At 36.3% G+C, this 117,620-nt stretch overlaps 5 protein-coding genes and 1 long non-coding RNA gene across 8 annotated transcripts; 1 reads left to right on the top strand and 5 right to left on the bottom strand.

Annotated features, from left to right (window-relative positions):
- Window positions 1-64,721: 64,721 nt before the first annotated feature.
- Window positions 64,722-68,901, bottom strand: LOC133533574 (translation initiation factor eIF-2B subunit gamma-like). Its single transcript, XM_061872576.1, has 4 exons — window positions 68,501-68,901; window positions 67,205-68,031; window positions 65,708-65,937; window positions 64,722-64,916 (listed from the first exon to the last, which is right to left on the bottom strand). The coding sequence occupies exons 1-4, from the start codon at window positions 68,658-68,660 to the stop codon at window positions 64,754-64,756; spliced, it is 1,380 nt and encodes a 459-aa protein (XP_061728560.1). The 5' UTR covers window positions 68,661-68,901; the 3' UTR covers window positions 64,722-64,753.
- A 3,280-nt stretch (window positions 68,902-72,181) lies between these two features.
- On the bottom strand, window positions 72,182-78,700 carry LOC133533575 (uncharacterized). 2 transcript variants are annotated; one of them, XM_061872579.1, is made up of 7 exons: window positions 78,006-78,700; window positions 76,052-76,154; window positions 75,184-75,296; window positions 73,775-73,975; window positions 72,979-73,325; window positions 72,645-72,768; window positions 72,182-72,518 (listed from the first exon to the last, which is right to left on the bottom strand). In XM_061872579.1, exons 1-7 carry the CDS (start codon window positions 78,210-78,212, stop codon window positions 72,456-72,458), a joined length of 1,158 nt encoding a protein of 385 aa, XP_061728563.1. In that variant the 5' UTR covers window positions 78,213-78,700; the 3' UTR covers window positions 72,182-72,455. The 2 variants fall into 2 exon arrangements, with proteins under 2 accessions (XP_061728563.1, XP_061728561.1); XM_061872577.1 differs by having other exon boundaries at window positions 72,393-72,768.
- A 6,337-nt stretch (window positions 78,701-85,037) lies between these two features.
- LOC133533571 (uncharacterized) lies at window positions 85,038-93,828 on the bottom strand. Its single transcript, XM_061872575.1, has 16 exons — window positions 93,656-93,828; window positions 92,971-93,525; window positions 91,738-91,782; window positions 91,505-91,568; window positions 91,356-91,376; window positions 91,019-91,030; window positions 90,543-90,930; window positions 90,236-90,342; window positions 90,054-90,163; window positions 89,875-89,977; window positions 89,458-89,570; window positions 88,758-88,958; window positions 88,148-88,512; window positions 87,710-87,839; window positions 86,627-86,723; window positions 85,038-85,568 (listed from the first exon to the last, which is right to left on the bottom strand). Exons 1-16 carry the CDS (start codon window positions 93,713-93,715, stop codon window positions 85,426-85,428), a joined length of 2,514 nt encoding a protein of 837 aa, XP_061728559.1. The 5' UTR covers window positions 93,716-93,828; the 3' UTR covers window positions 85,038-85,425.
- A 4-nt stretch (window positions 93,829-93,832) lies between these two features.
- Window positions 93,833-104,492, top strand: LOC133533573 (uncharacterized). The gene is made up of 3 exons (XR_009801899.1): window positions 93,833-93,992; window positions 98,783-98,922; window positions 104,293-104,492. It is a non-coding gene; the product is annotated as an uncharacterized LOC133533573 (long non-coding RNA).
- Window positions 94,711-104,538, bottom strand: LOC133533570 (uncharacterized). 2 transcript variants are annotated; one of them, XM_061872574.1, is made up of 14 exons: window positions 104,474-104,538; window positions 102,899-103,783; window positions 102,764-102,818; window positions 102,621-102,647; window positions 102,430-102,465; window positions 101,880-102,348; window positions 99,610-99,710; window positions 99,034-99,146; window positions 98,845-98,947; window positions 98,035-98,147; window positions 97,759-97,959; window positions 96,831-97,186; window positions 96,029-96,152; window positions 94,711-94,941 (listed from the first exon to the last, which is right to left on the bottom strand). In XM_061872574.1, the coding sequence occupies exons 1-14, from the start codon at window positions 104,534-104,536 to the stop codon at window positions 94,921-94,923; spliced, it is 2,667 nt and encodes an 888-aa protein (XP_061728558.1). In that variant the 5' UTR covers window positions 104,537-104,538; the 3' UTR covers window positions 94,711-94,920. The 2 variants fall into 2 exon arrangements, with proteins under 2 accessions (XP_061728558.1, XP_061728557.1); XM_061872573.1 differs by lacking the exon at window positions 94,711-94,941 and having other exon boundaries at window positions 95,654-96,152.
- A 1,450-nt stretch (window positions 104,539-105,988) lies between these two features.
- LOC133533569 (mucin-2-like) lies at window positions 105,989-112,705 on the bottom strand. The gene is made up of 5 exons (XM_061872572.1): window positions 112,600-112,705; window positions 111,632-111,699; window positions 110,649-110,825; window positions 108,009-108,381; window positions 105,989-107,736 (listed from the first exon to the last, which is right to left on the bottom strand). Exons 1-5 carry the CDS (start codon window positions 112,688-112,690, stop codon window positions 106,283-106,285), a joined length of 2,163 nt encoding a protein of 720 aa, XP_061728556.1. The 5' UTR covers window positions 112,691-112,705; the 3' UTR covers window positions 105,989-106,282.
- Between the last annotated feature and the right edge of the window lie 4,915 nt (window positions 112,706-117,620).

Raw genomic sequence — 117,620 nt, 5'->3', positions numbered from 1 at the left:
ATTTAGGGCATAATATTCCGTATATACGGTAATTACCTATATATGATAATAATACAAACAAAGGAGCATAAGAATATTTTATTATCAGCCAGGGGCAATTTTACTATGCCATTCAGGCCAATTTTAGAATGAATAGACCTTAGTTAATTTTTGAAACAAATTCGAGCAGTAATGTATTGCGTAGTCATTATTTGTGACAGCTGTGACGTCGTTTCAGTAAAAACCACGTTTTGAATATAAACAAAGTACTTAATTATGATACATTACGGTGCTGAATTATTTTGTAAAAGAAAATAAAATTCATATTTTTTCAATAAAACATGTAAGTTTAATTCATTAGGGCCTAAACTAACTAACTCATGGAATATGTAATGGTATCAAAAATACACGCTGTATAATCTAATAACTTTACTTACAAGCGGCTAGGCTTGGTCTAGCCTAGACTGGATTTGTGAATAAATTGATTAATAAATAATGTAGTAAACTTACATGGCAACCAAGGGATGTTAACTTCAATTCTGTCTGATCTCGCCCAGTTGAACGGGTCCAATATGCCACCGAAGGCTGGCTGCAGTCCCAGCAGGATACACCACAGCATCACACGCAGGTGTCGGTCCGTCAGGTGCAGCCTTATCATGTCATTTGCCTGAAACATGATAGTAGAGTTAGAGCATCTCATGCCAGAAGTGAATAGGCGGTGATTTTTAGCTATTAAAAACTATTCAAATTTTGAGCTCTAAACCACTATGGCAAGGTATTTACCGATAATTCTACATCTGCCATGACGCACGTCTCTTTTACTAGCACCCGTAATAATAGGTATCATATTATTATTTATTTGCAACAAAAAAAATTGAAATCATTAGTTCCTGTCAGATATACATAATAGTGTAAAGTAAGAGTGGTTTAGTGACATTGGCGAATATGAAGACTCAACTGTGTAATGTAATACAAAAATATTCCTTAAATACTTTATGCAGTCGGGCAAGTCCAATTTTACGTTTCGAAGTTACAAACAGCATCAAGGTTTTGTCATGTGATAATGTCGTTGCTATTTTTAACTTTTCAATGCATTTAGCACCTTCAACAATCGCGGCGTTGTATGGGAATTGTCAGTCTTCTTTAGGTATTTTTAATCTTTAGTAATACAGATACATGCAAGATATGTATATTGAGACGAGACTGTAGGAGCTGTATTCAGATTTTACAACTTTTTCATACGTAATTATTATAAGTGTCAGACCGAAACTGGATTTTTTTGGCGAAACCGAAGATTCAGTTTTGCTCTTCTCGCAGTTTCAAACACGATGTTTATGTCAAATCCTACACCGGAACATGCTACATAACAGAAAACAGTGTCGCCGGAATATTTTTTAGCTTTTAAGATTTTGTTATTATATGTATGTAATTTATCTGAAACCTGCCGAAACCAAAATCGAAACTTCGGAAGAACACTATCGCAATCGCATTAGGGTCAGCATCACGCACGTGACACACATGAAGTTGTAGGCGTCCATAGGCTACGGTGACTGCTTACCATTAGGCAGGTCGTATGCTTGTTTGCCACCGACGTGGTATAAAAACAGTTTCGAAAATTCTGGAAATTTCGGCAATTTTTGGGTCGAAACCTACATATCTAATCTTAGGAGAAACTTCGGTTAGACTAATTATAATACGTATGTGCGTACTTGTGTATATACGTTGCATTACAATACGATTAATACCACATAACGTACGATACTACAACACAGTGTGTTGCCAAATAACACGACTCGGAGTGCATTTGCGCACATCAATCAACGCGTGCAATCAATGCGATCATATCATATTAATATTAAAACCTTAGCCAAAAGTCAAAGTACCGCTCTAGTTCAGACAGTGGACAGCCTACGGTGACCGGCACCGGCTTCCTCGCTTCCTCAGTATGGCACGCGCATGCGTTACGCGAGTTACGCAATACCACTTGATGTGTTTATTCACCAGGTGCCACATACGCTTGAGTGCACATATGGCAATCGGAATTGAGCATTTGCATACATATTAGCAAGAGCAAGTGTAGAGGGAGTTGAAATTTTATTGATGGTGAAAATAAGTTTGTTACGTTTCTGTGTATATTCAGGTAAACTGGCACATCTGACGGAAGCACTTTTCTTTCGTTTTCGAACCTAATTTATCTTCTAGCGGCCCAAGAACACCATACAAGAAAAATTAGCAGTCTTTGAATCATTTATGTAACAAAAAAAAAGTTTGTTTTAAAATCGAATAAAACAAATGAAAAGCAACTCTGTTCCATTAAATAATTATTTAAATTTCATTGGGGGTAATTAGTACTAGTACCTATTGAACAATGGGATGTTAGAGATTACATCTCATGTACCATGATCGGGCTTCGCAGAATATCCTGCTTGTCTAGATTGTTAATACTGGTATTGGTAAGGTAACCATCAAGACAATGCCAAAACTCTGCGAAAACCACTGATTCTCCATAATTGTCTAGGTACTAGGGGTCAATGTTTGGCAATAAAAAGCACAATGGCGTTTTCTTTACCAACCTAGGTCTCAGATGCCGTACATAGTAAAAAGACTTCACACACTTCCAATGTTTGCAGTCTATGAAACATAATGGTGATTGTGTGTAGGTATATAGTTTAAACGTACTTGCGTGCTTGCTTTCACTAAATAATATTATCATTATTTTAATCGGCTTTTAAATACAAATAAGCAGGTACTTACTTAGATTAAGGTTCGAATGCGTAGCCTTTCTAATAAAAAAAAAAAAAACTGTGAGCGCTATATATATGCGGATAAATTTACAAATCCTATAAGTGTGCATTAGGTTTCCTTTGAGAGTAAGTACTTAGTTACATATTAAATTAAGCCAAAATGCAATGTTTTTTCGAAATAATTCAGTTAAAAGTACATTATACGCTTCTGCATCAACAAATAAAGGTTTTAAGACAGATTAAAAACTAAACAACTGTACTTCTGGATCTCTACTACAAATAACTTTGACCCTTAGCGACTGAACAAAAAAATAAGGTACAGCAGAAATAAGTAGGTAATCGCTTACTAATTCGCACTAGCGAACATGCTCTTCTCTCTTTGTTTTGAACATTTTACATTTCACGCCAATAGCAAATTATTTATATGAAAAGGAGACCATAAATTTTGTTAAGCACTTGGGCCCAGAGTAAACTAGAGCATATATAATAGAAATGGACCTTGAATTAGGTGTCATAATTTCTAGAGTAGTTACGATATTGTAAAAAGGCTATTTATGTAATAAAATAGGTATATATTGTACGTCACACCTAGTTTGTATTATATAAGGAATGGTTTTATGCGGGCTAAAAATCGTCGGTCTCCTTTTACAGATAAATCTCTCGCCACATCTTATGAACCTATGCCACATTTACTAATACCTCCTTTGATGATAGAGATGTAAATAGATGTTATGAAATATTATCATCTTCGGTCAAGGCGACATTGACAGCGATTTGGTGTGCATTAATTGTAGTCTGTTACGAAAGAGCATCGTGAGTCGCGTCACGGAACGGTGACCTTTTAATTTGTACTAGTAAATAATATTAATTGGCGATAAAATATTAATCTAACGAGCAAGGTTGGGTAGCATTTTCTTTATATATATTAGGTTACAAGCAACGGTGAAGTGAAAATAGTTATTTGTTTTACAAGGAGGCAAAGTTGTTGTTAACTACACTTGCTAATATTGATATCTGAGCAAGCGAAAGATTCCAAAATTGAACCAAGACCGATGGAGAGGGTCGAGAAATGGAATTCTGAGCGTTGAGAGGGTTTCAAATTTTAAAAAAATTTTGCTCCCGAATGAAACACAAAATTTTTCACTTCACCGACCAGAAGAAAATATTAGCTGTAAGATATCATACAAAGTCAAACCAAATCAAATCCAAATAAACGTCATTAAATATTTATGATTCAAAATCATCATGTAAAAGTCAATTCTGCCAGTTACATAAGAAAAAAAACTCAAAATTTGCATCAGATTACTTTGCCTCACATGTGGATAAAATGCAACTTTCTCATCAGTTTTTGAACAATCAAGAGGGCCTTTACCAGCTGGTGTGGTGAAAAGTATTTTGAAACGTGATTCAATCATTTCGATTTGCAAAACCGATAATTGGTTTAAAATATTATGGTTCAATGATTAAATATAATTTATATAATATAGTAAAAATCATTTTATTGTACTGATTTTACACACAGCATACAATCTGTTCTGGACCATGTTTATTTTAATAGAAAGGAATTTTGTAGTAAACCCCCATACATAATAAATATATTGCGAAAATTTTACGACACTGACCTGGGAGATCAAAATAATATAATTCATCAGCCTTTCTCTCGTTGAAATATGTATTACTAGCTTTTGCCCGCGACTTCGTTCGCGTGGACTTCAGGTTCGTTCCGTCTAGTCTAGTAATAAGTAAGAAATACGGTAACTAAGCACTGCAGAGCCCTAATCATAGGTCTATAGGTAGCTACTGCAGTATGCTCCTATAAACTACATTTAACGATCTTTTTCCTTCAGCATAAACATGCAGATTCTTCGCTTTGGAAACACGTGAGCAAGCCACATAGAGCTGACCGTGAGAAAACATGGCGTGCCCAAATGTAGGCCTGCTACCTTCAAGGTTTGACCCTGCGATTTGTTGATCGTCATTGAAAATGCGACTTTTAATGGGAACTGCAGGCGTTTAAAATTGAATGGCAAGTTGTTGGGTATGATTGGGATGCGCGGTATAAGAACATTGTCTCCCTTGGCTTCTCCAGTTAAAATTGTAGCCTTCACTATATGCCTTCCTAATTCGGTAACTCGCAACCGAGTACCGTTGCATAATCTTGGCGCATCCAGGTTACGCATTAACAAAACGGGTACACCAACCTTTAATTCCAACTTGTGTGATGGCACCCCGGACAACTCTAAAGAGTTTAGGAACTCTACGGGATAACTTGTAGTGTCATCGGATGACATAACTGTGTCAATGGAATTATACACTGATGTTTCGCTGTTTATTTCGGCCAAGATTTTTTTATTTATTTTCGCAACAGTCTCATTTTTTGGTGCCAATATGGTCCTTTCACACAACCAATTTTCGTCAAGAATATTTTGTTGCAGATTCGGAAAAACTTGTTCAATAAGTTCGTTTTCTGTCTCCACAGCATGACAAAATTGCTGTGTGAAAAGAACCATACCTTCTTGGTCGGTGTTTAGGTGGCCTTCACCAATTTCTAGCAGTTTTTGAGCATATGCTCCTGATTCGACATCGCTGAATAACTGGACTCGCATGTTAGTGGTAAGATAAAGCTTTTCAACTTTAGACCACAGAGATGAGGCTTTTAGACATGCGTTAATTTCATCTGCTGCAGTGCCTCTCTCGATAACAGGTAAAGTCTGTCTAAAATCCCCTGCCAATAACACTACCACACCACCCATCAACTTTCGATTGCTGTGAATATCTTGTAGACAGCGATCAAGCGCCTCAATGGCGCGTTTGTGTGACATAGTGCACTCGTCCCACACGATCAGCATACATTGTTGCAAGAGGGCGCCACGGGCACTGCTCTTACTGATGTTGCACGTTGGGGTTTCTTCGCTCGCCAGATTAAGAGGTAATTTAAAAACCGAATGTGCCGTTCGTCCACCGCTCAGCAATGTTGCAGCGATCCCAGAGGAAGCCACCGCTAATGCAACTTTACGGTCCTTACGAATTTTTGCTAGAAGCAAATTAAGCAAAAATGTTTTACCTGTACCGCCCGGGGCGTCAAGAAAGAAAAGGCCGCCTTTGTCAAGCTCAACTCGTTGTAATATTTTGTTATAAATGTTTTTTTGTTCGGGTAGCAGGCGTGGTTCAGTTTCGCTGACCTGAGCGTCTAATAAAGCAATATCGTAGCTTAGCTCTTTGATCAAATCGGTCGACAACTCTCCTCGACGCTCTGGTGTAGGCATACCGAAGTCGGACAATTTCTTACCGGAAATCGTTATTATTTTGTCCTCTATATGTCTTAGTGCTTCATTGAAACATAGATCATTGTTGACTTGATCCATCCTTTCAAATCTATGCAAGATATCCTCCGATAATGCAGATTTATACTTATCCCATAGTTGAAGAGGATTGGATAAGCCGCAAGTGCATATCAATATTGCAAATAGTTCTCTTATTTGCGAAGGAGAGCGACACAGCACTGCCTCTTCCATTGTGGCATCCCAGTGGTTGTCATCTTCCAACAACCCCAACTTCTCACACGCTTGTCGAAAAGTTTCAAGTTCTTGGCCGTCAACTGTTTTTAGATCCAAGAAGCTAGTGGGGCCCTGTACTACATTCAGCAGCATTCGCAAACAGTAACATTCGAAGTTACTAACATGCACTGTGTAAATGCGCCCAAGAGCATCTCCCGCCTTCACACCTGGCCAGCCGTCGACAGGTGTACCTTGTAAACGACGTTTCCATTCTTTCGACGACACGTTCCATGTATAGTAGCGGGGTACGTCAACATAAAGTAATGTTTTTGCAAATGCGTCATTTTGGCAAAGCAGGAAAAATGCAGTTAGTGTCGTCTTAGGTGGTGCGGCCATTCTCTCTCTAAAATTGTTTTCAGTGAAGTAAATCCGCTGACCATTAGGCAGATGAACCGCAAGGTGAGTGACTGTTGGGTGTCTTTCATGCAGAGGCAGACCCAAGATCCGCCACGCTGCTTCGTTACTACTAACATATCTACCGGCTCGATACGTTTGCACCTCATCTCTCGGGTCAATATTAACATTCCCTTGCTGTCGAATGTTAAAAATAGCCTGGTCGCTGCCTTTGTTTATATATTTACAAATATATTTTATCGCCTGTACCGTATTGCAGAACTCTACATTTATGTGACAGTTATAAATTTTAGACAGAAGAGGAGAATATGGGACAATCCAGCTATTGTCAACCAATACTTCCTGTGTTCCACCTTGGGTTTTTAGAGTTATCGTACGGCCGCCATCTCCTGGTGCTCTACGCCTGTACAAAGGATAGCCTTTGTCGTTAGTTTGAGTATCTTTTAAAAGCGCCCTTGGATACTTTTTGGTGCATTTTCCTTCTTTCATGCATGGTGATGACGGATTTAGTGCACCACAGGGACCGTGAATCATATTTTTGGTTACAGTATCGTAGAGTTTTCGATCACTTTCTGGATTTGGTATCTCCGCACTTATGACTTCATCAATTTGGTTGGGGCGTAATTTTTCCGTCAACCACAGCAGTAAGTGCACGTGAGGCAGACCTCTTTTTTGCCACTCGATCGAGTACATGAAACACTTCATATCTCCAAATATTTTACCTTTTGTAAGTAGAGCAACCAATTTTTGTACTTTTATTTTAAATAACCTAGCTGTTAAGTCATGTCTGTCTGTTGCATTTTGACCTGGAATGAGCTCTTTAGTAATTTCTGGCCAAGCGGGATTACATGTCATTGTAATAAACAGATCAGGCCTCCCGTAGTTACGCACGTATGTGAACGCATCCTGCGTGTACTCATGAAGATCTCGGGCTATTTACAAATGACGATGGGAGTATTACCAATTGACCCAAATTGTTTGGATCTAAATCCGCATCATTCCTGACCGCGTCTTGTAAATGTATATAGTTGTCTGCTCGCAGTTTTGTTTGGTTTAAAGCAATAAACCTTAAGCGCTCACTCTCCACTTTGACATACATGTCCACCAAAAACTGAAGAAAGAGAAGCCTACATCGAAGCAATAAATTAAAATTGTTGCGACGTACCATCATATGATACGCATAAAAGTCTTTGCACGACACTTTTTTGTTCGGTATAGGCTGTTTTGTAACTGGGTTTGTCTGAGGAATATCAAAACTGTACCCCTCTTGTCCTTTCCAAAAAATTATCGGGTACTCGAGAGCATCATAAAATCTATGAGTGTCCGGAACTCTAGTAAGCCGGCCATCGTGCGCCTGAATAACAATGTCCCGAGACGCAGTTTGTTCAGTACTAACTACTACGGCAGCTATTTCGTTTGTGGTCGGGGCATTGAATCGTCTTTCGTGTTCACCACGTGGTACACGATCTGGGTGTATCACGACCTTGTAATTATCGCTAGTCACTCTATCTTTGGCCATTTTAAATTCATGCACTAAAACGTTGTGATCATGTAGAACTTTTTGTATTTTTTGAACTGTGTTTCTTTCCACACCTGGTACGTACTCAGAACGCCTATCAACTTGTGCTTCCTCATCACCCATGAAATAAACTTGCAAAAATTTTGGTTGCGTATTAGTAGCAGGAAGCAAAGAGCCAATTGTGTGGTATATTTGCCCTTGGATTGTAAAAGTCGGGCAAAATCCTGGCATCGACACAATGTTATCAGCTCCAAAAGATGTCATATGGAAGCATGTATTGTATTTTCTTATATTTTTTAAAAAACGGCGAGACTCATCTGTTTCATTTGAAAAAAGTTCTTTAAGAGGTTCAACAGGCTCGTCTATTGAAGGAAGAACTACTTTTCCTCCCGAACAACACATGCCTGCAGCTTCCTCTTTCCATTTAAGAGCACCGCAAAATCTGCATTCTTTATTCATCGCTTCTATTTTTATAAGCATGTGGCTTTCGTAATCAAGAGTTTCATCGTACTCAAATGCAGCTTTATCGAATACTCCCCACGCGTTTCTTGTAAATATTAATCGTCGCTGTTGTGCCCTTTCAGCAACAGCGCGTCTGCGAGCTTCAGCAGCTTCAACAGTTTCAGTAGCTCTTTGGGACCCTATGTAAGTCGCTTGCTGAAGACGCCGAGCTTGAGACTGTTCGGGTGTCTCAGAAGCCCGTTGAGATGCCAGATATTCAGCGTTCTGTTGACGTCGAGCTTGAGACTGTTCGGGTGTCTCCGCAGCCCGTTGAGATGCTAGATACTCAGCATGCTGTCGACGTCGATCCTGGGACTGTTCGGGTGTCTCAGAAGCCCGTTGAGATGCCAGATATTCAGCGTTCTGTTGACGTCGAGCTTGAGACTGTTCGGGTGTCTCCGCAGCCCGTTGAGATGCTAGATACTCAGCATGCTGTCGACGTCGATCCTGGGACTGTTCGGGTGTCTCAGAAGCCCGTTGAGATGCCAGATATTCAGCGTTCTGTTGACGTCGAGCTTGAGACTGTTCGGGTGTCTCTGCAGCCCGTTGAGATGCTAGATACTCAGCATGCTGTCGACGTCTATCTTGGGACTGCTCTGGTGTCTCAGCAGCTCTTTGAGCTGCTTCACGCTCTGCTTGTTTAAGCCTTCGCAGTTCGGCTTGTGGAAACGTCTCGTTAAGTCTAGCTACTTTCATAGTTCGAGCTTTATTAGAGCTTTGGGAAAGATTAGACTTACGCTTTCGCGGCATAATTCTTAAGTACGTGTTGTTTCTATACTTCCAAAAAATACAGTACGGTAGTTATTGTTATGATTGTACTTTAATGCAATCCTTGCCTATTTAATTAACCTACTCGTATCTATATAGTAATTGAATTATCAATGAAGTAATTCGTAAAAATGAAGTATCTTTTTGTACGTGTAACTCCTAACCAAAAAGAAACCTGGCAATAACTAACCTTAGGCCTATATTACTTAAAGTAGGCGACCATACGTTTTTATCAAATCGCTAGTACCTTGAAAATTCGCAAAACGGACACAACCGTCAACGACGTCTGCCCTCACGCGTCTGCCCGCGTTCGGGTCGCGCACTCAGCGATGAGCCACTTCTTCCCCACCGCACCTACCCCGCTCCCCCCACGCCCCGTTCGCCTGGCACCGCTGCCGGTATTTATCACCGAAACGGTATTTATCGCCGAAATTGCTATGACTCTGCATTTTAAATCTGTGATATCTTCGAAAATATTTATTTAATTTACATGCTGTAAAAAGCCATATTGATCTTTATTAAATGCACAATGTATTTAAGATACTTAATTGGATAAGGATTAATACTGTATTGCTTAAAATCGCTTCGTAAAAAGCCATTATTTCTCGTACAAAGTAAAGGATAAAAAATGGTTATTGTGGGTTATTCCTAAGAGATAAACATATACCATCACGGACTTTTTTGGAGACCTTTTTAAGTTGTACAATACTGTAGTACATTGTTTTGATCTATCTTGTAGGATCTTGTAGGATTCAGTCAGCGTTTGCAATGTAAGCGCAAAAAATGTGTTTTTTTACGACTTCACATTAGAAACCTCAAAAATTGTAGCCTATGTGTTATTCTGATGTATAAGCTATAGCCTATATGTTATTCTGATGTATAAGCTATATTGTGATAAAGTTTCATTCAAATCCATTCAGTAGTTTTTACGTGAAAGAGTAACAAACATCCATACATCCATACATCCATACTTACAAACTTTCGCCTTTATAATAGTAGTAGGATTTACGATAACGATCGATTGAGATTGCGCTATCTGGTAACGCAAATCGAGAATTGTGAATTAGCAAAAATAAACACAACCGCTTCGCGCGGAAGTACAGTTGTGATGCAATGGATGCCTTAACCAGCTGATATAACAGAAGACCGAGTCTTTATGTAAGGCAATTGATGGGTCAGTACTCAGTAATAAGTACTTAGTGCGGACAAACGGTCTACGTGTACAATTACCCCATGATACGACGGTTTAATTTAAACTCGACATAACGTTTCAAATTGCTGTTATTTGTATTCATACGCATTGTTGATATTTAGCATTATATAACTAGATTAAAAACTACACCAACATAGTAACCGCCAAAATACAAACATTACACCGGAGCCAAAAAACTTTTCGGTTTTTCGAAAAAAAAAAAAAAAAATAACAAAACTTCTTTGTTTATTAACGAAATGACTTCAGATTTCGAATAAATATATTTTAATAATTCTTTGAGGTGTCATACTCAAAACATTATAAAAATGACTGGTATCAATTTTAGCGGGGATTACTACAATGGCACATTTATTTTCGTTAAAGAAACCAGTAAATGTATGGAAACCGCTAGACTGGTAAAAATTATCAAAAGCATAAGTGCTGTAAGCGGTTGCTTATGTTTTCGTACGTTCCATTATATTAAGTACAAAAGTACATTATATCAAGTCTCCCGGACTCCCCCTATTTACTGCCTATTAATTATATTTAAACAAGCCAGTGGATTGCAATTGCAATTCTATTCGCGGATGAAAACCTAGTACAGTCCCTATGCGAAGTCAGTACCTAAGTAGGTATCCTAATACGCTTAGCAACCTAGTTCGAAAATGTGTTGCATTGTTATATAGCTATCCATGCCGTGATCGGCAACGGCGACCCTAGCTAATTACGAGCGTGAGCTCTAATATGGCTTGCAAAGCCGAACTTACTTTTAAAAACTCTATCGCAGGTGGGGCAGTAGAGTTGGCCAAGTATATTATAGGTGTAATTATAGGAAGGTTTCGGCCGGGATTTACGTATTTGACGTTTCGCGTCAAGGTCAATGAGACGAGCGTTTTCAAAGTTCTTTACGCTCGTTTTGACACGACAACGCCGTTCTGGCCGCAGAGAAGCATACTCCTCCCATTTGTCGGGTGGTATACCGCAGGAAGTGAGGTGGCGCTTAAGCACATCCCTGTAACGTAGGTGCTGCCCACCTTGCTTCCGTTTACCAGCTAATAGCTGGGAATAGAAAACGGCTTTCGGTAGCCTGCAATCACTCACTGTGACCGGTGATCACGTGTCATAGAAAACGAAGTGTCGGCTGCCCCGGTCTGGACCCGGGCCGTTCAAGCGCGAGTCATCCTTCAATTAAATAACTTGAACTTGAAATCGGTAACAAACACGATTATGCGAGATCAAACTTATATTGGTTTGCATAGCATAATTTTTGCTAAACATAACTTCGTTACATAGAAAATTAAAGACGTGGAAATAAATCAGACGAATTTTTATTAATCAATTAGGTTCCATCACGTACGCAGATGCGCACGGAAGGATTATATGTATACTCATTCATTCACGCGTTTATTGAGTAACGAATGTTAGGATTCTTTCAGCCTATTTCAGATACGCAATTTATAATACGAATTTCTGCAATTAAGTACGATTGTAATTGCTATAATTTAACCTTTCTGAAAATATATCATTTAAATTTTAAATTCGAAATAATCTGTTATGATAAAAAGTTCCTTACATTTTAAGCATCATCAGGTATATAGTACTTTTTTATTCTACTTTATAAGATTGTAAGTTACTCGCATGATTGTTTCCGGTCATTCATCTTTGCATCCTTTAAAGGAATTATGCTGAGCGTTTAAACAGGAACCGGCAGGGTTGCCGTTCGTTAGCCGCTTTAAAGCCCTAAAAATATGGCCCGGAAGCATCATTAAGTATTTTCTGTTCTTATGCACCATAAATATTACGAGAACACTGTAATGCAAGGTTAGGTAGACAAAACGTAAAAGCTAACACATACTTAGCTATTATTTCTAGCTATGCTCTGGATATGTGCGAACCAGTACGGTTTTGGTTTGATGCAGGGATATGAAAAGCTGTATTTTAGCAAAGACTATGCCGGGAGGCGTTTGTGTCAATATTTACAGAAATAAGCTCGTCTCGGTCGGTATCAAATTTTGGGAACAGGTTTACAGACAAATCTCTGTGACCCTGACCCCTGTGCTAACCTATATCTTGGGCCCTGACTGTCTTACTGTAAGCTCATTGTATATTTAAGTCCGGTCCGGTTAATTAGTCTATAAAACTCTGGTTGTAACACTTTAAACTGCACCTGAATATGTAGGTCGCTTGTTACGTTGCACATATTTTGCATATGAAACCGAATTCATCATACTATCTAGTCTACCTACTGAACAAAAGATTATGCAGTTGAAAACCACTTTAAACTGATGAAAAACGCACATACATAGATTATACGCTAGACTAGATCACTTAACTTCTGAAATAAGCGGCCAATAGTAATATGCTCAATGTAGTCTTGGTCCGATTAATAAAAAAAAAACTCGCTAAGTGCGAGTCGACCTCGCGTTCCAAGGGGTCACAGTATTTTTAGGAATGTTTTTTGACGTGAAACGTCAGTGAAACTTCTTTGAAAAAAATGTCTCTGCAACTGTAGTTTTATAGCGATGTGTATAAAATAGAAACTATTACTCTGAAATCACGCCACAGAAAAAATATTTAATGATATCGAAATGCAACTGAAACAAAACGGTATGACGTCATACCGTTTTAAAACGCTACCTTTTATTTTCTGGTTATACAGTCCCAGAAGGTGTAGTTAAAACGAAAGCTAATGATTAAAACAAAACGATGACTAAAACTATATTTAGACCAGTTTTATTGGGCATCAACCCTTAGGTAACCTGTCTTGTCCCGCATTCCTTGCTTGCTCAACTATCATCAGACGCGTTTTTCTATCTTGACATCGCCACAATATATAACATATGGGCCACAATACCTATAGTTATTTTATTTGACAGTTGACATAATTTATGTCCAACATCTTCCTAGCCTTCTCCCGGCGTTTTAGTAAGGTTCATGGGAGTCAGGGGTCCGCTTGGCAATTAATCCCAAGAATTGGCATCGGCACTAGTTTTTATGAAACCGACTGCAATCTGACTTTCCAATTCAGAGGGGAAACTAGGGCTTATTGGAATTAGTCCGGTTTCCACGCGATGTTTTTCTTCATCGAAGAGCGATAGATGATATGTCGTACATACGTTCCAAAAATCTCATTGGTATCAGGCCGGTCTTCACTTTTATAAATCGTGTCATTCACGACGACACGTGCCTTGACTCGTATTGTCATGTTATTAAAGGTTAGATTTGACAAATCCGCGCGTCATCGTGGATGACACGAACTATAACGACATAACTGACATAACCATTAAGAATTATTCATAGGTTTCACTTAAGTGCCTTCTTGACTTCTTCGAGAATATGTTTTCTAAGACAGCAAATGTGGGTGGGCATACTTAACATTTGAATATTTGTTTTATGTGAGTAAAGTGTCCATGTCTTGAGTAAAAAGTAAATATAAACTACAGAATTATTGAAAAGAAGTGCCAAATATTTCCCTAGTATGCCTGTTTTACAGAATAACATACCGACATAGTAACTTTTTTGACGGTGTGGGAATGCAGCGCTTTATTCCCCCGAGCCTGAGGTGGGCCAATTTCGGGGGGGTATGTTAGTCGCTCACCTCGTGACTCTTTCTATTGAGAAAAAGGGGGAGGCCCCTAATCAATAAATCCACACCGGCGTTTCCTACAATGGGCGTCCTGGGATCGCGAATATTCTACCACGAAACATACATAGTATAATACCTGCTGGTGAGTCCCCATGCAGCATTGTTCAGTTGCTAATACAGATCCACACTGACGCGTTTCTACGTCATCCTATTGTAAATGCGTGTACTGTACATATTTATCCGGAAATGCCCGCCACAAACGGCGCCGCTGATTAAAATATGATTCGCGATCGAACCAGAAACGACCGCGTTTCGTGTTATTCATTCCTGCATGCGATTCCTAGACATTTTTTGTGTGTAAACAACAATTAGAATTTTCTAGAACCGATGGAACTGGGTAGCGTAGCAAGTTTACGCGACATGTTAATTTTTACGCTCGTATTGGCTCAATTGGGGCCGCCTGGCCAAATGACATTTTATTTTGAACGAACGATATAGAGGCACGTAAGGTCATGAATCTGGTAGATCGTAGTCATCGAAGGTTGTAATTTACTTGTTGTTACATGTACATACAATTACACATACGAGTATACCAAGTATTAAATAGAATGTAAAATCTTTAACCTTTTGAACGCCTCGAACCTTGTCGGATGCAATAAGCTTGATGTTGAGCTATAGCCGCGCGTTGTAGTTGGTGGTCAAAGGGGTGGTTAATATTGAGAGGGTTTCCCTTTTAATTTATTAAAAAAAAAAATTAAATGTGTAAATATTGTACTAAATTGTGATTTTTGTAGATTGCTGTATAATAGAGCAAGATAAATGACGGTGACGACGATTATGTTCAAAGAATAAGCATTAAAAACAGTTCATTATTGTCAGATTAGAAACGGTTGATCAGATGTGAAAAGTTACTAAAAGTACATACATTTCTGACTCTAAATTTGGCAGATAAACGAAATAGCGCTGTAACGTTCCGTACATTATGACAAAGAGTTATTGATTGTAAAAGAGAGGTAAAATCTGAGAAAAAACGGCACGCTGTAGCGCGCCTTGTTCCGAGGTCACTGAATTGTCAAACGACAACCAGAGTTACCGAATAATGACCGGAGCCTCACCATCACATTTACAAAGCCATCTACATTACTTATTGGTAACTGTGGTGGTCAAACGTTAACGTTAGATAAATTAGTAACCCACAGTAACCACAAAAATATGGCGTAGTACCTACAGCGCGATTTGCTTCGGCTGTCAAACTAAGGAGCACGTTTTTTTCTTAGGCTTTACGCTGCTATTGCGATTAAAAACTCTTTGGCTTTAAGTATAAAGTTATACATGTATTTCGTATAGTGTGATATTAACAAGGCGTTTTTAATTGCAGAGAAATTGAAGTTGTTTTATATTTGTAAAGAGCAAGGATGTTTGAATTAAAATAAGAAGTGTGTCAATGTTAACTGGCCAGCAAGTATGTTAAGTGGCTGGCTAAAAGAATTTATTTCAAATTAACTATTTTGATAAAGGCTATGCACATCAAATTGAATATTAAATATAACTGTGATATTGAAGAGTTGTGATGTGATAGTGCTCGGGGCGGGGCACATATGAGATGGTCAAACGCTATGAAGAGGTAGGTTGGCGGTAGTCTGCAGCTTTGCACCGTGCACTCCACATGGCTTATGATTATGACCACACAAAATGGAGACAAATTACATGAGGTCGCCTCAGCAATGAGGGACCGAGAAAACAGAAGAAGATTGAAGAGTAAATAATGAATAACAACAAAACTAAGAAACTAATTGTTAGTTATTATTGATACCTATAGTTACAAGCAGTAAACGGTACCAGTCAGTATAAACTTGACGGTAAAACTAGCAAAAAAACATAGGGGATGGACTACATCGAGGTTCTGAAAATATACAAAAATTCCATACAAGTATACTTGGTGCAAGGACTGAAACTTTGTACAGAACTCTTGGTGCGTGACAGATTATAAGTTGAGGTTAAGCACAGTCGATTATACGACATCTGGGGGCCTACTGCGAAAACCGAAATTCGCAAATTACGGGTATCTTTCTCTTTTACTCTCACTAAGACGTAATTAGAGTGACAGAGAAAAATGCACGCAATTGACGAATTTCGATTTTTATCGTCATAGCCCTGGCGTGATAAAAAGGCAGTTTTGCTCCTAATTCCGTGCGTGCATCTGCGCCCAGCCTTGATCAGGCAACATTAATCAGATTAGGCGAAAACAATCAACTTAAAAAAAATATATTGACTTTACTTACTAGTTAACTACTAAAAAAATCGACATTCGAAGTTTTATAATATCTTATCGCTAAAGTTACACATAAAGACAGGTATTTTTTTAGGAAAACTTGAGTTTAAGCAGATATAACAAAACACGTGATCATTATTTTTTGCTGCTTTCAAACATATACTCAAACCAGCCATTAACTAGCAAGTTGCTTGAGCATCACTTTCTATAGGAGTTAGAAGATTTAGTATCTTTTTAGTACTTTGAAGGCCATTTTCTCCTAACAGGTTGAGTTTGGGCAGCTAAAAAGAAATACTTGTCCGTTATTTTAGACTACTCTATAAAATATATCAAAATGAATCAAATCGGAGTCGGACAGTTGGGTACCCTTCCTTGTTAGTCAGTGCACAAAACGTTTATTCCCTTAGACATACACGTCCTGTTGAGTAATACTAAATGTAGGTAACTGTATAGTTAAAGTACAAAATAAATAAAACCCATCATAAGCCCGTGACCTTGACTGGCTTGTGTTAAATGCAAAGTGATTGGGCAATCAATATTCACGCACGACTCTAGGCTATGACAATTACGTAATTGCAAACTTGAGTCCAGCCAGTAATGTATAATTTTGTCATCTTAGTTTTGCGTAATAATACGTTATTTGTTATCTAATAACTTAATAAGACGTTATGTGAATATTAGGTCGAGGGTTCATATTGAATTTTGATTGAAATTTGAATTATGGTTTCCGAATGCAGCGCTTATCGTGCAATACGGTAACGATAGACTTCAACGCGTGAGCACTTTCATTCGCTGCGCTTACCGCACGAACGGTGCGTTCATATAGCTATAATAGCTACAAAGTACAAGTTTGCGTGTATAGGTGGGGGCGTGTTGATATTGAAACGGTGCAAAGTGCATATCAACATGATACTAGGTGGCGGTACGTTGATACAGCTAGAAGTGTACCAATATGTACCGTGACCCTGAATAACCTGACAAATATCAACCGTAGGTACTTTGCGATTGTTAATAGGAGTAAAAAAAGTAATTTTTGAAGAAAATTATATTGACCGATATTGATATATATTTGATACACATCATAGGTTAGGATATATGCGATTTTTTTTTTACTTGTATATAAACCGCTATTTATGGTCCCGTATCTACATAACTAGAAGCGCTTTCTGCTGTACAGTCGCCCTCAGATATATCGGAGCTGTGCCTGTGTTATGTTATGTGACACTGATTTTTACTCCCTTTTGTAAAGCATAATTTTTTAACAATCCGGTCGCGTATTCGCATCTAACGAAAATCCGATCTAAATTTTAAACGAATTATATTATGGTTTGATCAGTATAAAACAAGCTTTCAAATCATGGCAAACTTTTTTTTTATTCAAAGCGTTGTATTACATTTTATCAGTCAAACAAAACCTTTGTGACAGGACTTATGACCTAACTAAGTACATACGTATACCTACACATGTAGTCCTTTAGACATAGTCGCTTATAAGGTACCCCTACACATGTCGATGTCGCTTATATACAGGTAGTAGGTACGGCCCCTATATTTCTCAAACGTGTAATAAATTTTAACATTCGGGTCGAAGCGAACGCGTTGGTTAGTAAGACATTAAAAATAATATTTACTTATTAATATACGATCAACGTCTGGATTGCAGGCGTTACGTGTGGAAAATTATGTTCTAGCAGCTTTGATGTAGAGATAGGCATTTTACTATGCGATCGCAAATTCTCGGTTGAGTTGAACGCGACCTGATGATTTGTTACCATTAAGGGGCCCACTGATTACCAGTTCGCCGGACGATATCGGCCTGTCAGTTATTCGCAAAAGTTGACAATCGCAATTAACTGACAGGCCGATATCATCCGGCGAACTGGTAATCAGTGGCTCCGTAATCTAAGACCACTCCTATACTCCGATTGTCCGAGCCACCATCTCGCCTGCTTTCGGTCAGTGATTGCGATTGCGATAACATTGGCTAAAGACTTGTCAGTATCGCAACATTCGCAACGCAGTCAATACTGATTGCTTATGGATTGCGTGTGTAAATGATATGCGAATATTATATCTGATGTTGAAATTAAAAAGTTACCTATTGTTACAAATAACGCACGGGTATCTTGGAAAATAATATTTGCCATGTTTGGATCAAGATACTTTTTAATGCCTACTATGAATTGTGTGCAAATCTTGTTTTGAGAGACAAATTAGTTAATAAAAGATAACATTTCACTACTTTTTTATATGAATTCTGAATATTTATGTTTTCTATAATAGTCTATCATCGCTGCAGCGAAGTTTTCACGATAATTATATTATTATGTCCCAACAACAACTGCATTACTTTACTAAAACCTTATATTGTTTAAAAAAAATGCAACAATAGCATTGGTTAATGGTAAACAACTAGATTTTTTTGGAGTCCAAGTATTTTAAATAACTATTACTGTATTTTATTTCAATTTTAATAAATCTTTGGGGCAAAATGGTAACGCAGTGGTAATAATAACAGAGTTAGGTACAGTTAAATTAAGTATTTTTCTATTTGTGAGCTTATGCCGCTTTGCACACTACAATCGTCAACGATGCATATGGTTTTGTACTAAACTATGTAGTTAAGTACTTTCCCACTATTAAGGGCGGCGAAATGCGGTCACTGTTACTTCCATACATGTACGAGAACTTACATATGGTACGAAAGCTTCGGAACAATAGCATGTGAGTATGAAGTTATGCGGTTACCTGTAAACAAAAGAGAAGTGAGGTTAGCAAGAGCACAGTTTATATCAAAGACTATTTAAGCCACTCATTTTATCACCATGATACAGTAGTGAACAAGTATGACTGGCTTGCCACGGAACGCTTGCCGACCGCTATGCATTTGCGGGTCAGCGTCGGCAGTGCATGCTCCAGACGCTCTGAGCGTGCGTTACATGGCCTTCGGGTAAGATGAATTTTTACAGCGTTACTTTTAGTCGTGAGTTTGCGAGCTATTTACACAATTTAGGTAACAAATTAACCAACATAAGAAAAACCCGACTGTTTGTGTAAGGCTTTTCAAACATGTTTATTCCGATAAGTTTTATTTATCACATCACATTCTAATAGATCATTGTATATACAGTCAATAAAACCACCATACTTTTATAAACATGGGATTCTGGATTATACATTCTGATCTGAGTGGTTCTTAACTACGTTGGTGGTTAGATACGTTGGTTGGTTGGTTGGTGGCGGCTACAAGCCGAAATCAGCCAAATATTAATAATTTGTCTTAAGGGGAAATACCAGCTGAGCCCTTTGTCAGATTTGAGAATTTTAGGTAAATATCTCCGTCGCGCTGACGGGGGTGGCTCCTAAAATTAGTGCGATAAGGACAACTAGGTACATCTAAATCTAAGGCGAAAAATTCTGCGTAAAAATCTTAGAAATCAAGTTTCCGTTCTCGACATGTTCCTCCTTCAAAACTTAACCAATCGTAACGAAATTTTTGGAACAGGATGAAAAAGAAATTATCTGTGTCCGACCGTTTTGATTTTTGCGTTTACTATTGCGGATTTCGCATGCTAGGCGTCTCTTTAGGGCGTATTTATTTAGGTGTTTTAGCGCTTTTTAAGGTAACCTAGTTGTTATAAAAACAAGAATATCAAAAAAAAAACAAAACGTACAGACACAGGTACTGGTAATATTAAATATATATAAAAAAATATTCATCTAGGGCCAAAATCCAGAGAAGAAAATGTCTAGAACGTTTGTATGGAAAAATTACCACTAATGTTTCCTCTTAATCTGTTACTTTAATATAAATTGTAAAAAGGGATTAGATATAAATTAACTAATTGAGGCTTGTAGTTTTTTATGAATGCCTAAGGAGGTATATGTTTTATTAATAGCTCCAAATAACAGCGTAAAAAATATGTCGATTAGGCGCACGATAGCCATCCATCTTACTTCACGTCGGTTCCGTCATTCGGAGCCTACTTATTACATGATGATGTGCTCATGCAATGCCAGTAATGCCACATTAACGCCGGTTGTAATTTAAGTTTTCTAGTGCACTAAATAGGTAATAAAATGCAAATAGACTTTGCCAGTGTTAAGTACAATAAAGGTCTCACTTGCACATGAAAGTAAGAGGACACAAGCCTATCATTAATAAATATTACACAAGATTAATCATAACCACCCGGTTCATAAAATCTAAATACAATTATAAGCCTTTTTGGATTTACGCTGTACGTATGCCCCTCGTGTCAAATGATGGTTATTTTTGTTGTATGGAGGTCTTAAACATTAATTTATTTAGAAATGTTACACTTAAGTAATAATATACGGTAAAAACATATTTCTTAATTTTTTTTTTATATTAGGTAAGGTAAGCCCAACCCAACCAGAAGAAGATTAAAGAATTGTCATAGGGACTATCATTCGACGCGAAATGTATAGTTTTCCTTACTTATTTAGTTTTCAATAGCTTGTTAGATGGAAAGATAGATTCCATACCTAGATGTTTAGGATTTAAAACTAAAGAATTTGCAGGCTGAAGCTTTTCTTTCTGTAGTTACAAAATAATAGCATTTCATCACAGTTTCAACATGTTAACTTCCATAATGACATAAGAATAAGATTAATCTGAAGCGAACCTATTCTGGGATACAATGACGACTAATTATATATGTTCTCACGCGATATTGACCCAAACGGCTATGTTAGTAATTTGCTGCGTATGAGGCGATGGCCATTGTCATGGCGAAGGCACTTATTGTTTTTATTCCGCGCGCTACATGGAATTGTATTATTTATTGTTATTTTCAGCAATCCTAATAACGTTTAATGAAAAATTGCATTTACTCATAACCATAACACTGCATGAACATTACATGAATGATGTTTCAATGCACCATTGATCATTGAGGAAACAATTATCACTATAATAAATGGAATTGTATGTTTTGCTTTATCTTTTTTTAGCTTTGATTTAGGTATTATAATTTGTAGAAATCCTACTAACGTTCACTACAAAAATTGCATTTGCTCATTATAACACTGCACGAATGATGGTTTAATGGACCGTTAATCATCAAGGAAACTGTAGTAAATGGAATATTTAAATAATTTAAAACGTATTCCACAGTAATGTAATGTTCTAATACTAGTTTGATACAACACAATCTGACAGACACATTCATACAGTTCTGGTGAATAATCCTTCTCCGTCGTTGCACTGAGACTGACTGAAGTAGCATGATAAATACGAATGTTTCGGAGAAAATACGACTGGAAAGGATTATTCACTACATTTACTTAACGGCGAATATAAGATAATATATGGATGTGACAGAATATTGATTGAGTGTCCATAAAACGGAAAATACATAAAATAGTAATGAAAACTGCCATTTCTCCGCCAGTTCATGGACGAGTGAAATTTGGGTCAGTTTTACTTGTAGGGTCATCTGCTCTACCTACTATTGATAGAAAATATTAACCCATCGATATAGATGACGAGTAAGGAATTAAGGATTCAACGTCTATAGGGTTTTTTTTATAAATTTTATAATGGAATTATATTATCTGATATACCTACTGAAATATATATTTTTTAACAATGTGTATGGTATAATACGACTCATGAAATCATCTTGAAAGACTATGAATGCATAAAATAACGAAAATAGGTAATAATAGTTCTGAATTTTGTCAGTCTGTCACGCCTACTCACCGTACATCACACAGGTATAAATAGCACATTATTTTAGAAACATTAACTCATGTTTCAAGTCTAAAACTAGTCAATAACGTAATCAACCCAGTTCTGCCTTCAACACACGGCAGTGTGTCAAGCCAATTTGCTTTTTCAACTTCAACTGAAAGCCGACAACCCTGCGTGGCTAGAATGTTGTTGTGAGGGGCAAAAACTTGAACGCTCCCACGGACGTCCAGATTGGGGTCACAGGTGGGAGAAACCCACATGTAACTTTCCCACTAGATGGAGCACATGTAAGAAGGGTACGGTTAAGTACGCGAACTTACGGCATTCTTAGGTAAATGTTTCAATCTACCTATGTACTATAAAAAAGAATACCTTAATTGATGTAAAAAGACGACTCGCGGTTACCACATAGAGTCGGACCAAACTAACTTTGCATGGCATTTGCAATGACAGTGTCTAATGTAATCATTAATGTCTATTTTTTATGAAAATATGACAATTATAATGTCACTCCTTACTTTATTCTGATAAAATCGGTGCAAAGTTAGCTTAGATAGACTCTATATGGTTTCGTAATTACAAATGTCAACAAAATATACGGTTTGTGCCACTCATAAAGACGCGTCCGGTCTTCTTCCTAATCGCTTAAAGTACAAGTGTGCAACCTTTTAGGAAGTCTGTCTATGTACATTCATTAGCACATGTAGCTAATAATAGGCAGTTGTAGTTTAAAAAGGGATGTGACCATGTATGTGACAGCGAATCTTTGGGATGTAATCTGTGGAGAAAGCATATGTCCCCAAACATGCACTTGTCTCGCTCAAACTAAAAGCCGTGAAGTTAATCGATTATTTCAAGTGAATGTTTTGTTTTTGGCCTTAAACTCTAGAAATAAACGAGTTCTGTTTTATGTATGTTTGTACTAAACATTAGTCTATGTAGTTGGCTTTGTATTATACTACTGTAGCTTCCTAATAAATCCATCTACACGTTTGCAACTTATTTGTTATTTTCATATACAGTCGCCATCAGATACATCGAAGCGGCCAAGGTGCTCACAAATATCTAAACACGCCACTATTGTTAACCATTAGAGTGCGTGTTTAGATATTTTTGAGCACCTCGGCCGCTCCGATATATCTGATAGAGACTGTATCTACACTATAAACCACTTACTATTTCAATTGTGTAATATTTGTAATTTGTGTAATATTCTAAACATAAACCAAATCGATTTAAATATCAATCGAATCATTATTATTTATTATATAGGTATCTATTATAGGCAGGTATTGTGCATGGTTCGTGGTGCAATGGGCCGTCCGAGCGACCTTCCAATCAGATCAGTGGGTTAACGACCTGTCGACGACGCGTCCAAAAACTTCTGAACGAATAAACTGGAAATCATACTTTCTTTTCTATCTGCATGGCAACCGGAAAAAAGTTTCTTTTAAGTAGTTTTAAATATCAAAATCATTATCATGAGTCTCTCTTTGATCGAATCCGGCAAATCTAAAGGGAAGGGTAATGATTTTATCATTTTAGTAGTGTACGTATGTTTATGTATGTTTGTCTCGTGTTTCAGCGTGGAAACTTGATTATGATTAATAACAACCGGCACTTAACCCTTCCTTTTAACAAGTTTTTTTTGGAAAAACCATTAATAGAAATCAGAAATTGTTTATTTTATTAATGGCTCAACCGTTCATGATTTTCGTTTTTCGGTCGAAACAATTTTTGTGGAAAACATTTAATTATAAAATTTTAATGTACTTTTAATATTTTTGGGCTGTCGGAGCGATTATTTTCAAAAGTATTCACTCAAATAATTAATTTACTTACTAACTTAAATTTGTTTCTAAATACCTATCGAATTATGTGCAACACGTTGATTTTTACTGAAGCGTTTAAAATGGCAATGACGAAACTTTAAAGGTTAGGTTTTTGCTATTTTGGCTTCTGAACCCTAAAATGGTACATACAACAAAAAAACGATAATTTTGAAGCATTTTACAAAAACGTCAATATCTCAGTAACTAGAAACTGCCATAAGGACCCTTTTCTTATGAACGGTCACATATTATGATCGTCAAAACATATATACAAAAACATAATAAATAAAATATCAGTTCAAAAATAAGTACTTACATTCAAAAATTAAATAAGTAGTACTAGGATTTCAAAATAATGTCAAGATAGTATCTCCTGTAGAGGATCGTCAAAATCTATACATAATTCATAAATTCACTAACAGATTACAGAATACAACGGTCTATCCAACAAAAAATTTCTCAATCGGCGATCGGAGCTCAACGGACGGACGGGTATCTTATTAAACCTACTTCAGAAAAGAGAAGGTTTTTTCCGGAATCGAGGAGCAGGAGAACATTAGTAGTATATAGTCGGGATATACTACATAGTATAGTTTTCAAACCTCTTACTTGTTTACGGTTAAAAAGGGATGTGAAAGAAATCAAATATGGATGAAGTAAAACGACCAGGTTTATCAGCACAAACTGCTCTACTGATTATCCATCAGATTCGCGTCTTGATAAAATTTTATCCACCCCAACTCTGGCAACATGCTTCGTACTTATTAGTTACTTAATATTGCTAACGATGTGCTGATATTTCGTGAAACGGAAAACGACCCTTGTTCGGGCCCCATATCGGATCCGTTCGCCGTGTCCGGCGGCCGTATGGATAATAAGCTCCATACACAATGTGATTGGTAGCACTCGCCAATTAGCATGCTTTCGTGCTACGACCGGTTTTAGTGAACTTTATGATATGATATGAACCGTAATGATTTAAAGATAGTGTTTCTACCTAGTTCCTTTAATTACACTTGCTTAAGCTAGTTAAGCACTATCTTCATTTTACGAGTATGTTAATCTAATTATTGATAACGTTGCCAGGTCAGTTCGTGTCGGCTTATAAAATGATAGCTGGACCCCAGCGGGTACCGGTGAAAGTACGTGGATATCCAGCTCGATTTGTGATTATGTAAATGTAACGTAGGTATGCGACATGAAAAATAAAAAAAAGTTATGCAACCGATAGATTAATAGGCTGTAACAACGTGTTGGGATTTGATCAACCAGAACAAGAGTAAAAGACTACAATAACAATGTTGACACTTTAATGGAATCTAATGTACCTAATCAAATTGAACTAGTTAGATTTAAGAATATCAGAAATCATTTGTTTAAGTAGTGTACCTAAGTAGCAATTTTGGAAAATAAAAACTGATCGTCTTTGATTGAGGTTGTCTGGAAGAGATCGCTTTTTAGCGATAAGACCGCCTGTTGTTTACCTCTTCTTTATGTGTTGTATTATTTGTACTGTCTCTGTATTGAGGTGTGCAATAAAGTGTATTTGTATTGTATTGTATTGTATCGTAAGATTTTGTAGTAAGTAAATAAATATTTATATATTTTTTATAATGACCACTGTTACATTACCATTTTTTTTATAACTTTACGCATAGTCTTATCGCATTTTAACGTCAAAATAGGTTTTTGGCAAAAAAAACATTTTTTGGTACAAGATTTATCGCTGACTGTACTTTTTTCCACAGGCAACTAATACTCATCGAGACAATTCTAAAAACCCCAAACACAATTAGGTTGCGTTGTTTTGTCACAGAGTTCCTATGGCCACCTTCTGTCTCCATCATAAGTTCGACAGTACTATAATATTGCATTGTCACCCGGTAACCGGGAAGTGGGTCAAATTTAACTTGCAAGATTTGACCCGTATATACATACATATACTTATACAAAAATAAACAAAAGCTTGTAAAAAGTTGAAGCATTTGTCATTCTTTAATAGGTACTTTTGACGCAAACTGTTCTTTCTTCGAGGGACAAATGTGTGCTTATATACAACATCAAGTGTCGTACTTATTTGTGAGTTCATTTTAACAGGCAAAACAAATCGCAAATTATTTATTCAATGGGTATATTAAGCTTTATTGTATTCCTTTAATTGAATGCTTTAATTTCCATCGTGTTTATTTATTCATTTAAATTTCAATTTCGGTGCCGGCGAAATAGCAGCTATTCTGAAGCTACGTGGCGGCGTGGGTGGCTATTGTTGTGCTTCAAAGTAATTGATACTCGTTTCGATTTAGTTCCTGAAGTGATCATGATCAATTTAATTACCTACGCATCTATGTAACAGAGTAGTCATCGCGCGACGTTTATTTATTTAATTTTTCTTTGAACTCCCTGAACATATTTGAAACAAACGGGATCAGAACTTTTACTATCATAGTCAGTGTTTATTGGAACAAATGCTTCAAGCGTTATAAAACACGGTTATAAAATATTCAGACGTAAGACTTTGTATATATATTTCTAGATTGGTTTAATCGGCTTTCAAAAAATATATAAGTATACTTCTTTGATGTTGCGTTAATTTAATACCTAATATTATCATTGAATCACTTACCTACACAGAAAATATACCTATACCTCGATTAAACTATCAATAGCTTAATCCATCTCACGATACATACATAAAATAACGACTGATCCATAATTACTGATATTGATATTACATATGTATGTATACCAATTATCAAGATACACAACCAGTGATTATTTCATATTAACCAATTGAGCGTAACGATTTGATCAGATCTGATGTATTTACTGCATGTAAATCGTGACGCGATTTTTTATCTTAATAATATCAAGATTTAGGGTCAATGTCCTCCGCTTCCTGTGAAAGTGGTGTGGTATGCCGCAAGTGTCCGGAGGAAACAGATCGAATCCTAATATGTAGATCGAGATTTGGCGTAACAAGTATGTATTTGGCGTAAGAATGTATTTAAATTTTTAATATTTTCCACACATTAAGATCAATGGACTACCTAATATGTACTTATGTAGGTAGGTAATTTTTATAACGTCTATGAATTGTACTATTTTGGTAATAAATTAGTTGATGATTTTTGGTAAACAAATGAAAGATAACTCACAGTGGTTGGACAGTGTCAATCAAGATATTGCATTTGCGCCTCGCTATATATTTTTAGTTTCGTGTTAATACCTAAGCTTTTGGAATGTGCTACCTATGAAATTTCTTTCGTATTGCATACCTATAACAGCTTTACTTGCATTACATGGTATGCAGTTTGCTAAATCCTTCTCGTGTTTAGATAGTTGTATTGAAATTGTGACACAACAGAAGCCAGTTGCAATCTTGTATGTGCAACATCGAGACCAATATTGTCCGTAGTTAAAACGAAGTAAAAGCGTCAGGGCCTGGTATGTTTAGCGCCTTTTTAGAGATAAGTCTAGTGTGTTTTTGCGGCATTAGGTTAACCGTTGAGCTAACATGGCAGAGGAGGTCGTTAAAAGTTGCACATAGGATTTTTAAATTTTCTCTATATACTTAAGCTAATAAGTGCCTATAGTGTTAGAACATGCCTATATGTATAATTACATTACTCAATAAATATGTATTAGAAATACTAATTATTAATTGTAGATACATATGCAAATATTTTATACAAAACTAAATAAGTAAACATAAGATATGTGGTTAAAGAAAAATTCTTTAACCACACATAAGATATAATTAGGTATTCTATGTTAATGAATTCCATATAAATGAAATCTTGCACTTCAGCACTCCTTTATACTCGTACCAGCTAGTTTAGAGTGTATTCGACCAATTCGGTAAGAATGTACAGTCATCAGCATCGAATATACAGTGGCGGCCAAAGTGGCCAAATACAGCGGAACATTCTGAACAGGTCCTTACTTTTATAACTCAAGAAAACTAACCCGTCTGGCCCGTGTGGCCATCACTATCTGTTTTATGGTGACTGTATATATATATGTCACAAGAATGTCTTAGTAGAAAATTATCTTGCATACAAGCAATCATAAACATGTCATCGTTATTTCTAAAAGGTGCTCTCGTCCAATAAATGTTTATAGTTGCAAAAGTAGAAATCGGTAAAGCCAGTATCAGGGGACGAGTGCAAGCGAGCCGCATGCAGGTCGCCGAGCGAAAGTGCCCGTTTTGTCTCGGCCTCAGGCCATTTCTTAGCGAGCTCTGGCCGGTCAACTCTCAGGAGCCCCACTGTATCTATGGCCTCGAGGTTAGTAACAAATATGCGGAATCTCAGAACATATCTACACTGGTCTATCTGAGATTTATACTTGCTTAGCGATCGGTTTAACACCCCTGGTTTGCTTTGCTCCTCTGTTACACACCGTATTGAATTTCTTTTGCTCGATGAAAGTTATTAGAAAATAGATAATTAATTCTTTATTAACGGTTATATAAACTGAGATTAACGGTTACGTTACTTGGCTAGTTAAATGTAATAGAGCAGTTATTTAATTTGATCACAGGTTTAATTAATGATATGATTAGATGTCAGTATTACCCATGTATTTAATAATAATAATGTATACGTGAGTATAGTGTGATTGGTTTGTTATGGATTCTGAATAGTTTTATTATTTGCCTAGTTACTTAGTCTAACGATTTCGCTAAAATGATGAAATAAATAAGTAACAACGTCAGCCTGCGTAGTGTACGTTGTAAGTACGTTGATACTATTTGTCTAAAAAAGATATAGTAAACGCCCCTATGATGGGACTGACACCAGTAATGGGATGGTATAGGCAAATTCTGTAAAATAAGTATTACCATCAGTTTTTAAACTATGGCAACATTTTACCATAAACAAGAGCAATAGAGGTGCTTAAGTTTAATTTTTCACTGATATTTATTAGTTCGAAGATTAATGGCACCATACATCCCATGACTGCAGCAAAAAAACAAAGAGTTGATTTATTAATATTGAAATCAATTGCAGCAAAAAAGGTCGAAAAGGACATTTAACTTTTAACGCATAAAGCGGTAGAAATTTTACAGCTGGCGGTGAAATATCAAAAATACTCAAAATTTTCTGTTAAATGTCCCATAATTGGTGCCGTTAACATATGTAGTTTTAATGTTATTAACTTAATTGACATCATCAACATTAAAGTTTATAAAATATGATGCAATGTAAAATTAAAAAAGAAATGGATGAAATTTATTGATATGTATATAAAAAATCATAATCTAAGCCACCATAAAACACTATGGTTAACAAATGAATACATGTCTAATCTAGGGCTGATTGTTTTATATATACACATGGTCTTTGACGTCTTAAAAACGTGTTACTAGTAATTTAAAAGATCCGATTAAAACTAAAGGGATATAACAAACACAATTCTTGGTTTCAGCAAAAAACTTAAGTTAAAACGTAGTACTAACTTGTTAGAAATCAATTTGATGATCGACAGTAAATAGTTAATGAAATACAACGCTTAATGCCTTTAGATAACTAAACGATTCTTAAATGGTGGTCAGGTTAACCACTATGCAATAGCCATAACAAAAAGCGCTCGTTTCTTCCTAACCCGCCTCGCTCTGATAATCTTTCAATGGTTACTAGAACACACCAAACTAGGTTCTGAATAGATAAGTAAATACAGCGTGTATTTTTGATACGACTGCATAACCAAAGGGTAGTTAGTTTAGGCTTTAATGAACACACTTTCATAGGTTTTATAAAAAAAGAGACTTTTTTTTCTCCATATAAAATAATTCAGCAAGCAATGTATCACTACTTTCTTTTAACTCAAAAAGTCGCATTTAATGACGCGACGTCACAACTATCACAAGTGCCTAACCACTCACGTGCTTGATATTTTTCAGTGACTTCCATTATTATAAAAAATAAGGGTGCCAGCTGGTAACTACAGTTGCCAAAAGCACGTGAGTGGTTATGATGTACGAAATACATTGCCGCTCGCAAAAAAATCTAAAATTAATTATGCTCTGGTAGTTGAGCCTAAATTAAAAGAATCTTTCAGAATCGTTTTATAGCACCAAAACCTACGTCTAGTTTACGTTTGCGGTTATATCCAAACCTGTATATCTTAGCCTATATTTGTTTTGGGGAAAGTATAGGTCAAAATGAGTTGAGTTGGCAAGAATGTTTTTGAATTGTAAAAGTTCTCGTTGAAAAGAAAATAATGTAATAACAAAACAATAGATTTCGCTTTGTTAATACCGTTACCTTAAAGCCCTTATACCTATAGGTTTTATGTCTAGTTTTCAGTGTCATTTATGTCACTTGAAAATACGTTATTTTTCATACAATGACATGGGAAAGCGTGGATGAATCGAGCGCAATGGGAACCTAAGTAGTTGTAACATACACGTTGTAAATACATTCGCATTTGACACTACTTGTTTAGATTAAGTGCTGTCAGCTGTAGAATATTTTACAACCGGCTCTATATGAACTTATTTGTGAAATTGCAATTCGGGACCTAGTAAGTACCAGTGGGGGAGGAATAGAACTTATTGCCACATAATTTTTTGAACCTGTTAAAGTAACACGCTTTCCCGGTTTCATCACTTGTAGTTACCCAATGGAGCCATATTAAACCAGTGGCTCTGTAAGCTGTAGACGTCGTGAGTATAACTTAAAACTGAATAAATGTATGGCTCCAGCATTTTGATGTAAATCAAAAACTGATTCGACAAAAAAAAAATCATCGAACCTGCTCACAAAGTTTCTCAAGAATCAGTTGAGAATTGTAGAGGAGACCATCCGGACATACGATACGAAAGCATTTTTGCCCAAGCTGCTTCGCTAACGCTCAGTAAAAAAAATAGTGGTCGAAACATCCTTACCATATCAATACATAATGAAACGAATGATCATGATGTCTACGTATTACACGTATATGACGTGGAGTATGACGAAACTGTGCAAAATGAGTTAAACTAAACACCTATAAACTAAGAGCATTCTAAACTACTCAAGGTTAGTGACCTAGAAAGTAAGTAGGGTGAACCATTGTGCATACACCATCTCGCTAGACGATAAGGCCGATGTCACACAGACGTGGTGATGACTTTTCTTATCTTAGGTATGTTAGGTATGTATGTCAATGAGGTACAAATAATATTTGGCAGTAATATTTTGTGAAGGAAAGTATGTAAGCATATTCTTGGTCACCTACTTGCCGAAACATCAAATTGGTGTTTTTTCAATAAAACGGTAGTAATATGGAAAAAATATTCTGCAATTCACACATGTTTTTTGTAAAAACGCGGAGGAAGGGAGCATATAAATCAGCTGTACTATAATTTACTAATTTCGGAGTAGTGGTTACCAGCAAATCATGATTTCGAATTGGAATGTCATCTTTCTGCATCTCTGTCGCTCGAATAATTTAACATCAATAGAGATTGAGATGGCAGATGCTCCCCCTGAACGTGTCTTTAGAAAAGGCGTTACCTACTAGACGCAGCAAGTTGGCAACATCGTGCGGATGCTGCTTGCCGTCACGTCGCCTGGGATGTGATGAAGGTCGCTAACCCGCTCATAACAATTAAACACTTGTGTCACAATACAAACTGAGGTTGTATTTGGTTATGATAACAATTATATCTATATTTGGATTATTTGGTAACGACTTAGCGTTTTTAACATTTTTAAATGGTATATCAACGGATTAATGTTTCATGTTGCCTTACAGGGCAAGTACAAAAGCAAGTGTGTAAAGTAGGTATGACTTTAGGTAGTATGGTAGAGGCATTTACAATTATAAGCTTATTAGTTAATCTTATTAATTATTATTAAAAAAAGGAAATCATCAGTTATTACTAAAGAAAATACCTTCGTGAACTAATCCTTATGTCGACTATTGGCCGATTGCCATAAAACAGAAACGACAGCACAATTCCATTACAGAGTTGTTTCATGCAATTGTCGAGGAAGGCAGGTTGGCAATTTGGTTTGTTTACGTCGTATCTCTGCCACTTAAGAAGGTAGTTTAGTTATTTGTAAGCTATTACTGCATACTCAATTGTGTATGTTGAGCGTCAAGTACAATATCGAACTTGTGTGCACGCAGTAACATAATTTTTAAAATAAAACGATATGTTTTATCTACTACCATATTTAATTATAGATCTCAAGGATGTTTTCAAACAAACTTGGCTACAATTTATAGTATTGTAAACGTATATATGTCTGTAATATATATGTATGCTATATATAATAATTATATACTATTAGGTATAACAAAAGATAAATACATGGATTGGAAGAAACACGTTCTACGTATTAAAACAAAACTTTTCCGATTTACATATTTGTTAGCTACACTTCGAAGAACAACAACTTTAAAGACTGCGCTCTCAGCTTACTATGCGTATGCGCACGCGTGGATAAAATACGGTAGTATTATGTGGGGTAACAGTACTGACGCGCACGATATATTCGTTATGAAAAAAAAATGCCTCCGTATCTTATTACACGTTCGTCCACGTGAAAGTTGCAGACCCCACTTTTCTGGGCACGGTATATTAACCCTCCCATCTCTCTTCATGTATTATGTATATATCTCTGTATATTTTATTTTGAGGTTGTGCAGTAAAGAGGATTTGTATTGTATTGTATGTTTTTTTATTTGACTGTTTTTTTAAATCTCAGACTTTTAAGATTATTTAATAAAATTCCTAGAATCATTCGATTTTATTTGGCAAAATAGAGATTTATTTATGGGTAGGTGTCGTCTATAAAACTTTCAGTAAATAATAAAAAAATTAAGCGTAAAAAACATCTACCTCTATATATCTGTTACCATTGTACACTCTAGTTACTCATATTTTGTGAAATAAGAATTGAGACGCCATTTACAACACACTTTTATATTATAACATTTTAACGCGTATACATGTTCATTCGATAAAGAATATTGCAAAAATAAAAAGCTTGACAATCCGCCGCCGCTTATATAGGTTGCTGGGAACTCGTAACGCGCGATGTATGCAGAGCAGCGCCATCTACCATGAAATTGAGTAAACTTTCTTGCTTGCCGCAACATACTCCCGCCTAAAGGATAACAGAATCTTTTCTTCTCACATCTGGTAGTGGACAGAGCTTCGAAATCGAGCGGGTCAGCACTCCAGTTGCTGTGCGGATGTCGTAGACTCTTGTCACGTTGTCTTGTCCAGGATGTTTCTGTAAAACTCTACCTAGTAGCCATTTACTAGGAGGTAATCTATGATCCTTAATTAGTACTATATCTCCGACGTTAAACTCTTGTTTTCTGATTTTCCACTTCGGTCTCTCTTGTAATCTTGTTAGGAATTCCGTTTGCCATTTTCTCCAAAATATTTGTAGCATTTTTTGAATATTTTGCCATCTCGATAGTGAATTTGTCTTATGTTGTGTCAAATCTCTCTCTGGAATGGTGACTAATGGTTCTCCAACAAGAAAATGTGCTGGTGTCAGCGGCTCTAGGTCATCAGGATGATCGCTCAATGGTGATAAAGGTCTTGAGTTCAGACAAGCTTCGACCTGGTTCAAGAGAGTTGTAAATTCTTCGAAGGTAGGTGTAGCATCTCCGAGAGTTCTCTTAAGATGAAACTTGATACTCTTGACTCCGGCCTCCCACAATCCGCCATGGTTTGGTGATCCCGGAGGGATGAACTTCCACTTGGTGCCTTCTGTATCTAATAGGGCTGCTAATTCAACAGGGATTGTTGACTTGCCAAGTCGCCACATCTCAAGTATCTCTTTGCTCGAGGAAATGAAGTTAGTTCCATGGTCACTCCACATCTCCTTGACGAATCCTCTTCGTGATGTAAATCTTCTAAATGCTGCTATGAATGCTTCCATAGTCATGTTGCTCACACATTCAATATGTATAGCTTTAGTTACCATGCAGATGAAAATACTTATATATGCTTTGAATGTCTTTGATCCTCGTCCAGGGCTCATGCGCACATTTACTGGACCTGCGAAATCTACACCAGTTGTAAGGAATGCTCTTGACGGCTTCACTCGTATTTCAGGTAAATCGCCCATCAGTTGAGTTACTGTCTTCGCTTTTTGTTTAGCGCAAGGAAAGCAATTTCTCACATATGTCTTTATAGTGTTTCCTGCGTCAATCAGCCAGTATCTTCCTCTAAGATATGTTGTCATCAGTTGAGGGCCTCCATGCAACGTCTTCTTGTGTGCGTCGTTAAGTAAAAGTGGTACTAGTACGTTGTTTTTGGACAGGATAATTGGATGTTTGCTCAAGAACTCTAAATCTGCATGTTTCAATCTTCCTCCAACTCTCAGTACTTCTTTGTCATCTAGAAAGGGCGTAAGTGACAGTAAACGACTTCTGTTCTTCAAAGTTGTGTGATTTCTCAGGGCTTCGATTTCTTCTGGAAATTCTAGTTGTTGTGACAGCTTAATACATATTGTAAGTGCTTCTTCTCGCTCATCATGAGTTACATATTGACATAAGTTATATTTTACATCTTTGTTTTTTAAGATGAGCCATCTTCGACAGTAGGCTATGACTGAGATGAGTTTTCTCAATGATGAATATCTCTTTGAAATAGTAAGAATGAAATCTTCTTTCTTCTCTGACACTGTAGTAGTTGCGCATTTGATAGATTTTCTGGTTTCTAGATCTGTATCTTCTATTTCACAGGGTTCTCTTCTCCATTCTCTTTGATTTAAAAATGTTGGGCCTTTAAACCATAGTGTATGTTCTTTTAATTTCTCAGGTGTGACTCCTCTTGATGCTGGATCTGCGGGGTTTTCTTTAGTGTTCACGTAAGACCATGTAGTATCTATATTGTTGTTGATTGCAATGACTCGGTTCTTCACAAATGTTGTCCACTTCAGCGGGTCTTCGAGAATCCAGGCTAAGGTTACCTTTGAATCTGAATATGCATATGTGTTTTTGTGCTCGATTCTCATAGCTGTAGCGACGTGTTTCAGTAGTTGACTCAGTAGCAGTGCTGCACTCAGCTCAAGACGGGGCAAAGTGAGTTGTTTTTTCATTGAAGAGATTTTTGTTTTTGCCATGATGAGTGATATTTTGACTTCTCCATTTGATTGGATTACTCTGCTGTAGACTACTGCTGCGTAGGCTGACATTGATGCATCAGCAAAGCCATGCAGTTCCACTAACTCGCTCTTGTTGCTCGTTCCAATCCATCTCTCAAGTTTCACGTCTGACAAGTGCTCTAGACCTCTGCAGAAAGTCTTCCACTCTGTCTTCAAGTCTTCAGGTAACTCTGTGTCCCATGATAATCCTCTTGACCATGTTTTCTGTAGAAATATCTTCGCCATGACTACAGATGGTGCTAGCCAACCCATTGGATCAAACAGGGAAGCGATGACAGTTAAGACGTTTCTCTTAGTTACTCGTTGCTCAGATAAAGTGTTGATTTTGTTTGTGACTAAGAGGGTATCTTCGTTTGAGTTCCAAATGATTCCTAATGTTTTGATTGTCTCTTTTTTGTTGATATCTATCTCAGAATTTTTCGCTCTCTTCTCTGGTTCTACTGTGTTCATAAATTCTTTGTTGTTTGAAGACCATTTTTGTAACTCGAAGCCTCCTCTTCTTAGTATTTCTATCAGTTGACGTTTAGCTTCTATTGCGTTTTCTTCTGTATCTCCCCCTGACAGTACATCGTCCATGTAGAAAGAGTGGTTGATGATCTCTCGTGCTTGGGTGTACTCTTCTGTGTTTGCCTCATCGATTGCTATCTGTCTCAGGGTTTTGATTGCTAAGAATGGTGCACATGCTGTTCCAAAGGTTACAGTTAGCATTCTATATTCTTTTATGTCTTCATCAGGGCTGAATCTCCAAAGTATTCTCTGAAAGTCTGTGTCTTCTCTTCTTACAAGGATCTGACGGTACATTTTTATGACATCTGCGACAAAACAGACTTTATGTATTCTCCATCTCATAAGAATGTCTCGAAGATCTCCCAGAAGTGATGGACCAACTAGCAGTTCTGAGTTGAGGCTTACTCCGTTGGTTCCTCTGCAGGAAGCGTCATAAACAACCCGAAGTTTGGTAGTGTCTCTGTCTTCACGGATCACAGGATGATGTGACAGGTATACTCGTCTGTCTGGCTCTCTTACAGGTTCATCTCGATTGACTAATTCCATATGTTGTAGTGTTATGTACTCTCTCATGACTTCATTGTAGGATTCTCTCAATTTTGCGTTTGCTTCTAATCTTCTCTCGGTGCTCATGAATCTTCTCAGTGCGATTTCTCTCGAATTCTCTGGTAAAGTAGGTTTGTTACTCTTGAATGGAAGTGCCACAATGTATCTTCCGTTTGTATCTCTGGTTACTGTCTCTTGATAGATTTTCTCAGCTCGAAGTTCTTGTGGGGTGAGAGTGTCGTTTTCCTCTGACTCTAATCTCTCTGTCTCCCAAAATTTCTCTACCATCTCCTCTAAAGTGATGTTCAGATGCATACTCTTGAACTCTCTCATGCGGTTGTTGTTCAACTGACCTCCTGACAGGATGTATCCCAAGCGAGTTTGTTGTGCTATGGGAGTACCTGGTTCTCCTTTAATCACTCCGTTCATCAAAATGTCTGCGTAGATGTGAACTCCAAGTAATAGATCAATGTTGCCCGGTGTATGGTAAGTTGGATCTGCCAGTGACAGGTGTTGCAGATGACTCCATTTCTGTGGATTGATTGGTATCTCAGGCATTATGTCGGTGACATCTTGAACAATGTAGGCTGTGCAGTTGACTTTGAAGCTGTCGTTGAACCTTGAGTAAACTTCTATATCTGTAGCAAACTTAATTCTTGTTGACATATGACCCACTCCAGTAACTAATCCATCAGCTGTTTTTCTTCGCAGCTGTAGTTTTTTGACAGTTGCCTCACTTATAAATGATTCTTGGGAACAGGGATCAATGAGTGCTCGTAGTAATTGTATACCATGGCCAGTGTTGATGTTTACTAGTGCGGTAGCCATGAGCGCAGTATGACTCTGAGTGACAAGATAATTTCTCATTTTTGGTGTATCTGAAGGTTTTGCAGTAGTCTCTTCTCTTGATGCATAGTTTGAATTTGTTGCGGTTGCTCTCGATGTAGATTGTACTGGATTATCTCTCTCCTCAGCGAGTTTATTCTCAAAATGCAGTAATGAATGATGTCTCTTCTGACAGTGATGACAAAATACTCTGGATTTACAATTTTTCACATTATGTTTTGATGACAAGCAGTTGAAGCAAAGTCTTTCGTTTTGGACGTGTTGAACTCTGTTGTTGACATCTAGGTTTGCAAAGTCTTTGCATAGATAAGTCAAATGGTTTTGTTTGCAGTAGGAACACTGTACTGTTGTTGTAGCGGGGCTTGTTAGAAACGATCTTTGTCTCACGATAGCTCTCTCTCTGTCCTTCGAATAGGTTGTAGATGGAACCATTTCTAACACTCTGAAACGTGTCTCTAAGAAGGTTGTAAACTTCTCTAGTTTCGGCAACTCTTGTACAGGCAGCGCTCGTATCTCCTCTTCCCACTGTTTGCGCGTCTCGTCGTCCAATTTGTTAAGTATAATGTGAATCACGATTGTATCCCACTCGTTAATCTTCACGTCGTTATTTTTAAGGCTGTTCAGGCATTCTTGAGTTGTATCGAGTAGTTCTCTGATAGATCTAGATGTACTGTGGTACACTTTTTTCTGATTCATGAATCTATTCAAGATTGTATTCACTATCATGCGTTTGTTGTTGTACCTCTTGTCTAAAGTTTCCCATGCGACATCGTAGTTTTTCTCGGTTATTTGTAGATGTTTCAATAATTGTTCAGCCTCACCGGTGACACTTGATTTAAGATAATGAAGTTTTTGTACTTTACTCAGCGATGTTTTATTGTGAACGAGTGACGTGTACAGATCTCTAAATGAAGTCCATTCTTGATAATCTCCAGAGAATTGTGGCAGGATAACTTTAGGAAGCTTCACCTCTTGCGTGGAATGCTTGTTTACTTCCGATGTTGACTTATTTTGCGGATGCGATTGCGGTTGCTCACTCGAAATTACGGATTTGTTGAATAGCTCGATAGTATCCGATAAATCTCCTTTAATCGTAAAATAATCTTCTTCTCCGGCAGAATACAAGTCGGTTGTGAAGTAGTTATGCTCCTTCTTCTGCGCCGTTGTTGCATATTTCAAGATTTCGAAATGATTTGTTTGAAATTTCTGCCAATACTCGTTCAATGTATCAATTCTCGCTTGTACATAGCCTTTCGTAATGCGTGTTTTTCCTTGCTTCTTGAAGTTTATTCCGATCTTTCTTATTAAATCGTAAGTAATTTCTTGTTCCGACACGTATGTATCCATTTTGTAGGTTATGTAGTAAAATCTTACGACGAAATATCTCGAATCTTCACTCTTTTTGCTTCGAAAACGCTAGTATGTTCGTAGATTTTCTCGTTTTTACACGTTTTCTTCAAAATTATTACGAATCGCGATGTATTTTAATTGTTTTATGTCCATTGTTTACACCGATGTTTACACGGAAACGCCGACTATTTTTCACGAAATTCACTAAATTATTGTTCTCGCGGTACTCGATACGCTTATTTATCGTTTTTATGCACTGAAACCTCGTAAATATTGTTCATTCACTGTTTATTTCTCGTATTTTTAGTATTTTTTCACCATAGTTCGTATTTTGTTTTTTCACTTTTGTCAGTTTTTCTTTTATTTTGTTCTAGAATGTTCGATGCGCGACGTCTATAATCTCTCGAAAACGTTCTTATTTCACTGCGATTGTTCGTTTTTCACCACTAATTCAATAAATCCGGTTCTAATGGGCCACTTTGTACACTCTAGTTACTCATATTTTGTGAAATAAGAATTGAGACGCCATTTACAACACACTTTTATATTATAACATTTTAACGCGTATACATGTTCATTCGATAAAGAATATTGCAAAAATAAAAAGCTTGACAATCCGCCGCCGCTTATATAGGTTGCTGGGAACTCGTAACGCGCGATGTATGCAGAGCAGCGCCATCTACCATGAAATTGAGTAAACTTTCTTGCTTGCCGCAACATACATTATATTTGTTGCGGTATATAACTGCATAATTAGATATTCACTACATCAACTATGGCGATATTTAATCATCGACTAATTGTAAATACTCATCCCTTTGATAAAAACTTGTAAACACCGCAAATTATTAGTAGTTCCACATTAACCTGGTACAAAAAAAATACCCAATAAATAATACAAGCCATCATTTTTAAAACTTAGGAAATCTCGTCTAGACTCGCGGTGTCGTTAATGAAAAATTTCAAAATGCGGTCTTAAAACGAACAAATTACGAGCTATGATTGTGCAGTCATGCATGATAAACCACATCGAGCGTATCAAAGTCGTGTGTCGTCACGGATTATCGTGCGTTTGTGTGCAATCTGCCGGTTAATCGCAGTGCAACATAGTTGGCCGTTAATGCCCCCGTTGAGCCATGCAATTAATGATTCTTAGCCGACCGACTTACTGGGTGTGAATGGCAATGTTGGGACTGGCTATTATCGTTTGATTGTTACAGATTAACTACGGGGTAGTGTTTAACCGCTCTATTAATCAGTAATAGGAAAGCCTTACATTGTACGTTGTCGCCGTAATCAAAATACCGTAGTGTTCGGTATTTTTAAGCAATTGTCGGCCCGTTTCAAACAATACCGATCTGTCAGTGTCAAAAGTGACGTTTTTGGTTGAAGAAATCTCACTTTTGTCACTGACAGATCGGTATCGTATCGCTGTGACTTACAAGCATTGTTCGAATCGCACTGCGTAATATCTATGTTTTAACAAGGGCTTTAGATGCCGTAATAAATGTATATTTTTTATTACTATTTTAGAAAAAAAAAAAATTAGGCATCTACAATATTATTCTCGTTGAGTTAGAACTGTCTATGTAACGAATTGTTATTATTTATATAATATTGATAACATATACTTAAGTATATGTTCTCCTAGCATGTGCATGGTTATCAGAAGGCCGGCATTCAGTGTGCGGGCGCACCGCATTAATGAACACACTAAGTGCATGGCCTGCTGTATATGTAATACAGTTATACACATTCCATCAACTGGGCCATCATAAGCCCGTAAGTGCTAAATAGATTAAACACCCATAATCACAAATATCAGTAAATCTTTATGCAATACGGAAACGAATGCGATTCTCAGTAAAGCCTCAGATAACATTATGAGACACAATAGTTTGGGAGCGCCGAACTAGAACTCATACAACGTAATAGTTATGTCACTGTACCGATTGAGGTCATTTGGTAATGTGCACGTGGTCATTAGGCCATGATCTATGGATCTAGACAAAGAACCAAAACCTACCTGAAGTTGCGATAGTTAGTGCTTATGGAATTGAAAACGTTTAAATAATAATGCTTGTGCAATGTGGTAAATGGTCTGTTTTTAAATAACTTCCATAAATGAGGAACGTCTATATATAAGTATTATATATATGTACTTATTTAAATGAAGTGAACCATATCCTTTCTAGCTTATATACAGCGTGTATTTTGGATACGAACACATAATGAAGGGATAGTTAGTTTAGGCTTTAATGAACACACTTTCATAGGTTTTATAATTAAGCTTATGAATTTATTCTATAAAGAAAATGTAAATATTTATTTTACTGTTTTATTGTGAAACGTACGTACCACATTACAATCTATAAATTGTATATACAGATGTAAATCACAATGAAAAAATCAACGATGATCAACTCTGGTCAATGTCGGACTCGAACCCACATCTTTGGATTGCCGGTGCCTTAAAGTGCAGATACAATTTATAAAGAAAGTGATACATAAACTACATCGTTCTACTTTTGCGTAGTTTAACGTTTTATTTACGAGTTTTACGACGCGTGTGACAAGCTTTAGCACTTCTCTTGGTTATAATTTATCAATATCAACTTTGTTGTAATTAATGATTTAATTTCTTATTTGGACATCATTCGTTCTAAAGATTTGACATTGCATTAATAATGGCAAAGGTATATATGAAAAAAGAAACTTAATGTTTTGAATTTTAAAAGCATTGACATTTGATTAAATTAATGAATGTGTGTGAAATTTCTCAAAGCACCTTTTGGTGTGTCTGCCACAACATACGATCGGTTATATTAAGAGGGAAGAATATATTTCCGACCCTAACGAATTAACGGTACTTTTTGTATGAAATTCCATTTCGGGAGAAAACGGTTTCCACTAACAAAATTTTAACAAATCACTTTGATTTTGATATCTATTGCAAATGTTGAAAAAAAAAGCGTAGAACCTATAAACCTATATTTTCATTGTGTCAATAACGTACTAAATATCACGGAGAATGGATAATACTTAGAAGTGGTAAACAATTTTTCTTTTTGTATAGAATAGTACGTGATGTACTTCCTACTTAATCTTAGCAGTAATTATTCACAGCCTCGTAATGACAGGATTTATGTGTTATGAATGTAAACAAAGGGCAGCAGGCCATTGCGAAGAGATATGTTATATTGTTCTCTTAGATGGCAAGTTGCGAATATAGTGACTCATTTAGTTTTTAAACTTGTATCTACTCATTGCCATTTTAAGCAAGTAGCGGCTGGTACTGATAAAACATATCTACTTCACGCAGTGTTGGCCGAACGTTAATTAGAATTGACCATTAACAATTACAAATTGAACCGTACATTGTAACTGTCCGTTACAGTTTACGGTTCAATTTGTAATGGTTATTTGTCAATTCGAATTAACGTTCGGCCAACACTGACCTCACGTCCCTTCGCACTTACCTACTAATGGAATGTGCCCATCTTCTTCTTTTTTTAAATTATGGCTTCAGTCAAGTGGGACTATTTCGCCAGTATCAAGGTTATAGGAGCTTCAAATACGACTAAAATTGTACGGTTAGTACAAGACAGTGTACGGTGATTTTATCCGCTCTTGTGAAGTGATAGCTGGACTTTACAAGTAGCATGTGGAGATTACCGGCCGTTGACTCCAAAATGGTGGTTAAACGCGTTTCAAGATTAATTCTCCATTCAATGCACATTACCACATTAGTTTACTGTATAATAAGCTATCGATATTACATTTTAAACAATATTAATGAGCCAAAAACAAGGGAATTAATCACAAGGTGTGACGTAAAATTTGACGTATCTTAAAGTTCAAATCGGACCTAATGTGTATATGGTCGTAGGTCATCGTATCTATTTAATAAAATGTCCACATTTTTTGACAGGAAGGAAATATTTCTATCAATATCGCACTAACTTACGTGTGATATCTAGGAAATGATATAAAGCTTGATCAAATCGCATCATTTTGATGTCACAATGTAAGTTTTGAATTGACCTCTATATGTCATAGCACGTTTACAAGTAGGTTCTGCGTTCTTCGAATAAGTAGTGTTCGTATCGAGTTGACAACGAGTAATGACCATTAAACATTACAAAAGAAATATTCATATATTTAAAGCTTTTCTTATTCCAACATTTCCAATAACAATCCAATACTTAATACCAACATATTTTAGATATATGCTAGTTATAGTGACCCTCTGTATATATCCATTATTATGTATATTGGTATTGTAAATAAAGTCAATTATATCGAAAAAATTTTTTTTACATGAAACCTGTATGTAGATAAGACTTTTATCATGTTCGAACAAGAGGCGTATTCTGATTGTAATAACAGGTTATGAATTTGATCTGGATTTGTTATGGACTTCTTTAAGTTGCAATCGGTTCAGCCAGGAGAGTTTATGAAAAATTGGAGCACTTTTTTAGATCACAAAAGATTTTATATAGCAAACTTTAATTTATTTTAGTAATTTTGTCGATTCGAAACCTGATTTCTTGACTTTCGCTCGCTAGAAAAAAATCACGAACATATGTCTAAACGCACCTTAAAAACATGTAATAATTTTTACACAAAAGCTAAAAATATGAAAATTGCTTATAAAATGCACAATGTTATTTTTTATCGAGCTCGTTGATTACTTTTTTTTATAATACTTGCAATAAATAAAAATTCTAAAACTTGATATCCGTGATCTCGGGCACGCACAGCTGTCTCGCTCACGGTTAGGTTCAGTGAGAATGAGAGAAGAACCTGAACCCACGGAGCCTTAACCAGAAACGTCACTTTTAACACTAACAGATCATATCTATAACAAATCCAGATCAAATTCATAACCAGTCATTACAATCAGATTACGCCTCCGGGTAATTTGCATAATTAGGAAGCCATGCCCATACGCTTGCTGTAATCACAGTCAGGGACTCTTCCTGGAGTGCTACTAACACGAACACTTATTGCAACTTATTATTTACTAAGCACGACATTTAACCTTTTAACCTTTAAGTAATGTATTTTTGTATTTTTAACCGACTTCAAAAAAAGGAGGAGGTTCTCAATACGTCGGAATATTTTTTTATTTTATTAGATCGTTCTTTTATCACCTGCAATTAATTTTCCGACAAGTCTGTACTTCAGCTACCCTTCAAACTTAGGGTATTTTTCAGTGATACGTAAATTTTTGACTGCCATCCTACGAGTACGTTCGGTATAACACGTACAGTTGCGTTACACATGAATTATATATTTTAAGAAAGACAAAAAATCCAGCTTTAATTTTATGTAAGATTCGATCATGTAAACAAGAAAAATAAATAACTCAAAATCACCTCGAACAGGTCGCGTATTTTTTTGCAACATTTTTCTGAATATTACATAGAATTGTGCAAAACTGAGACAGCAAATTAAGTTTAATTATAATGTAAGTAATTCAGCATTAAAAAAGCTTTCAACCCATATGAATATGAATAATAAGGGATCTACCTATAGCTTTTTTAGCAGTCAAAACCTTTTTGACAGAACTTATGATTTGACTACATATTTACGTTCTGCAACTTGTTTTGTCAACATAAAATGTAGAATTAGAGTATGAATACTTACTATTCGCACTATGAATCCTATCATCGTCTATGAAAGAACACACACAATATTGCCAAATGTAGAAGAATTCTAAAAGTATGCATCTAGATGCGATTAATTTACTTTATTTGCTACGCCGCCGTAGCAACTCTATGTGCTACGAATAAATCTCTGTAATTTATTGCTAGTATTTTTTTATAGATCTGAATAATATTTACATATTGAAAAAACTTAAAAAGTATGTGTTGAATTTACATGAATTAGGCCAATATCGGTGGTGCAAACTTATTCGCAAATATTTCTGATATTCTTTATTTTTCAGCATTTAAGAATAAGAATCAGCTATACAAATGTAATACATCATATATATATAAATATGTCAAATTTAAACTGTAATTACTATAAGTATTATAGAAGGTTATTGCGACTAAATTCATAAACCTGTTTTTATAAACTTCACCCGATTGAAACAATTCAGTAGATTGTTACATGACAGCAAAAGGTCGGTTTATAAACCGTATGACTATATACAAAACGAAATATGGCTCGTTTAATATTAAAGAAGAGGCACTGCTGTTGACTAACGACCGAGTCGCTTGCGGCAACTGTAACTAGGGCGGCGATGTATTAAACAAGTGTTAAGCACCCAATATTGCACTACAGTACACAAGTTACCTTGTACAATAACCGTCAATCAAAACAGACAAAGCATTTAATTTTATGCTATATGTGTTAACGTATCAAAATATTGCAGAACTCATTACGTACCCATATTATTAAAGTAGCCCAGCATAGTTAGCAAAATGAGACTAGTAGCTTAATAAATCAAATGCCAGCCCTGGGCACTGGAGGCTTTTGTCTGTTTTTTCTTTCTTACCTCTAAAAATATGACATTTATTTCAGTTTATTTTTAAACTAGTGTTGATATGACTAAAAGACTTTAAAATCCCATCAAAAATATTTTCATGTAAAATGTTGCCAAGCTGTTGCCAAGACGAAACCATAAGGCTCGCACTGTCAAAAAGTTATCAGATCTCTTATAGAGCCAAGCTTCTAACTCTACAAGCCCTAACTTCACGAACTCTACACCTTAGTCAAGTCACTTCTTTTTGTAATATGACAATCTTCCATCCCCTAATTTAAAGATTTACTGATTCCCCATACAAACGTCAACCCTTTTTCGCCCTAATGCCTTTTCCCTCCCCCTTTTCACCCATGGGTGATTTTTGGGTTCAAAACTATTCGATATCCTTCCCCATAACAAAAACTATCAACATACGAAATTTATACTAAATCAGTTCAGAGGTTATTGATTCCCCATACAAATTTTCAAGTTTTTTAATTTTGTTGTTCTTTGTGTACTAATACTATACTTCATACCAAATTTCAGCTTCCTACGACTTCAGGAAGTACCAGATTTGAGATTTTTATTTATAAACATACAATACATTACATTTCAATTGTCTTATAACTAAAAAGTTTATTATACATATTTAATAAACAGAAGACTCACTACAGGTACAATAGGTACATTAGTTGGTAAGTAATCTTTTCTGTCAGTGAATGCAACGACCCCTATGCAGAAACTCTTTATGTTGTAGCATGCTAACTCGATAAGCATGTTTTTAAGTTTATTCGTAAATTTGAACAGTCTGTCCCGGCCAGCAGACGTCGCCCCGAGATCGACACCCTGTATTAATATGGAGTGAAAATAGCCAAAATAGGCTTTCTTTAAGTTTTCACTAGCTAACGTTTTTGCCAGTCTCGAGAGGGTATAGGTAGCACACCGAGGACAGCCTGTCACACGCATAGTCGATGTGGGGAGACCACGTCAGGCCGGAGTCGATCACGAAGTCCAGGTACCTGGTGTCGTCAACTTGCGGAACGGAAGATTGGTTGATCACTATATTGAGCGGAATGTTACTTTTTCTTAACTTAAAGTATATGATCATTCTTTACTTAAAGTGTATGACAGCGAGTGAGTGAGTCAGTGACCAAATCGGTTTTTTTTATAAAAACTAAAGTGTGACAGCTATGCAATTGAATTTTTTTATGCTTAATAAGTCCACTATTGATATTATATTTACAAACCCAAGTTATGGGGGTTTAAAAAACGGCGAAGCGCTTCGAGAAAAGGTAGGTAGTGCCCTTGCGCTTCGCTTTGCTCGTCTTGCCGAGCCCCCAGATATACAACTTTATAAAAATCAAGATCAAGTTTTGTTTCTAATAAGAGTTTAGAAAAGTGGAATGATAATAAGTGCAGATCGTATATTTAGGGACTGCCTTTAACAGCAGGGTTTTAAATACAATCATCTATAATTCTCCTCGAACCTAATCTATTTGTGTGAACGCCTAGCCCCTGCTGTACACACAACCTGCAGTATCTGCTTAAATAACTTTGTACACAAAGCTCTATAAAAAAGAAGCTCAGACCTCACACTTGACTTATTAATTGCTATCTTGCTATAATAGCCGCGGGCAAGCTTACTAATATATTTCTGCCAACAAAGCCTTCGGTAATTAGTTCAATGTTACGACCGTTATCAGTTATCACCGGTTACTCAACGTTTGTTGTCGCCTTGGGTATCCGAACGCGCGGCACGCGCGCTTGGGCAAGACATACACTGCTTGCAACACGAGGCGCTTTCTAACTACTAACTTCTAGAACTTTCCAACGGCTCTATCATTAATATCTTACTTAATTTACGAGGAAAATTGTGGAAAATTGGTGCTGATTTAGTAACTTTTAGCGTTTTGAGGACATAACGGAATTATCATGACTCATGAGATTGGAGTTTAGTCATCCGGTCATGCTTGTCTTTTTTTTTTAATACTACGTCGGTGGCAAACAAGCATACGGCCCGCCTGATGGTAAGCAGTCTCCGTAGCCTATGTACGCCTGCAACGCGAGAGGAGATGTGCGGTGCGTTTCCGACCCTAACACTCCGCACTCTCGTTGAGCTCTGGCAACCTTACTCATCGGCAGGAACACAACACTATATGAGTAACGTCTAGTGTTATTTGGCTGCGGTTTTCTGTAAGGCGGAGGTACTTCCCCAGTTGGCTCTGCTTTAGATCTGGAATGACATGCACTGTGTTATGCTGTATGCGCTTTGCCGGTTGGTTGGAATTATACTATCACTGAGTAGCGACGACTATTGCTTCAGTTATTCTTCTGTTGCATTATTTATGAATTTGTATACCAACACTAAAAAACTAGCGTATTTTCGTATATTACAATATCATTGCGTCAAAATTTTCCAAATGCAAGCTTCCGAATAAAACGTTATTAAGATAACAGTAGTCTAATTAAGACTTATGTTTCAATAACAAAATTTCCGCGAAACTCAATTATATTTAAACGGGTCACTCAAGTTTATAAGCCGAAAACTAGTCGACAAGTTTCGCCACATAACGAGAAGCTCCATGTTTCCATAACTGAAGCACGCATTAGCTGACCGGCAAAGATTTCATTGCATCCCGGAGAAAATCTCATTGTAAAGCACCTTACTAATTACACCTTCGAGTAACCGAACGGCCGAACGTATGTACTTACAAGAAGAGCGGAATTAGACCCTGTATTATAACAAGAATTTATTGCCATCCGAATTCCATAAAGCAGACAAATGGCGTCCAAACAGATTCATCGTTGCGGGGTTTGTAACATTCTGCTAACATCTTAACCAAATTAACCAATGTAGAAGAAAACAACTCATAAGAGTCATAAGCACAATCACTTGAGTACTCAAAATATTATATGAGACTTCATACTCGAGGCCAGCAACATAATCTCACCCTCTGATATTACAAATGGAAACGAGGGCAATTATCTAAATAATTCAGAGTATAAGCACCCACATATGTATTTATACATCGTAAACGATCTAATGCATAATTCGCCCATTGTCGCTCAAGCTAATGAATAACACAGATCATTAAACTTTTTTCACATGCGTACAAACGGTTGCGTAAACTAAATCGCTGTAAACGCCTTTGCATTTCACTTCCTTTTTTCTCATCGGCCGCAGAATAGCAGGAAGACAGAACTGCAATTAACTCTGATACTAATATATTATGTGAGAGATGTGACTGCCAAGCTGAGGACGTGAGCTACATAATTTATTACTTGTATCGGTTGGAATGGTTCCTGTTTTATGCTAAGAAGGCATGTTATTATATTAATCACTGTTCCATAGATAAATTAGTTTAGTTAATGTCATTAAAAAAGTGAAGCGTTTGTAACTCTCGAGAGTAAGCAATGTTGCAGTTTGCAGTTATGTATAGTTGAACTTTTTAAGTTTACCGTTTAAGACTATAAGCTCTCATGGTCCTAAATTGACAGCTTAAAAAAATTCAACTATAAAACATACGTACTTATTGTTAAGTAGTTATTTACTAGGCTGTATGTCTTGTCAGGGGTATTCAATTTTTCATTTGCAGTTTAGGTAGGTTAGGTACCTACCTTATTAATAAGATTCAAACGCGAGATAGTGATTTTATGGTTCGTATTCTTTTAAAATGAATTATATAGAAGACATTTAGTAGCATTCATCTTATAAAGTGAACATGAACATTAAATTTGGAACATATGCCACGTCAATATATTATGCGTACGACATTACCTGCGAGTTTAAGGCGTTGAACTGAAGGTCAAAGATTAACTATACAATTGATGCCAATAACAAAACTGCTGTGTTTCATTTAACACTCGTTCTAAAGTACCCATAATAAGCAGTTTAATGGTCAACCTCAAAGTTTAAGTGCCTTCTCGCATTAACAAGTAAATAGATTTAAATTCACAACAGTGTGTAATGTTGTTTAGTCTCTACGACAAAGTTCTAAAAAGTCAGATTTTACTTTGGAGACTCATAAGCCATGGTCAGGTTTATAACCATAGCTTATTAGTCTACAAAGTAAAATGTAAATATAAATGTAAATTTTCGATTTTACCTCGGAAAGAAGGCCAAAGCTATCATGTGTAATTTTCACCTGCACCTGAGAGTATCGCTTGAACTAAATTACGACTCTTAAACTTTTGAGACCATTTTACTTGACTTTTTACTTGTTTTAACCTAATAGAGTCACTCATTATAGGTAGGTAATAAAATTTAAGTATTTTTAAGTAAAGTTATAAAAAAATGTAAAAATCATATTGTTCGTTTATATTGTTTATATTTAGGTATTTGATTAAATGATTCAATGCCAGGTGTCTGATTGAGATAGATTTTGAATTGCCTTCCCCAATTTCGATTACAATACAAAGTAATAATATGCTAAGAATGAATTGGCTGATTTGATGATGTAGTCGATGCCCTAGGAGCCATAGTGGATATAAATAGGAACTCCCTGTCGTAAAAATGAAACCGCATTGAGTTTGAGCTGCGAAATATAGGAGCTCATTTGTTTCCCAAAGATTATACACGGTGGCCAAAAAATATATGCATTCGCGTTGCCAGGTAGATTTTGGGATTATACTGAGCAACTTTTATTATCGGACCAACCCCGAAATCGCAAGAAATTTTCCTGGCTGTTTCATAAATTTTAGCTGGTCCATTTTCTATGGGAGGGTAAAAATTTTTTTCGCGATTTCTGGGTTGGTCCCATAGTAAAAGTTGCTCAGTATAAGGCCGAAACTTCCATGGCAACGGCAATGCACATATTTTTTGGCCACCGTGTATAAGGAGAAAACGATTGGTAAAGCTTTTCGTCTACAAAATTAAATACCTACAGTTATGCAGACTGCACTTTAAAGACGAGAATTATATAGGAAGGACTAAATTATACAGGTGAGGATTAGTAACAAATCACAACCATGCACTTGAAACGATATATCACCTCGTTTTCACCTCATGTTTTTACGGTATAGCTTTTTTATGTTTGTGACTTCCTCCTCACTACTTTAGGTAGTCTAAAATTAGGTACTCCTTTGTACAAATGATGAGAAAAATTAGTCTCAAGTATTATAATGTTTTTTTTTATAGTTTTTATTTTATTTTAATGTATAGTCAACTTCATTTTTTAATTATAGTTTTTATAGTAATATGTCAATTTTCCTATTGTAATTCACAGTATTTCATTACACTATTCATAATATATTTGTATAAAATAACTAGTAAAATATGCAATCTACAATCTGACCTATATTGTTTACTCTAGTCTATACAATCAAAACCACACAAAGGTGATATATTATTGGCCGGCACTGCAAACAAAGAACGGTTGCCAGGGGCGACATCTGTCCAAACCATTCAGTATGCCTCCTCATTGATAGATGTGCCAAAAAATAGTAAAGTACAGTCAGAAGTTGAAAAATTAGCAGTAACTTGTTTACGTGACATGGCTAATATACCAATGCTCCGTTGGAAAAAACGGAGGCCTGAAAGAGCAATGTGGGTATCTACGAGTAAGTCTCCCATGAGATGAACCGACTATTGGCTGAAGGTTGCACTGGTAAATTGGTACATTCATATACCAAGAGGTCTTTAGACCGAAAATAAAATGTAACAAGTTCGCCTTTGAACAGAGCGCTGGTGGCCTGGAGGTAAGAGCGTACGAATTGCAAGCCGTAGGTCGCGGGTTTAAACCCCGGCTCGTACCAATGAGTTTTTCGGAACTTATGTATTGTTATTATTTTCATTTTTATTATTTTATTTTGACGATCATGATAGAAATTCTTATATTTTTGACATCAATGCAAATTTATTATGTAATTGTCTTTCATGAAATAAATCATCTATCTAATCTAATTTAATCTATGTACTAAATGTCATTTGATATTTACCAGTCGCTTTTTGGTGAAGGAAAACACTGTGAGGAAACCGGACTAATCCCAATAAGGCCTAGTTTACCCTCTGGGTTGGAAGGTCACATGGCAGTCACTTTCGTAAAAACTAGTGCCTACGCCAATGGGGATTAGTAGCCAAGCGGACCCCAGGCTCCCGTGCCGGGACGAGAGGAAGATGATAAAGTTCGCCTTTGACCAAATTTAATGTGTACAAAAAACCTGGTTTGTTGTGTGCAGTACAAGTGGTTACTACTAAACTTTTGATAAACACAATGACCGAACTATCTCTATAACCAGTTGCATACAGGTTTGGGTAACTAGTTGGGTGAGGAATTAGTAAACGTAATAATTAATAATCTATTTTAGCTATTACGTGGTCTTAATCGTATGCATTGAGGCGTGGATGCAGAGCAGATTACGTGTAAGCTAACTCGCCTGCTTAATTTCGGAAACATTTCCCTTAAATTATGTCATCAATTTGTTTATTGGCTGTTTGACATTGAGTTATGTCAACAGTTTTGGTTATGTTGTTTGACATTGAAGGAATTAGTCGTTTCAAGCATTTTTTTATATCTTTTTACCGGTTATCTTGATTTATGCCCTACAAAGCATAGGTACTTGCCAGTTCTGTACGGTTCGTCCAATTCCCTGCGAATGGTATACCATATTTAAAAACATCAGAAACTTTCACACATGTGAATAAAATTTTCAATTTCAAAAAATCCTTAATTGCTTGAGAATATTTTACAGAAAATTCTGAAAACTTTTCAAACTCATTCGAAACTTTCCACAAGTTGAACATCTTTACCTGCAAGTAAAGGAAGAATGTTTATGTCCGTTAATAAGTTATCTTGGTAGCTAATAGGGAAATAGAAGGGCAGTTGATAAGATAATATATATACATTTGCACGTCAAAAGGTAAATTTACTTTGCGCTAATTGACCAACAAATAACAGAATCAAGTTTCAATTACAGTTGGACCTGTAAAAACTAGCTATATAACAATTAAAAACATAATTTCATGCGGATGTTAACGTGTTGTAATGCAGTTTTTATTTATTACGAGGACTGTTTCGCATGTCTGGGTGCATAGAACATGGCCGGCAAAAATGTAAATATTTTGACAAAATATTCCACTGCTGTTAGTATTTATTCTTGCCAGGGGATGTATACAATATTTATCTTATTTCCCTACGCTACGCTTTATTTTTTCAGCTATAAGTTAGTGAAGGTCTCCGTTTTAACTCGGGCAAACTGCTTTTGTATGTCCGGATGTTCTCCTCCACAGGTCGCAATTCTTAACGAATTCTCTTGAAATTTTGTGAGCAGGTTCAGTAGTTAGATATAATTTTGTGTCATTTTGTTTTTTGGAAAATGTTCATAAGGGTGGAAATTGGCATAAAGGACTTTGTCATTAGGGGCTACGGAACTTAAGAGGTTTGTGAGTACGCTGTGAAAATTACTCAACGAAGTAAGTATTTTTAGTTTTTAGATTTTCGCAAAGCCATTAGGTTTGATTAGTTTAAAAATAATTAAAACTACCGTCGTTATTTTTATTATCTATTTTCTTATTTAACTGCAATTTCGCTCCACATCTTGTCCAATTTATCACGTTTAGTAATTTTCTTCGTGATTACATGAAATTACACCCCGTCTTAAAGTTACGTGTGCCCGTACATTAAACTTACCTAAGTATACAATCAGCTGATCTTTACCGTTCACCCCCTGCTTCCGCTATGCACACTTTAAAGATTGCACAAATATAAACCACGGCGAAAAAAACAAAGGATTGCTCAATTGATGTAGTTTTCACACTTAGAATAGGAATGGCTTTAAATGGGATCACGTAATTGTGGGCGTTTACGAGCGAAGTGCGGTGCGCGTGCGGCGCGCGGGAAAGTACTCCAGCAACTGTCGCGGGCGCAGACTGGCTGCAGACGCCTCACCACTTTCATTAGCCCTGGTCTGGTCCTGGCTTAATCTCAAATTGCCGCCAGCTTTGGGTTCCCTGCAAAGATATAGTAGGTATTATGTGCGTTTTCTGGCATGAATTAGGGTTAAGAAACGAGAAGTCATAATTACGAGAAAGGGTCTGTCAAAAATGATTAACGAACAGCAATATTTTATTTTCAGTAAGTACTTAAATAAGAATTAGAGTTAAATACTTCACGACAAATAATTTATTTTCCAACTGCAGCGCGGGAAAAATAATCTATTACATTTTGGTTTGTTTGTATTTGCGCGATAGGAACTTCCTTCGCAGACAATTTTTTTCTGTAACATCCGCGTATTCAGGTGTATACCTGAAAATTGTTGTAACAATTAATTGTGCAATTTGTGAATATCGAATGATATAACGTCCATACCAACTCGTACGTGGTCAGATACAATTGTAACTACTAATTTAAAACGGTATAGAAACGCGCAGCTTGTTCTTTTGAAATTAATTAAAAATAAACTTTGAAATCGATTTATTAATAACGATCTTCTACGTTGCCGCGTAAAAACATCCCGTAATGTCTAATTAAGACATTATTTAAGGCGTCGCTTGAAAATAACTAGTAATTACTTGGATACCTACCGTGAAGATTGATAGAGTGAGGCGATCTAAGAAAGACTTGATTGATTTCTCAACAAATGTCGATGACCAGCCGATATCGTGGATTAATCTTGGTTGTTATTGCATAATATGGACGTTATGTACTGTCAGATTACAAAAGACGTGACAATATTGTATTACGGTTTACGGTGGTTCAGCGTTCACGCTTACAGGGAAAATGAATTAGTGCATGCTATATAAAATAACTGTTATGTGTTATGTATCATAGGATTCATAGGATATACATTATTATGGATGTCTTGTTAATATGATAAATCTTTTGAAAAACTGAATGAACACAACAAGCACAAGTTGAATGTGCAATCAAATGTGCCTCCAACTGTTCTATTAACAGGTGAAATTGTATTGAATGCACGATTTTAAATTTTTACTATCGATAAAATTGATACAGTCAGCATCAATACTAGCGGACGAAATAACGCGCCAAATGTTTCTGCCACCCTAGAATACTTCTCCTAATAGAAATAAGTATCTATAGTTTGCGTTCAAAATATATACTATAGAGATATAGATAGATAGATAGAATACTCTTTATTGGCACACCTCAGTAAAAAGATACAAGAAAAATAAACAATTGATTAAATTTAGATTGAAAAGACAACAGGCGGTCTTATCGCTAAAAAGCGATCTCTTCCAGACAACCTTTGGGTTATATATCTATTTTTGTTAAGCTGTTAGAGAATGGTAGATACTTTTGACGCATCTGATCCGTTACTTTTGATGCCGACCCATTAAAATTTTTGTATACTCGAACCATTAAAATTTTTGTATACCTAATATGTATGGATAACTCATTTCCGAAGATTTTTATGATATGACAGGATAAGAATTCATAGCTTGGATGACCGCAGATACATTTTTCATCTCGTATATAATAGGTAGATCTACCTAAGATGTTAGGTCATTACATTTTGTCTTTTTTTGTGACTAACCAATTTTTACACTAACGATTCCATTACATATTAAGTGTAATAAATAATCCAGAGAACAGTCCATACCCTACAAACACAACTGAATTACTGACACTAAATTAACAATTTCGAAATTCATTACCGCTTCAACAGTGCGTTTCAAATTTCAACACGAAGATAACCACAACAGTTTTGTCTTAAAACCAAAAAGAAATTAAGTAGAGCGGAAACTCAAATGCCAGAACCTTGACTTCAAAATAGGTATCATCCGTATCATGATAATTGATTATGAATGTCGATAATCATAAATAGGTAACATCATTTTAACATGGATGTAATATACCTAATAAAATAAAATAGGTACTTATGATCATAAAGTAATGTGATTATTTTAGACCCAAACTAAGCGTCCGTAACTCGGGAGACAATTATGAGTATTCATTCGCACAGATATAATTCTATATAAGATACAAGTCGATGTAAGGCTATTGATGTCAAAATAAGATAAATTGGCAATGTTCATGGTCAACTATGCCGCGTAGCTGATTCATAATTTTTTTACCAACGCGAAACATCACGCTCCTTGTTACAAGGCACCACGATACGACTGCCTTAGCAGTATCAAACTGACATATTCGCTGATAAGCTTAGAATAAATAGTTTTTTTTTCTTAGTATAAATTTAAAAGTGGAAAAATTACTGCCTTGGGTGAGACTTGAATTCACCCTTTTTTTTAAACTCGCTGATGTATGTGTAACCTACTTTCTATACATTTCGCTCGCACGAATTAGTTAATACGAGCGAAATGCATAGAAAGTAAGTTACGCACACGCTAGCGAATATGTCAAGTGTCAAACTGGTGGTAGTACTGTATCGATCAGTGACCATAGTTAATAATATTTCTCAGCTAATATGGATAATTAGAATTACACCACCTGGTACACCAGGTATGCCTGGGTAGTGTAATAGCAAAAAGGGCTAGGGGCCAGTTCGAAAGGGCACCGGGTCCCAGTATATCGTATCGTACGTACTCGTATCACACATTCTACATGCATTTTGTTTACTAGAACCTTACATAAGCACGCGTTGCTTCACCGGCAACCTCTCGATCTGCACGCAATGTGCAATCTATTTGCTGCAATACGACAGTGGCGCCAACGTGCCTTTCATTTCTGTCTGCCAATAACAATTATTATCCGATTGCTGAATTTGAGCTATTTGCAGTATAATCTAATCAAGATTAGTGGTAGACATACGTACTAATGTCCAATTGCACAAACGTTCATTAAATTTAACAGCCATTTTGGAATGTTCATTCATTTGTATATGTAGATTTAGGAGCAGATAGTTCGTACTTCGTACATTATATTTTCCGGTAACAAACATCTGACTGTTTAAAAAATAATATGATAGCTTGACAGACCCTACTTGGGAACATATAAAACAGGCGAATCTGCCACATAGTAGTTAGGCCGGTGTAAAGTGTCTGTCTGTAGAGTGTAGCAATAAAATCCGACATATATATAGATTTACAAAAGCTGTCCGAATACAAATGAAAATATTAACAAATGGGCATTAATATCTTTAACCCTCATTATAGCACGCATTAGCGCGCACGTTGAGTGTCGTTGAGTCATAATGTCGCTCATAAATCTCATAATATTGAGTCGCTCGCCAAATTACCAGTATGATAAAGCCTAAAGGCCTAAAGTGTTGTTGCCGGCTGTACACGCTCGTTGAGAGTCACTCGCCTTGCCGAGATTCTCGGGGAAAACCAGACCCAATCGGAGAACGGCGAGACGAGACGGGAAGGGAGCAGTATGTACAGTCGCCATCAGATATATCGTGGCGGCCTAGGTGCTCAATAATATGAACTGAACACGCACTCTAACGCTTTGACAATAGAGGCGTGTTCAGATATTTGTGAGCGTCTTGGCCGCTCCGATATGTCTGATGGCGACTGTACATAAGTATTCGTTCTCGGCCTGTTTCGGGGTCTCTCAACGAGTGTGTACTCGAAATTACTGACCCTGACCCAACCACGACACGAAAATAAAATTTGTTGTTAGCTCATAAATCATCATTATAGTCGCGTTTTATTATGTACATAGTGTTACGACAACTAATACGAGAAAAATTAATCTTTACCGAACGACTTCAAAAGGATAAAATAAAATATCATCCCGTTTTAGGTATATGCTCTAGCAACTGAAACGTTTGAAGTCGGTGCCAAACCCGGCGGGCCCGACGGGGCCAAGGATATTTGTGTTTATCTTTTAGTTCCCCATTTTAACCATACGTTTTATAAATATTTTCCGAAAAAAAAAATCGATCAAATTCACTTATGTTCATTTTGGGGTATAATTTTAGCTAAATAAAGCTCTTTCAATAAAAAAGTAACACTTAAAAAATTGAGTTTCTATTTCTATGAATGCCGATTTTCATCCCACCGTGAGGCGTTCGGTTTTATATCCCATAGCCCAGTAATAAGTCAATCGCTTTTACCCAAAAGCCACGTACATTGGACACGTTTATATTTATTACATTTTATTAACCGACTTCAATTTCATAGGAGGAGGTTCTGTATTCGGTTGTGGCTATTTTTTTTATGTCTGTTCAGCGACCGATGTGAGTAATTATTTTTTTATAAAGAGTTGCCGCCAAGGTGGTCCCATAATATTTTCGGTTCTGATCTGATGATGGAAACCATCAGGAATTGACGGAACTCCTTAATTTTTAAAGGCACATGTATGGTGGTTTGACTGTATTATTAAGCAACTCAAGCATTTCCTCTCGAAAACTAGTAAAACTACCAATTTGATGTAGTGCAACTGTAGCCTTACCACGAGTTTGACTCTACATATTAGGTGACGTGTGTTCGTAGCTGACTTAATTTCTATACATCTCGCTCGCATTAAAAGGCTGCCAGTACGAGCGAGATGCATAGAAAGTAAGTTACGCTAGCGAATATGCTACTTACTGGTTATGAAGACCACGGGCGATATGTGGAACTTACCCCTTATAATTGGGTGTATTATGATTTTTGATGTAGGTAGTGTTGGAAATAAGAGGTGAGGGGTAGGTGTGAGGTAGACGGTGGTGGTGAAGGTAGACAGGGGTCTGAGGTTGGGGTTGATGTGTTGGGGCTTGACGAGTTAGGGTTTAAGGGGTTAGGGGGTTGAGGGGGCGGTGAGTTGATAGGTCGGGGACTGAGGGGTTGGAATTGGAAATTGAGGAATCGGGGGAAGGAGATGAGTGGTCGGGGGTTGGAAGTTGAGGAATTGGGGGTTAGGATTAGAAGTTAAATGGTCTGGGGTTGAGGGGTCGGGGAATGGCGGTTGAAGATCTGGTGGTTTAGGGTCAAGGGTTTCAGTGATCAGGGATTGATGTTCTGTGAGATTGAGTAATCGGAAGGGTGAGGGACTCACACACTCTACATCTTATTCAATATATGTTGCTTTGCCGTTTCGTTACTACAAGAATGATTGTACAAAGAAAAGTAATGAACAGTGAATAAATTTTTCACCTTACGCCCATGTGACAGTAGCAAAACGGCCAAACTGAATATTTTCACTTAGGTGTAGAGTTTGTGAAGTTAGGACTTGTAGAGATAGGGCGTGTACAGTTAGAAGCTTGGCTCTACCTGGAGATCTGATAACTTTTTGACAGTGCGATTCATGTGGAATCTTCTTGGCAAGATTTTACATGAAAACGTTTTTGGTGGGATGTCACTTTAGTTTTGTAAGTTGCTTATGACAATCTTCCATCCCTTTATTTAAAGTGTGGGGGGTGATTTACTAAGAATCCTGAAATATTTATTTTATTATTTATAACTAGAGTCCCTATATCAACTTTCAGACCTCTAGAATCAAAATTTGTGGAAGCCTGATACAAACTTCCATCCCCAAGGGGTTGGGGATTAAAATTTACAAGTTTTAGATTTTGTTGTTGTTTGTGTAGTTATATTATATTATTTAACTAATTTTAACTTTCTAGGGTTTCAGGAAGTACCGTAAGAATTTTGATGATCATGAGTGAGTGAGTGACGAAATCGTTTTTTTAAGATATCAATAAAATCTAAAGTATAAGAGCTATGCAATTGAAACTTTACAAGTTTAATAAGTCTACTATTGACATCATATTCCGACAATTTTGTGTATCTGGTATAATCTAAACCCAAGTTATGAGGGTTAGTTAGGACTAAGTGCTTCGAGAAAAGGTAGGTAGTGCCCTTGCGCTCCAATCGGCTCGTCTTGACGGGGGCACTACCGTGTCCGCAGATACGGCCAAGACAAGATAAACAAACAAATTATTTAAGCCACACATAACTTCGTGTGAGCATCAGTCATGAGTCTCATGAGTTGTTTTAAACGTATTTCCACTGATTACTTATGGCAAGCAGGCTTTAGACGTTTTGATATTGCTTATGCTTGATGTATACAATCCAACACACTATTTATATAACTAGGTAATGTCTGATTTTTTTAATAAAATTAGACAGTCTTCCGACTTACGCAAATATTATTCCTAAATGTTAAAGACGCCAAAATTTTTGGGCGCATAAAATAACAAAAAAGTGTGTGTGTCGCTCTCGGGTGGAACGAAGTATATTATTATTAATACAAAAAACCGGATCCCTTTGTTTGACATAATTATTGAAAGTCATAATGTAATGATAGTCATATAATCATTAGTCATAACTTTGAAACCGTTAACTTTTCAGGAATTTCCTTAGGTTATCCTATAGAAAGGTTAGGTTAGGTTAGGTTTGTTTTATGGCAATCCTGAAAAGTTACGCGTTTCTGAGAAAAACCTAATTATGGCTAACGAAAATGTGGACAAACAATACATTATGACTTAACACGTTATGGGAAACAATAGAGACCCACAAAAAACACTTAATCGACAAAATAATAACAACCGAAACTGCTCACAAAACCTGAAACTGATACGCTTAGCTCGGGCTTCACACTCGCTCAGTGAATCAAAAATATGATATTCAAGTGCAAAAAATATATACCTACAAAAACTATAATATCTGCATACACGTACAGAGATCGAACCCGTATCGTAGCTGTTACCACCTGTTTCTAAGCGGCTCTTTGCCAACTGCGCCACTATAGGATATAGGGTCATTCCATCTGATTTCAACAAATGAGGTGTGCCGTGTGGTTATTAATTTGAATAAAAAAAATTGAGATCTATCCTTATGGTGTCAGGAAAGATAAGCCACCACTATTCTTTATTATCTTTTACTTTCAGAGCAATGTCCGTTCTAAGGAAAAAACCGGTTCTAATTCCTACTTGTACATAATGTGCTCTAACTTTTGATTGAGAATCAAATGATTCTCAATCAAAAGCCTAATAAATATTAGGTTAGGTAAGAAATTAGCATTTTATATTGTATGACAAAAGTTAAATAAACCAATTACAAACAAAATGGTGGCCTCCTAAAATGTTCACGCATCCACTTATATAAGAAACATCTATTTGGTTACCTATTTTAAATCAACAGTTAGAGCACATTATGTACATGTAGGAATTTGACCCGATTTTTCTTGCTACACTGTGCTGCTGGCAAGTTAAAAGATAATAAAAAATGTGGTGGTTTAACACTTCTGGTATCACAAACGTTACCTACATACATTTCTTTCAGTTAAATCAAAATTCATGCAGCACACTTTTAATTCAAAATTGAAATGAGATGGAATGGCCCTATACGTATTTAAGTCGGTGAAATTAGACTACTTTTCCTCGACAAGAATTTAAACAAAAGAGGGCCATGGCGGAAAAATCTTACACTCGCCTAGCCCCCATCCGCCAACCCAGCCGTCCGATAAGGAACTTCGTTCTAAAGTTATAACATTGAGAAATATGTAAGGCTCACAACCGCAAACGAAAGCGAGGATACTGAATATTCTTTGATAAAACCGAGTCAGGAAGCGTTCGGTTACAAACACAATGCAATTAGGTAACAGTTTGCGGTAGTCAATTATGAAAACTTCTGTCGAAATGGTTTCGTGTCTGAGCTTTTATAATCACTATTATAATCCTGCCTATTGCAGGGAGTAATTTTAAACGGTGCTGCAATTTAATGGTTTTAAGAACAAAAAGATCGGAAGATACTTTCTCGAATCCTCGAAGTGTTATAGGTACTTAGATTAAATTCTGTTTGCATAAGTAATCATACCGACAAAGAAAACTTTTACTGCTCGGTACTAAAAGCGGAAGACTTTATTAAAGTACCTGAAGTAAAAGTAAATAATATCGGAATATACTTCCTTAAATTCTTGAAGTGTTATTACTTTTGTTAGGTAGGTAAGTATATTCAAATTTATTTGGAAAAAAGTCGTACCCAGACGACTGTAGGTATCTGTATTATACCACAGAATAAATATACTATCGTACAGAAATGACACTTTCTACAAAACCGAAGTTTGACATCGATTCAGTGACGAATTATGCTGTCCCTTTCTAATGTATAACACTATCCCTTTCGGCCATTTAGGGTTGCTAAAAATTTAAGTCATTATCTTATCTGTGGTCGTGCACGTATAGGGTCGTCAAGTTGTGCCAATCCTAATAATTGCTCGGAGCAATGTTGAGCCGAACGGGGCCGGAAAAAGCCGAAAGGAGGAGTGTTGTCCCACTCACTATACCTACATACTGCCATCTTTAGACACATGATTAAAACTTTTAGAACGCCACGCCATTTGAATTTAATCCTTATTCTTTCACTGATGTATTAAATTTGTTAAAAGCATGTTAAAAGTCAAAAAGTGGCGCCATCTTACCGGGCAGAACCCAAAGGTTGTAGCGCCATCGCTCGAAACGATGCCGCCATACCTTTGGCCTTTGATCTATTAGATGGCGCCACTTTTTGATATTTAACAAATGAAACACATATCAGTTAAAGGATAAGGATCAAAGTCACAGGGCGTTCTAAAAGTTTTAATCAGTGTCTAAAGATGGCAGTAAATTTACTGTGGCTACAAAATTTTCTTTGACAATCCACCTCTATTTCAAATTCTCTTTGATAAAGCGGAAGACTTCAATAAAGAAAGAACGATTCAAATAATATTGCTAGATACTTCCTCAAACACTTAAAGTTTTATAGGTAGGTATGTATGTTATTTATACTATGTCGGTGGCCCGCCTGTGCGCGTTGCCAACCCTAACACTCGGCACCCTCTAAATGTTAAATTTTATTTGGATAAGGAATACTACCACTGCTGGGCAAAGGCCTCCCCTCTCGCTTTCCAATCCTCCCTGTGCTGAACAAGATCCTGCCAATCCCGCTGAAACGTATCCAAGTTGTCCCGCCATCTCTTCCGCAGTCTGCCCCTGCCACCACTACTCTGGGGATGGCAGTTAGTACTAAATAATGTCTCATCGTCTTCCCCCTTCAGTGGCACCAGGTCTCGAGTATCAAAATGTCCATATAACCAGAAAGTCCAACTGCACAAAATGACGAATTCAAAATGTCCACACTATCAAAATTACCACAATATTAAATTGACATAATTTCAAAATGACTAGATTATCATAATGTCAATATTATCAAAATAACTAGATTATCGAAACTACATTTTAAAAATCCTTCAGTGGCACCGGCACCAGGTCTAGAGTATCAAAATGTCTAGGGTTTATCGGAACAAATATTTTAAATCTAGGTATAAAATAACTAAGATTTATTTAAATATATGTTATATGACATAATCTATATTATATGCATTTATCATTTATTTATGCATTTATTCAAATGAAAAATATACAATGGCGATTCCACTGCATTACTTGTGCTAAAAAATGCCACCAAAATCCTAAACCTAAGAGCGAACTCCTATTTTGAATGCCGGGAACGCACTTGTGACCCCTGTGTGTGTCTATAGGCGAAAATAACTGCCTACCATCAGGCCATTCGTCTGCTCGTTTGCCTCCTATGTCCTAAAAAAACAACAAAGACGAAATTTCATGCCAACGTCGCAGATCGCGGGCAACGGCTAGATGAATTGAATGAAAACTTTTCGTTTACCGTCAAAACATACGGTTACGTTATTACGGTTTCGAAGCATTCTAGTCATATTGTTAGTATAGTCTTTATGATATTATTCTAGTCAAATTAATATTGTCGTCATTTCGACACTATGGTAATTTTGTACAATTGGTCAATAAGTATTAACACTTGGACATTTTGTATACGGAGACATTATGATACCCTAGACATTTTGATACTCTAGACCAGGTGCCACTGAAGGGTCTTCCCGGTTTTTTGCCACGGCTTATGGGAGCCTGGGGTCCGCTTGGTACCTAACCCTACTGTTTATTAGAGAAATAAATAAGAGCTTACTTACACAATAAGAGTCACACGAACATAGGGGCCATACAATTTAATTTACGCTATAATAAAAATATCGTATCTAAGCTAATTCGTTTTTGTTGCTAATAATTGTAGGTAGTTACTACAAAAAAATAGAGCGAATTGAAGTTTTGTACATGCTCTTCTACGCGCTTAATTTTCTTTTTGTTACAATGTTCAAGCCAGCTTTCATATTAAGTACCTATATCAGAATCAGAATGTGGTTTTAAAATGAGAGGGTAACTTCTATTATAAGGGCCGGCTTTTTCTTGTGACTTAAAATAAACACCGGAACTCTGGTAGCCCTAAAAGGACCATGTTCGATAACTATTAGTAATGTGTACATAGGAACTCACGCAATAGGGTTGTCACGTGCATTTTAATCCATTGAAAGTGCATTAAGCCTTGCACAGCATTCGGGAAACGAAGTGCTCCTGATTAGGGTCATCACACTTCCTTGTTGATGGCAGAGTCGTGCGATAACCTAGGAGCTGGGAAAAGAAAAGTAGCAAGCGCTATTAATTTGTTAAGGAAATTTAGACTTTATGATAAGTAGCTTAACACTCTAATTGTTAGTGCACAAAAACGTATTTACTTTCAGGTCACGGAATAGTGAGTCAAGATGAGACTGTAATCCATTTTAGAATGTAAGGATTAGGTAGTGCGAGTACACTTATTAGGTAGGTACTAGGCTGGTCTTTTATCACTAACATGAGCACTTTCTGAGTCAATAAACAGGTCTACAACCTGTTTAAATCTATTTCAAACTATGAAACAAAAAAATACTTTCCTGCTAACATTTCTTAATTTATGTAAAATGACACATTGATGTAGTTGTAGGTAAGTAAATTACAAATTTACCCGAATTAAACTCTTGAAATTGATAATGAATCCAAATGTTAGCGCAAAGTTTTATTTTATCCACTGAGAGACGGTGGAAAAGAATACGAAGTCTACCCAAACTTCATGAAAGTTATTTTAGTAGACAAGCTTAGCATGCATAAGGCTTCTACAGACCTATCACCAAATCCATAAATAGGTCCATAATTCCAACGAAACAGAGATCCTTATTCTCAAGCTGCATAGTCTGACCGAGCTATACCAGTGACAAGTTGGACTACCTATATACTTACTGTATTCTTTGAGTGGGGCGATGTCATTCATGACAAAATTCTATGAAAATATAACGTTTACACATTCTCTAACTTTGTTCTGTTCAACTTGGTGCAAAGTTAGCTTACCTATCTAATTTCTCATTTCTATGTAAAAAAAACATATTACGAAAAGATATACTTAGATTGCTATGGGCAATAAAACCCACTCTCTATCCTTTGTTTTGTTATGTTATTACGACTACGATTAAATTTTATACAATTAAAGTGAAAATGTCTATTCTAATTTACATCATCTGTAATTTTATGCGTGTGAGAAGTTTTTATATTGTTTGCTTTTAATCGTTGTAGGCTATATGTAAAGCGCCTGAGCAAATAAAATGGCAACAAAAGCCAAAACTGGGCATATAGCTCTAATACCCGAGCTTATATTCTAACAAATAGTGAAGCGAGCTTTCGGGTACAACTTTTTTAATAAAAAAAGTGAAGGGTATTTTCGAGCAGCACCTTAAACTAGAATGAGTCACTTATCATCACAGAGAGATATATATATATGGCCGGGACTTTACGAGCACTAAGAATGGTGCTAGTTTAGTGGTGTCACTCACGAATTCAAGCCAATCGTGCAGTCCAGCGCAACTAGTTACGACCATTCGCGCGCGTGATGCGAACTCGTCAACCAATCGCGTTGCAGCGTTAGACTGCACGATTGGCTCGAATTCCCGTGCGTGACACTGCTGTACTGACCCCATTCTTATTGTCCGTAAGTGTCCTTAGATTGTCAATGCTTGACACTATTTATTATTTTCATTATTGCAGTTACAGGATTTCGGCATTATGAAGTTACATGCTTTCATCTATGGAACGAAGGAACGCGAGTTGTTCAACACCAGCGTACAAAAAAAACCGTTACAATATAACAAATATAATTCCAAATAAATCTAACCAAGCGTTATCATATTGTCAGTAGTTTCGGTAAGGATCTGATGGTTGCTGGTGGTGGACTCAGGTACGATGTGGTGGGGGCCGACGAGGCAGTATGTGAGGCTGCAGCCGGGCTGGACGTTAGCGCCTGTGTACACTACGCAGTCTTGGAGGACGCAACTGGAAATAAAAGTAATGTCAAAACAATTTGTATGATGCAGCATTACAAGACTGGCATTATCGCACAGCGATGCCGCCATACCTTTTGCCTAGGATCTATTAGATGGCGCCACTATTTGATATTTAACAAATTTAACACATACAGTGAAAGAATAAGGTTCAAAGTCAAATGGCGTTCTAAAAGTTTTAATCATGTGTCGAAAGATGGTAGTAAATTTACCGTGGCTACAAAGTTTTCTTTGTCAATCCACTTCTATTTTTGGCATTAGTAAAAAGGTAAACAATCTTGACGTGTCTTTTTATATTCGTTTATATTACTTTTGAAAGCAAAAGTCAGTAAATAATCGTACATGATTTATAATTATTACATATTTGCTGTGAATTATTTTACAAAAGTGTTTTTTAATACAAAGACATCAAAATCGCTTGCTTACCTTCTTTCTAACAATAAAAAACCGAACTATAGAGATAGCTATATTTAAATTTTACCTGTTGGAAAGAATTCCCTATAAAGGTAATGTCTGTGTACAAAATCTTGGTTATTGGATTGGCTTCCAGAATTATAACTTTCTAGATCAGTTTCATATGAAAACATAATAAATAGCGCCATATAGAACAAAAGATGAAGCTTGGCATTATATGGAAGTAAAAGCTCTTTATTAACATAACTACTTCTGTCTCATACTCACAATATGTAATCTATTGTTTGTAAGTAACAAAAATATATCTTTCAACCTCAAAGATTAACTTATCTACTTACTTTTATTAAGCATATGTATAATACAACTCACCCTTCCTTAATTACAACATTATTCATCAATATACAGTTAGTCAATCTAACTTTGTTATCAATAGTACAGTTGGCGCCAATAATGGTGTTTTTAATTGAAGTCTTTTCACTGACAACACTCTTGTCTCCGACTATGGAGGTTTCATCTATTTGCCTCGTTTTAACTTCGCTGGTTGGATATAATCTTTCAGTTAAAGGAGAACCAGTCAGCTCTTCCCATTTTGAGAGTATCTGAAATAAAAGAAACATTAACTTACATTAGCTGCAAAAAATATATTATACTGCTATTTTTTGCAGGCATTCATTCAAAAAGTGAAATTAGACTTTATATCAAGTAAATAATGATTGTATCACCATCACGACCATATATACACCGTGTTTAAAAAAAAAATAATAATAATAATTCAGCCTATATACGTCTCACTGCTGCTGCTGTTTTTTATTTCCGTTAATTTCAAGGGTGCATCCCAAGCTTAAATTAAGTAACTTTCTTAATGACACCGGTATTCTAATTACTTAACTCCATTTTGGAGATAATCAATGATTAATTTTTATCTGATAAGGACCTTACGAGCCGGTACACTTGCCTTAGGCCCAGTTTACATATTGATTACGATTAGTCAGTATGAGTTCATACATTTGCTACTAAATGTAAGTACTATTCACTTCATTAGCCTCTGGTTTGAAAATTACATCACATCATTAGGTGCTTTACAATTTAATACCCACCAGGCTATCGCGAAAACTGAAAACTCAGGCAAACTAATTATTTTAACCCTTTACCGCATACGCAACCATACATGGCAGTTGTAAAATTTAATGCAATTGACAGCTATTAAAGTTCAAATTTAAACAAAATATGTTTTATACATGTGATAAGGGTTAAAATATAACCCTAGTTTGATCGAATTGTCATTTTCATACACCCCTGTATGTAAATTTTGTTTATGAGAAACCATTAAAAAAATTAAGAAAATGTATCTGAAAAAATATGATAGATTTGCCATTACTGTAGCTACATCCCATTTTAGTTGTTTAGTATAAGTCCACTAATGTCTAGTTTGTAGCGAATTTGCCTGCAATTATTAATAGTTCTGGGTTTCAATTTTGAATCTATTTATATGTAGGATGAGCATTAATATTTTGTTCCCAAAACATAAGCCTTAATTAGCTTAAAAATATTAATACATATACCTCGATCCTTTCAATCGGCTTGTATCAAAGAGATATTCAGACATAGAAAGAGATTATCATTTCATATTTACTAGTCGCCTTTCAGTGGAGGAAAACATTGTAAGGAAATCGGACTAATCCCAATAAGGCCTAGTTTCCCCTCTGAGTCGGAATTTTTTACAAAAGTGACTCACTCTTGTAAAAGTCACTTTTGTAAAAATTTGTGCCTACGCCAATTCATGGAATTTGTTGCCAAGCTGACCCCAGGCTCTCATGAGCAATAGCAATAAGCGGGGACAAATGCTAGGAAGAAGAAAACACATACCTTGTTGTTTGATAAATAAAATGCTGAAAGTGTGTTAATGCGAATACCATAAGTGTTCTTCTCTGCAATATGTGCATAGCATCTAAGTAGGTCATTGTAATAGACACCTTTTGTTCCAAGCTCATGGTCATTGTAATGGGACATGTCTCGGATCTGGCTCTCATACCCATGTTCTACTGCATAGTCGAATATATCTTTAGATATATCAAGGTTTTTCTCAGAAAATCCCTTCTTATCTGATGGATTTTTGGGCTTGCTTAGTTGTTTTTTAACAATGTGTGGTACCAGTTCCCCCTTTAGTGAAATAAACTTATTGGACTCCACTAAGTAATTCACCACCCAATGCTTCATCACATAGACATGAGCATCTAGCAGCCTGCTGTACATACTAATTGAACTAAATTTTTTTATGATGAGTCTCGGTAAAGTCACATTATCTTCAAAGTCACTAGCGCTGGCTACAAAAACAAGCCTCTGGGTTTCTTTATCTATGCAAACTAAGTCTCTGTCAGGCTTAGCCTTAGTTTTAGGACCTGGCAGTTCAATCCACTCTTCAGGCCCATTGTTGAAATAAAGTGCCGTGAGTGCTGCATCATGCTTTCTGTACAGGTTCAACACTTCATTGAGGTTTATATTAGTGATGAGATCCCCGGAAATAACTAAGAGGTCTGTGACGACTCTGCTGCTGATGTGTTTGAGGGTGTCCGCTGTGCCCCAGTCATCATCTGACGGTATGACTATGAGTTCATATTTGATCTTTAGTGGGCACCTTTCTAAAGCATTAAGGATGTTGGAATTGTCTTCATCCAGCACCACAACTAATGTTTCTGTAATGGAGACAGTAATATTGTGAGAAAATTTTCTGTACTTATATACTTTAATCTTTTATAGGGTACATTTAGAAATTATATGGCAAAAATGACCATGCTATATCATCCTTATGTATTTTTTTCTTATGCAGAAGTTTTAGGACTTTAAGGAAGTGGTGAGGCTTGAGTCATGTATTTTTATAAATATTGACCGTTAGGTTAAATAGAAATATTATTTAGACATAATTTTAAAACATTTAATTGGTGCTAAATTTTAAAAATATACTGTGTCACAAAACACACAGTATTCTTAAAGATTAATGTAGCTGAATTAATCATATTGTATTGCAAGAAATATTTATGAAACTTAATACATTAGGTAAAATAACATCATACAATTGGTTGTGCTATGAAAAATACTCATCGGTTATTTCATTTTCATGAAGTGTATTTGTAAAATTATTTATTACTGATTGTGTGATCTTACCTTGGAAGCCCATTTTCTCCAACAAATGCAAAGAATACCATAGCACAGGATACGGTCCAACTGGAAGTAGGCATTTCGATACAGAACCACCAACGTCTGGCAGGCGAGAACCTCTGCCCGCTGCCAAGACTACAGCTTGAAATTCTGGATACTTGTGCATTTTCACACGAAATCACTTCTTATAGGTTATTTTTTTAAATAACTTTATTTTAGTGATAATAAATGTTAATATGTTACAAATATGCGAGGCATGTGCAAATGGTCTTTAGATTATTAATGGCAAAGAAATATATTTAAATTTTCATTGCCGATAATGCTAAAATCCACTTTCGTCTTACAACAATGCAAATGACAACATAAGTACGTGTATAATCTTCTTTTATTCCGTAGACTAAAATGACAACCACAAAGTCCACAAATGTCAAACGTAGAAATAATGTGACCAGCTTAAAACAAACAGTGCTGATCTTTGATTTCGGTTTGTCAATAACCGATAAATATTAAATTAATTTTAGATTCAAGATAAACAATAAATGACATCTACTCACTATATGATAGGAAATAAACAATAAATAAAATCTACTCACTACTAATCTACTCAAGCATTTAAAAAATGACATTGACGTATCGCCAATTTGACGCAACGCCATTTTGGTATTTTTGGTTTACGTATTCGACATTCGTATTCGTTATGTATTCGTTACTTTACTCGTATAGTGAATCGAATGTGATCAGTACGTTTTTGTTGACTTTTTTTGTGACGTTTGTTGATTTTAGTTAGTTATTATTTTGTTACGTTTGCTGCATTATTGTTAAGTTTAGTTTACATATACATGGATCCTAATCGCCCATCTACCTCGTCGCATGACGCGGCGAAGAAGTGTTATCGCCTCCGAAAAAACGAAAAGTTAAACCCCTCAGCCAAGGCGAGAAATTTATGATAGTAAATGTGTACAAATATGTGAACACAGAGGCAAAAAACAAATGTGAATATGAAGTGCCATCACCTATATAAGTACCTCCCAATAGTTTATTTTCGGTTAGTACCGGTTGTAGCACATCGCTATTTATAAGACGTATAAAACTAGCAACACATGAAATGTCATTTTAGTCTACGGGATAAAAAATAGACTATAGTGGCTGTGGCTGACATTATAGTGTGCGTTTAGATTCTGCAATATTTTGTCTTATACCTACATTGCTTTTTGATAATTATTATTGTAAGAAAACATAATTATGTGATAAATACGTAGATGAATTATACTGAATTAAAGAATTACAGCTATGCGCAATATAATTTAAGTAAGATTCGAACGTATCTTTACAATTTATAGTCATTTGACAGTCACAGAAGTTAAGATGTTGGATATACTTAAACACACCCAACTTGACAGCTGAAAAGGCGTGAAATTCAAATTTTCTATGGGAAAATGGGAAGTTAACTCTTCGCGCCTACATTTTTTAACCCTTTACCAGGCAGAGCCACCCATATAATATATCGTTTACTATGGTCGGGTTTTAGCTCCAAACCTTATAACCTATAAAGCATTATATCGATCCCTGAAAATATTATTATATGATCTTCATTTACAACACGCTTCTAAATCCAACAATGTTTCTTTGGCAGTCGTTTGCATTCACTTGAGCAGTAATTACGGTGGGGTCTGACGAAAACCGAACACTACTTAATTTCAGAGAAATAAAAGCATATAGTTGCGACAAATTTTTAATATTTCGTAGATTTTGAGTGTTGTAAGGTTATCTAATCTGATAATTTGCTAAATATTCTACATTTTTGTAATAGGTATCACCAGAATTAAAATGTGGGATGACACTATCCCAACGCCTTGTTAGAAGTTTGACTATGTGGGAATTGTTCTGCCCTTAGCCCGGTTAGTGGTGTTGTCGTATCATGTAATAAAATTATTATTGTGTTCAACCTATAACTAGGGAATTTGCGTAGTCTTAAAAGTTCCCTTTAAAGACTTGTCCTCTTACTTAGGAGATTTAGAGTTAAAAACTGACTATGGTAAATGATGTACTATGTGGTGGCATATCACCTTTTGCCTGGTAAATACATTTTGTATAAGACTTTATGTACGCATGTTCTTCTGGAGTTGCAGGCGTACATATGCTACGGAGACTGTTTCCCATTAGGCGGGCCGTATACGTAGTAGGTATAAAGAAAAAAGGGCGTAGCCAGCCAGTGAACTAGTTGGGGGGGGGGGGGGGGGGGGAAGTTGATATCGCTGGAGGTTTAGGTCGGTCGATCGAAAGAAATCCAGTCCAGTCGGTCGAGGGGACTAGGTCGCAGTATACCATTCAGAGCCTACCGCAAACACCGAAGTTCGCAAATTGCGGGCATCTTTCTCTGTCACTCTAATAGGGGGTATTACTGCAGCACTAGCACATATTTAAAACCATAGTTTTATAATACTATTCACTTCTTTTAATAAAATATGGCTTCAGTCCAGTGGGACTATTTTGCCAGTATCAAGGAATTCGGAACTTTGTACGGTTAATACAAGATAGTGTACGGTGATTTTATTATCTTCTTCTTTTATAATTCGCCAGTATCAAGGTATTATGAGCTTGAGATACGACTAAACTTGTACGGTGATTTAATCAGCACTTGTAAAGCGATAGCTGGATTTTACTAGTATCACGTACACTACCGGCCGTTGACTACAAAATGGTGTTAAACGCGTTTCAAAATTAATTCTTCATTCACTGCACACTACTACATTAGTTTACTGTATATGTAATAAGCTATCGATATTACACTTTAAACAATATTAATGAGCAAAAAACAAAGTAATTAATCCCGAGGCGCGATAATCAAGATTGCGCTCGAACCGGAAGACCTTTATACATACTATGCTTTAAACAGCTTATTGTCAAGTTTTCGCTAGAATCTGTTCGGAAAGAGAAGAGTCGTGGAATGTATTAGGCTCCAACCATTCCACGACTCTTCTCTTTTCGCACAGCCTCTATAGGGCTTAAGTGTCAATTACATACACACATTATCAGGCCTGATATCAGATCCGATTTCGGGCCCTAGAAATAATATTTTTCCTTTTCACCAAATATCAGCACATCGTTAACAATATTTGAAATGTAAAAAATGCTTCATATGCATAAATATCAAACATGGAACATTTATGGCAATTCAAGACAAAAATTTTTTTACATTTCAAATATTGTTAACGATGTGCTGATATTCCGTGAAACGAAAAACGATTTTCAGGCCCGAAATCGGGACTGATTTCGGGAAGTGTGAATGTAATTAGTACCTTATTACATCAGTATTATATGATCTGTGTTACATCCATCCTGCCGCTGGATCAGTATTGCCAACTTGGCATAAAATATGCTACTGGACTGGAAATTTTATACGTTATGTATTTTTTAACTTTTACTTTATTTTAATAAAATTAAAATTACAACGCTCTAAAATACAAATAAGATTCACGGTAATGAAATTATTGTCTAAGTATTACCTATAGGTATTGGGTTAAAATAGTAAACAATAATAACAAATGAATGAATGAATGTCCTACTGACAGACCACAGTCAAGTATTATCCAATAGTGATTTGTGCAACGAGAGAGGAAAGTTGTTTTTTTTTGCGAGTGTTGATCACGATCACGAGCGAAGTGAGTGATTCTAATCTGATACTCAAAAACACGAGAAGTAAAATAACTTTGTGAATCACTCTCGTGTGACATACAACTTTTCACCTCAGTAGTGAGAACATATTAAAGGTACTTTGTCTCGCTCCCTGGAGTGATGAAAGTCGCACTTTCCTCACTCCCTGGAGTGACGAAAGTCTGCTTGTTCGAGCGGCTGAGGTGAAAAATATTTTACCCATGTTTTACCATGTTTTGTTATACGAGTAGGTAATAAATAGGTCACCGTTAGGTACCCACTTAAATACTTGATTATTATGCACTAATCACAAAGTATATTTAAAAAAAGTTTCCTCGGAGTGAGTGCACGGTGTGCAGGGCAAATGTACCTGAAATTAATAAGAATTATCTAATTATGTGTAACAATTACCAGTAAAACAATAGGCCAAAGCAATATTGTTCAAGCCTTCCTTTCCATTTATCAAACTTGTCAATTGATTGCGATCACCATTTACCTTTCCTCGCATGTCTGTTACATGTGTTGGGTTTATGTCCGTAACATCTAATCCTAATGACGATGATAGACTTTCTTCAGTTTTGCTAACAGACGCTCCGCAGTACCGCTCGCAAACTAATGCCCTGCGGATTACGAACAAAAATTTATTAATTTTTCCCAAGTCTTTGACAAGTAGTAATTAGATGCTAATTTTGAGTTGTGTTTTCATCCTTCGTGCTTATTCCCCTTATAAGCTTTACCCTGCGGAGCTAGTTGTGCTAATAAACACTGCGTCAAAAGTGCGAGTTGATCTTCGAGAAAATACTACACTTTGAATTATTTATAATTTATACCTCGGATCCACAGGGTGTGGTATCGGCCGCCCAGGAACACATGGTTTTGGCGGAATTTCGTCATCATCTATTTCAGCAGCTTGTCGCTTGATCATGCGTCTTGCAAGCTCCATATATTTGTCTGATACTTTTGTATCGGCAGCCGTTCCGCATGATAAACAATTTCCATCGCGGTCCATTTTTTTCTTAAATAGATTTACTGGGTAATCGCCGACAATATTAAGCATTGTATTGAGTACAGCGTTCATTGATCTATAATAGTCGCGCAGTGAGTTATTCAAAGTTAAAGCTTGCACGCGGTCACATTTTTCATTCATGGTTGTCATAATAAAATCATCTATGCAGGCCTGTGGAAAACAAGTAGGTTTTCGTTACACACGTAGAATCGGTGCGTAATGGCTGAAAAAAATGCGCCGAAATAATATTATAGTTTTGGCAAGGGTTGCTTTTTCTGTGGCACAAAAGCCGCAAAAATATCTAACACAATTTCATATTTGTAGCGCAATAAGAGTGTTTCACATATTTTTGGCCTTCGTCGCATAACATATTATCGACGGTTGTCTTCGATTACCGCGATCTATATAAAAAATATCAATATAGGTATAATCCGTTAAATATTATATCGGGTATAATTAATTTAAAATACATCTCGGACGTCTCGGTGTTTATCCTGTCTACTACAAACGCTGGAAAGGGTTCGTAACGCGGGATGTATTAATTTTAAATTCATTGAACCACATATAATCCATTAATTTTTATTTTATTTCATAAGAACGGATTGTTATCGTATAGGTACCTGCCAATTAATTTCCCCGGATTCAATGTGATATTTTGTCTTATGAATTTCTCCTTGCAGAAATCCGACAACAGCGCAGAGCTGCTCTCTAGATAACAAACCGTTGACGTCAACCACTCTCGCTTTATACTGCAGGGCTTCTAAGGCTTCCTCCCGAGTAGTTTTGACTCGACCGATCATTTCAAGTCTTTTTTTAATTCTCTGGAATAATTACATTTTACTGATTTTATTTTAACCACAGAATAAGTAATAGTAGTATCGTACAGAAAAGAAACTTCCTACAAAACCGAAGTTTGACAGCGATTCAGAGACGAATCATGCTGGCCCTTTCTGATGTATGGCACTATCCCTATCAGCTATTTAGGGTTGTCAAAATTCAAGTCATTATCTTATCTGTGGTTGTGCACGCAACGGGACGTCAAGTTGTGCCAACCCTAATGCCGGCTGTACACACTCGCCGAGACACCCCGAGACCGACCGAGAACGAGTGTGTACATGATGCTCTCGCCTTGTCTCGCCCGCTCGGTTCTCGCCTCGGTTCGCCTCGGCCGCGTGTCGGTTTTTTGCGGCCGAGTCAAAGGGTCTCGTCCGCTCTCGCGCGAGGTAAACGAGACTAAGCATGTACACACTCGTTCATTTAGTTGCCCGCTTACTGTATTTGTGTAAAGACGTGTTCGCTATCGGTTAAAATGTGGTCCAACGATCGTGAAATGGAATCTTTAGAATGCTATCAAAATTAACATGATTCGCAGCAGTAACTAAAAAAACCTTGATATGTGAATACTTACTGGGTTCTTTTGCGGTGCATAGTAATCATCCACCACCTTCGTTTTCGCCATGGTTTAGTAAATTTTTTTTTAATGATATATGTGTAAGTAATTATAATAACTAACAGCACAAAGACAAACGACAGCAACAGTTTCTAGGTCCATCGTGGCCGATATCCTCTGTTCAAATGACGTGCACGAGTGTGTACATGGTGTGCTTTCGTCGAGAGCTTCTCGCCCAAAACTCTCGGCGAGAGGCGAGAGGCGAGTGTGTACAGCCGGCATAATAATTGCTCGGAGCAATGCCGAGCCGAACGAAGCCGAGAATGCACGAATGCTGCAGTTTCTCCCTCCTGTTTTAACTGACTTTAAAATTCCGAAGTACCTAGATGTCATTGCGAATGTCTGGTTATGTACCTATAGTCCTCATTTTAATGACGGAAGGGCTAATTCGGAAAATGCGATGACTTTTTTTGCTACTTCGAAATACAAATATTGAAAATTAGCGCCACCTACAACAATCACGAAGTACTTGCCGTTGTATATATATTAATTAATGTACTAAGTACTCTTTGCTTGAGTAATATTTTAGTTTCATAACTCATTGGCTTATTGTATATACATATAATTCTAATAACATACAGTAAGATCTGCACCAGTTTGTTCCTGGATGCCTGTTAGTTCCATTTGGTTATTCTTTGCAGCAACTAGGTTGAATTGCATATCCGCGAACTCTTCTTTTATCGCAGCTACAGCTGAAAGATTATTGTTATTAATTATAACGTGAGAATAACTCTTGTCTTTTAGTAAGGAGTAAGCAATTATTCCATTTTTAAAGATAAATATTGGAACTATGGATTAATTGGAAGCTGGCCAAGAGCATGTCGGGTCATGCTCAGTGTAGGGTTCCGTAGTTACGGGGGCTATCTATCTATCTGTTATTAAGTATCGTATATATACATTACAAGTAAAAGGGAGTAGTACCTTCGCAGCATGTCTTTTTAATAACAATGGAGTCTTCCCTTTTTGCGATAGGTAATTCAAAGATGGCTTAACCAAGCTATAGTTTTCAATGAAAGGTTTTATTATGGATGGAGACTATTTGTACTCCTATAAGAATTATCCAACGACACTCCACACCATAGGGTTAAAGCGAAAAAAATTACGTGTAGGGGAGGTTCAGTCGCCATCAGATATATGGGAGCGGCCAAGGTGCTCACAAATATCTGAACACGCCACTATTGTCAAGGCGTTAGGGTGCATGCTCAGATATTTTTGAGCACCTCGCCAGCTCCGATATATCTGATGACGACTGCACCCAAAAAAAAATTGTATTTTTTATTTTACCATGTTGTCGCCATGATTGATTGATGTAGGTATTGCAAAATTGCACCTTTCTAGCACCAACGATCACGGAGTAAAACCGCGGACGGACAGTCAGACGTACATGGTGAAACTATAAGGGTCTTCCTAGTTGACTACGGAACCTTAAAAATTTTAAGGTAAGTACCAACAGGATCTTCTGCTGGGTGCGCTAAATGGTCATCTATGCGTTCTTTGATCGTCTCGACATTATATTGCATCTGTGTCACATTTTCCTGGCAGTCGCTCATCTAAACAAATGGAACAGAATTACGAAATAAAAAAATAATTAAGAATGAAAAAGTAAGAAGAATGAAGTACTAGTAATAAGATTTTTGCGTAAGAAACAACTAAGCTTATTAAGCTAGAAAATATAATAACAAGCCAGGCAAATAGTATGGCCAAATACGTTGACAATAATTTTTTAGGTATATTTTTCTTAATTACACGGCTTTTACTTTAAAATTTTCTCCTTAAGCTTTGATACACAAACAAATGTTTGTTAAACAGCGAATTAATGTTCTCTTATGGGCCTGTGTGTCAACATGGAACAAAATTCGGAACAAATGTTACACGGGTAAAGGTATCTTATGGCGGTGGGCGCTTACGTCGCATAGCACGGCATTATTATTATTATTTTTGACATGGAAAACATAGTCGTGTGGACAAATCCGGTCCTATTTCTCTTTACCCTAAGATACAGCACGATATTAGTATTGGAAAATCGTTAATAATAGCATAAGCGCCGACCGCCATAAGGTATCATTACACGTGGAACGTCACAAATTAAGGTGCCGTAGGTTCGCTTAAAATTATTAAATTAATTAAATACGGTTGCTTAAAATTAAATTAGTTATCTTGAGGATTTTCTCCAGGGATTTGAGCTATTCGAATCCTGTTTTTTTGACTTAGGACGCTCGATAGGAAAAAATCACGACAGAGGTCTAAAACGCACTTTAAAAATTATGCACACATGTTATGAAAATTGCTTGTAAAAATGCGCAATTTTATTTTTGAAGGAACTCAGCGATAACTTTTTACAAGCTTTTATTTAACTTGCCCTGTTAGTAAACCCTGACTAGAAATACGAGTATATGATCATTGTCAAGAGGGCGCTGTTATTCTCATGTACAGGGTGACAGTTCAGTTTAATATTATGAAAAATGTAATTCCGCAATATGGCGCGTGATCATATTACTGCTCAGGCTTTATGTATGTTTGTTTCTTAGTTAGGTGGGTCAAATCCAGGAAACTAAATTTCCGATTTCCGATTGAGCTAAAATTTTGCATACATATCTAAATCGGATGACAATGACAATGCAATAATTATGATGACATGGAGCTGATCTGATGTTGGATCGGAGGGGGTCATGGGAACTCTGTGATAAAACAACGCAAAATAACTGTGGTTGGGGTTGTTAGAATTGTCTCGATAAGTGTGGAAAGAAAAGTATAGTCAGCGATAAAAGCTTGTACCAAAAATGAAATTTTTGCAAGAAAAACTTTTTTATTTTTGAGTACTTAAAATAAATAAAACCATAATTTTATTAATTGATTACAAAAGATGCAATGAGAATCTATACTAACATACAAATACAAATGCAATCCGCCACATGCTTCGTCAAAACACAAATGTAATCCGCACAAGCATCGCCACAAACTTATTCTACATTAACACTAAAACAACTTTTAAATTCCGCAACAAGCTTCGTCAAACACATCTATAATCTAACAAAAATAGAAATTAAAAAAAAACATGATATTCGTGATCCCAAACACATCCATCTCGCTCACGCGCACGTGAGAGAAGAACACGAACCTACGGGGCCTTAAGCTATTAATTTAATCTAACACGATCTTCATTAAGGGCCTGTTGCACAATGTACAAGTAAAGTATTGGATAGCTTATTAACAAATAAATTAACTCCCAGATAAAACTTCCTCCAAAAATTAGGACTTTATCGACTAGTTAAGCTTATTTGAAGATAGTAAAACGCCGACGATGACTTTATTCGTCAGATAAGTGGCAAGTAGCTTATTCAGGACTTTACTTGGACATTGTGAAACAGGCCCTAAGTAAAGTAACACGACACATATTTTACCTGTGACGCCATGACAACATCAAATGCATTGGCTTTATTAGTAAAGCGGTCCACCTGAACTCTTAATCTTGCGAATCTGACATTAATTAGTTGGGCCTCCGTTAGTTTTGGTGCTATAATTTTTTTGAAAATGTTATTGATTATATAAATTATATTATTCATATTTAACATATAAATTGAGAGTATCATATAAATCCACAATTTCATCAGTAGAAAAAGGCGCTACATTAAAATTTTCTATAAGACGATTACCCTTCACGCCTACATTTTTTAAATCTGCCGCTTGCCGCTAGAAAATACTGACGGAAATGGCTTGACAGACTGTAGTTTCGCAGAAAAATTACTAATATTTTCGCGAAGCTAAACTTTAAAGTGCCTTAAAAATTTAATAATTAAGGCCTCGGTATTATAATTGCCTCCGTTTTTTTCAAAAAATCTTAACCAGATTTTTCTGAAAAGTGATTTTTTTCTAAAACTCTGTAGTTTTTATATAGTCTTGTATCATTGGCTTTTATCGGATCTAAGTGCATACCTTCTAAACGCGACAACCTATAAGTATAGAGTATTTTTAACCCGACATTAAAGATTCAGTACCCCTAGTGTAAATATTTTCGACAGCGAAACGTGACGTACGCGTTTGCGTTAAGTGTCATTTTGTATGAGATTTTTGACTTTCAAAAACGTCCCGCTTGGTGCGCTGTTCAAAAACCCATAAAAAATGAGACTTAACGCAAACGCGTACGTCACGTTTCGCTATCGACTAAAATTACACTAGGGGTACTGATTGGCAAAAACAGGAAATCGTAATAAAATAACCATGAAAAAATTGACGAAAAAAAGTTACAAGGACCAATGTAAAATAATGTAAATATATGCCGGTAATCATATTTCAAAAATAAAGAAATTCTGCACCCCACAATAATCGCTCCGAAATTAAACTGTTATAAAATAATAAAATCAAGCTTACCGGCCTCTTTGAACAACAAGTTAGCCCTCCTTGCTGTTTCAGTGGCTTTGGTAGCTGACTCAGATAAGCGTTTAACGTTTTTGTTTCGTATATTTTCCATGTCGACACTAAAATGAAATGAATAATGTTTTGTAAAATTAATTTGAGACCTAAATTAGGTTTTTATTCAATCGTGATATTAGGAAGCTTGATTATATCACTATTGTACACTTTTCTCTTTTTTGTACTGTATACTTTTTCTACGAGTTATCAAAAATAATAACTTTTTTTACTATAAAAACCTAGATAATCAATGAAAATTGGTAAGTATCTCAGTAGACAAAAGACACAAATGCCCCCCGTTTAGTCTTTTCTATGGGGGCGCGGCGGCACGTGATAGGTAAATTTTCTTATAGTTGACTACAGCGTATCGAAATGAATTTTATGATTGAGTTGGGAGCCCATACAAGAAAATTACGCAGTTATAGTTTGGTATACGAAATCTTAATTCAACCATTACAGTCGACGAGTAGTAAAACAAATTCTTCCCTTATTTCAGTCTAGTAATGTCGAATAGGTAGATTAGCAACAATAGAACATGAAAATACCCCAAAGTATCAAGCAGGACAAGATCCTTATATGTGGCCCCTACAAAAAATATTTGAAATGGAGTAGATTTTTTTATCACTTCTATCTACTTCAGTCAGAGTAGGTCAAATTTTGCTGACAATAAAAGTTGATTCAGCCATATATGTACAAGTCGCTTTTCGGTGAAGGAAAACATCGTGAGAAACCCGGACTAGTCCCAACGCCTAGTTTGCCCTCTTGGAAGGTCAGATGGCAGCCGCTTTCGTAAAAGCTAGTGCCTATGCTAACTCTAGGGATTAGTTGCCAAGCGGACCCCAGGTTCCCATGAGCCATGGCAAATATGCCGGGACAACGCGAGGAAGATGATGAACTTTATTGTTAAGATAAAAAGAGCGTGTATTGATTTTGAATTTTGAACACCGAGGAGGTGAACAAAACGAGAACACCACTTAGCTTCATCTGCTGCTATTCAAAATCGCATGCAAGACTTTTTCCTATTATTTGATCCATTTATTCCTCTAATATTTTTCTACTACTCTCCGAATCAATGTATTATGGATGCTTACTTCAATTCAGACCAAGTTGCCATATTTTCTAGATCAATTTTTTTCTCTGGTGGATGTGTATCTACAAGAACTTCTTCTGACTCGGTAGTTGGAGGTTTTAGTGTTTCTGTCGAGGTTTTTCTCGATTTGTGAAAAAAACTTTCGTCGAACGGTCCTTCTAGATTTATACCTGGTATGCTACTAGCAAACTTAGTGATCACAACTAGCATTTCATTAAGTTTTTTATAGGACGCTTCTAATCTAGTGGCCATATTCAGTGCGGCCTTTGGGTCGGTGATTGAGGTGGGCTTGTGAAGGTTTGACCAGGCGGTTTCCACATTAGGTATTACACCAAACTTGGCTTGAAGTTTACGAACCTCTGCCACCATTCTATCATATTGTTCTTGGGTAGCTATCGAACTGCGAAAATCTGAAATATAGTATTATTCCAATATTATTCTGAAGAAATGAACTTCAATCAAATATTATAATATTTAAAAAGGCAACAGTTTACCTATTTGACTTTCTTGCGTCGGCTTCGTCTGCGTCCTTGATACTAAATAAATAAAAAATAATATCTTCTTTTATATTATGTTATGGAATTACGTAATACTAAATACAAGAAAATATATATTGAAGAATAATAAATAAAAATGAATTACTTTAAAAATTAAATGTGTAACTTACCAACAAGTAATTTCTCATGATATACATCTGTAAACCCCAAGATAAATTAAAATTTGCACAGAAATAAATTTGGAATGGCAAAGAAAATAAAGTTAAGAAATGACAAAGAAAATAGAGTTTCGGCGGCTTGGGACCACAAATGAAAATTATCACTTTTAATAATGTAGGTACACTACTCAAAATGTCCAATATATTAGGCTGACAGGTAAATAAAGTGATTCTATTGATTTTTAATAAAGACATCCCTCGTTAGGCATCCTCGTGCATCTCTGGTGCAAGCGCAGCCTTACACTTAAAGGCGCAAGTACTAAAAAGCTCGACCCTGACACATGGTTCGTTTACAACATGTCACGAAATTATCGGTCGAGTGCGGCAAAATTCTTAGCGATGAAGAGAAGGGCAGTGAAGGGTTGTCTTTGCCAATTCAGGTTGAGCTGAGGTTGACAGACACTATAGCTTCTTAGGATTGGTACTATTTTTGGCTTTGATGATTTATATAATAGAATCGCTAACTTCGAAAAAATCATTTCCAGAAGTGGTTCATTCAACAATCGGGCATTTCCAGAAGTGATTACAAGAACCGAGCAATTTAACTTCAAGAAACGGTAATTTTTTGGTAACGCTAGGTTACGTTAAACGGTAATGCTAGGAATGGGTACCTAATAGAAGTATACATTTTACGTAGATGCACTTTGAGAAGTGAACACTTTGCAAAGCGCGTATTTTGAGCAGTGGACAATATTAAAAGTGGTAATATTTATTTGTGGTCCCAAACCGCCGAAACGAACAGTTCTAAGTCAATTATTTAAATAGCCGCAAAATTGCAAGGTCATTATCTTTCACGGAGTTATGTATTCAGTTATATCTGTATAGTTTTTTTTAAATACTAACTGAAGTGATCTTCCTTTAATATCCGCTTTGCTGATCCAGATTCCTAAAAAATAAGATTACCAGAAAATTTAAATTCTAAAGAGGAATAACTATAACAGAATCTATTTTGGGTGCATAAATCAGTGAGTAAAACGAAAAAAATGCTATAAGGTATACTAACATCCATAGACCTAGATTTAGACTTAGATCTAGACCTTCTTCTCTTAGTATGAGGCTTCTTCGTAAAATATCTTTCAGTCGCAGACTGGGTCTTAGCCACTTTTCTGTGAATCTTTAATTGAGTAAGTACGATTTTGGTTTTTTGGACCTTTTTGTCTAGTTTTTTGGACTGAGCATCCTTCAACTCTCTGTAGGTAACCAACACATGTCTTTGTAGAACATTCAGCTGACCTCCGATGATGTATAAGACTGATTCCAGCATCTTGTAGTCTACCAGAGGTTCCTATAAGAAACGCATTTGTGATAAGCACGGTGGTTGATTCTAATTTGATTGTTAGTGTTGAATGACCTTGACGATCGTCTTGGTGATCGGAGCGCATCTTACGCACGACTATCACTTCATTTTGCATGCACCAGGCAGCGTGAGCGATCTTCAAGGTCGTATCAAAATCTGACTTGGGCTCCTGGAGTCGTTTTTAGGCATTTTATTGCATGGATCAAATGAAGGCCACTGATAAGAGCATCTTTTATTAAGGGGTTTCGTTTGATCCGCACTCAACGCGATAACTTATTGTTCAATATTTTTTTATAACTTACATCATTATCGAATTTTATGGCAGCATCGATCATTTCCCGAACAGTCATTAATTCTGTTCGAGACCCCGCCATGCTGTTATAATACTACTGTATATATAAGTAAGTATTTGTAGATAGATAGGTACAAATTCAGTTTAAGGGAAAAGTAACACAAGCGAACAATTAATATTATAAACAAATCCACTTAGCCAAAGCACTTAGGTATAACACATACAAATATTTGATTCCTTTTATTTGACACAGCCGTCAAGTCCTGCTTAAGAATTAAGAACGACAAAAATACGTTAGCCAGTTCGATAAAAACGAGTAGGTAATAATATCTCAAAAGTTCTTGCACAAACGTTTTTCGTGCAAAATTCTTTTCGGAGTCTTGTTTCTAGGTACTCTGTCACGCTTATATTTATTTTATTTATTTATTTTTTATTTATTTAAACTTTATTGCACACAAGGCATTCTCTACCAGTCAACCATTGGGTCAAACAGAGATATTTGTGTATGTTGGTGCAGGAAAAAATAATAACAAATAATAAGAAAAAAATTAAACGTGAAGTCAAATAATATTAAAAATATATAAATAGTTAAATACTACTACTTATATAATGTATAAAAGATAGACTAATACATATTATTATGTACATATACATGATGGTGAACGTTATTTAAGTTCTTCTGACAGAAGATGCTTGCGAAGTAGTCGTTTGAAAACGGGTTTGCTTGGGGCTTGTCAAATAAAGAGAGGGAGGGAATTCCAGAGACGGATTGCCTCAACGGCGAAAGAGTTAAACATAAAACCAAACGTAGTGATTATATGCTCTTTGATAAAATCAGTACGGTGAGAAGGAATCGAGAGTTTGAGAGAACAGGAGGAAAAATTTATGTCTTTAATAAAAAAAATGAGTACTATTGCATGGCTTTCTAGTCTGAAAAATTAAAAACTAAATTTCACGCCATACAAAAGTTCGCGTCACATTTTTGGGGACAGAAAACAAGACAACGAAAAGAATTTTGACCCTTTTACAAGAGATTTGATATTACTTTATAATATATTATTATTTGTATGTCTTTTCCATCACGGAACAATGGTGTTCCGAACCTTTAGCAGGCGTGCGCGGAGCCGAAGCTAACATGAAGAGGCCCTTTTGAAATTTTAATTAAATGTCAGGGGTTCACCAAGTAGATGCTGTTCTTGCCCGTGTCATGGGACGCATGCAGAGACAGGACTTGGACAGGACCCGCCAGGGTGTAAGACTCGGCTTAGTAGTTTTGACGCTATGCTGCAACATGCGACATAAACAGGTCAATACGAACATGCACTGACATCAAACCGATATTAGAATAATATGATTCCAATATCATTCTAATGTCGCACGTTCAAATAGGGAATATTACGCGAAACTCTGCGTAGGGGGCAATCTGAGGGTCTACCGCGAAACAAGAAAATCGAAATTTCGTTATCTAACCTCTCTATCAGATGAAGAGGCAGATAACTAAATTTCGATTTTCGCGTTTCCCGTTAGGCCCTTTGTAAACAAACCGCCTTGATGTATCAATGTCATATTTTATTATCTGTGAAAACTTGTCAAAAAACAGATTAAGGCACAGTATGTAATAAGTTACTCTATGGTTTAGGAGAGGTGCTAGTGCTGCACTCTGGCGGCAGAACATTGCAGTAATACTTCCCTATTGGCCTGACAGATACTCACATTATACAGTATATGGAAGGTAAATGCAAGGAACAGAAAGTCCTTAGTATGGAGTGTGGAATTAAGAGGAGTGGCATCTCTTATGGTAGAACTCTTGCAAAAGTGTCCAGCTGTCAGCTATAAATAATAGTTCCAAATCTCTCCAGAGTAGCGCTACAGTAGCTAAGAACCTAGGCGTTATTGACGGAGTGAATTGTGCTGTCTATGATTTGATTTTTTTGTTCAAGTACTCTTTGTAGCGCCACCTATTTAAAGATTTTTGATGACACTTTTTGGTACATGGTTCTTTCGTTCCTTACCTTCCATACTCCTTAGGCAGAATTGTTGGAAAAGTGTCAGCTATAAATTATAGTTCCAAATCTCTCCAGAGTAGCGCTAGCGTAGCTAAGAATCTAGGCGATATTGACGGAGTGAAATGCGCTGTCTATGATTAGATTTTTTTCTCAAGTATTCTAGGTATTGTAGCGGCACCTATTTATGGTTTTTTTTCGGACACTTTTTGGTATATGCAGATTTTGTTCCATAATAAAGTATGTAACAGAACGAAAGGCAAAGAAAGAGACCCATTAATGTTTAGGGTAGTAACTTTTACTATGGGACCAACCCCGAAATTGCGAAAAATTAACTCTCCCATAGGAAATTTCAACATCAGACCAGCAAAATGTATGAAACAGTCAAATTTTTTTTCGCGATTTCAGGGTTTGTCCCATAGTAAAAGTTGTTCAGTATGACCTAAACATTAATGGGTCTCTTTCTTTGCCTTTCGTTCTGTTACGTACTGTATACAAAAACACACGTCAAAACTTGCAAAGGCAAATGCAATTTGGATTTGTCAAAATAAAGATTCAAAATAGAATGGAATAGAAGACCCTTTTATAAGCCCCTGGGGGGCTAGAGGTTAATAATACTCTTCCCGTAAAAAATAGGGGTGGTTTGTATAGTTATATTGTCAGTAACAAGCCCTAAAATTCGTTGACAAATTATTTTTAGGAAATATTCTTCTTCCCTACACGTCTTTTACAAAATGACATCAAAAAATTCAAACCACAATCATTGAATTAATACGAAAATATACAACATATTCTCCTTTAGATTTAATACACAAACGCAAACGTCTGTTATAATTATCATTATCAACAATATGCCGTAGTGAACATTTTTGTCAACTTACTTTTGGGCTGTATACAACATACAACACTTGACTATTGCTTTCATACAAGTTTACGAATAGTCGCTGATTATAAAGAACACTTTAGAGAAAAAATATAATGCAACAATAACAATAAAATGGAACAAGTATATGTTTAAATAACATAATTTTCATCATCAAATGAAGGCAAAGCTCGATTTTCAGATGCTTCGCTACGTTTATGCGCTGCCATCCAAGACATTTCTTCCATTATGGCGAATGATGAAGTATTTCTCTGGGTAATAGCCGGTTTCGAGGCTGGAAAGAAAGACATAATAATTGTCCAATAGGTTTAGCACAATAACGCTGCGGCAGTATCTCGCGCGCTAGATAGACTACCAGTCTTTTCCTACACGTATTAACAAGAAAGAGACGGGTAGTCTACCTCGTGGTCAAGATACTGTCGCTCTTGTGCTAAAGCCAGGGATTCACTAAAATCTAAGAGTCCTCTTTGATTTTTTTTTTTTTTTTTTTTTTTTTTTTTTTTTTTTTTTTTTTTTTTTTAATACTACGTCGGTGGCAAACAAGCATACGGCCTGCCTGATGGTAAGCAGTCTCCGTAGCCTATGTACACCTGCAACTCCAGAGGAGTTACATGCGCGTTGCCGACCCTAACCCCACCCCCCTCGTTGAGCTCTGGCAACCTTACTGACCTGACCTGATTATGCGTTATTGTGTATCTAAAAGTCATAGTTACGCTGGTTTACTCGAATGCTCGTCGCGCCGAAGCAAGGTAAGCGATAAGAACACGACTTGTGATTTGTAACGAAACTTTGATGTCTTAAAGTACCAAATCAAACTACTATTTATACTACAAAAAAAAGTAACATAAAATTATAATTGACATCATAATTGTAAATTGACTTAATTTGTAAATAAATTTTAATTTCGTCATCGATATCTGAAACGCCATCTAGTAATAATTGACCTTAACAATATATGTGACCTCTAGGTTTAGTGCGTGAAAGCTACAACAGATGTCGCAAGAGAGGTATTTCGACGCCATTTCAACGCATGTTAGTTGTGAGAGTTTTATTAGCTCCGTGCGCCATCTAGTTCGTTACTGTGAACTAAAAAATAGCCTACAGGTATTGGATACTTAGGACGGTGCGCGTTTTTAGTATGGGATTGGGTATCTGTACTAGTATTATATGATCTGTGACATTACTAATCATAAAAAATGAAACGAACTTAGAATGCAAAAATACACTAGGGCCGAAAAGAATCACTCTCAACCCGCTTCATAGATAAACAGTGAGCCACGTTCAGAGCACGAAACATTAAAATTATGGTTATAACTAATTTTGACTTCTTACCTTCCTCATCAGCGTTTTTCTTCATCTGCGGATTTACTTTCGGAACGTTACATTGTTCACAAGGCTTAAGTTCTATGTACTCGTCAGTCTTATAAGCCTACAAAACAAATAAATGTAATTAAATTCCACATATTTTCTTACCACATTTTAAAATAAAGTGTATCAGTCATATCAAAGTACATTCATCATTTCATCAATAAAATTCGTATGTGACTAATAGGCCAATTCGATCATACACTGACATCAGAATGATATCTGAATGTCATTTAGTTGCGGACACGTGACCGAGTGCATTTTGCTGTTATTTAGATGTCATTCTGATGTCAGTGTACGTTCGAGTTGGCCTGTAATTTAATTCAAAGGGTTTAAGAGGCTGTCAACACCCAATGTCCTTGAAATTGATGTTACTTAAACAGTTTTTAAGAAAGACTATTTGTTTTAGTCAAGTAAGAAAAATATATGTTTATATTAATTATATTTCAAAGACCGTGGTTGTACTCGATACATGATTGAACGAAATCGGCTCGATAGAAAATAATTGCAAAGATTGGTCTTAAAATCACAATTAAACGGTTCTATGTCTTTATTGTTTTGACTTATGGGTCTGCAATTAAAATCACAATTTCAAAACATTTATATCTAAACCACTGTTGAGTAAAATATTACACTAATAATCCACTTTTTTTTATATAAATATTTTTCTTATTATTCCCTTGCCCTTATTTACTCCGATACAAATAGACAGTGTGCGCGCTTTAGGTATTGATAGCCTCTTAAGAAAGAATATATAATATATATGTATAAGTATATCTAGATAGATTAGTGATATTTTTGATTACATTTGCTCTAAGAAACTTTATATGTATAAATAATTCAACTATTTCAGTAATAGGTATCGTAAGTTCCAAAGGTACTTAAAGATATCGCTTGACAGAATATTAAATCAAAGACAACAAATAGAGTTGGGTCATAGCATGAATAGTACCACAGTAACTGAACAATAGGTACAGTACAACACAATATGAAGTACAGCAGTGATGTTACTTATAGTAAAGTAGTAGAAAATAAAAATACAAATATGACCTTTCCGTCACTGCCGATCGTAGTCGTATTTTCCCGTGGACATTGAGTGACAGTTACACCTGGAGGAACTCGAGTCACAGATGGTATAAGAGTGTGTGAGCCACCGCAAAACCGCTGGCATATATGGCTTCTGTTAATTAAAGGAGGAATAAATAACATTCATAATATAAAGAAGTGAATGGCGCAATTTGATAAGGCAAAACCTATTACACTTTTGACATTGATACAAAAAGGATGTTTTGTCGGACTAATCATTCAATGTTGTACGAATATGAAATATCTTTTGCCACAGCCAAAAAGTTAAGTTACGCATACTATTAGGCACACATAGACATTTTTTAAAAAAAATTAGGTACAGAAGATAAAATTTCCTAGCAAGTTTATCTACTATAAAAACTTAGTACATATTTACATCCAGGATATACAACATTCCAATACCTTGCATCCTTAGGATGCGCTACAGGGCGTCCCGGAATACATAGTCCTTCATGGTCCCCATCTTCTTTTGGTACGTTAGGAGCTTGGGCGCCGTCTGCTGATGCTCTTGTCTTAGTAAAATTAGGTAGCCTCTGCACAGGAACTTCTATATTCATACTGGCAGGAGTACCGCAGCATACGCAGTCGGCGTCACTGAAGAGTTTCTTCCTAATGGCGGCAGCACGAGGTTCACCAACTACCTCTATCAGCTTGTCTACCTTGTCTTTCAGGTTATTGAGATGGTGGTTTATGTCCTCACGAAGAGCACAGATATCTTTCCAATCACCCTTTTCACTTATTGATTTAGCAAGGTCATCTATAGCCATCTAGAAAAACAATTTGCTATATAACAAAGATATAGCATTGTGTAAATTAGGAAATTAGACACCCTATATATATATATATATATATAACTAATGCAAGTGTTAATGTAGTGGTAAGTTATGTATTTACTATATTGGCCGCTTATAAGATTCAACGTAAATAAATTTGTCATTATCGTGGTAAAAACTTGAGTGTGCAAGAATCAGTCGAGTTGCAATAATTTCACAATAGTATTATTTCTATTTACCTGCCAAATGAGTTCTTGATTATTGAACTTGTTATATGAAGCATTAATCTTTGTTTCCATATCCGCACAAACTGCATTAAATTCCCCCGTGGAGACCATCCCGTTCAGGTTTTCGATGCCCGCTTTATCGCGGAGCACATCAGCAATCTCTTCTCGATCGGCCTTGGCATCACGTATTAACTCAATTTCTTTCCATATTCTCTGTATTATTTAAGCAAAAAGTTTGATAAACAATTTAAAAAATGTATTACAATTACAATTTAAAATATTAACTATCATAACAGAATTATCAATCTAGGTACATGTATTGTTATCAGAATCATATCTTGCATGTATAATACAATATTGTACATACATTCGTAGTTCATATGACTGTCTTACATTTGCGACTCCATCTTAGAAAAAAAAATACTACCCGGAAAGGACCACCAACTAGAAAGGCTTGGTACCTGTTTAAATATTTAATATTATAGATTAACTATAATCCGGTAAATGCATTTACTTGTATGCTTTTTACGGATATTTATTTCTGCGTTATATTTTCATGTATTTATAAGTTAAAATAACTTATATACGTACCTTTTGTGTACATCATTTTCTATTAACCACAACTCAAGCCCTATTGAGCGTACTGTTTGGATTTATCGAGTTGCGTAAGATTGTCCCTTAACAATATACCTAACAAAAATGTATGCCATACCGCTAGGTCCAGAGTCATATTATTCTGAAAAGTCCTCAGATCCTTCAGTTCAACTGTTGTATTTTCTAAATCTTGCTGCAATGTGTCTAGTCGTATATTTAATTCCTTTAGAGCTGCAATTAACATAAAAACGAGTTGATAGTGTTTTCCATTTTAATGATGATGATGATCTTGATCTTGTTGATGAAGATAATGGTGTTGGCTGCAAACGTTGATGGGCTGATGGCAATAATAATTACGAAATGAGTAATAGAGACAACTGTGATCACAGTGGTGATGAAAACGATGGTGATGACGGAACGGAGACGACAATCGTAATGATGATTCGTTTTAAAATTGTAAAAATAGTTGTATAATCTAGGCTTGGATCATGTAAAATTTATGCAGCTTGCATATCTGCATAAACATTATACTTACCTTCCGGTGCAGTGCGTATATGAGCTACTTTGTCTACCATATTTTCTATTCCTGTTTCTAGTTGATACTGCATCTGAGTCAACTGTTCTTGATAGCTGCCAATCTGTATAGTTAAATTTAAATTAAGTTATGCGTATGTTTTTTTTAATAAAATGAACCTTTAGAAATAATTTGTGTACCTGTGATGAGAGGCTAAAGTCTAGGTTAATAAACTTTTCAGCATATTCTGTGATTTCTGCTTCTAAATTTTCAATACGTTCTCGGTAATTTACCGATTCTATTTTTCTTTCTGTAGGCAAAAAACATTAAATAAAACAAAGGAGACTTATTTGGTTCTAAATGTGATTCATAATTTACTTACCAAGTTGTCCTAACAATAATTCAGTATTTTTGGTATCAGTGCCAGTAGTTTTAGAACCTTTTTTTACGACTTGCATAACTTCATCGTACAACTCATGCATAGCGTTGCTGGAATGCGAAATATTACAATAAGGGCCGCTTGTGCCATCCAGGGTTAGCCATTAACTCTGCGTTGACCGATTAAACCGGAGTTATAACAATTTAACCCTGTGTTAACGGTTAATTCCGAGTTAGTGGCTAACCCTAGATGGTGCAAGTGGCCCTTTAGAGTGACTACCAAATAGCTGATATCAACACATCTTTCGTACTTAAATTCGTCGCGGGATACCCAATCAGCTTTTACATGTTCCTCTTTACGTGGCAAGCTGATCTCATTAAGAACACCTCCACGAGCAAAGTTTGTTTCCAATTCTTGAAATTGTGACACATTAACTCCTGGAGTCTTTTTAGCCAGTTCAGTGAGTAAGGATGTCATAATTTCGAAGGCTTTTTCGAAGGTCTGTAGTCTTGCTGACATTTGAAAAGCCGCCATTGCTTCCGTAAGAGAAGCTCCGGATCGAAGAGCTTTCAAAAACTCTGCATTTTCGGGAAAATTTGGGATGCCTATCGGGTCAAATCGGGCTTCGAGTTCATGAACGACATTAGCTAATTCATCGAATTGTTCTTTAGTCACCACACTTACGCGTGGAATGCGACCTGCGCACAAAAGAGTATTTATAAGTATAAATATTCTTAGATATAACATGACAATTAAAATAATTAAAATTTCATCATGTTGTTTTACCTTGAGGTGAAACTGCATCAGCATGGAAATAAAAAGACAGATTATTTCAGTAGTGTGTTAGAATGCCTTAGAATGTAGTTAAATAAGCTACACTTTATCTTTTAGGTACAAACAATAATTAAAACAAAGAAACAAAGCTTTGTGATATTAATTTAATCAAAACATTTGTATCTGTTTTGTTGATATGGTATTAAGTCGTTGTTTTATTTGTTTGCACATCTTTTTTGCAAGGATAATTTCACAAAAAATGCTATGTCATAAAATTTAAATGGACTTGCTCTTGAACTTACAATAAAAATACTTTTATAATAAGCTTAAATATGATAGAAATCTTTACCTATAAGTAGATTTTCCTTGCCTGGAAACAGAAGAATAACATTAAAAACCAAGAAACCATCGCATCATCAAATCATCTTACTATATAGGCTGATTCAATAATTGACATAATGATTTATTTTTGATAAGCGAAATAAATAAAAAACTCACCGAATGAATGCACTGAAGCCATCGGAGATGGCGATAAAGCAGGATCTTCATGAGAATCGGCTCGCTACGAAACGGAGATAAAAAACTTTTCAATAAATCAGTAACATGATATATATTGTATTTTTGAAATATTTTTGGTACCTTTGATTGTAAAATAAAATGCATAATTCAGTGGGCTAGATTGGCAAGTCAATATGCACAATTACGCAAATGATCGCATATGATAAAAATACCTGACTTATGATCCTGATTTCTCGCTCTCGCAGCTCTTCCATGTCCTTGAAAAAACATGGATATTCACTTTAGCGGCCAACTTGTTATTAAATTTTTTCAAGTTAGTTACATTTATGTATATTATAGTTTATCCAACATAACTGAACACTGGTAACATTTCAGTCATTACGTACTTGCAATTTTTAATAAGCTAAGTACTTTTATATTCAATGTACCTATTTTTACCGTAATCTATATATATATACAGCGTGTGTTTTTGATACGACCGCATAATCCAAGGGTAACTAGTTAGTTTAGGCTGCAATTAACACACTTTCCTAGGTTTTATAAAAAAAATAATAATATGCTCTAGTAGTTAAGACTAAACAAAAAACGTTCAGAATTGTTTTATACCTAGCACTAAAACCTTCCTCTAGTTTAAGGTTAATAAGTTTTTGGCAAAAATTACATTTTTGGTACAAGCTTTTATCGCTGACAACTAATGCTAATACTAATCGAGACAATTCTTAAAACCCCAAACACAATTAGGTTGCATTGTTTTATCACAGAGTTCCTACGGCTACCTCCTGTCTCCATCATCATTTAGCTTGTTGGTACCATATTGCATTGTCACCCGACTTACATATGTATGCAATTTTTCAGCTTCATCGGAAACCGGGAAGTGGGTCAAGATTAACTTGCAAGATTTGTCCCATACATACTAACAGGGCAAGTTAACTAAAAGCTTGTAAAATACACACTGATAAATGCGTATGTCCTGACTAAATGACTGACTCTTCAACGCAGAGCCAAATCTACAAAAGCTAGAAAGTTGAAATGTACACATCACGTTCCATCTATATTGTGAAAAATATATGTCTGAGGTTCAAGTTTTATTTTAGGCTAGCAAAGTAGGAACTTCGTAAAAATACATTTTAATAAAATAAAATAAAAGTGATTTAAGCCTTTTTGATAGTTCATTACCTTAGGGGGTTAAAAAGGGGTCAAAATATTGTATCTGGTACAATTTTTTTTTCAATGAGGGGCTCCAACAATGATGTGGATTGAACAATGATGCGGGGGGGGGGGGGGGACAATGTCTTCCTCCTTTTTTATTTTCTTATAATTTGTCTTATAATACGTGTTGTCAACGATATAAAAATGCAAACGAATGAAATCGTACCATTAGCAACATTAGCATCATTTCAGTTCAGATCCTATCAGTTTTATTAGTGAAAAAAATAAATGCTTACATCTTCGTTAGTATCGCGTATTGAAGCTGCTTCTTGTAATAGGGGGTCGCCTTTGTCATACTCTACATGCTCCTCAGTACCGTCAGACACGGAATGCATGATAGTCTTGCTGGAATGAACTTTTACACCTCGTTCTTTTTGGCGTTCCGTTTTATCTTTTCTTACTTTCTTTTTGATACTTCTTTCGCTTTGGTAAGTTTCCAACCCTTTCTTTGTTTCTTCTTCTTGCTTAGAGTTTTCTTCATCTTTCGATTTTTCTTTTACATTAACCTTTCCTTCGTCTTTTGAACTTCGTTCCTCATTTCTCTTCACATGTTGTCCTCTTCTCTCCTCTGCCTTTCTTTTGCCCCCTTCTTTGCTAACTCTGGTTTGCCTATCTTTATTGCCAACTTGTATTCTAATTTCAGAAATAGTTTGACTGGGATATATACTTGTTTTGGAGCGCTTTACACTTCGGTCAACGGAAACTTGCACTTGTCGGTGAAGGACTCTCAATTGGTTGGCAATTATGATTATTACTGTTTTCAACAATCGAAAGTTGATTGTACTATTTGTCTGAAATATTAAAACATCTTTTTATAAGACTCGTATAAATAATTTGGTTTTAGTAAGTATCCAATACGTTTTTCGTTGCATGTTGTACAAGTACACTTAAAGAAATACTTCATGTAATTTAATTACTTACTATTTCATCCGGAAAGGCGGTGTCTATTAATTCCTGAACACTCATAATAGTATCAGACATGATTAATTATTTTGATTAGGATAGTGTTTATCACAATAACTTTTAGAAAATAGTTTGACATGTCAACTAACGTTGTAAATCTAGTAGGTTTTGGTCGCTCTGGCTTAAATATTGTATTCAATAGTCGAGAAATCGTTGTCGTTACCAATTTTTAAGGATCCGTAGCCAAATGGCAAAAAACGGACCCCTTATGGATCCGTCATGTCTGTATGTCTGTCCGTCCGTATGTCACAGACACTTTTTTCCGAAACTCCAAGAACTATACTGTTGAAACTTGGTAAGTAGATGTATTCTGTGAACCGCATTAAGTATTGACACAAAAAATGAAAAAAAAAATTTTTTGGGGGTTCCCCATACTTAGAACTGAAACCCAAATTTTTTTTTTCATCAAAGCCATACGTGTGGGGTATAGGAATAGTTTGCGCGAGCGACACTTCCAAAGTGGTAAAATGTGTATCCCCCCCCCCCCCCCCCCCCCCCCCCCCTCTGTAACTTCTAAAATAAGAGAATGATAAAACTAAAAAAAATATATGAGGTACATTAACATGCAAACTTCCACCAAAAATTGGTTTGAACGAGATCTAGTAAGTAGTTTTTTTTGAATAGGTACGTCATAAATGGTACGGATCCCCCCTTCATGGGCGAGTTCGACTCGCACTTGGCCGCTTTATTGATATTTATTTTAGCTAGATGTATAAATACACGCGTTGTACCTGCTTGCCAACAAAATATATGTTAATTTAGATACTTGCCTAATAAGAAGACCTCATGATAAATCTACACATAATTTTTTGATAACAAGGGTTCTGCAAGAGCAGTCAATGTTTGGGAATTCGTATCAATTTTCTCGTTCTAATAGCCACTCATTTTTTTTAAATTTGATTCATTTGAATTGTACTGAAAAAGTCCGTTATTTCTTATAAGAATGAAATAGTGGAAGTATGATTTAATTAAATATATATTAAACACACTGCAGTTGTTTAAATGAAACATGGTTTAAGAGAATCTGGTAAATTATATTGCATGTAAATACATATTATAGAAAAACTAAAATTATACAAAATAAATTAACCTCAATTAAATTACATACAAGATAATAATAAAATAATTACTAAAATAAATGTACTAAAAATCATAAGCATAACATATCAACGGGTGGAAACATTCCTACAATACCAGACTTTGTAGAAAATGTAGATACTAGTTTAGTGGTCTCCGACTTGTGTCTGAAAGTAAAGAAATCTGCTTATTATAAAACATTATCAAAATGAAAATGTTATTGATAGATAGAGAGATAGAATACTCTTTATCTGCACACTTCAGTAAAAAGATAGATTTAATATTATTTACAAGATATAATATCATTCATATATCATTAATATTATAACTTGTAAATTCTAAGAAAAAAACCATCTTTGATTTTGACAGCTGGTGGAGGGCGCTGCACGGCTACGTAAGTTATGCATAAGGAAGGTAGAGGCAAGGAACAGAAACTCCTTAGGCAGAATTGTTGCAAAAGTGTCCAGCTGTCAGCTATAAATAATAGTTCCAAATCTCTCCAGAGTGGCGCTAGAGTATCTAAGAACATAGGCGATATTGACGGAGTGAAGTACGCTGTCTATGATTTGATTTTTTTTTGGTATATGGAGATTATGTTTCTTGCCTCTACCTTCCGTAGTTATGCAGAACACTCTGATTGTCAAAAGTTGACGTTTGAAAATCCATTACCGTTCAGCGCCATCTACTTCAGCAGTCAAACTCGGGGCAAGATTTTTTTCAGACTTTACTAAGTATGTAACTTTTATGAATAAAGAAAAGAAAAACTTTATTTCAAGCAACTAGTGGCCCATAGATAAATACCTTAGCACTGAGATTTAAGGTACAATATACATTGGACTTTCGGGAAATTGAAATATGTTCGAATTTTTATGAAAAAACCTTGTATATTGGCGGCCTGGAAAAGGGTTACGTGACGGGTGATTACAGGTATAGGGAGCGAGCATAACCTGTAAAAGGCAGCACAGGCGACTTCAGATTATTGGTGAGCGATAAATGTAAATATGAAATTTATGCTTTCAATGTAGCTCAAAGATGGCAAACCAAGAAAACATCCGAGTCCGGTAGATGGCAGCACTAAAGGCGTGAATGGTCAATATACATGTTTATGTTTCCGATTCACGCCACACGATGGTAGGTCCTCCAATGACCACGGTCCCTATACCTAAATGTCACACACTAATTTGCAAAAAACTGTGAGATGTTCTCGTAGTTGTCTACGTCAATATAATAAATCGAAGTAAGTGTATTATTAACCTTGTCAGTGTCAGGGACTGCAGCGCTATTCGGCGAGTCTGGGTTCAGCCTTTTTATAAACAATTCTAACAACTCCTCTGTTGTGTTAACAATTTCACCGCAATCGTGTTCGCAAATATATGAACTGAAAGTTAAATATTACATTAAAACTTCTTGGTACATCTTTCCACATAGTTCCTAAATAGCAATAAGTACAATTTTTTTTTCGTTAAGTTACATTTCAATATGATTATTTACATCTATGTATATTCTCAAAAACAAAAACTCATTGGAAGGACTCTCTAGGATGGATTTCAGAAGCCACCAAGATTTTTGCTGTAAATGGGGGTGGTGGGGTCTCTCAACATTATTTTAATATCTACGTCAATTAAGTTACTGGGCCAAGTTTGGTATCGTTTTCGTATAAATCGGGGATGCCGAATTCATTTATGGTATCACATTGGCAGCGTTTCGAAGTAAAAACACATGAAATATAAAAAAAAAAACACGTATAACTGCTTAACCGACTTAGTTGAAATGAAGTATATAAATTTTTAGAATCCCAGGGAAGGACATAAGATATTTTGTTTATCAGAAATCATCTTTTAAAGGAATGAAAAAGGGGGGGGGGGGGTTGGGGGGGCTACTCATACCATACTATTTTTCGCTAATCCGCTCACCCACTCCGAGTAGCTAGCGGACGACCTTAGGAGCTGCTCGTCGTATACGCTTTATTTTGTATTATTATTGACATTTTAGCTTATTGTATAATTGATTGTATATTTGATTTTACATTCTTTACAAATGTTATGATAATGCCTACCCTTGCTCAAGAGGATGTGGGATCGGTCGTCCAGGTATGCAAATTCCTGCGATTTCTCCGTATTTAAATTTGGTTTTATCGGCAGGAACAGGTGCTGTAGAAATAATTTCTTGCCAAAGTCTCAGATTAAGCTCATCCTTCACTACTTCGGTTGGTGCTCCACATGATAAACATTTCTCGTCGCGTTGTACTTTTTTATCCGTTGGATATGTCTTAGGTGGCATAACAATCGTAAACATGTCGTCTAAATCCTTATCCATTCTCGTAAAACGTTGCTGCATACTGTCGTTTAATGTGGCTAATTGGATTATATCAGCACACGCTCCGCATTTTGCAACGAAGTTGTCTATTGCGAACTGAGGAGGAGAGGTGTTTAGATGATTAAGATTAACAAGAAAATAGAAGTTTTACAAATGTAAAAAATGCAACTCGCTCTGTTTTTACAAGCTTTTATCTTTATGCCCTGTTATTTAATGTGGGTCAAATCTTGGGACCTAAACTTGACCCACTGCCCGATTTCTGATTGAGCTGAAATTTTTCATACATATGTAAATCGGATGACAATGCAATATTATGATGACATGGTGCTGATCTGATGATGGAGACAGGTGACCATGGGAACTCTGTGATAAAACAACGCAAACTAATTGTGTTTGGGGTTTTAGAGTTCGTTTTCTTTGTTATAGTTGTAACTTTAACATTGTGTGCTCGCATATGTATAATGAAAAAAATAATTGAGGCTATATACGTGCTACTGCTCGCCACAGGCCTCCTCTTATACGCGAGAGGGCTTGGGCTTATAGTCCCCCTCACTAGCCCAATGCGGATTGGGGATTTCACATACACCTTTAATAATTTAATAGAAACTCGCCTCGGGTCTAGAGCTCTCATACGCTAGATTGTCAAAGTTAGAAATCTAAATCCTTACCTGCCAATCACATTCCTTTGAAAATATTTTCAATCTGAGATTTTGAAAGGTATCTTTGTTACTTGCGGTTACAGCGCCAAATTGAGATTGAGTCAGCAAACCGTTTATGTCCTTAAGAGTCAACTTATCGCTTAGTGCTTCAAACATTTGTTGTCGAGTACACTTTCGATTGCGAAGCAGTTCAACTTTTTTCGCAAGAGTCTGTCATAGCAAAAGAAAAAAATAGATTGTACAAACTATCTTTGAAATTGAGGTAACTGATAATTTACAACTTACTTCCAATTTTTTAAGATAATGTTCAATATCATGCTTCAATTCAACTTGTATGTATTCTGTGTTGACTAAATCACTTTTATATTCTAAAAAGGTCTCAACTATTTGTGCAACGGCTGAAAATAATATTAAAACTTCATATAACTTCTTGAAGTTTTTTTGTACATTTGGCTACTTATTATAATAATGGCTCATCGTACATTTCATGCCGTTAACAGAAAAATGACGTCACGATACATAGAGTATGATTCCAATTAATATTTTCGTAATAATTAATCATTTGTCAACCTCCTTAACTCGTGTAGATTCTTGACAATCAGTACTGAAACGTCTAACTGCGACTTTCATCTTATTATCACTCAACTAAATAGTAAATTATTAGTTTATCAAATAATACATATTTTTGATGTTTAACAGTGTATTTTATGTAACAAGTATTTATTTTTCTCGCGTCAATTGGTAAGTTATCTAAATTTGTAGTGTTGTAAAAAAACTGCCTGTATGGTGAATTACGTCATTTTTGCGTGAACGGCATGAAATGTAACATAAATAACATTATGAAATTTCTATTTTAAAATTTTGGTTTGATGATGTTAGCCTACTTTCTATCCTTCTTATAATAAACTACTTATTGGTAATGGCTCACTATTTTTTGGGATTTCATTAGTATTTTAATTAAAATAGAGACCCTCTTGACTCACAGTTAACCACAATGTCATAAACTCAGTAGGTTTTTTTTCAATATTTTCAGATGCATTTCGTACAATAAATCAAACAAAAGTGAAAAAAAGAACACAGTAAAATATCAAATACCAGCCGCATCTTCTTTTGGAGACAACAAAGAGTCGGCGACTTTGTCCAATGCCGTTTCCAAGTCGGCTTGCATCAGCAGTAAGTTATCTTGAAACAAAGCTATCTAGAAAAGCGAGGAAAAAAAATATGTTACTTTTCTTTTATTTAGCTTATTTACAACAACAATAATAATTTGAACAAAATAATGACCTGGGTTGTCATACGCTCATCAATATCAGCAACTGCTTTTCCACATTTTTCGATCTTATAATGCAATCCGAATATTTCATTAAAATGTTTTTGAATTAAAGCTACTCGGATCTCTGTAAAATAAACAATGCTTCTTTGATTTGAATGATTCACAATAATAATATACTGTTGCCGGAGTCTTCTTAGTCAGTCTAACGCGATTTTATTAACTCTAAGTGTAATAACTTCGTGGTATAGTCACGTCTGAAAACATCGACACGATCGAAGTGCCAAAAATATGTATACACGACTTTATGGCCCATATATTAGGGTACTGTATAGATATTTTTGGCACTTTGTCCGTATCGATATTTTCAGACGTGACCGTACTAACCACAGCCATAATAGCACTTGTGGTAGTGCCGTTCTCGAGAACGTTCTCTTTCGAGAATATTCCCCATAGTAAACAGAAAACGTTCTCGGGAACGGCACAACTCTAATAGCACTGTTATTTATTCCAAAGGTAAGTAGTATGGTGTTCCTGATGATGAGTAAGGTTTCCGTGCTCATCGCTTATAAAAAAACTAGATAAATTACCGTTTCCTCCTAGAGCTCGGCCACATTTTTCAATTCTTGCATCGGCGATTGCCTGTTGTATCTCTCTTACAACGGAGAAAAGTATTTTTTCCAGTTCATCACTGAAATAAATTATAACTTTATAATACTTGTGATGATGCTGCGGCCACAGCCTTAGAGATATGGAGTTTGCCGAATACGAATATTTGGCCAAATGCTTGGTCCCGATCTTACCGAACCAAATTTTCGGCCGAATTATTCGGTACATCTGTATCATTCTAAAAAACCAATCCCTAGAACGAAACAGGTAAAAAAGGCAAGGGACTCGCAAACAAAATCGAAATAACCCAAAAGTATCTCATCGTGTGTTTTCATTAATAATATTAACATTTCATATTTAAATTAAGTAAAGTAAGACATTTCTATTTTAATTTTTAATTTGATAATTTTATTTATTTTCGTTGGCATTATTGGTTTTATGATTATCTTGTTTTTTGTTTGTTGATTATTATATTATTATTATTTGGTATACAATTGACGATCTTTTTGTGAAATTGTGCTATTTTTAAGTGAAAATAACATGTAATTTCCAATTAGAAATAAATATATCTAATCGAATCAAATGATAAAATTGATAACGAGAGAAGGTGCTTGAAAAGTTCTGAAGGAGCTTTCATTTTACAGTTAGCACAATCGGATTATGACGAACCTCGAAATCTCTGGAACAGTCATGAAATTTGGTATGTTTATAAATTAAAGTCCCCTTTTTCATGCCCACGCCATTTGACATTTGGGGACCTTGAGGAATCGCAGCCATCTTGAATATGTGTACCATCCAGGAGAGATTCGCGTTTTACTCTAAAGCTACATTCTTTATGAAAATATAGTGTAAGGCAACATTAAAGCTTATTAAATTCTACACAAAAAAGTCCTGGATATCTTTGCGGAAAAAAAATACATCTTGTTATAGAAAATACTTGCGTAATCTAAGTTTAACGCTTATACACTTCCAGGGGACATTCTCTTAATAGGAAACTCGGAGGAATATGAATTCCACTTTTAACTATACATTTGTACGTGATCTACCCCAATATTAACATTTTACTCGACTGCATCTTAATCAGAAAGACGTTTCGGTAGATTCCTCTTACGTTTCACAACTTGTTTACACTTGTTTTATTACAGAAAAATTAAATCAACGCCTTGAGAGGACTCCGAATATTAAATCATATTTGTTCTTCTACATTAGTAGATCTATAATTAGTACACGAGTGCTACGCAATACAAAGTTACTAAAATTAACGGAGGAAAACTTTTTAGGGCCAAATAATGTGATTGCAAAAATACATTTTAGGTCTTAAATGGGGTTCAAACAATAGTGACAATAGTGAAAGTGGAATTCATATTCCTCCGAGTTTCGAGAGAGTATTAAGAGAATGTCCCCTCGACGTGAAAAAGCGTTAAACTTAGATTCAGCAAGTATTTTCTATAACAAGATGTATTTTTCTGCAAAGATATCCAGCATTTTTTTGTGTAGAATTTAATAAGAATGTAGCTTTAGAGTAAAACGCGAATCTCTCCTGGATGGTACACATTTTCAAGATGGCTGCGATTCCTCGAGGTCCCCTAATATCAAATGGTGTGGACATGGAAAAGGGGCCTTTAGTTTATATACATACCAAATTTCATGACTGTACAACAGATTTCGAGGTTGGTCTTAATCCGATTGTGCTAGAAGCGAAGCATATAAATAAAACTATTGGTGCAATTTTATTCACATTAAGAATGTTTATCTACAGATGTTGGCAAGTTAAACTAGTAGATACTAAGTTAAAAACTATACTTGCCTAATAATATCAAATGTGAAAGTAATCTTTCTGTCTGTTACTTCCTCACGCTTAACCTAAGCCGCTGAGTCAATTAAGATGAAATTAGGTATGGGTATAAATAAATAAATGAGTGTAAATAATTGTGGGTCCCAGGGAAGGACATATGACCTGCTAACATGAGTTACGTTCTTGCGCGCTACTCCATATATCTTGCGTGACTGACTTCAAGGATGGACTCGCATGCGAGAACGCAACTCATGCTAGACGGTATGATAGATAGTTTTATCATCATTCTACAGATGAAGACATTGTGACTTTTTCAGCTACATGCTTACTAGAAGTAATATGTTAAGTATTATGAGATAAGACTCGAGAATAATCCCAAGTGAATGAAGGAATGAATATTGATGAACCAACGTGAATTATTATGATTAATCATTAAAAAAATATATATTATCATACTTCATTTCTCCATGTCTCACGTTTTCTTGTAGTTTACTAGGTACTACAGCTTGACCTCCTAGACTAGATTCAAAAGCCTGACCACCAGACGCTTGAAATGTTTGGTTGTCGGTGTCATGCGCTTCTAGCAGCCCCGTTATTGGATCTGATTGAGGGCCTGATATTTTAAAGCTTTTGGGTTCATTCCCCGACACAGATATTTCGTTCAAAACTGCTTGTAGTTCTGTTTTCGGTACTTGACTTGCGAGTTGTGTGACAATCTTCAATAAATGCGCAAGTCTGTTTTCTGCTCTATCTAGCCGTACCGAAATATTCATAGCTGCTTTGGGATGAGTCATGGAAGTGGTTTTTGTAAGATCGTCAAATTTTTTTGAGATTCTAAATTTGCTCTGTAGTTTCCGGATTTTCGCTAGCAGACGATTATACTGTTCTTGGGTTACCACTGGATTCCAATTGTCGGTCGAACCTCCTTTAAAAATATATTTTTAAATAGAAGGGAGAAAGTATACATTAAAGATTAAATTCAATTACTCTTTTCATATGTACATACGTATGTTTTCTCCCGACGGTGTTATGACGGTGGCAACTGGTATTCCAAAAATAAAAGATAATAGGTTAGTAAATAAATATAGGAAGATATAGTGAATAATGGTACTATTATTTGTGTCCATAAAGTGTGTACTTTGTATCTCATATTCTTAAGCAATTGAATTATTCTTTCGAATAATAAAACTTTCTTACCGATATATATTTTCTCGTGCTGTGTTTCTGTAATGAAATTGTGATTATAATTATATTTTTGGGGATTTTTGTATTTGATGTTTGTTCTTGTATTAACATATACATACTTCCGAGTATAGTGCTGAAATGCAATAGGTACTCACCTATAACATCATCATCACTGGATTGAAATGTAATTTTTCTTTCATGTATTTCTTTCTAAAATATTAAAAGTCAATGGTTAAATTATATTTATATCTATTTTGAAACCATATCAAAACAATAACTCGAGAACATACCCCTCTAAATATGCCAGTATATGACTTTGATCTTCTTTCAGAATCGGTTTTACCTTTATGGTCAAAAGGTTTTTTTGTTCTAGTTTCGCCACTAATTGCACTTTCACTGGAAGGTTCGTCAGATGGCGAGTAATAGTTCCTCGCTCTATTTCGTTCAGATCCTTGACCTAAGTCCCAAGACCTTTCATCGGAATGCTTTCCTGATCTACTTCGCTCGGAGGGATATGTTTCGCTATAGTCCCTTTTTCGTTCGGCTGTAGATTTTATATCCTTACGTCTTTCGGATTGAGACATGTCGTCAGAGTACTTTTGAGGTTTACCTTGTCTCGCTGAAGACATTTCATCGGAATACTTTTTGGTATTTTGTCGTGAAGCAAGAGACTTTCCCGTGTATACTCTTTGATGGGCGGCTGGAGATCTTCCATCAGAGTGTTTTCTGGTTCTTTCTCGTTCAGATGGAGATGTTTCATGACAGTACTTTCGAGCTATAAGCTGCTCAGACCTATATACTTGAGCTAGACGCTTGGTTTGTAAATGTTTTTCACCTGTACGCTTATGAGATTTTTTGGTTGAACGTTCTTCAGTCGAAGACGTTTCGGTAGAACTGTCATCAGAAAAACGCTGTCGAGGGGGTATTTTATAACTTGGCAAACTGGAACGCTTTTGTGGCCTACGTATTTTACCTGATTCATCTACTAACAATCTGGCCTTTCGTTTTTTTTTCTTTCCTTTAGTGTGAATTTTTATTTCAGTCACTACAAAGGTGGATTTTGGAGCAATTTTTTGGTGGACTTCAACTTTGAAGTGTCTTTTAAGTAGTTCCATACGCCTCGCAAGAATGAATAAAACAGACCCAACCATTTTTAAGTTAACAGGACAGTTGCTCTGTGAACGAAAACAAATTTTTAATGTTAATATACAAATATTCAATTTATTTATGAAAATCAAATACAAAAATATTGCTTGTTCGCTCTCGCTCAAAAGTAGTATTCGTTACATTCTAGAGACGCAAAGTTTTGATCCTAAGTTATCTGTTTATCAAAATATCAACCATTGTGTGGGATCTATCATAGCACCCATTTAGATTTCAATTATTTTAGCCGTGGAATCGGCCCCGGCTATATTTAATTATAATAATATACCAAAATTTTTGGATTAGTGCCTCATTTTAATTTCGCATTTTTGTAAACGACTCTAATTTGTCTACTTTGACAGAGGGCAGTTTGCTGGCGAATAAATGGAATTTAAATACTTAACATTAACCCAAGCTACTTACTCTATAAGTATGTATAAAACAAGAAGCATTCGTTGTCAATATGTATGGGCTAACGGCACTGCATCATGTGATTAGGACGTTCCTGAAAATTTCGTAATGCACTTTTATGCGGTTCCAGAAACAGGCCACGTCTCACCACATGACAGCTGCGACGATCGCCGTCAACAGCACGTTACTGGCGATGCAGGCGCCATCAAGGCTACGGTAACATTTCCATTGGACCGGCCGGTCTATAGGTACGAGTATCGTGAAGAACTTTTGGCATACAATAAAAATAAAAATGAATCTATAAGACTTACATCTGTTTCACCAAAAGAAGCGTCTATCATTTCCCTGACGGTCAAAATGTTAAAATTTGCCATGATGTATATTTATATTATTTATCAGAATCAAAAATATAAACCATTTACAAAAATGACAATAACACTAGTAATTGTCATGTAATTGCATTTTAAATGTCAAAACTAGTAAAAACTAAAGAAACGTCATATTTTCTTCTTAAATATTCTCATTAAACATATATATAGCATTTCCTGTAGATGGGCCTTATGCATGCGCCCATTAGGACAAAACAACGGGGCACTTAGGACATTTTAGAAGTAGGCAGAAATGAAAAGTGAGACTGACAAGGACAAACAATATCGCGTTCTCTGCTACATCTGCTACATCATTCGAATTTGCATCCGAAACTAGCTATGTATGTGTGCGTGCACATCTACATATGCATCCGTATGTGTACGTACTTTTCGTACTACATAAACATAATATTAGGTCTACTTGGGCGGTTTACAAGTACATTTTTTGTTTGATTTCTTATAACTTTGATAGTTTTTTTATTTACAAGATATCAAACAAAATATTAACTTGTAAGTCGCCTAAGTAGACCTAGTATTATCTATAAAAGTTTTATAAGAATGGAATCCAAAAAAAATGACATACTTTATAGTAAAGCAAGTATACGTTTATTGCTGTCAATTTGGTATAAAAGATAGTAATAGACTAGGTGTTGTAAGTACTTGAATTGTTCTTATTTTTACCTATGTTCATCTTTGTGTACAAAGCTGCATTAGCTTCGTCTTCTGTGACTTGTGTCTCAGTCTGACCTAGAACTCTTTCATGTGCGCATAACTGACTTGCCTAGTTCTCAACTGAGCGTTTCTTCTTTGACCTTAACATCCAACTGGACTTGAATTCAAGATATCCCGGTGGTAAAGTAAGGACAGGTATAGTGTATATGAGGAGTATTCCTGGTAATTTCGTCTCAGTCTCTAGCTCCGTAAACAATTCGCTCCAGATATTCTTTAAAATTAACACATGAGTAATGATGTCGCAGTTCGGGTCCTCCTTGTACTAATTAATTTCAGGCATAGGCCGTATGTCTTGTCTACGCACGTACCTCCATAGATGCACTCTATCTCGTTTTACTTAGTGGAATCAAATTGCATACATTTTAGAAGAGTGTCATCGGACATGTTTATCGTAAACACAATTGAAATAATCATCGCTTGTTTTCATCTGATGATAATGATGATATTTTCTTCTTACTATCGAAAATATCGGAACCTCCCAGCATTGTCTTGAACACTGTAAAATTTTTAAACCTCCAGGTTAATAACATGTTACAAACATTGGGACTTTTGGGATTCTTATTTCCCAAAACAACAACATTATGAATAAAGATAAGTCTTGACATACGAGGTATATGCAACCTTCTTAAAGTTTGTATTCATGCCTTTAAATTGTATCCATTATAGTGACATCTGGTGATGTAGTTTACACAAACGGTATAATAATATATTATAAATAAAACGAGATTTACAGAAACATGATTTATATTTATAAAATATTTACAGATTTTCCTTTCATAAGCTTATGTTACATTTTGACACCATCAACTTGGATAATACATTTTTATTTACAGAAGTCGTAGATGTAGCAATAAAATATAAATATTTTAATCTAATTTAATGGTTGACCCTGTCTTAAGAGACGTAAATGAAAAAGTCATTAGTTTGCGACAACCGTTTCACTGCGCGTTAGAATCAACTAATATTTGAACAATTTGAAATTTGTCTATCTAAATAATCTACCTAATATGAGCTAATTAGTTAGGCATGGGTCCGACAGTCAGTGGTACCCGGAAACGCGCAAGTGGGCGCTTCTAGGGGCGGCGGGGGCGGCGGAGACGCGGCGGGGGGCGCTGCGCCCGCGCCTATGCTTTGACTAGAGGTTGTCTGCGCTACAGACGACGTCGGCCTCGACACAAGTATCAAACGATGATCTTGTTTAGAGTTATCGGTTTTAACCGTTACTGAGTCTTTGTTAGGCTTTCCCTCATGTTTATCATATGTTTTTCTTTCATAATGAAGAATAGCGAGCGGAGGCATAGAATGAACGTAAGCATGCGGTTCATAGTTATCGTCGACGTAATCGTTTGGGTTCCACGCTGCAGTAGTAGTGGTGGGAATGGTAGTGCTCATACTATCTGTGGTTGTAGCCCTAGACGTGACTGAAGCCTTGGTAACAACATGCTTACTAGTTACTAATTCAGACGACACAGTTGCGGTCGCGGGGATTGTAAAAATCCTTCTCTTCTGATTCGATCTAATCTTCCTTCGTTTTTGTAATTTTGGCACATCGAGAAAGAATGGATCAAATATAAGATCTGACTCCTTGTAGTCGTCGTAGTTTATTGGCACAATGGGTTTCACTGCACTGACAACGTTTCCAACAGTGTAGTTTAATCTCTTCCCGTTGCTATCGCTGACCGAAGCGCTGGCGGTGACAATAACCCGCGGTGGGCTTTTTGGCTTGTTCTGTGGCGCGTGAGGTGGTGCAACAGATCGCGCAGAAAGAGTTGATTCGTTATCGGGTACAACTGATTCATCGCTCCTCTTACGATCATAATAGAATGGATCAAAAGGTAAAGGCCTCTGAGCCGGCAAGGGCAGGTAACCTTGAGGTTGTTGTTTATGCTTCACTGCCATTTCATGGCGTTCAGATGATTGTGAAGTTGGCCCTGGACGCAATAGTTGATCCCGGGGATCTAAGGTAGTAGGTCGGAAAGGTTGAGGCTTCTGTACAAAAGGCGCTGGTCGTGGTGCGGTACGGGATGATTCATATTGGAAATGATCAAACTGATGAGGAGGAGCATGGGTTATAAAAACTCCGTCAGCAGGACGAAAACTTTGGCGCTGAAACGAAATAGCCTCCGAACCAGGTCCTCGGTGTCGGTAGATAAATTCTTGTGGAGATAAGAGTGACGGATCAGAAGTAGGTGATGCAGACACAGAAGCTAGTGAGGAGGCGTGCGACGGAGGAGACAGAGACGACAACGGAGGGCTTTGTGAGGGATTCAAATATGGCCCAGAAGGAGGTTGGTGGTGAAATAAAGTGGATGGCGTAAATGTTGCAGTAGGTTGCGGCTTTCTAGTGGTAGTTGTTGAAGTAGTCGTTGTTGTTGTGGTAGTGGTCGGAGCGTGCGTGAGAGTAGTTGTAGAGGGAGAGTAATCATCGTCGTAATCAGGATTTTCGTTATCGAATTCTTCTTCTTCTTGATTTTCTGAAAAAGTGAAGAATATGTTAAATTAATGCATATAATTAAAAAAACCCTTAAAAGCCATATTGTATTGAAACATGATGGAAGTCTTTGGTGGCTACTAGTAACAGGCCCCTGGAGGTTCATATGATTTGTTTTGTTAAGTAGAATTCTTTGGGGGCGTTAAATACCGTCGGCAATAAAGCTGTTTTTAAAACTGTTACTTTTTGTACAAATATATTTATATTAGGTATTATTGTTTATCCTCTAGCCTATAAGTAATAAATAATACAAACCCTCGTTGGCTTCTTCGTGCTCAGGCGACGTAAACCCAGAACTAGTTGGGAGATAATGATTATTATTTTGATGCTCTTCTTTTTTCGTATCTAATACAGGGTCTTCCGTCGAATCCTCGATCTCTGCTTGGATTATGTGTGTTTTATCACTTTGTGCAGGAGGCTCAGCTGCTGGAGGGGGCGCAGGGCTTGCCGTTTTACTTGGTTTGGTTTGTTGATTTGTTTGTTCAGTCGTTTCTCCTTGAGGTTTAGATTGGTCTGGCTGCATTATGGGTGGTGCGAGTGTGCTCCCATATAATTCTAAATTTAAACTATAAAACTTTTCAGACTTTGTACAATCTACTTCATCCACCCGTTCACATACTCTTGTCTCCTGAAAAAATGAATAACATTTTTGTACTGAACTTATTTACAATTTATTACAATATGGCGGTTACGACACTGGATGCGATTCGCACCTCGCTCCGATGTTTGAGCCAGATAACGCTATGCGCGTATTATAGCAACATCCCGCTTGCATGCCGGAGCGACGTGAGAATCGCATCCAGTGTGATAATCGACTCAATTAAATTCAGTTTTTCCGAGTGAAGTATCCAGTTCATTACTATTATTATGCATATTGCATGCATGCATGCATGCACCCTTCGCTGCTCTAACCCCTGCGAGTACCCCCAGCAGGCTTCAAGGAACCCCGCCGGGTGAGGTCCGCTCTTAACCGCCTAAGAACAGGAGATGGCAACTGTGGCCACCACTGGTACAAATGGGGCTAGAGCTCCTCTCCTGCCTGTAACTGCGGGCATCCAGACCAGACCATTAACCACATCATTCTGGAGTGCCCCCTTACTAGATACATAGGCCATGTAGACGATTTTAAGATCCTGCCAGAAGAAGAAAGAGACAATAAAAAAAAAATAATATCATAGCTCGGACAGGTTATTACAAAAACGAACGGCAATAGAACAAGACCTAGTTTTTTGTACAATTTTGTGTTGAGATTTTGAGTATAATTTGGAAATATTATTAAATAAAAACCGGCCAAGTGCGAGTCGGTCTCGCACAGGAAGGGTTCCGTACCATTATCTATAAAAACGGTCAGGCATCCAAGTACTGACCCCGCCCGACGTTGCTTAACTTAATTTCGGTGATTGGATGAGAACCTCGAGATTGGAAAGAAATATTTATTTTATTCTGTGTTTTAGTACATGTTGTTATAACGGCAACAGAAATACATAATCTGTAGAAATTTCAACTGGCTAACTATCACGGTTCATGAGATACAGCCTGGTGGCAGACGGACGGACCGACGGACGGAGAGCAGAGTCTCAGTAATAGGGTCCCGTTTGACCCTTCGGGTACGGACCACTAAAAAATACTGTTCATTAAAATACTTCAATACATCTTCTTCTATTTTCGAGATGTAATTGATTGAATATGCTGTTACAAATTAAATTTGTTTCCAAGCTTATAGCATCGTTCGCACACGTTCTGCTTGATACAAAATTAATTTTGTTTAAATATGGTTTTTGATGACTTGTCCGAACTCTGAGTATTATGCTATATATTTAACGTGTTGGTATAATGTGCGTATTATAATGTTATTTTGAAGCAGGTATTAACTAGACTGTCGTCAAGCCATTGAACTATTATTGCTACGTTTAGAACCGGTACAGGGAACTAGTATTTTGCGCCATGAGTTGTTGTTGTTTTGACAACAAACCATAGAAGCGGAGCGTGAATCTCGCGATCTGAACACGTAAGTGCCATGAATTTTTACGGTTCTTACGATGTTTTGGTCGCGTGGTATAGGTTGCGATTGCGACATTTCGTTGTTTGGTATGGCTTCTCTATAGTAATAATAACTCAATGCGCCTTTATATTTGACAGTTAAGTTTCTTCGAAATATATAAAGCTGTGCGGCTATCAGCTGCCTAAGTTCCCCTAGTGTTCTACCTAAGAGCAAAGAGAATTTGAAATTGAGGTGTAAGTATTATCAAGGAAAACTTTGTGGTCACAGTACATTTACTGCCATCTTTCGACACATGATTAAAACCTTTAGACCGCTATTTGAGTTTGGTCCTTACTCTTATTCTCATATGTGTTAAATCTGTTAAATATCAAAAAGTGGCGCCATCTAATAGAGCAAAGGTCAAAGGTATGACGGCATCGCCACTTTTTGATATTTGACAAATTTAACACAGTAGTGAAAGAATAAGGATCAAAGTCAAATGGCGTTCTAAATGTTCTAATCGTGTGTCGAAAGATGGCAGAAAATTTACTGTGGCTACAAATTTTTCTTTTATAATCCACCTCTATTTCAAATTCTCTTTGCTAAGAGTCGCATGAACATAACTGCCGTCATAGATACAGTCGACATGTATGAAACAGCATAAAATTTGGCATAAACATTAAAATAATTAAAGTAATGAAATGAATATCTGTCTGATAAAGTAAGGATGCTAAGCATGAAGAATTTCGTTCATTGACCCGCCTGTCCCTATTCCTAACGCACGCGCATAATTATATTGCTTTCCCGCTCGCACAGTGTCATTGAGCGTGGGCATTACAGTGGGCCAGCGGGCAAATATTTTAACATGTCACTTTACGGCAGCTATGACACTATTGTCCATCTTGATGTGTTACCTGATCAAAGACGGTGCCGTTAAGGCAAAGGAACTTGATGTCCATGGGCTCGTCCTGCTGGCCCACGGTGCACACGTGGAACATCTGGCATGAGGTCTCGAGGTCTGCGTAGTAGCCGCCGATGACCTTGCCAGCGCACGTGAAGTTCGTCTCGGGGAGGTTGTCGAAGTCCAAGTACTGGAATTGAGAGGATTTGGTGTTAATTGAGGGTACCGTTTGACGTTCACTAATCGCTCTTTCTAAAGATCAGGATTGAGGTGCGCTCATCACACATTGGCTTGACTAACCTTGCTCGGAAATTCCCTTGCTGGGTGTAGCCGCCGTGCGGGTCAGAATCTCGACGACTCGAATAAAACTTCGATTTATAATGAAGTGAAGTATAATCTTCCAAAAGGTACTGGTTTACAAGGGTTCTTGCCAAAACGGTTAAATGTAGAAAGTGGGTGTTGCTTATGGAGGATGATGAAAGAGTGAATTTGCAATATTTGATCAGTACAAACAGTGGTTAAAATTTAGATGCTTCTAATTGGCCGCGATACAGAATATGTGGAGCGCTCCTATTGGTGCTTTTGAAAAACCTCCGAATACTAGCCGAGCCCGACGGCTGCGTTTAGCTACTGCATTAGGAATATTTTTATATAATATTAAGTTGCATTCGCAACACTGCGTCCGATACGTTTCTGTCATTATTATTTATTGCCACGTCGACGATAGTGATCTATTGTGACGGCCCTTTAAAGTTAATTACTAATGCCCGTTGAATCCATGTGTTGTCATGCGCTTCACTTGAGCTTCACTTGCCACCTTTTTTTATACTCGGGTTTTAAATAAAGGTGGCAAGTGAAGTTCAAACTATTAACTATACCTCTATGTATGTTTATCGCTTTATAAAGTCGGCTTAATAGTTTTAGAAAAATATATCAAGTCAATCTATCGCAGAGATAGTTAATAAAATACTTATAGTAAATAATAACTGTACTTACTCCTGGTTCGATGGACCTCGATATCCGAAATTCGTTTTGGAATACGTATATCAGTAGCCACAGCCATACTGAAAATAAAATTAATACATAAAAATTTGCATGTTAGTAATAGGGGATATTATTAGGGCAAACGTCTGCGTAGAGACCGCCACTAGCACATTCTGAGGGCTTCTTATACCACGAAACACGAAAATTGAAATTTTGTTATCTACCTCTCTATCATTCTTGCATATTCGAGCGATAAAGAAGTCGGATAACGAAATTTCAATTTTCGCGATTCGCGGTAGGCCTCTGTACATTTGATGCATCAGTGTAATAGTAAAAACTTCTCAAAAAACTGTTTAAGACACAGTATGTATATAAGTAAGTTACTCTATGTTTTATGTGATGTGATAGTGCTGCTCTCTGGCGGCAGAACATTGCAGTAATACTCCCTATTATTAAAATTAAATTGTTCCCTAGTCTGGAGGGCCGGAGGAAACTTGTTTGTAGGTGAAAAGCTAAGAAGCAAACGAAGTTTTGTAAAACCTTAACACTAGGTACTTATTTTTATTCATAAAAACCTCTTCTTTTTTCAAAGTCGATTAAAAATGTATTTATGTCACTTGCGCCACTAAAACAGATCAATTGACATTTTATTCTACAAAATCCGCTCAGTATTTTTGACGCGTCAGTGGAAGACACGACACAAACATACCCACATACATAAATACTATACATAAATACTTATCTAATAACTATATAAAATACATAGATAGCGTAGTAAAATCATGGTACTTCGGGTAAAAATATATGCAGAAGGTTAAAAATATCTAATGGTCAACACCCTATGATGACAGATATCAGCGATCGATAGGGATGCTTCTTACTTTTCTATGATTGTCTTTTATAGAGTTGTAAGCAAATAACTTATTGTAAGGGATGAGGATAACCGCAACTTTAAGAAGGTAAAATAATAAAATACCTACCTTGTAACGCCGAGGCGGAGCGCCCAACCAGCGCGCCGCCGCATGAGATCCGAGCCTGCCGCCGCATCTGGAAAGTAAACAACATCACCATTTAACTAACCTTAATTTTACTCTAAACAAACGTTAACATCATATAAAGTAATACGAAACGGAACAAAATATGGGTCGCCTCATTCGCACGCGCATCACGATCGCACAATGGTTCTTTCGACATTTATAATTATTCATCTACAATGAAATAGGTATTCTGATAAATTAATTTCATCCTTAATTGCATAATATGAGAATTAAAAGTTTCGACTCTCTATTTTTTAGAGTTCCGTAGTCAACTAGGAGTCGTTATAGTTTCGCCATGTCCGTCTGTCTGTCCGTCCGCGGCTTTGCTCCGTGATCGTTAGTGCTAGAAAGCTGCAATTTGGCATGGATACATAAATCATGCATGGCGACAGAACGGTGAAACAAAAACTAAAAAAAAATATTTTGGGGTACCTAATGTGTTTTTTATATATTTTCTTCTCTTTAATCCAATGGTGTGGGGTATTGTTGGATAGGTCTTTCAAAAAGAAGTCTTTTTTGATAAATGAATATTTTCGGAAATAATCGCTCTGAAAGAAAAAAAAAATGTGTCTCCGCCCCTCTAACTTTTGAACCATGGGTCACAAAAATATGAAAAAATAATCGTTAATAAACAAAAGCATAATAATTTTTAAGTTATTGCAAAAAGTCTTCTCTCCTTAGTAAAAAGACGTAAGGTACTCTCTTATGCTTGTAATGTACAAAATGTACATGATACTGATAGTCCCCGTTTAGCTTATTTTGACAAAATGGTAACTATATACGGAACCCTGCACAGAGCATGGCCCGATATGCTCTTGGCCAATTTTTTTAATTGTAATTGAGGAAGTGATAAAAATAGGGCGAGTATTGTGCAGGCGCGAGACGATACATAGGTATTAATTAAATCATTCCGATGACGTATTCTTCAAATTTCTAATCAAAACTCTATTGTTCTGCTGATGCCAGTAATTGTTTCTTCTACATATGTTACTTCACAATGATATCTAACTAGCAATTGAAAGCTGAGAATGTCGGACAAGCTATTATCATAAGTTGAGTCCAGTTGGTACTGTAGATATGGAGTCATGGGTGTTTTAAATTAACAATTTTGTAACTGTGTGGTTTAGTACTTTTGTAGTCGTCGTAATCATTGAGTCGATTTTAAAGACAAGAAAAAAAAAGCGTTATTAATAGGGTGTGACTAGAAGTATGAAAAGGTTTCACATTATAATAGTTTCCCTTTAAACACAAATGATTAAGTACTAAAAACGAAACGTAAAAAAATACTTTTCGTTCGCATTGTCACCCCGGATGGCCCGGATTTATTTTCGACTGACGATAATCTTCTTGGCTACGGTCTCCAGGATTTTTTCGTGCGTGAGGATTTACAAAATGCAGTTTGGCACTAAATTCAAACTCTGAACCTGGGTATTATTAACTTATATCTAAATAGTTTCGGAAATTCCGCAAAGATACGTTTCGTGCTCAATCACCTTCTTCTTCCTCGCGTTGTCCCGGCATTTTGCTACGGCTCATGGGAGCCTGGGGTCCGTTTGACAACTAATCCCAAGATTTGGCGTAGGCACTAGTTTTTACGAAAGCGACTGCCATCTGACCTTCCAACCCAGAGGGTAAACTAGGTCTTGTTGGGATTAATCCGGTTTCCTCACGATGTTTTCCTTCACCGAAAAGCGACTGGTAAATATCAAATGATATTTCGTACATAAGTTCCGAAAAACTCATTGGTACGAGCCGGGGTTTGAACCCGCGACCTCCGGTTTGTAAGTCGAACGCTCTTACCGCTAGGCCACCAGCGCTCCTAGGCCACCAGCGCTCCATCACCAAACAGTAATTTTCCAATTTATTCCCCCTTTAGCTACACTACTAAGTACCTACCAATCTCATGTAATTGAATCGGACTGCGGACAGGTGTCTAAGTAAAATTAATGATGGTCATTAGGAATAACAAAACAAATTCGAAGTTACTTCATACAAGAGTACCACCTTTTTCTTTTTTTCGATACATTCGTATGATGTAACTTTCCTTTGTTTGGTAACACTGCACGCACCGCCTCTATTCAATTTAACAAATAGCTGATATATTATTGATGTCAAAATATATGATATAGGTGGGCAAGATTTCCAGCATTAAGTTCAGAGTAATTAATGTAATTATTTAACCCACAGTGCTATCGAGTCAAAAATTGTAAACAATCGCTATAGTGTTACATGAAGAAGGCCATCCATTAATTTTAAGCCTACAACATTGTAACACCCAACATACACTGTTTTGATACGTTGTCATTGCCATAATCAATATTTTCTAGTGTTAAAATAAGTAAGAGTTTCTAAATTACTTCTTGTTTTTATACTTAGTATTCAAGCGTTTTACTCTTCCTTAACTTATAAGCGTTTGTCAACCTGGTTTTGATGACCATTGTAAGTTCAAATATTTCTTTTTTATAGTAGTTTGTTAGTAAATTACCTAATTAAGCGCATATTATCTTAAAATCAACGCAGTATAATAATGTATAGAATAAGCAGAAATAACTTCCAACCAGATTTAACCGATTATCGATCGACATTCGTCACATTCACCGATAACAAAAAAATCGTGGTTGAGCGTGCATTTCCAATGCAATTGCCTTGTCAACCAAAAAGTCGTATGTTAGTACAGTGATTACAGTAACTTATGGCCTTCTTGTGCGGTTGCCACAATAACGGGTGGTTGTGTCAGAGGCAGGGCGTGGTTTCCTCAACGTAAGTGCGCCCATGCCCAGTGGTCCGGCGCAGAACTGGAGCACGAAGTTACCAATGCAATGCACACACTGCTGCAAAGTCAGTGCACAGATTATTCAGCTGATTGCGTGATGAAAATGTGAAAAAACATTTATCTTGTTTGGAACTGAATTTTCTGTAGGTACGTACGCATTTTTACTTATTACATTTAAGATACCGATAAATTGTCTGTAAATAACCTATGGTTATGGCGGTATGTAATAACGCATAAGTAACCATATTATTAATTAACGTTAAATATTACGACGCCATCTGTCATCTCATAGAAAATAGTAAAAAATTCATACAAGATTTTTTTGACGAGCTACTATGTAATTGATAGGCTTGATCATGGCTTGATGCAATTGGTCTTTAGTTTTTAAATAGGATCAACTGAGTTTAGCATAGTCATATTGAACTAACTGTTAATTATATTTCTGACCTGCTTATCGCATATGCAGTACTTTTATGAAAAACATCGTTAAAATAAAAACCTTATTAAAAGAGAACAAGATAAACAATTGCATGAATTTTCCAATGTGAATACTGCATTTGCTGTTAGCACTGCAGATTTACTGCCGATACTTTATTGCAATGCAGTTATGGGCAGTAACTGTGGACAGTAATCATAGTAACTGCTCCACTATGCACTAATCGCAATTGCACTAGTACCCTACCTACGAGTTTATCGTTGCTACTAGCTACTTAATCCATTTAAGTTAAATATCGATCGCAACAGGTATTTAATATTATATTTTTGAAACTTGATAGGTAATAGTTACCTCGTAAAAACTTGATCATTGATGTAATCAGTAACCATATTCGTCATTTCAGAAACTTGTATTTTCTTTTAAGAATAATAACAATATTTTCTTTATAAGGGGCATTTTATATCACGTTTGAGGTGTTTTTATTTCGCAATGTATAATTAATTTTGTCAAATTATGTCCAGTATATTCACTTCTGTTTGCGCAAGTACATATCTAAGTTGACTAATACCAATTAGTTTTATTAATTACTATATGATACGTAATGATTAGGTAGCAGAGTAGCAACACTCAAAACCGTTATTACGTATGCTGTCGATACGTACGAAGGTTATCAATTAGAAGCGTGCCCAAATTATATAACAGATAATAGTAGCCATATATCTGATGTAAATGGACAGCTAGTAATGACTTTACTATCCGAATATAACGGTTCTCTTTATGGTAGTATGATGATGTATTGACGGTTATTGTAACAATATTATATAGTGCTAACAGATTGCATAATTCATCAATCTTGTCTTAACGGATAACGGAACGGACGGATCAATTTTTTATGTATTTTCTGATAGATTCACTCGCCATGGACCAAGATATAAGCCAAGTTGCTCAAAAAGATCTGAGCATGATTCTTTAGTAAAGGCGTTAAAGTGCTTGTTCGGATATTTTTCAGCAGGTCGATATTTAGAACATTTACACTTTTTGTAACAAAACCTTTTCTTAAAAAAAAAAACGACTTCAAAAATGATGGAATTAAATATTATACCTTTTATGTATGCGCTAGTAACTGACAGGTTTCAAGTAGTAGTAAAGAAGAAAACAAACAAATGTATGCTGGCATTTTGCAAACGATAGGCTTCCAATTTCACTAACAGTTTCCTAAACTGTGAAAGCGTGACAAGTAGGTAAATGAACTGAACTCCTACTAAAAAAACCAACACCAAAAAGCACTCATCTTTTTTAACGAGTTTTCTACTTTGCCACTTGATGATAAGTTTGTTTTAGTATAGTTTAGTTAGCGTGACATAATGGAATGAAGACGGTACATATAAGGGCTCCTCTATACGATGGCCCAGCGTAGGCCAGTCTAAGGGACGCAGCTATGCAGTAAAATGAGAAAGCAATATCACTTGCTCCCTCTAACGCATAAATGCGTCCCTAGGACTGGCCTACGCCGGGCCATCGTGTAGAGGAGCCATAAAGGACTCATGTGTAAATTCGTGATTCCATACTACTTAGTTTCTTGGTGCCATACGCCTTTATCTAGACCCCAGCTTACGCTCAACGCATCTATCAATTGTTGAACTTATTCACTGATAATAAGGTACGGAATCGAATGACTTGTCACTGAGGTAACTCGTAAGTGTTGAGGTAACGGTGCATGTGGGCCGGCGCGCGCTGCCGTTATGTCATCAAGTA

This window comes from Cydia pomonella, unplaced genomic scaffold (genome assembly GCF_033807575.1).
Source record: "Cydia pomonella isolate Wapato2018A unplaced genomic scaffold, ilCydPomo1 PGA_scaffold_180, whole genome shotgun sequence".
NCBI lineage: Eukaryota > Metazoa > Arthropoda > Insecta > Lepidoptera > Tortricidae > Cydia > Cydia pomonella.
Note: the sequence above shows the minus strand (reverse complement) of the source record. Positions and strands in the feature narration are given on the sequence as shown.

Coding starts and splice junctions, on each gene's coding strand:
- LOC133533574 (XM_061872576.1), bottom strand. CDS start 68,660: ATGCACAAGTATCCAGAATTTCAAGCTGTAGTCTTGGCAGCGGGCAGA. Junction 65,938..67,204: donor TTTATTTATCAAACAACAAG/GTATGTGTTTTC, acceptor CTTTTATTTCAG/ATACTCTCAAAATGGGAAGA. Junction 64,917..65,707: donor AATGTTGTAATTAAGGAAGG/GTGAGTTGTATT, acceptor TTTTATTTCCAG/TTGCGTCCTCCAAGACTGCG.
- LOC133533575 (XM_061872577.1), bottom strand. CDS start 78,212: ATGAAATTGTGGATTTATATGATACTCTCAATTTATATGTTAAATATG. Junction 73,326..73,774: donor CCGGGGAAATTAATTGGCAG/GTACCTATACGA, acceptor TGTTTTCCACAG/GCCTGCATAGATGATTTTAT. Junction 72,769..72,978: donor CCACACCCTGTGGATCCGAG/GTATAAATTATA, acceptor CGTAATCCGCAG/GGCATTAGTTTGCGAGCGGT.
- LOC133533571 (XM_061872575.1), bottom strand. CDS start 93,715: ATGTCTGATACTATTATGAGTGTTCAGGAATTAATAGACACCGCCTTT. Junction 91,569..91,737: donor AAATCAGGATCATAAGTCAG/GTATTTTTATCA, acceptor TCCGTTTCGTAG/CGAGCCGATTCTCATGAAGA. Junction 85,569..86,626: donor GAAAAACGCTGATGAGGAAG/GTAAGAAGTCAA, acceptor CTTTCTTTCCAG/CCTCGAAACCGGCTATTACC.
- LOC133533570 (XM_061872573.1), bottom strand. CDS start 104,536: ATGGCAAATTTTAACATTTTGACCGTCAGGGAAATGATAGACGCTTCT. Junction 102,648..102,763: donor CAGTGATGATGATGTTATAG/GTGAGTACCTAT, acceptor ATTTCATTACAG/AAACACAGCACGAGAAAATA. Junction 99,711..101,879: donor GTGAGACATGGAGAAATGAA/GTATGATAATAT, acceptor AATTTATTTCAG/TGATGAACTGGAAAAAATAC.
- LOC133533569 (XM_061872572.1), bottom strand. CDS start 112,690: ATGGTGATGTTGTTTACTTTCCAGATGCGGCGGCAGGCTCGGATCTCA. Junction 110,826..111,631: donor CGAGGTCCATCGAACCAGGA/GTAAGTACAGTT, acceptor TCTCAATTCCAG/TACTTGGACTTCGACAACCT. Junction 107,737..108,008: donor GCACGAAGAAGCCAACGAGG/GTTTGTATTATT, acceptor TCACTTTTTCAG/AAAATCAAGAAGAAGAAGAA.